Source organism: Jaculus jaculus, chromosome 13 (genome assembly GCF_020740685.1).
Source record: "Jaculus jaculus isolate mJacJac1 chromosome 13, mJacJac1.mat.Y.cur, whole genome shotgun sequence".
Taxonomy (NCBI): domain Eukaryota; kingdom Metazoa; phylum Chordata; class Mammalia; order Rodentia; family Dipodidae; genus Jaculus; species Jaculus jaculus.
In genome coordinates this window covers 38,245,221-38,376,345 of record NC_059114.1, presented here as the reverse complement: position 1 = coordinate 38,376,345, position 131,125 = coordinate 38,245,221, and the positions used below count along the sequence as shown (strand labels likewise).

The window sequence follows — 131,125 nt, the reverse complement described above, 5'->3', positions numbered from 1 at the left end:
TCTCTCTATCTCTTTCTCTCTCTATCTCTTTCTCTCTCTCTGCAAATAAATAAAGATTCAGACACACTGAAATTCAAATGTGACTCATCCACATCCTAGTGGTTTGATCTTGAGAAAGATACTTCATTGCTACCCTCAGCTAGAGAGCTCTTGGCTTGCCATGAGCATCCAGCACATTAATGTAGTTGGTACACAGTAGGCACGTAACTGATGACAGTTATTGTTATCATTATCACTTCAGGATCTAGAGCAAACCTTAGGCATCTCTGAGAAACAACAAAATAGGAGAGATGGGCCAACTTTTCAACTGTCACATGCACTACCCAAATTCCTTAACATATAATCACACTGACAACCACTTCAGTTTTCCCAGGGCTAAGGATTTTACCATCATGGAGAAATTACAGTGCTAAAATCAATCTCAAGAAAACCAAGAGAGATGGTAACCCTGATCAGCAGAATCAGAACCAGAAGCAGGGAGAAACTTCAGCGAATGGGAAGCAGAGGGCTGATTGCTCTTAGATCTACTCCTATCTAGTAACACTGTCAGATAGATGAGATACACACCTTCCCTATTTCTGCGCTCACTCTTTCTCTCCTCTTATCTCCTTTAAGGAGCTGCGCACCTTCCCATCAAATGTTAAATTGTTCCCATATGTCTAGTACGTAAGCCTGGGGATGGTCATATGACTTTCTTCCTTAATCAATCTTTGCAGCACTAAGAATTCACTCTGTCTTCTACTCATGCCTCCTTGATTATTTCAAATTCTCAGCTCAAGTCAAAAACTGAGAGGTTTTATTTTAAACAGTAAAAATTACTGACAGTCCCCAGAAATAAAGCTTCACTTGGTCAGGATTTGACATTTTTGGGGGGGATGAGCTTGACATTTTTAATTAAGAATGAAGAGACAAGCCAGGCATGGTGGTGCACACCTTTAATCCCAGCATTTAGGAGACAGATTGAGTTTGAGGCCACCCTGAGACTACATAGTGAATTCCAGGTCAGCCTGGGCTAGAAGGAGACCCTACATTGAAAAACCAAAACAAAAATAAAAAGAAAGGATGGAGAGACATTTTTTCACTCAAGCCAGTCCTCTCTTCTCATTAACCAAGCATAGCCAGAAGTAGCTGATCAGATGCTACCTTTTCAAGTGTACATGGGGACAAGATAGTAACAACTTTCTCTCCACACCCAGTTTCCTGTCCCTGGCTCTTTATAAGAAACTGACTTGATAGTTCAAGCAAAGAGTAAAGGCTGGGAGAAGGGGATCTATCCTACCTCCTACCTCAAGTTAGAAATACAATGTTCATCTTCAGATGGTATGAGTGAAAATGGCCCAGGTGAGTGCACGTTGAGTAAGGAAACATCTTCAGGACAATTAGGAAAGTGATGTCCAAACCAATTCATAATGAGAAGTATCTTCTTGTTATCCCAGCTCTGCTTTCCCTTAGGCAACAAGATAACTGAGTCTAAACAGCTTCAAACCCTGGAAGCAGGGCCTTGAAAGAAAGTTGCCTTGATATTCTGGAACCTGAGGTCATAAAAGTGTAACTGACAGACATTGTATCTTTTTAAAGACAGACGCCTGCCTAACGCAAGGCTTGTCCATTTCACTAATCTGTAAGGAGATACTGCTGGTGAAGGAGATAGCTTAAACACAAAACTTTGAAAACAAGAGCTTTGTGGCATGACTTTTAAGGGGGTAACTAACTGCTCTCTGAATTTGAGGACCACCCTATGGGAAGGAATTTGTGTTGGTATTAAAAACCTAGGTGTTGGGCTGGAGAGATGGCTTAGCGGTTAAGAGCTTGCCTGTGAAGCCTAAGGACCCCGGGTCGAGGCTCAGTTCCCCAGGTCCCACGTTAGCCAGATGCACAAGGGGGCGCACGCGTCTGGAGTTCGTTTGCAGAGGCTGGAAGCCCTGGCACGCCCATTCTCTCTCTCTCTCCCTCTATCTGTCTTTCTCTCTGTGTCTGTCGCTCTCAAATAAATAAATAAAAAAAATTAAAAAAAAAAAAAAAAAAAACCTAGGTGTTGCAGTCCGGTTTGTATTGCTGGCAGAAATCACCCAACCAAGAGCAGCTTCTGAGAAAAAGAGATTTACTTTGGCTTACAGGCTCGAGGGGAAGCTCCACGATGGCAGGAAAAAACGATGGCATGAGCAGAGGGTGGACATTACCCCCTGGCCAACATAAGGTGGACAATAGCAACAGGAAAGTGTGCCAAACACTGGCAAGGGGAAACTGGCTATAACACCCATAAGCCTGCCCCCAATGATACACTCCCTCCAGGAGGCATTAATGCCCAAATCTCCATCAGCTGGGAATGTAGCATTCAGAACACCTAAGTTTCTGTACCTGAATCAAACCACCACATTCTGCCCCTGGCCCCCATAAACTGATAACCATACATGATGTAAAATGCAATGCATTCATCCAACTTTAAAAGTCCCATAGTTTTTTCATCAATTCCAATGTTGTTCATACATCCCCATAGTCCAAGATCTTTTAACTGAGCCATAATGCCAAAAATTAACCTCAAAAAACCCATAATGGCACAGAATAAATATTCACACTGCAAAAGATGGCACTGGGCATAGCAAAGAAACATTCAACCAGTACAAGATTTAAAACAACCAGGGCAAACACCAAACTCTGTAGCTTCAAGTCCAATAAATAACTCTAGCCAGTGACAAATCTCCAAGTCCGATAATTCTAACCAGCAACAAGTCTCTGGCCTTCCAATTCCACCCCTCCAGCTAGGCTACTCACAGTCCTGGAAAACTTCATCTGGGGCCTGCAGCTCCTTAGCAGCCATCTCATGGTCCCGGCATCTCCGCTGGGTCTCCACTGCAAGCCACGGTTCATCCTCATGGCCCCATGGCGTCTCTATGCAGGCAACCAGCAAGCCTGCTTCACACTGCCCATGGCCATTTCCAAAACACAAGACCATGTTGCAAACTCAATGACCCTCTCTTTCCTACATTTTTTATATTCCATAATATCAGGTAGGATGCCAATTTGTTAATCCGGAGCAGGGGACAATAAAGCAGACTTTGAAGAACAGGACACTCCTTGAGCACTCAAACCCCTTCAAAAGAATCGACATTCTTCTTGTTGCCCCAGCGCAGGTCAGCTAGCCCAGTCTCAAAGGTTGTAATCTCTCAGTTGCAGCTGAATAGGCAAGAGTTCACCCAAAGATTTTTCTTTCTGTGCCATATCCCTCTGCTCATACCAGTTCATTTCTACACAAAGCAAGCCTTCACAACTTCTCAGGACATAGGCACAAGAGCAAGCTTCTCACACAAACTGCCAGCCCATTCCAAGCAAAGCTCTCTCTCACCCTCATAAGCCAAACCTCACAGTCCATAGTCTTTACTTCATTCAGGTCTTGCAGCTCAGACCAGAATAGTCCATAAAGCTGTACTTATAGCACTACAAGGCATCTCTTAGGCTAAGGTTTCAAATTCTTCCATATTCCTCTTGAAAATAAGCTCCAAAAGGCCAAAGCCACACAGTCAGGTGTCTAGCAGCAATCCCACTCCTCAGTACCACTTTACTGTTCCAGCCCGGTTCATATTGCTGGCAGAAATCACCCAACCAAGAGCAGCTTCTGGGAAAAAGAGATTTATTTTGGCTTACAGACTCGAGGGAAAGCTCCACGATGGCAGGGAAAATGATGGCATGAGCAGAGGGTGGACATCACCCCCTGGCCAACATAAGGTGGACAACAGCAACAGGAGAGTCTGCCAAACACTGGCATGAGGAAACTGGCTGTAACACCCATAAGCCCGCCCCCAACAATACACTCCCTCCAGGAGGCATTAATTCCCAAATCTCCATCAGCTGGGAACCTAGCATTCAGAACACCTAAGTTTATGGGAGACACCTGAATCAAACAACCACACTAGGCAATTGGACTGGAGAGATGAATTCGTGGTTAAGGCACTTGCCTGCAAAGCCAAAGGACCCTGGTTCGATTCCCCAGGACCCACGTAAGCCAGATGCTCAAGGGGCGCATGCATCTGGAGTTCGTTTGCAGTGAGTCTCTGGTGTGCCCATTCTCCCTCTCCCTCTCCCTCTCCCTCTCTCTCTCTCTCTCTCTCTCTCTCTCTCTCTCTCTCTCTCTCTCTTTCTCTCTCTCATAGCTAAATAAATACAAATAAATAAAAATCTAGTCAAAAGCCTATGGCTGAGAATGTCATAGCCCCTAGAGGCAAGTTACTACTGTTGTCTGTGCACATCAAATTACCTTCCAGGGTTGGAGAGATGGCTTAGCAGTTAAGGTGCTTGCCTGCAAAGCCAAAGGACCCAGGTTCAAATCCCCAGGACCCTTGTAAACCAGATGTACAAAGGGGAACATGTATCTGGAGTTCATTTGCTTCATCTAGAGTCCCTGGTGAACCCATTCTCTCTCTCCCTCTCTCCCTTTCTCCCTCCCTCTCTCTCTCTCTCTGTCTCTCAAAATAAATAAATAGGGCTGGAGAGATGGCTTAGCACTTAAGGCACTTGCCTGCAAAGCCAAAGGACCTTGGTTCAATTCCCCAAGACCCATGTAAACCAAATGCACAAAGTGGCACATGCATCTGGAGTTCATTTGCAGTGGCTACAGACCCTGGTGTGCCCATTATCTCTCTCTTCTCTTTCTACCTCTCTCTGCTTGTTTCTCTCTCTCAAATAAATAAAATAGAAAAATAAATAAATAAATATTTCCACGAGATTGTAAACCCCTGCAGGTCATAAAAATGCATCTGAACTCATTGTATCTTCCACCACATCTAACACAGTGTCTTACGCTGACTATTCAATAAACTAAACATTCATGAAAATAAAATAAATAGCCGGGCGTAGTGGTGCACACCTTTAATCCCAGCACTCGGGAGGCAGAGGTAGGAAGATTGCTGTGAGTTTGGGCCACCTGAGACTCCATAGTGAATTCCAGGTCAGCCTGGGCTAGAGTGAAACCCTACCTCGAAAAACCAATAACAATAATAATGATACTAATAATAAAATAAAATATTTTTAAAGATGATTCACATTTCAGTGTCCACATTTTCTTTTTTTCTTTTTTTAAGTTTTTTTTTTAATTTATTTCATTTACTTGATAGAGAGAGAGGTAGAGAGAGAGGGAGAGAATGGGTTGCCAGGGCTTTTAGCTGTTGCAAACAAACTCCAGATGCATGTACCATCTTGTGCATCTGGCTTACGTGGGTCCTGGGGAACTGAACCTGAGTCCTTCAGCTTTGCAGGCAAGTGCTTTAACTGCTACGCCATCCTCCAGCCCTGAATAAATATTTTTAAGTTGCCTTAACTTCAGACACATACACTCCCTTGTGTCCTTGTGCCCATGTGCAAGCTTGCGTGCTTGCATGACTGTGCGTCTGGCTTGTGTGGGACCTGGAGAGTCAAAAATGAGTCCTTGGGCTTCACAGGCAAATGCCTTAACCACTAAGTCATCTCTCCATCCCAAGATTCTGCTTTTAATAACTTTCTGCTATCATTATCTTACACAAAACATTTTTCTTTTAAAACCTGGCCATTTTGACATATTTTTAAGAATTGCTTAAAATAGATGTTTTTCGGGGCTGGAGGGATGGATGGCTTAGCTGTTAAGGCACTTGCCTGTAAAGCCAAAGGACTCAGGTTCGATTCCCCAGGACCCACGTAAGCCAGATGCACAAGTGGGCACATATATTTGGAGTTTGTTTGCAATGGCTGGAGGCCCTAGTGTGCCCATTCTCTCTCTCCTCTCCTCTCCTCTTCTCTCTCTCTCTCTCTCCTCCTCCCTTTCTCTGTCAAATAAATAAAATAAAATAAATAGATGTTTTTTCTCTTAGATTTGGTTATTTTTCTTAACTTTCTATCAGAAATACTAGAAAAATTTATAAGAATCATGAAACCATTTTTTCTTTTCATTTATCAAGAAAAATATAGCATAGCCTCAAAGTATATTATCAATTAAGTTTACTAGCTGAAGATATTTAGCCCCTGGCGACCTTAGTTCTCCCTTTTCATCTAGGGTTTTCTTACTACTCCTAAGCTTTGTTTCACACACTTCCTTAGTCTTTTGTTCCCATTGTAGCTCCTTACCTTTGCCACTTTACATCTTCTTACTCTGTAGCCAAAAATTCAATAGCCATATTTTATAGCTTTTAAATTTTCCAGTATTCTAGCTAGGTACAATGCTATATACAAGGAAATTCTTAGCAAATGCAATTGAATATGTTTATAAGTTAAAAGTGTGTTGATTTTCTGGACATGGTGGTGCATTTCTGTAATCTTAGCACTTGAGAGGCTGAGCCAAGAGGAGCTAGGGTTCAAGTACAACCTATACTACCTAATTACACTGTGACAAGCCTGGAATATCTACTGAGTCTTAAAACAAAACAAAGTGAACCAAGCCAAAAAAGAAACAAACAAAGAAGAATATTATAGACGGATCTTGGTTTCTCTCCAATATCTGCTACCATCACTTAAAAAAAGGGAGGGGGCTCTCGAAGCAAGAGTGAGAGAAGCATGGATCATAGTGCTTTCATAGTGCTTTCAGACTTTTTTATTTTATCCATTGGCAAGCAGAGAGATACAAACACATGGAGAGAGAGACAAAGGATGAATATGGGCATGCCAGGGCCTCTAGCCACTGCAAACAAAGTCCATATGTATGGGCCACTTTGTGCATCTGGCTTTATGTGGATACTGGGAAATCAAACCAGGGCCATTAAGCTTTACAGGCAAGTACTTTAACTGCTGAGCCATCTCTCCAGCCAACTTTCAGACTTTGATGGGTATATTTCTAAGCCAAGAAGCAATCGGAGCTTTCCTCTAGAGTCTAAGACCTTCCTAGCCACAGGCTCCTGGCTTGGTTCTCAGTACCAGGTATGGTTTCCCCACCCCCGTGAGTGGACCCCATATGCAATCCGAGAGCATAGCCTGTGTACCATTATTGCACAAGTGTGTACATCTTGCCTGGCTGGCTGATTTTGTAACTTGCAAGAACCCCTGCTTATTCATACTGTTAGTGACCACTGGCCCACAGCCACTCACATAGCATTTTCCAGCACTATGAGAGTTAGCCTTCCTTTAACTAAGGTGTTCCTATCACACCCTACAAGGCTCAGGAAACATTGCAGAAGAGGTGACAGAAAGATTGTAAAAGTGAAAGGACAGGAAGGAGTGCCTTAGAACACTGTCTTCCAGACACAAAGTGGCTGCTGTTGTGTTCATGACCTGATAGGGGTTGTCATTACCTGCACAAGACCTGAACAATACTGAGACCATCAACATGTCATTATGGATAATGAAGAGGGAAATCACATCAAAATAGGAGAGGGAATAATTGTAAAGAAAGAGGTCAGCAATTCAGCAGGATGTGGTGGCGCACGCCTTTAATCCCAGCACTCGGGAGGCAGAGGTAGGAGGATCGCTGTGAGTTTGAGGCCACCCTAAGACTACAGGTCAGCCTAAGCTAGAGTGAGACCCTACCTCAAAAAAACAAAAAAAGAAAGAAAGAAAGAAAGAAAGAGAGAAAGAAAGAGAGAGAGAAAGAGCTCAGTGAAAACAAAATAGGGAGCTGGAGAGATGACTCAGTAATTAAGGCACTTGCCTACAAAGCCTAACAACTTGGTACCTATGTAAAGCCTGATACACAAAGTGGTCTATGCATCTGGAGTTTATTTGCAGTGCTTAGGGGCTCTGGCACACCCATTCTCTCTCTCTCTCTCTCTCTCTCTCTCTCTCTCTCTCTCTCTCTCTCTTTCTCTCTCTGTTCCTTTCTCTCTTCCTTTCTCTTTGTCTCTGTCTACTTGCAAATAAATAAATACCTTTTTTAAAAAAGAAAGTAATAGAAGTGGATTATGTTCAAAATACACTATGTACATTTATGAAATTTGTCAATACATTTGTCAAAAGTTCAAAAAGCAAGAGTCTTCTTTGGGAAAAATTCCTCTAGCTTTAGTAAATATTTGTCTATCTAAATGTCATTAAGCACTATGTCCCTGCCCTTGCCACACTCGGAAGCCACATTTTCTACCCTACTACATAGCTGGGAAGCAGCATGGTTACCCCTGTAGAACTACCGGTCCAGTTTAGAAAGACGAAGCTAGTCCTATAACTTATCCAAAAGCAGGGACAGAAAAGGCTTCCAGTCCTGGTATCATACTTGAATCCACCCACGAATAAGGTCTTAAGTTTGAGCCATGCCACAAGCCCCTAAAGCAATTTAGAATTTAAAAAAAAAAAAAAAAAAAAAAAAAAAAAAAAAAAAAAAAAAAAAACCTCCCTGTACTTCCACAGGCAGCATGGCGATGCTAGGAAAGCAACACTTCTTTCCTACTCAGCTGATGGAACCCAGTGAACGAAGAAGGGTCGGCTGAGACAGCCTTCCTACTAAGGCCAGGCCTAAGGGTGCACACCTTAAATCCCAGAACTTGGGAGGCTGGGAGAAATGATTTGAGTTCAAGACCAGCCTGGACTACAGAGTGAGTTCCAGGTCAGCCTGGGCTAGAGTGAGACTCTGTTTCATTAAAAAAAAATAATAAAAAAATAAATGCTGCTGAAAGCCTTAATACTGCTTTAATTCCTCATCAGCTTAGCACTGTCAAAGGATGCCTCTATATAGGGCATGCCTCATTCAAAAATAAATCTTTTGGGGGGGTAGATAACCTAAATATTATTTGATTTTTTTTATTTTTGGCTGGGTGTGGTGGTGCACACCTTTAATCCCAGCAGTCAGGAAGCAGAGGTAGGAGGATCACCATGAGTCCAAGTCCACCCTGAGAATACATAGTGGAATCCAGGTCAGCATGGGCCAGAGTGAGACCCTACCTTGAAAAAAAATTACTTTTGTTCTTTGAAAAAAATGTAGACTTATTTAAAGTGCAACTTTTTGTGAGATTTTTTTTGCACTAAATTTTTCACGTAAGGTACAGTATCACTTTCTACTTTCTTAAAATTTATTTTTATTACATATGGACTTACTTAGTATGTAAACAACACATGTTGGTACCATCATTTCCCTCCTCCCTGACCCTTTTCCGAAGAGGCCCTCCACATTGCGGATGCAAATCAACACCATGGGGATTGTGTGTCATGAATTCTGGGGGCAGCGTCAGTTATGGGGGAGAGGCAATGTCTCTGTGCAAAATGTCCCAACTTGTGGCTCTAACAATCTTTCTACCTCCTCTTCCGTAAAATTTCTTGAGCCACATTGGGTGCATTTTAAGTCTACTTCAGTGATGGGCACTTAGGAGCCTGTGGATCTCTGGTTTGGTAGGTGTTGAGTGTCCTCAGCGTCTACCTCCTTCACCCTTATACTGATATCAGATTCACTAAGAAAGCAGCGCTCTTGCTCATTTCCCCAGTGCCTCTGGTTTGAGCTGGGATCCAGGTAGAGTGGGTTGTTTATCTCCTCAGGTCCCGCTCCCATTCCAGACCAAAGAGCTGGGAGGAGCAGGGAAGCAGGGGTCTGGGCCTACTCACTCCACGCTATCCACAAGGATAATTTTTGCTTGTTTGTTTGTTTTTTCAAGGTAGGGTCTCAACTCCAGCCCAGGCTGACCTGGAATTCACTATGGAATCTCAAGGTGGCCTCGAACTCACGGTGATCCTCCTCCTCCCAAGAGCTGGGATTAAAAGCGTGCACCACCACACTGGGCAAGGATAAATCTTAAGCACAGGGAGAAAGTTAGGCAAAACTGTACTGAGGGACAGAATTTTAAATCATAATTCAATGTTACATTACAAGGACAATAGGAGGAAATTACCACCTATTTGATATGTTGTTTTTATCAGACCCATAAAGAAAACTTAAGTTTCTGAACTTCAAAGCATTTACTTACGGGGTTGTTAGCAAGAGCTTGCAACGTCTTCCAAGTCAAGTACTCTCAGACAAACTTCCATAATTGCCTTCACTCACAGAGCTCCAGGCAGCTGTCACTGTCAACTATAAGGATGTGTTCCTTCCTAGAGGACAGCCATGCTTCTTCTGCCTCCCAGTCTATTCCAAGGGCTTATTACCATGTCTGATGCTCAATAATTTGTCGACTAAATGTGCTAAGAATAAAAATTCAGGTTATAGGGATGGAGAAATAGTTTAGCAGTTAAGGGCTTGCTTGCCTGTGAAATCTAAGGACCCATGTTCAACTCTCCAGGTCCCACATGAGCCAGATGCACAAGGTGATACAAGCACACAAGGTCGCACATGTGCACAAGGTGGTGCATGTGTTTGGAGTTCGAGTGCAGTGGCTGGGGGCTCTGGCACACCAATTCTGTTTCTCCCTCTCTCTCTCTCTCTCTCTCTCTCTCATAAAAAATAAATTCAGGACTAGAGAGATGGCTTAGCAGTTAAGATACTTGCCTGCAAAACCAAAGGACCTCGGTTCGATTCCCCAGGACCCACATAAGCCAGATGCACAAGGGGGCATATGTATCTGGAGTTCATTTGCAGTGGCTGGAGTCCTGGCACTCTCTCTCTCTCTCTCTCTCTCTCTCTCTCTCTCTCTCTCTCTCTCAAATAAATAAATAAATATAAAATACTTTTTAAAATTACAAAAAAAAAATTCAGGTCATAAGAACAAATCAGGGCTAGAGAGATTGCTTAGTGATTAAGGCACTTGCCTGCAAAGTCAAAGGAACCAGGTTCAATTCCCCAGGACCTACATAAGCCAGATGCACAAAGTGGCACATGCATCTGGAGTTTGTTTGCAATGGCTGGAGGCCCCAGCACATCCATTCTCTCTCCCTCTCTGCCTCTCTGTCTCTCTCTCTCTCTATCAAGTAAATAAATAAATAAACAAATAAATAATAAGAATAACAATCTGGGCATGGTAGCACACACCTTTAATCCCAATACTTGGGAGGCAGGCATAGGAGGATTGCAGTGAGTTCAAAGTCATGCTAAAAGTACATAGTGAATTCCAGGTCAGCCTGGGCTAAAGAAAGACCCTACCTCATAAAACCAAAAAATATATATATATTAAGGGCAATTAGTGCTTTACAAAAGAGCTTTACAGTAATCTTCCAATGACAAATGAACAACTATTGTACATATAAGTCCATATTTTAGATATTTTATTATTTATTTATTTGAAAGAGAAAAGGAGGCAGACAGAGAGAGAGACGGGGGAGTGTGTGTGTGTGTGTGTGTGTGTGTGTGAGAGAGAGAGAGAGAGAGAGAGAGAGAGAGAGAGAGAGAGAGAACACGGGCATGCCAGGCCCTTATGACACTGCAAATAAACTCCAGATGCATGCGCCACTTTGTACAACTGGCTTATGTGGGTACTGGGGAATCAAACCAGACCATCAGGTTTTGCATAGAAGCACATTTAGCTGCTGAGTGCCTCCCCAGCCCTACATTTTAAATTTTCACTTGGATCTGGCTTTCCTAATCAAGCATGTATTGTATGAAATGACTAATCCGTATGTCACACACCTTTAAATAAGTAGAAAAGAGTAAAAATTATCTTTATACAAAAATACCAATTATTTATGAACAAAAAAAATGATGGACTGAACATGGTGTTAAAATGTAATTTAAGGGCTGGAGAGATGGCTTATCAGTTAAGAACTTGCCTGTGAAGCCTAAGGATCCCAGTTTGAGGCTCAATTCCCCAGGACCCTCGTTAGCCAGATGCACAAGGAGGCCATGCGTCTAGAGTTCGTTTGCAGTGGCTGGAGATCCAGGCTTTGACTATGGCTCTCTCTATATATCTGTCTCTTTCTCTCCCTCTCCCTCTCACCCCCCCCTCTCTGTCACTCTCAAATAATTAAATAATAAACAAAAAATATTTTTTAAAAAAATGTAATTTAAGTGAAATAAATAAATAAAGACTATGTGGACTTTTAAAGTTAGACTAAATTAAATAGCCCTGAGTCTATGGGATTCAGAAGTAAAATGTGGTCATGTTAAATGGAGAATGTAAAATAGACTATTAGAATTCTTTTTGGTTTTTTCAAGGTAGGGGTCTCACTCTAGCCCAGGCTGATCTGGAATTCACTATGTAGTCTCAGAGTGGTCTTGAACTCACAGCAGTCCTCCTACCTCTGCCTCCCAAGTGCTGGGATTTAAGGTGTGCACCACCACGCAAGGCTCTATTATAATTCTTAATCATCACCTGGTGGTGCTGTTTGGAGAGGTTGTGTAACATTTAGGAGGTGTAGCCTTGCTTGAAGAAGTATGTCACTGGCACCACTTCCTGTCCTGGTTCTTATTTCCTCCCTCTCATGTGCAGATGTGAGGCTGATCTGTTCCTGACATGCTTTCCCTACTACCATGGACACTTTGCCCTAAACCCTAAGCCAAAATACTATCCTTTCATAAGCTGATTCTGGTCGGTATTTTTGTCCCAACAATGAGAAAGTTACTAATACAACCTGGCCCAAAAAAGTGAGAATGAGGCTAAAGAGATGGCTCAGCAGTTAAAGGCACTTGCTTGCAAAGTCTGAAGAATTGGGTTCAAATTCCCAGTACCCACATAAAGCCAGATGCACAAAGTAGCACAAGCATTTGAGGTTTGCAGTGCCAACAGGCTCTCGCATGCCATACTTGCTCTCTCTGTCTACCAACTTCTCTCTCTCTCTGTATGTATCTCCCAAATAAATAAATAAATAATTTTAATTGAAAATTTCCATAATTGTAGACAATAAACCATAACTCCATCTCCTCCCCCACTTACCCTTTCACAAATCCACTATCCATCATACCCCTCCCCCTCTCAATCAGTCTCTCTTTTATTTTGATGTCATCATCTTTTCCTTCTATTATGAGGGTCTTGCACAGGTAGTGTCAAGCACTGTGAGGTCGTGGATATCAAGTCCAATTTGTATCTATAAGATTGTATTACATGCAGTAAACACTATGGACTGTGAGGTTTGGCTTATGAGGGTGAGAAAAAGCTTTGCTTGGACTGGGCTAGCAGTTTGTGTGAGAAGCTTGCTCTTGTGCCCATGTCCTGAGTTGTGCAGGGTTGCTTTGCGTAGAAATGAACTGGTGTGAGCAGAGGGATATGGCACAGAAAGAAAAATCCTTGGGTGAACTGTTGCCCATTCAGCTGCAACTGAGAGATTACAACTTTTGAGACTGGGCTAGCTGACCTGCGCTGGGGCAACAAGAAGAATGTAGACTGTTTTGAAGGGGCCTGAGTGCTCAAGGAGTCCTGTTCTTCAAAGTCTGCTTTAATCCCCCCTGGATTAACAAATTGGCACCCTACCTGGTATCGTGGAGTATAAGAAATGCTGGAAAGAGGGTCATTGAGTTTGCAACAAGGTCTTGTGTTTTGGAAATGGCCATGGGCAGTGTGAAGCAGGTTTGCTGGTTGCCTGCATAGAGACCCCATGGGGCCATGAGGATGAACCGTGGCTTGCAGTGGAGACCCAGTGGAGATGCCAGGACTATGAGATGGCTACAGAGGAGCTGCCGGCGCCGATGAAGTTTTCCAGGACTGTGAGTAGCCTAGCTGGAGGGGCGGAATTGGAATACCAGAGACTTGTTGCTGGGTAGAGTTATCAGACTTGAAGATTTGTCACTGGCTAGAGTTGCTGGACTTGAAGCTACAGAGTTTGATATTTGCCCTGGTTGTTTAAATCTTGTATTGGTTGAATGTCTCTTTGCTATGCCCAATGCCATCTATTGCAGTGTGAATATTTATTCTGTGCCATTATGGGTTTTTTGAGGTTATTTTTTTGGTATTATGGCTCAGTTAATAAAAATCTTGGATTACGGGGAAAAAAAAAAAAGATTGTATTACAAGCAGTCCTACCCTTCCTTTGGCTCTTACATTCTTTCTGTCACCTCTTCCACAGTGGACCTGAGCCTTGGAAGGTGTGTTAGAAATGTCTCAGTGCTGAACTTCTCTGTCACTTCTCAGCAATACACTGACTTTTGACTCACCCCAGTGGTCACCACCATCTGAAAAGGGAAGCTTCTATAACAAAAAGTGAAAGTAGCAACATATGGGTATGAATGTTAAGTATTTTCATGGCAGTTTGGTGACCATAATACATGCATTTAACCAGACAACAGCAAGTATCACACTCCGAGGGGTCATGACCTCCCAGCCGTAGGCTTCGACTAGGTTTTTAGTACCAGGCATGCACTCTCACCTATGCAGCAGGCCTGCAGTCTACTTAGAGAGCAGTTGGTTTACCCTAAAACAGATATGCCACTATTGCACCCACTGACTCATTTGACCTGGCTGGCCAAACTTGAGACTTGCGGTATCCACTGTTGTTTATCACTACTGATGACTTCTCTCTCCCCCATAGGACTGCATGCAGCATAGCTTTTTCCAGCTTTCAGTCAGCTGGTCTACAGGGAGGAGGTTTGCAGCTCTGCTCCAGCCCTACGGCTCATGACTACCCCTGTTTCAAGTTTTCAGTATCAGGGATGTATTCCCTCCCATGGAGAAGGCCTCCAATCCAATGACAGAGCAATTGGTTTCCACCATGACAGTTGTGCCACTGTTGCAGTCCGGTTCGCATTGCTGGTAGAAATCACCCAACCAAGAGCAGCTTCTGAGAAAAAGAGATTTATTTTGGCTTACAGGCTCGAGGGGAAGCTCCACAATGGCAGGAGAAAACGATGGCATGAGCAGAGGGTGGACATCACCCCCTGGCCAACATAAGGTGGACCACAGCAACAGGAAGGTGTGCCAAACACTGGCAAGGGGAAACTGGCTTTAATACCCATAAGCCGGCCCCCAACAATACCCTCCCTCCAGGAGGTGTTAATTCCCAAATCTCCATCAGCTGGGAACCTAGCATTCAGAACACCTAAGTTTATGGGGGACACCTGAATCAAACCACCACAGCCACTATTGCACCCATTGGCTCATTTGGCCTGGCTTGACAAATATAATAAGGCTTGCAGTGTCCACTGTTGAGTGTCTTCACTGGTGGTATCTCTTTCTCCCATTGAACTGCATGCAGAATGGCTTCTTTCAGCTTTCTGTCAGCTGGTCTACATGGAGGAGGTTATCAGCTCAGTTCCAGCAGGATTTTTCAGTGGTCTTGTAGCCCAAGTATGTGGAGTCTTCAGCAATAGGGTCTTACCATCTATTCCTGGTGGGAAACCAAGGGCCTCGGCAATGGCCTATAATGTTTTGAGACCATTAGGAACCTCCCTGGCCAACGACTCACTGGACGGTATCCCATCCCTGGCACTGAAAATTTTCTAGCAACAATCTATGGATCCTGAATGTTCCATTGTCTAAAAAAGTAGGATTCCATATGATTTATGTATATCCTCTTGGATTTTGATTAGCACTCCCTCTACCTTTCCTTTACTCAATCTCTTCCCCTGACCTCACTTTAGGCCTTTTCACCCCCATTAATCTATTCTTCTACTTACATATATACAATACCATCCTCAGTGACCTTGCAGCCAAAACATGTGGAGTCTTCAGCAATAGGGTCTTACCATCTATTGCTGGTTGAAAACCAAGAGCCTTGGCAATGGCCTGTAATGTTTGGGGGCCATCAGGGACCTCCCTGGCCAACAACTCACTGGCACTCACATCCCTGGCACTGAAATTTTTCTAGTAACAATCTATGGCTTCTGGGTGTGCCACTGTCCAAAACAGTAGGTTTCCATACAGCTTACTCATACTATCTTAAATTTTTGTTTTGTTTTGTTTTTTGAGGTAGGGTCTCACTCTAGTCCAGGTTGACCTGTAATTCACTATGGAGTCTCACGGTGGCCTTGAACTCACAGCGATCCTCCTACCTCTGCCTCCCAAGTACTGGGATTAAAGGCATGAGCTACCACACCTGGTTCCACTATCTTAAATTTTTATTACCCTTCCCCTACCCCTCCTTTACTCAGTCTCTTCACCTGACCTCACTTAGGCCATTCCACTACCAGAAATCTGTTCATCTACTTATATATATACTATACCATCTCCTGAAGTCTGCCCTTCTTCTCCTTCCCTTATTGCCCCTTTCTAGCTTACTGGTCTCTGCTACCACATTTTGCTCCCACTCACATGTAAGTAAAAACATTTGTAGCTAGGATCCACATATAAGAGAGAGCATGAAGCACTTGGCTTTCTGGACCTGGGTTGCCTCACTTAGAGTAATCCTTTCCAGATCCATCCATTTCCCTGCAAATTTCATAATTTCATTTTTCTTTTTCACTGAATTCATTGTATAAATGTACCACATCTTCATTATCCATTCCTCTGTTGAGGCACATCTAGGCTGGTTCCATTTCCTAGCTATTGTGACTACAGCAGCAATAAACATGGATGATCAAATATCTCTAAGGCAGTGAGAAGAGTCCCTAGGATATATACCTAGGAGTGCTATAGCTGGGTCATATTGTAAACCTATTTTTAGTTGTCCAGGAACCTCCACACTGATTGCTACAATGGCTGTACCAGTTTACATTCCCAACAGTGTAGAAAGGTTCCTCCTTTTCCACTTCCTCTCCAGCATTGTCATTTGTTTTCTTGATGGTAGCCATTCAGACATAAGTGAGATGGAATCTCAAAGTAATTTTAATTTGCATTTCCCTGATGACGAAAGTTATATAACTTATTTTGAGATGTTTATATGCCATCTGTATTTCTTTTTTTTTTTTTTTTGAGAACTCTCTATTTAGTTCCAAAGCTTTTTTTTTTTTTTTTTTTTTTTTTTTTTTTTTTTTTTTTTCTGCTGCTTTCCCCGTTAGAGAGAGAGTTGAGTGAGCGCTAACTAATGTCGCCGCCCATACTGTGTAAGCCTCCTTTTTCATTTTTTTTTTTTTTTTTTTTTTTTAATTTTTATTAACATTTTCCATGATTATAAAATATATCCCATGGTAATTCCCTCCCTCCCCACCCCCACACTTTCCCGTTTGAAATTCCATTCTCAATCATATTACCTCCCCATTACAATCATTGTAATTACATATATACAATATCAACCTATTAAGTATCCTCCTCCCTTCCTTTCTCCACCCTTTATGTCTCCTTTTCAACTTACTGGCCTCTGCTACTAAGTATTTTCATTCTCACACAGAAGCCCAGTCATCTGTAGCTAGGATCCCCATATGAGGGAGAACATGTGGCGCTTGGCTTTCTGGGCCTGGGTTACCTGACTTAGTATAATACTTTCCAGGTCCATCCATTTTTCTGCAAATTTCATAACTTCATTTTTCTTTACCGCTGAGTAGAACTCCATTGTATAAATGTACCACATCTTCATTATCCACTCATCTGTTGAGGGACATCTAGGCTGGTTCCATTTCCCAGCTATTATAAATTGAGCAGCAATAAACATGGTTGAGCATGTACTTCTAAGGAAATGAGATGAGTCCTTTGGATATATGCCTAGGAGTGCTATAGCTGGGTCATATGGTAGATCAATCTCTAGCTGCTTTAGGAACCTCCACACTGTTTTCCACAATGGCTGGACCAGATTGCATTCCCACCAGCAGTGCAGAAGGGTTCCTTTTTTTCCACATCCCCGCCAACATTTATGATCATTTGTTTTCATGATGGTGGCCAATCTGACAGGAGTGAGATGGAATCTCAATGTAGTTTTAATCTGCATTTCCCTGATGACTAGTGACGTAGAACATTTTTTTAGGTGCTTATATGCCATTCGTATTTCTTCCTTTGAGAACTCTCTATTTAGCTCCTTAGCCCATTTTTTGATTGGCCTGTTTGATTCCTTATTAGTTAACTTTTTGAGTTCTTTGTATATCCTAGATATTAATCCTTTATCAGATATATAGCTGGCGAAGATTTTTTCCCATTCTGTAGGTTGCCTCTTTGCTTTTTTCACTGTGTCCTTTGCGGTGCAAAATCTTTGTAATTTCATTAGGTCCCAGTGGTTAATCTGTGGTTTTATTGCCTGAGCAATTGGGGTTGTATTTAGAAAGTCTTTGCCAAGACCAATATGTTGGAGGGTTTCCCCTACTTTTTCCTCTAGCAGTTTCAAAGTTTCCGGTCTGATGTTAAGGTCTTTAATCCATTTGGACTTAATTCTTGTGCATGGCGAGAGAGAAGAATCTATTTTCATCCTTCTGCAGATATTTATCCAGTTTTCAAAACACCATTTGTTGAAGAGGCTGTCTCTTCTCCAATGAGTATTTTTGGCATTTTTATCGAATATCAGGTGGCTATAGCTACCTGAACCCAGCTCCAAAGCTTTTTTTAATTGGGTTGTTTGATTTCTTATTTAGTTTCTTGAGTTCTTTGTATATCCTGGATATTAATCCTCTGTCAGATATATAGCTGGCAAAGATTTTTTCTGCCTTTTTGCTCTATTCACAAAGTGCCTTACTATACAAAAGCTTTTTAACTCCATGAGGTCCCAGTGGTTGAGTAGTGGTTATATTTCCTGAGCAAATGGGATTATATTCAAAAAGTCACTGCCTATGCCAATATGTTGAAGGGTTTCCCCTACTTTTTCCTCTAGTAGATTCAGATCTGATATTAGGGTCTTTGATCCATTTGGACTTGATTTTTGTGCATGGAGAATGACAAGGATCTATTTTCATCTTTCTACATATAGATATCCAGTTTTCCCAGCACCATTTGTTTAAAAAGCTGTCTTTTCTCCAATGAATTTTTTTGGCATGAGTACTTAAATAGTTCTAACCATGAGAAAGCAGACAAGTCCAGGTTGGGGCATCCTATTAACAATTGCCTTAGTCTTCAAAAATGGCAGTGTTATAAAGGAAAAAAAAGAAAAAGAAAAGAAAGAAAAAAAGAGAAACTGTTCTAGTTTAAAGATCAACAGACCACAAAAATATTTACTCCTAAGGGATTTAAGAAAACATACTGATAACTTGTTAAGAAGATTTTATTATCCTAATTTATTAGGGTATTTTGGGGAGAGGAGGCAATGCTGGAAACTGAACAAAGGGCTTTGCCCATGCTAGACAAGTACTCTATGACTGAGCCACACCCCTGCCCGACATTACTGGCTAATATGATTGTATCATGTTAAATTTCTTGGGCATAATACTTATATTGTGATCCTGTTCTAGTTCTTAGGAGATGCACGTTAATGAACTAAAAACTGAAGTGTTATGGTATCTGAAACTTACTGTCAAGTGGTTCAGAATTTTCTAAATGTAGTATCAAGCTAGGACCCTGCAATAGTAAAAATGACAAAATATGATTAGTCTATAAGTTAGTCAACAGTAATGTGCCAGTTAGTTATTTAACAAAGATGTTAACAGGGAAAACCGGATGGAAGTTGTACAGCTACAAGTTTTCTTGAATCTGATGGGGAGATGTCTCAGTGGCTAAAGGCTCTTGCTTGCAAAGCCTACCAGCCAATGTTCAAATCCTCCAGCCACCCAAGTAAAGCTGTATGTAAGTGGTACAAATGTCTGATGCTCTGTTTGTAATGGCAAGGAATCCTAGTGTTTCTCCACACACAATAAATAAATAATTTGTTAAGCTTATTTATTTGCAAGCAGAGAGAAGAGAGAATGGGTGCACCAGAAACTCCTGCCAGTACAAATAAACTCCAGATGTATGCACCACTTTGTGCATCTGGCTTCTCATGGGTATTGGGGAACTAAACTCAAGACATCAGGCTTTGCAGACAAGCACTTTAGCCACTGAGCCATCTCTCCAGCCCTTTTAAGCTTTTTAAAGTATTTTATTTATTTATATAGTTATTCATTCGAGAGTGAAAGAAGGAGGGGAAGAGAGAGAAAAAGAGAGGGAATTTGGGTGTGCCAGGGCCTCTAGCCATAGCAAACAAACTCCAGACACATGTGCCACTTTATGCATCTGGCTTTATGTGGGTACTGGGGAATCAAACTCAGATTGTTCGGTTTTGCAGGCAAGCAAGCACCTTAACTGCTGAGCCATCTCTCAAGTTCTTAAGCTTATTCTTAAAGTGTGTATATAAAGAAATGTGCAAAAAAAAAACAAACCTACCAACACCAATTCATCAACCCAGGTGACAGATATGTGACTGCTAATGCCAATTCTTTACAGTTTTCCATGGGCTTGAAACGTGTCAAAATAAGGTGGTAAAACAAAACTACAAAAGGTTAAAGTAAAAAGATAGAAGAAAGCTGGGCATGGTGGCACATGCCTTTAATCCCAGCACTTGGGAGGTAGACGTAGGAGAATTGCCATGACTTCAAGGCCACCCTGAGACTCCATAGTGAATTCCAGATCAGCCTGGGCTAGAGTGAGACCTTACCTTGAAAAACCAAAAATAAATAAGTAAATAAAAGGAAAAATAGAAGAGCTGGACATGGTGGCACACACCTTTAGTAGTAGCACTTGAGAGGTAGAGATAGGAGGATCTCTGTGAGTTCGAAGCCACCCTGAGACTACATAGTAAATTCCAGGTCAGCCTCAGCTACAGTGAGACCTTACCTTGAAAAACAAAACAATGCCCCCAAAACATTACAGGACATTGCCAAGGCCCTTGGTTTCCCACCAGGAATAGATGGTAAGACTATTACTGAAGATTTCACATACATGGGCTGCAAGGTCATTGAGAAATCCTGCTGGAGCTGAGCTGAAAACCTCCTCCATGTAGAACAGGTGAGCAAAAGCTGGAAAAAGCCAGCTGCATGCAGTTCAATGGGAGAGAGAGAAATCACCAGTGAAGATACCCAACAGTGATGTGGTCATTTGAATAGATGGCCCCCGATATATTCAATGTTTTATTAGTTTGTAGTTTGCATCTGCAGCCACCTGGCTGGAGGCTGTGTAACTGGGCAGATCTTAAGGTGTGGTGGTGGGTTTGAGATATCAATCTAAAGATATGCAAAGTGTGCTGTGCTGTGTTGTGTGGTTATTTTGACTTTCAGGTTTATGCTTCTGACTGTGTGTGTTTGGTCCTGTGAAGGCAGGCCAGCTTCTTCTGCCATTATGGAACTTCCCCTGGATCTGTAAGCTTCAATAAATCCCTTCCTCCATAACTGCCTGATGTAGAAGTTTATCTCAGCGAACCTGAAGCTGTCTGCTACAAGTGGACACTGCAAGCCTTATATTTGGCCAGCCAGGCCAAATGAGCCAATGGGTGCAATAGTGGCATGTCTGTTATGGGGGAAACCAGTCGCCCTCTAATTGGCCTGGAGGCCCGCTCTGTGGGAAGGAATACATCCCTGATACTGAAAACAGGGGTATTCATGAGCCTTAGGTGTGTAAGTTCTGCTGCTGTCTGGCTAAATGTATATATTATGCTCACCAAACTGCCCAGTAAGCACTTCTCTTAATGTTCAAACCCATATATTAATACTACTCTCACTTTTGGTTAGAAAAGTTTATCTTTTCAGATGGCAGTGATCTTGGGATGACTCAGAAGGCACCATGGTACTGAGAAGTCACAGAGGAGAGCTCAGCACTGAAATATCTCAATCACACCTTCCATAGCTCAGGGTCCATTGCAGAAGAGGTGGCAGAAAGAATGTAAGGACCAAAGGAAGGGTAGGACTCCTTACAATGTGCTCCTCCAGACACAAAATGGCCTGGATATCCATGACCTCACAGTGCCTGACACTACCTACACAAGACCATCATAATAGGAGGAACATGACATCAAAATAAAAGAGAGACTGACTGAGAGGGCAGGGGATATGATGAATAGTGGAGTTTCAAAAGGGAAGGTGGGGGGAGAGAGGAATTACCATGGGATATTGTTTACAATTATGGAAGTTGTCAATAAAAATAAATAAATAAAATTTTTAAATAAAGAAAAACAAGGTCCTTCGCATCTGGGTGAATGGCAGGCAACTGCTCGTGGGCGCTGTGCACCCTGCAGGCTGTGGAGAAGCAGCTCACCATGGACTCCATGGAGTGGTGCCCGCTGGAGGGCTGCTGGCCTCTGCTGTCCTGTGGTACCTACCAGCTACATGCATCCAAGGACCAGGTGCCACATCCCAGTGGCTAGCCATGCTCTTTTAGGCTTGGTAAATGCCAGTGGATCTATGGAGCTGCTCCGCCTGGTGCAATCTGAGGGCCAGAAACCAGCCCCTTAAAAATCATTAGCAGTGACTCTAAGGGACAGTTGCACCTCCTGATGGTGAGCGAGAAGACAGCTGAATTGCAGCCAATAGCTAGGCCATCACTTTGAGGCCTGGATTACGCTTTCAATTAATTACTGGCAGACAGAACTAGTATTCAGGGGGAGATGATGGGCTTCTCAAAGCCTGGGACACCAGGATGCTTGGCACAGCTATCTTCATCAGCAAGAGGTAATGAGCCCTGGGGACAGCTTGGGCATGGCCCCTTGATGCCCCAGGTCTTCCCATGTCCTGCCTGGCTTGTGCTCGGAAGCCGTCCTCGGCCTACAGACACTCCATGGGTGTGTGCAGCATCCAGAGCAGCCCCCATGGGGAGCACACGCTGGCTAGTGGAAGCCATGATGAGCATGTTCTGCTGTGGGACACTCAGAACATGAAGCAACCATTTGCAGACACACTGCTATAGGGCGGTGTGTGGAGGCTCAAGTGGCACCCCGTCTACCACCACCTACTCCTGGCAGCCTGCATGCATGCAGGCTTCAAGATCAGTAACTGTCAGAAGGCCACTGAGAAGCAGGAAGTGAGTCTTAGCATCCCAAATGTTGCCTAACTCACTAGTATATGGTGCTGACTGGTCCTGGCACAGTCCCACAAAGCCCAGCTCCTCCTGGTCCTTTGCTCCAAATGGTGTGGAAGCTCCCACTGCAGACCAGTATCATCTGAAAGTTGCAGGGGAGTCAGCAGCACCCTCTCTTGAACGAATACCGGACACAATTAGGAGGGCCCTGCTGAAGAGCACAGCAGAGTGGAACTGAAGGCTTCTTTCCTACCGCTAACAGAGGACATGAGAAGCCAGTTGCCCCCCACAGCCAAGACCTGTGACCCCAGCCTCTATCCAGAAGGATAGACTCTGACTATATCCTCCTGTCCACCTGCTCTTTTTACGACCATGTTCTCCATCACCGGAAGTGGGGGGGGGGGCGAACTAAGTTTGAGGCTGCAACGTCTTCCCAGCCACACGAGGTATGACTTGGGGAATGTTGGCCCTTTCTGCTAGCCATTGAGAATGGATCTTGTAAGGAAAATTGAAGAGAAAGACAAGACTCAAACTGCCAAAGAGGGAAACCCTTTATTGCAGACATGATAAAGGGTGAGGGCCAGAGACCTCTGTACCGGCTAGAGGCTCTCTGCGTCTCACTTGACTGAAGTGAAGCTTATGAACAAATCAAAGGAGCAGGTGTGGGTGGGAGTCTAAGGGGCTACCAAAGGTGTTTTCTGAGAAGTGATTTGGGGTGTATGATTTCTGAGGTGTAACACCCCATAAGTTTCAGTGCGGTTAGGGGTTGTGGGTCAGGATATGAATTGATTCTCTGTGATTTATGGGTGGCTTAAGTCAATGTTTGTTCATGAGTCTGAAAAAAAAAAAAGAACAAAGATGTAAGAGATATTCCATACAACAACTAACTAAAAGAAAACTGACTTTATTAATGTTTGACAAAATAGACTTTAGATCCAAAACAAAAATTCTAAAAGAAAAACTCTAGAAAAAATTCAATTTGCAGGACTGGAGGGATGGCTTACTGGTTAAGGCGTTTACCTGAAAAGCCAAAGGACCCAGATTCGATTCCCCAGGACCCACATTAGCCAGATGCACAAGGGGATGCTTGTGTCTGGAGTTCATCTGCAGTGGCTGGAGGCCCTGGCATGCCCATTGTCTCCCCCACTCTCTAACCCTCCCTCTTTCTCTGTCAAATACATAAAAATAAAATATTTTTTTAAAAATTCAATTTGCTGGGATGATGATAATCTAAATTTGTGAGTACCCAACAACATAGTCTCAAAGTAAAATGTTGGAACTATGTGGAGGCGAGGCAATTCCATGGCCATGTGATACTCTGCTTATGTTTAGGCACTGGTAAACATTTCTGGATTTAGGAATAACTAAAGCAATCAGAATGAAAAGTAGCAAAGGAACCAATACAAAGGATACAAACCTACAGCAGTCTGAGAAGACAGTCTGTTGCTTGCCTTGTAAGCAAGAGGACCTGAGTTCCAACCCCTGAACCCATGTACTTCCAGCATTAAGGAGGTGGAGACAGGCAGATCCTTAGAGTTTGCTGCTTAACTAGTCTCACCTATTTGATGATTTCCAGGCTAGAGAAAAACCCTGACTCAAACAAGGCAGGTGGAATCAGAGGAATGGCACCTACATACACACACAAGCCTGTGCACACATGCACCCACACACACAAGTACACACTAGAAGGAAAATAAGCCTGTAGCAATCTTGAGCCAATACACCCTCACATATTGCCATTTGGCAAAGATTTACTACCTGTCAGGTATTCTGCTTTGTATCCATGGTTTTCCTGGATGAGATTCAGTCATGAGAAGCCTACAGAGACCCTGTTCATTTCACAGAAACTGAAGCTCTGAGGAACTGCGGCCACCACCCAAAGTAGCTGATAAAAGAACTGGAAATCTAACCCAGATAGTCTGACTTCAGAGCAGGTAACCTTGTCCCACACTACACTGCTGCCCTGAGCAGATGAATAATTTGTAATGTTTGGTTTCTAAGTAACATTTCCATTAGATAGGATAGTTTGATAAAATCTGTTCATCTGACCTCAAAGTTAGAATCCAAGTTCCTCAGTCATCAAATTTGTTTTTCCCCATGGTGAGCCCATCAAAGAAATGTTTTCCTCCTATGCTTGTCAATGCCTTACATATCTTTCCTCATATGAAGGCAAATGCACAAGCTTAAGACTTTCAAGAAAGAATAAAAGATTAGGTTTATGCTGGGTGTGGTGGTGCACACCTTTAATTCCAGAACTCAGGAGGCAGAGGCAGGAGGATTGCTCTGAGTTTGAGGCCAGCCTGGGACTACAGAGTGAGACCGTATCTCAACACCCCCCCCCCAAAAAAGATGGGGCTGGAGAGAAGGCTTAGAGGTTAAGGTGCATGCCTATGAAGCCTAAGGAGGTTCCACATAAACCAGATACACATGGTGGCAGATGTGTCTGGAGTTCATCGGCAGTGGCTAGAGGCCCTGGCTTGCCCATTCTCTCTCTCTCCCTCTCCTCTCTCTGCCCCTAATAAATAAATAAAAATTTAGAAAAGATTAAATTTGGGCTGGAGCAATGGCTTAGCAGTTAAGCACTTGCCTGTGAAGCCTAAGGATCCCGGTTCAAGGCTTGTTTCCCCAGTTAGCCAGATACACAAGGGGGTGCATGCATCTGGAGTTTGTTGTAGCAGCTGGAGGCCTTGATACACCCATTCTCTCTCTCTCTCTCTCTCTCTCTCTCTCTCTCTCCCTTCCTCTCTCTTTCTCATCACTCTCAAATAAACTTAAAAAAAAATTTTAAAGATTAAGTTTATCATATAATATGCATGATCTTTAAATACAATTAAACTAAAATTTGGTAAATGCCTATTTCTAGGAGGAAAAAAAAATCCTCTTTTAAAAATGCTTATAATCTCAGCACTCACAAGGCAGAGGTGAAAGGATTGCTGTGAGTTCAAGGCCACCCTGAGAGTACATAGTGAATTCCAGGTCAGCCTGGACTAGAGTGAGACCCTACCTCAAAACAAAAACAAAACAAAAATACTTAGATTTAGTTCCGATAAAATAAATTACTATGTACTACTGATATCCTCTCTGAAAAAATACATATACATTATTAATTAGATGTACTAAAGCTCTACAATTTAATTTAGGACCTATTAATCCTTCAAACAAAATCCTTGGTGGCACTTGTCTACAAAGCCAAAGGACCTAAGTTTGACTCCCCAGGACCCACGTAAGCCAGATACACAAGGGGGCGCATGCATCTGGAGTTTGTTTGCAGTGTCTGCATGCCCTGGTGTGCCCATTCTCTCTCTATCTCTACCTGCCTATTTTTGTATTTCTCTCTCTCTCTCAAATAAATAAATAAAAATAAAATCCTTGGTGATCATAGTTAAGTCAAAGTATACTTTTTAAAAATCCTCACAAGTCCCCTTGGGAGAAAAAAACTAATTTACCTTATTGACATAATGTATTTGGGTGTTTTGTTTTGTTTTTCAAGCTAGGGTCTCACTCTAGCTTAGGCTGACCTAGAATTCACTATGTAGTCTCAGGGTGGCCTCAACCTCATGCCGATTCTCCTACCTCTGCCTCCCAAGTGCTGGGATTAAAGGCATGAGACCACACCCAGCTTTGTTTTGAAAAAAAAAAAAAAATAATAATATTTTTATTTTCAAGAAGGGACTGGGGAGGAATGGGTGCACCAGGACCTCTTGCAAACAAACTCAAGGTGCATGTACCACCTTGGGCCATCAGGCTCTGCAAGGATACACCTTTAACTGCTGAGCCATCTCACCAGCCCCAGGAGCCCTATTGTTAAAATAGTAAGTGGAACTAGCTAATTTAGTATCTTTTTATTTAAAAAAAAAATTTTTTGTTCATTTTTTATTTATTTATTTGAGAGCGACAGACACAGAGAGAAAGACAGATAGAGGGAGAGAGAGAGAATGGGCGCGCCAGGGCCTCCAGCCTCTGCAAACGAACTCCAGACACGTGCGCCCCCTTGTGCATCTGGCTAACGTGGGACCTGGTGAACCGAGCCTCTAACCGGGGTCCTTAGGCTTCACAGGCAAGCGCTTAACCGCTAAGCCATCTCTCCAGCCCTATCTTTTTATTTTTAAATAATAAGCATAGTTAACTCCTGAAGTGAATGTAGTGTAAAAAGCTGTGATCTAGTTCTTGGCCTCCATGAACTGTATGTATACCCTGCACTCCGTAAGGGAAGCACAGTGACAGAAGACACAGGGGGACTCGCCACGTAAGTCTACACTCAGGAGGCTGAGCTCAAGAGTAGACTGGGCTAGAGAAAAACCGTTTACAAATAACAAAGAAAAATGGGGGGGAAAGGAAGTGTATGGATGAACACTTCTCTGCTGAAGGTCAGTAGGACAGTTAATGCTATCATCTTTAAAAGACATAGAGCCCCCTATAGACAAACCTCTGTGAATGAGTTTCTAAATTAATTGAGGTAGGAACATACACCTAAAATTTGGGCAGCTCCATTCCATGGGTTGGAGTCCTGGACTGAATATAAAGGAGGAAGAGGTCTGGAGGAATGGCTTAGTGGACAGGGCATTTGCTTGCAAAGCCAAGGAACTCAGGTTCAATTCCCCAGGACCCATCTAAGCCAGATGCACAAGGTGGCACATGCTTCTGGAGTTCGTTTGCAGTGGCTGAATGCCCTGACATGCCCATTCTCTCCCTTTCTCTTTCTCAGTCTCTCTCTTAATAAGTGTTGTTTTTTTTTTAAAAAAAAAAAAAAAAAAAAAAGGAAAAGGGAAGCTGAGCACCAGCATTCATTTCTCTCTGCTTCCTGACTGCAGATACAATATGACCAGCCACCTCACACCCACTTCCCTGCTATGGACTATAACATCTGTGAGGCAAAATAAACTCTTCCTCCATAAGTCCCTCCTTCCCTTCCTTCCTTGAGTTGCTTTTGTGAAGTACTTTGTCATAGCAATGAGAAAAGTAACTAATGAAAGTAGAAACTCCTGTAAAGTAGCAATAATTGGTTCAAAAAAATAACAAATACAATGCAAACCATTTCTCTTAGAGGTCCAAAGATTTTCAAAAAAGTTTATTCAATCCAGGAAATAAAAGATGAGTTGGTACAATTAGGATTAGATAAAGAATTTGACAATTAGAAATGATATATATTTAGGTCTACCTGACTCAGAGTAGTAATATCCATAGAAACCATAATAAATCTTCAGCTTATGTGAGCTTAATGAACCAGATAAACAATTGTATCGCCAATATCTGCCAACAGGCCATTCTCAGTGAGGTGGATTTTCTTGCTCATGAGGTCCACATGGAAAACAGCATGCTCAGAAATGAGGGTCTTCTCAGTGTGCTCTCTTCCTAGGACTGGAACTCGTCTAGGCCCCAACAGTGGATCATCAAACCTCATGAGCTTCACTTTGTTAAGGTCTACAGCAGGAGAGACATGAGTGTTTAGTAGTCACTGACACAGACCCAAAGTGAGGCTTACAGTTCACATTTTAAACAAACCAGTTGTCATAACCAAAGTATTTTCATCAGATTATTAAAGGGAACACAGCCTCAGAAGTAAAGCTAATAGCAAATAAATCTTCATCCATTTTCAGCTTTTTACGCAGCTCAAACAGTGAGAGCAATTCTGTACAACACATCTCCTGAAACAATAAATTGAGGGAGAGGAAGCACTGAGTGTCTTTTAAGTATCAACCTAAATTATCTCCTCACCTCCTTTGCTTTTTTTGGGGGGGGGGGGAGGGTCTTTTGAGGTAGGGTTTCACACTACCCCAGGCTGACCTGGAACTCACTATGTAGTCTCAGGATGGCCTTGAACTCACGGTGATCCTCCTCCCTTTGCCTCCCAAGTGCTGGGATTAAAGGTGCGCACCACCACACCCAGCTACCTCACTTACTTTGTATATGTTCCCAGTACCCAGACTTCAGAGTATTAAAAAGTTGAAAACATTTCTTTTTTGTGCTCCTGGAGTAAACTAACTCTTAAGAGTAGCTTTTCTGGGAGCTATTTTTGAAGAAATAATTATTACTGAAAAAAATAGTGCTACCTGTTTCTTGTTTTGCTAAAAAGATGGAAAGTGTTTATGTTAGGAGCAAATTGATGAGACAAGAACAGCTAGGGCAGGCAGAAACCTTAAGGCCTGCTCCAATCCTAGCCTGCCTGAGATTTTCTTGATCTCCTATTGTGCAAGCTGATAAGTATGATGGCTTCTGGCAAAAACATAAACATTTGCCCTATAAACAAATTCATGATCCAACAATCTTGCCAACAACTGAGTCCCAAGGAAATTTATCTAAGCAATTCTGAGACTTCTCAACATCAAACAGCTTTATTTCCTATGGTGGAAAAACACTGTAAGTGACTACAAATGCTGCTTCTGAACTTAAATCTCATTCTAAGCATAGCATAGCTAGTTATGCTTAACCTGATCCAGAAGATATGTTCTAAATTGCTTTCAACTCTTTCTAAAACAGACTGCTGGGTGGTCTGTTTGCTATCCTCCCTCATGGTATCACAAGAGTACGAAGTTTAAATGAGAGGGATAAGAGATAAAAGGGGACATTAATGCAGCTGGCAGCAAAACCAGGAGTACAAGTTATCCAGTCATTCGACTTTCTGGGAAACAAAGACTGAAGGACTTCAAGTTTAAAGAAATCTTAGGGCTTATAGAAAAATACCTGCATCTACCATGAAAGCAAACCCAGTCTAAGAGTCTCTGTAGAGATTGTGCGATTGTTCCCAGACACAGCACAAGCCCTGAAAATTAACATAGGAAAGGAGCAGGTACAATCTCCATGATGGTCTTGATCTCATTTGGAAAATACAATTCATTTTAACAGCCCTTGCAATTTAACTTGAACATAAGGAGTAACAAATAGTTTGCTATAGAAACAGAGACAAGTCCTGCCAACAGATGTTATATATAAAATGTTCTGCTACAGCTCTCTCTCTAACAGTCATCCCTCACCATTTCAAGTAATTCTAATTCAAACTATTTCAAAGAAACCTTAATACTCATTCATGTTTCTAGGTGACAAAACACATTTGCTTGGATGTTTCACCATGTAGTTTATTACTGCCAATAAATTGTTAGAGCTTTCTTGGTGGCTTTACTATCTTTTCTTATCCTAGATCTCTCTAGTCACTGAAAATGTTGAAATTTAAATCTGCAACTGCACAAGATTTAAGGCACTTAGAGAAAAGATGAGGGTGATTGAAAATCCCGAGGGATTGATAATATGAAATGGAGCCTTTCACCTCCAAATATGGTTCATATGTGGCATGGGTTGTGAGTGATTTAAAGTCATTATCATCAAATAGTTGCTCAGTGGCCTTTGTGGAGTGAAATAATGATTTTAGTCAAGTTCCTCCTGGACCTAGATTGTAATCACCCTCAATACAATTGGCACTAATTGGACGGCTTGCTGGCTATTACAGCAGACAGACTAGGAACTGTGTTACTGAATTTAATTCCTTTTCTATCTAGTATATGCAACACACTCAGGCTCTTGAAGATATCAAAGCATCCTGAGGGGTTTTGGAAAAAATATCAAGGTTAGATCTCTTCTATAGATTTTTATAGGAATATCAATTTCAAAACTCCCTAATGTTTCTATCCACTTTCTAAAGTTTTTTATTTTTTTTTTGTTTTTGTTTTTGTTTTTTTGAGTAGGGTCTCACTCTAGCCCAGGCTGACCTGGAGTTCACTATGTAGTATCAGGGTGGCCTCGAACTCATGCAATCCTCCTACTTCTGCATCCAAAGAGCTGGGATTAAAGGCGTGTGCTACCACGCCCAGCCACTTTCTAAAATTTATAGCAGATTTTTAACACCAAACTTGAAACACTGTATGATAATATTACTCATAACTAGTAGATAGAGAATGGTGTCAGAGGCTCCATGAGCAAGCACAGTCAGTGCTATGGCTGAGTACACTTAAAGAGAACATTTTATAATAAAAATTTTAATATATACATACTTTCTCTTCTGTACGACAGCCTCATAATACTGCTATCCAATATGTCCACACCATTATACACACACACACATTTTGAGGGGTTGGTTTTTTGAGGTAGGGTCTCTGTTTAACCCAGGCTGACTAACCCAAGCTGACCTGGAATTCGTAGTCTCAGGGTGGCCTTGAACTCACAGCAATCCTCCTACCTCTCTCTGCCTCCCAAGTGCTGGGATTAAAGGAATGTGCTACCATGCCCGACTCAATACCTATATTTCTAAAAGACATGATGTCTTCAAGGCTAAGAGTTCTTTCTATTACAAAGCCTCCTCATGACTGAATGGAAGCATTCCAAATATAACAAAATAGTTTATTGATAAATTGACAGTTCCATACCCCCAAGTTCTGCTTCTTTAAGCCTGTAAGATCCAAATATAGGGTAACCATCCTACAGCATCTGGCTTATTACAGGAACATAATAAATCCCAAGAACATGAATGAATTTGAATGATGTTTTGCTTAGTGAAATAAGCTTACCTCAAAAGGAAAATTACTGCATTGTGCAATGGCACATATCTATAGTCTCTGCCGCTCCAGAAGCTGAATTAGGGGGATTGCTTAAGCTTAGAGGATCAAAGCCAGTTTAGACAACATAGGAGGTGTTTTGTTTTGTTTTGTTGTTTTGGTTTTTCAAGGTGGGGTCTTGCTCTAGCCCAGGCTGACCTGGAATCTGGAATTCACTATGTAGTCTCAGGTAGCCTTGAACTAATGACAATCCTACCTCTGCCTCACAAGTGCTAGGATTAAAGGCCTGTGCCACAACACCCTGCTTTAACATAAGAGATTTTATGTCTCGTTTAAAAAAAATATTTTATTTATCTGAGAGAGACACATGCAGCACCTTTATACCTGGATTATATGGGTACTGGGGAATCAAACCTGGATCCTTAGGCTTAGCAGGCCTCAAGCACCTTAACTGCTAAGCCATCTCTCCAGCCCTGAGATCTTCTCTCTTAAAATAAGAAGCCCTACCAGTATGGTGGCGCGTGACTTTAATCCCAGCACTCAGAAGGCCGAGGCAGGACGATCACCATGAGTTCCAAGCCACCTGGGCTAAAGTGAAACCCTACCTTGAAAAAACAAAAAAAAAAAAGAAAAGAAAAGAAAAGAACCACTTGTAAATTAATTTATTGAATCTAAAAAAAAGTGCAGGGCTGGAGAGATGGCTCAGCAGTTAAGGCACTTGCTTGCAAGGCCTGATGACTGGGTCTGATTTCCCAGGACACACATAAAGCCAGATGCACAAAGTGGCACAAGCATCTGGAGTTCATTTGCATTGGCTAGAAGCCCTGGTGCACCCATTCTGTGTGTGTGTGTGTGTGTGTGTGTGTGTGTGCCTGTCTGTCTGTCTGTCTATCTGTCTCTGTTCTATCTGCTTGCAAATAACTAAAGAAAATACATTTTTAAAAAAATAAATAAAATACAAATATTATGATTACACTTCTATGAGGCACTAGAATAATTAATACACATAATACACAGGGGCAATAAGTTGAACAATGCTCAAAAAGAAGGAAAGAGACAGACTAAAATATCATAATTTTAATTTAATGGGTATAGGGTTTCAGTTTGGGAGTATGAAAAAGTTCTCAAGTTGGATGGTGGTGATAAATACACTCAATGTCACTGAATTGTATACTCAAAAATATCAAAATACCAGCTATGTAGTCTATGTAGCTATGTAGTGTGGTGCACACCTTTAATCCCTACACTTGGGAGGCAAAGGTAGAAGGATCACCATAAGTTTAAGGCCACCCTGAGACTAAAAAGTGAATTCCAGGCCAGCCTGGGCTAGTGAAAACCTACCTGGGGGGGGGGGGGGAGGACATACCAGGTGTGGTGGCACATGCCTTTAATCCTAGCACTTAGGAGTCAGAGGTAGAAGGATCATGGTGAGTCTGAGGCCACCATGAGGCTACATATTGAATTTCAGGTTAGCCTTGGCTAGAACAAGACCCTACCTCAAAAGCCAAAAAATAAAGAAAAAACAAAATGGCCAAGCAGGACAGCCCACACTTACAATCCCAGTGCACAAGAGGCTGAGGCAGAAGGGCTGCAAAATCAAGGCCAGCCTGCATTATTCTGTGAAACCCTTTCTCAAAACAACAAAAATACAACCCATGTCACAGGTATTTTATCAAAATTAAAAATCAGGTTTATAAACACTCAAATCCCTAGGCCTAGTACTGTTGCTGGTGCTGTATAACATGAATTCAGTACTTTCCTCCTCCTAATAAACACTTTCCCATCATTTTCCAAACAGCATCCTAAAACCATTTTCTCCATAACTATATAACTGGATATCACCTTCCTCTATGTCACAGATTTTATCCTTTCTGTCCTTTTATTTTTGGAGGGGGGGAATTTTTGAGGTAAGGTCTCACACTAGACCAGGATTACCTAGAATTCACCGTAATCTCAGCGTAGCCTCAAGCTCACAACAATCCTCATACCTCCACCTCCCAACTGCCGTATCTTTATTTTTCTCCCTGCATTCACTTTCTCCTTAGATTTTAGATAAGTATTTCAGTAGCTTTGTCCCCTACCCTTTTGCTAGATGCAACTTTTAGCTGATAATAGCACTCTGTGGGATCCTCAAAGCCAGTACACCTGGTTGTCTCTATATACACTACACATGGTAGACGCTCCACAGATGTACACCAAAGAGAAACGAGAAACTGTATTAGAGCACTTAATACTGGAAGAATGTATCCCTAATTTTGAATTGCCTCTTAAGAGAGAGAAATTGCTTGTTTAAATTTTAGAGACATACAAAGCCTTGAAGCAATATCTAATCTCATTTCACTGAAAGAAATCAGCTTAGCACTTCAGTAGCATATAAAACCTCATCCAAACTATCTAACCCCAAAAGAATGTGGTTTTCTGATTCTGGGCCCAGTATTCTTTCCATGGCATCACACAGCTGTCCATAAACAAGTCAGTTACTATCTCTTTTTCTCCTGTGCTTAGAACTCATCAAATCCACAAGTGTGAATTTTAGGGAAATCATTTACCTTTGATTCCTCGGTCTATTCTCATTAAACGCCTGATTATCAATTCACAGTTATCTCCTTGCCTGATATCAATTTTGGTTGAGAAGTGACCATTGGATGGCTGGGGGTTTACTAGAGAAAGTGGTACACCAGGCTAGGAAATAAGAAAAAAAATGATTATAAGAGAAGTCAAATTTGAAGATTGCAAAGAGAGAGGAGAATAAAGACATATCTAATTCTGGCATTCTAAGTCACAGCCAAGACATGCTCAAATATAAAGAAAAGCTGTATAAGTTCATGTTTATAAACAGATGGCTTGGTAAAACTGATTACAACTACATATATCAATATTGATGACAAATGATAATAATAATTACATTTCTCTTCCCATAACTACCAGTATTTGTTGAATTATGACTACATGTCAGACAGTATAAAAGCACTTTACAGACATTAGTTCTATATCCTGGAAGTTACTTATTTTCAACAACCACCATGAATGAGAAGCTGAGAACCAGAATGATTGAGAAAACAGCCCAGGGTCATACAGAAAGCATACTTAGTTCTATGCCAGTTACTATCTCCTACACTACAGAAAAATGTAATTTAAAGGACTAGCTTTATTATCTTAAGTGAAAAAAGTCATGTGAGTCTTGTAAAACAATGCATATAAGACTTAAAAATGGTCTGAAATAATAATTTATATAGAACACTATTTCATATATCTATTTCCATATTACTGCACTTTAAATTTTTTTAATTTATTTATTTGAGATAGAGAGAAAGAGGCAGATAGAAATAGAATGGATGCACCAGGGTCTCCAACTGCTGCAACAAACTCCAGATGCATGTGCAAACTTGTGCACATGGTATTCATAGGTCCTAGGGATTCGAACTGGGGCCCTTTGGCTTTGCAGGCAAGTATGTTAATTACTAAGCTATCTCTCCAGCCCTATTACTGCACTTTTGAAAGCGATCACACTTAATGTAAGGTCAGGAGGTCTCTATGATTGTATTTACCTTATTCTTTCAAAATAATCCTTTTCCATTTGTTCAGTTTTCAATTAACGAGATAAAGTAACAACATTGGTATGTTAGTCCACTGGACTTTGCCAAATCTGAATGGACTTAAAGCTAAACTGAATCTCTATGACATTTTTTTTATCTTCACCAATAGCAGCAAAAAAATAGGGAAAAAAAGCAGTTCCAGTGTAACTTAAGCATCTACCTGGCTTATACAAAAAACTAAAAGCTTTAAATAACAATCAAACTACACAAAACTCAGAATCTGACACTTGGAGAACTGAACCTGGGCCCTTTGAATTTGCAGGCAACCAACTTAACCACTAAACCATCTCTCCAGCCAGAATCTGACATTTGGAATTTAAGCATTTTGTTTAAAAACAAAAATCTTGACAAGTTTTTTTAAAATAAAAATCGTGCCGGGCGTGGTAGTGTACACCTTTAATCCCAGCACTCGGGAGGCAGAGGCAGGAGGATCACCAAGAGTTCAATGCCACCCTGAGTTAATTCCAGGCCAGCCTGGACCAGAGTGAGACCCTACCTCAAAAAACCAAAATAAATAAATAAATAAATAAATAAATAAAAATCTTGAAAACATTAATTTTAAACATATCTCAGGGGTTTCCTTATTGTGAACTCTACAAATATTTGAAAGAACTTTATCCTCTACTTTAAAAAAAGTTGAAATCATATCTTTTAAATATTTTATTTATTTGTTTGTTTATGAAAGAGAGAGAGAATGGGTGCATGAAGGCCTCTAGCCACTGCAAATGAACTCCAGACGCACCCACCACCTTGGGCATCTGGCTTTACGTGGGTACTGGGGAATCAAACCTGGGCCCTTTGGCTTTGCTTTGCAGGCAAACGCCCTAACCATAAGCCATCTTTCCAGCCACATATTTTTATTTTTAAAAACTACAAATAGCCGGGCGTGGTGGCACATGCCTTTGATCCTAGTACTTGGGAAGCAGAGGTAGGAGGATTGCTGCAAGTTTCAAGCCACCTGAGACCACATAGTGAAGTCTAGGTCAGCCTGGGCTAAGAGTGAAACTTTACCTCAAAAAACAAAAACAAGCCAGGCATGGCGGCGCACACCTTTGATCCCAGCACTTGGGGGGCATAGGTAGGAGAACTGCCATGAATTCGAGGCCAGCCTGAGACTACGTAGTTAATTCCAGGTCAGCCTGGGCCAGAGTGAGACCTTACCTCGAAAAACCAAAAGAAAGAAAAGAAAAGCTATACAGTGAAGAGTACAGTTGAGGGCTGGAGAAATGGCTTAGCAGTTAAGGAGCTTGTCTGCAAAGCCAAAAGGACCTTGGTTTGATTCCCCAGGACCCCCATAAGCCAGACGCACAAGGTGGTGCATGCATCTGGAATTCGTTTGCAGTGGCTGGAAGCCCTGGCGTGCCCATTCTCTCTCTCTCTTTCAAATAAATAAATTAAAAAATAAAATAAAGAGGAAAAGAAAAGCTACAAATAAAAATTAGTAATTAATGCTACTCATAGTATAAAGTAAGGAAAAGTAAGAACTGCACCAACCCAAGTTAGGACTCCTCAAGTGCAGCTTCATTTCTAACTGTGGCCTTCATTCACTTAATTTCTCTAGGTCTTACAGACACAGATGAAACACCTCTACTGTATCTTCTAGGTCCAACATGCAATGATTCAGTAAGATTTCTTCAACTTACTTCTGTTCTAAAAACATTAAGTGGTTTCCCAGGACAACAATCTTCTCTGACTTTATCTTCTGCTTCAGAGGCAAACTTGACTTCTATGTGTTCCAGCTAAAGGGAAAGGGTGGGGGAGAATGGAAGTCATCAGTAGACTTAATATGATCGAATTTAGTCACCATACCATTTTATCAAAAGCAAAACTGTTTCCTAGTTTCTCCACTTAACATAAATAATCTGTACAATTTCGTTATTTCCTTATGAACAGTAAAGAAAATCTTTAATCGGTTATTAGCATTCATCTTAGATGTCTCATAGTAGTATTTATCAATCCATTTATCACATTTTATAATAAAATCTGGCATCACTCTGCAATACAAAAAAAAGCAGGAATCAGCAGAAAAACTTTCTACTCAAACAAAAGTTCAGAAATTCATCATTTAAGAACAAAATGCTTCCAGTTAAATAAATGAAAGACAAGTTCAGGAATATAGCATACTATATATTTTTGAATATAAGGTGGCCCTAAACACAAGGTGTGTTTTCACTGTCCAAGTAAAAAATTTCAAGAAGCGTTGGGTTTCTTTTTTTTTTTTTTTTAATGTAAGAGAGTGGGAGACAGAGAGAATTGACATGACAAGGCCTCCAGCCACTGCAATCGAACTCTAGATGGATGTGCCCCTTTGTGAGCATATGTGATCTTGTGCTTGCATTACCTTGGGTATCTAGAACCTGGAGAGTTGAACATGGGTCCTTAGGCTTCACAAGTAAGCACCTTAAGTGCTAAGCCATCTCTCCAGCCTGGGGTTGGCTTTTTGTGGTGTGTATGTGTACATGTGCATGACACTTTCGATTGTCAGTTCTCCCTTTCCACCTTGTTTGAGGCAGGATGTCTCACTTACTACTCAGTTGGCTGGCTGGTCCCCAGGCTTCTGGCCAGTTCTCCTGTCCCCACACCTCTCTTCTTGTCATAGATATCTTTGGAGTACAGACACCCATTACAGCATCCAGCATGTACATGAGTAATGGGGATATGAGCTCAGGTACTCACACTTTATCCACTGAGCTTTCTCCACAGCCCGAAGAATTCTGTTGTTGCTTTGCATGTGGTGTATGGTGGTGTGTGGTATATGCACATATGTGCAGAGGTCAAGGAGAACACTAGGTATCCCTCCTCACCAGCTTGTTTCCTTGAGACATGGTCTCTTAATGATTCAAGCTCTTGACATTTTCACAATTCTCGGATTCTCCAGTCTCTACTTCCCACAGGACAAAAACTACAGGCATGTGTGGCCACACCCAGCTATTTACATGGGTGATAGGAGGTTGAATTCAGGCTGTCTCAGACTTCCTCAGGCCTTCATACTTTCACAGGAAGCACTCTTAACCTCTAAGCCACCAAGAACAGAGCAGTTTTTGACCTATATGAATATATATGAGCATATAAAGATACAAGTAAAAAGCCTACTAATATTTAGGGTGTGTGTGTGTGTGTGTATGTATGTATGCTTCAAGTGTCTCAAGGTAGGATGTCACTCTAGCCCAAGATGACCTGGAATCCACTATGTAGTCTCAGGCTTTCCTTAAACTCACAACAATTCTCCTACCTCTGCTTCCCTGGGATTAAACGTGTGCACCACCATGTCTGCCAATATTTAGTTTCTTTGTTAACAGACTTAGCATGCATGAGGCTCTGGGTTCAATCCTTAGTAGCAACAAAAAATACAGCAATAATATGGTAATAATAGTAGCTCATGCCTTTAATCCCAGCACTGGTGGGAAGGGGGCAGAGGTAGGAGAACTGCTATGAATTTGAGGCCACCCTGAGATTACATAGTGAATTCCAGGTCAACCTGGGCTAGAGTGAGACCCTACTTCAAAAGTAAATAAAATACTTACTTAGACATAACTTTCTTCCATCTCTTTATTTTATGAAAGTTTTATGCAAACCCTAAACTTGTACTTTTTTATTTTAGTGTCTTTTTTATTATTTAGAACCACTTTTTAAGCTTTCTAACACAGTATTCTAGAGTAAATTATTTTCCCTAAGTTATCTAAGAAAAAGCATTTTTGAATTTGTGTAAGAAGCTATGATTAATAATGCATTATGAATAGAGTATAACTAACACCTTTTGTGAATCTGAGGGTTGATGGGGGCCAATGCAGGATGATCCATAACATGAGAGACTCCGGGAGCTTTTAAATTTAAGGTTTCTAGCCAGGTGTGGTGGAGCATGCCTTTAATCCCAGCACTGGGGAGGCAGAGGTAGGAGGATAGCTGTGAGTTCGAGGCTACCCTAAGACTACATAGTGAATTCCAGGTCAGCCTGGGCTAGAGCAAGATCCTACCTCAAAAAAAAAGCCCACCAACAACAAAAAAAAAACAAACAAAATTAAGGTTTCTCCTGTTAAAGAGTATCTAGTCATACACAGTTTATCTTTTTTTTTTTTTTTTTTAGAGAGAGACAGAGGCAGAGAGAGAGAGAGAGAGAGAGAATGGGCACACCAGGGCCTCCAGCCACTGCAAACTCCAGACACATGTGCCAACTTGTGCATCTGGCTAACGTGGGTCCTGGAGAATTGAAACAGGATCCTTTGACTTTGCAGGCAAACGCCTAAGCCATCTCTCCAGCCCCAATTTATCTTTTTTATACATAGGAAAACTTGATAAATGAAGGTGACTGCTTATTATTTTATCTTTCTTTAATTTTTATACCCATTCATTTTCTTTCCTCAATTTTTTTTTTTTTTTTTTTTTTTAGGTAGGTTCTCACTGTAGCCCAGGCTGACCTGGAATTCACTATGTAGCTTCAGGGTGGCCTCAAATGTACATGATCCTCCTATCTCTACCACCCCCCCCACCCCCAGTGCTGGGATTAAAGGCATGCGCCACCACACCTGGCCTTCCTCAAATATTTTTGACAGATATATTTAGGAAAAGTACTAAACACAGAAGATGAAGTTTGTGAAAATGTTTATGAAAGAATAGGATTGTGGTTTTCTATGATTAATTAAAACCCTCTTACCTCAAGAGAATTAGTTAAGAAGACTATATTCTCCGTAAGTACTGCCTGTTCATCAAACTCCAGCTGCAAATCCAGGACATGAGACCCTTTCTTCTCTATATTTTCCTAATAGCCAAAGTAATTTCAAAAATACAATCACATTAAGGGTATGTTGAAAATAATGTAGTTCTTCCAAAGTAATCATTCTCACAACTGATAAAAATCTTTACATTTCAACAGTTAAAAGAAAAGCCTTAGACTCATGGGTTCCCCTTATCAATGTCTGCCTGTTAATAAAATTACTAGCTCACAATAGCTACCATTTATAGTAAGATAAGATTTAAGAGGGTATTGAAAAGGTTGGAAAACATGAATTTTATATTTAGAAAATATGGTTCTATGATTATTTACTTAGACTGGCTTAATGTGAAAGCCTAATGAATTCACTGTGACAAGGAATCAAAGAAATGGAAAAAACAACACCCCTTTAGATAATATTTTAATTTAAATTCTCCAAGATAACTACTATAAATTCCCAATGATATTCCTACAAAGTTTAAAGAAAAAAAAAAAAGTCATATTATATACAGGTACTCAGATAACCTTGTAGTATACAAAAAACAATCTTATTCTTAATTTTCTTCATTATTAAATATTTGCTTCTAAAAATTTAATCTTAGAGACACTAGCTCATAAGTAGAAATATAGCTAAAAGAACATGTGGGAAAGTGACCCGACATTATTCCTACTTTTCAGTGCTTTAGTTTACCATCTACTGTGGACTAATACTCTCATATGGAGAGTGAGGCAGTTACTGGAGAAGTGGAATCCTGACACAAGGATAAGTCAGCTTGTTTCCCTCTCTCTAGACTAAAGGTGTCCTCACCTGGCCCTCTGCCATACCTGATGCGGAACAAGGGCACCAGCTATATGCCAGTGCTGTGCTCCTACCTGCCCTGCCTTTAGAACTAAGCTAAATAAACTTCCACTATTTATATAAATGACCCAATCTTAGGCTGAGAATGTGGTTCAATGACAGAACTCTTGCCTAATAGGAAGCCCTAGGTTGAATCTCCAGCACCACAAAAAAAAAAAAAAAAAAAGACAAGAGGGGCTGGAAAGATGGCTTAGCGGTTAGAGCACTTGCCTGAAAAACCAAAAGACCCAGGTTCAATTCCTCAGGACCCAAATAAACCAAATGTATGCATCTGGAGTTTGTTTGCAGTGGCTACATGCCCTGGCACACCCATTCTCACACACACTCTCTCTCTCTCTTTGTGCCTCTTTCTCTCTCTCCAATAAATAAAGATAAAAAAATATTTTAAAAAAATAGATAAAAGAGGCCGGGCATGGTGGTACGTGCCGTTAATACCAGCACTCGGAAGACAGAGGTAGTGAATTCCAGGTCAACCTGGGCTAGAGTGGGACCCTACCTCAAAAAAAAAAAAAGAAAAAAGAATTATCCAGTCTATAGCATTGTGATAGCAGCAGAAAATGGACTAAGTTACCATCTAAGTTCTGGTTTTTTCTCCATGAAAAGAGCTAGAAAACCATTTTCTTATTTCCAAAGTTACTAATCACTTTCTAAGTTTGCAAAGTCATTTTTTGCCCTGCAAATCAACAATGTAATTTAGTAATACACTACTTCTTAAGTCTGATACAGAGACCCTCAAGAAACCAACTCTTCCCCACTATGAGCAAAGTATATCCTGCTTAGTTAGACCTACATAAATGTGGCAACTTGGTTCCAGTTAAAGGATTAGAAAAACTCCCTAATGTAAAGATATATATAATATTTCTGCCTCAAATTGAAGAGAAAGGAAAGTAGAACATAAAAAGAATTTACTAAAACAATTCTTAGCTAATTTTTCTTCCATAATACCTACTTTCATATATTCAGCAGCAGGTAACTTGAAATCTGATAGCTCATTTCTCAGAATCACTGAAAAGATCTGTTTTAGCAGATATCTGGGTGAATATTGTGCCCACAGCGTTTCATTTCCCTCAGACTGCCCTACCTAACCATTTCTCATGTGGTCACAGCTATACAAGCTCCAGTTTACTTACCTTAATCGTAGCAACAAATGGCATGACTTTCTTCATATATTTCTTCAATTCTGGCAAATTACCTAGTTCAGTAGCAATGACTTTGTTATCAGGCAATTTTCCACTATTGGCCTAAAAATAAGGAAAACAGAGGAATGTAGAGAAAGAAGCATTTTTAAAATGACACAAGATTACCAGTATGACTATTCAAACTCCATCAAACATAGAATAGCAGCTTCTAAACAGTCTATTAAAGGGGCAAGGAGTATTTGGACCCAGCATCATAAGGAAATAAAAGCTCAGCGACCAGTACAGAAAGGAGTCTTCCATTCCCTCTAAACTCAAGAGATACACGCCTATTAATTTAGAGGGGGAAAAAATGGAGCATTACACTGAATATTTAGCCTCCCTTAATGTCTCCTGCAAGAGATACTCTTTAGTGTTTAACACTGATAGTCACATACTGACAATCATATAAAGATCCTGTCTTCATAACTTAAAGTTCTAGTCTTCCCATCAGTCATACTGCAATGGAAAACTATATGGTTATCATATATAAGATCTGTATAATGACTGCTTTTGAACAGTCTTCTTTCTGTTACTTAAAAATGTGAAGGAAAAAAATCCCTAGTTACTATGTTAAAAAAAATAGCATCAGCCAGGCATAGTGGTGCATACCTTTAATCCCAGCACTCAGGAAGCAGAGGTAGAAAAATTGCCATGAGTTCAAGGCCAGCCTAGGACTAGAGTAAGTTTCAGGTCAACCTGGGCTAGAGTGAGACCCTGACTCAAGAAAATAAAACAAGGGCTGGAGAGATGGCTTAGCGGTTAAGCGCTTGCCTGTGAAGCCTAAGGACCCCAGTTCGAGGCTCGATTCCCCAAGACCCACATTAGCCAGATGCACCCATTCTCTCTCTCTCTCCCTCCCTCCTTCTCTCTGTCACTTTCAAAGAAATAAGAAATAAATAAATAAATAAAAGAAAATAAACAAAAATAAACTGTATCATTTCTACATATTCCAAAATAACTACCTAAAAAATATATTTTGAAAAAAATAAACACCTATGCCACATATCACTAACAGACATTTAATCATAGATGGGCTGACTGAATGTAAATTTATTTCTGCAAACATCAATGACCCTGCAATAAAGTGAGAAGCAAAATGAGTAACCTTTTCAGATTTTGAGATGACTTATTTTTTTTTCTAGCTATATAAGCATGGCAAGAAGGCCAAGGCTTGAGAATGAATCTAAATGAAGGTGATATATAGTATGTTTTCAAATACTCTACTTACACTCAATTCTAAGCTTTACTACACTTCATGAAAAAAATGCTTCCTCCACTTGTCAATGAGAAAGGAAAAGATGGAAAACATCAATCTTTCTTGCATCACGAAAGACATACCAAGTTTGACCTTAAGACTTCCTGATCAGCCAGGTGTGATAGCACAACACCCTTAATCCCAGAACTTGGGAGGCAGAGGTAGGAGGATCCTATGAGTTTGCTTGGGCTACAGAGAGCCCCTACCTCAAAAAAAAAGACTTCTAGTTCTTTTGTATGAAAAGCAAAAAATTCAAAAATAACATTGGGCATGGTGGTGCATGCCTTTAATCCAGCACTCAGGAGGCAGAGGTAGGAGTGCCATGAGTTCAAGGTCACCCTGAGACTACATAGTGTATCAGCCTGGGCTAGAGCAAGACCCTACCTTGAAAAAAAAAATCAAAAAGAAGCCAATAGGGCTGGAGAGATGGCTTAGCCATTTAACACTTGCCTGTGAAGCCGAAAGAGCCAGGTTAGAGGCTCAATTCCCCAGTACCCACATAAGCTAGATGCAGAAGGTGGCGCATGCATCTGGAGTACATTAGCAGTGGCTGAAGGCCCTGATGCACCCATTCTCTCTTTCTCTCTGCCTCTTTCTCTCTGTCTGTCACTCTCAAATAAATAAATAAAAATAAACAAAATTTAAAAAAAAAAAGAAGAAGGGCTGGAGAGATGATTTAGCAGTTAAGCGCTTGCCTATGAACCCTAAGGACCCCAGTTTGAGGCTCAATTCCCTAGGATCCATGTTAGCCAGATGCACAAAAGGGTGCATGTGTCTAGAGTTCCTTTGCAGTGGCTGGAGGCCCTGGCGTGCCCATTCTCTCTCTCTGTACCTTCCTCTTTTTCTCTCTCTGTAACTCTCAAATAAATTTTAAAAAAATGAACAAAAAAAAAAAAAAAAAAGAAGCCAATGGCTGGAAAGATAGCTCAGCAGTTAAGCTTACAAAGCTGACTGGCTTGGGTTCAATTTCCCAATACCCATGTGAAGCCAGATACACAAAGTGGTACATGCATGTGGAGTTCATTTTTAGTGGCAAGAGGCCCTGGCAAGCCCATCTGCATTCTCTCTTTCTCTCTGCCTGCAAATAAATAAATTTTAAAGGAAAAGGCCAATAATGACTTTTTTCAAGTGATTGCTTCTTTTTTTTGAAGTAATATCTAGTAAAAAAATAATAATAATAATAAAGTAGGATTTCCAAAACAAAAGAAGTGAAATACATATCAGTACCAGAGAAATTACACACTGTCTTTGATTTTCTATTGCCTCCTGAAGCCTGTTGGTAGGAAGGTAGAGGAGCTGAAGCAATCCCATTTCTCTGCCTATCAAGGCAGGACTCACCTTTCACTTACCATAATTCAAACTCTGTCGATAAAGGACAGATAAAGGACACCTTCTGTGTTTCTGACACATACTCAAGGGTGGAGGAGTTTTCCATAAAAATAGATTTACAAAGAATACAAAGCATCCCACTAGACTTTATACATGGAGATGCAGTTTTTTTGAATATTCCTTTTTTTTTGGGGGGGGGGGTTTGTTTTGTTTTTCAAGGTAGGGTTTCACCCTAGCCCAGGCAGACCTGGAATTCACTATGTAATCTCAGGGTGGCCTTGAACTCATAGCAATTCTCCTACTCCCTCTGACTGCTGGGATTAAAGGTGTGTACCATCACACCCGGCATGAATAATTCTTAATTCACTAGGAAAAGTATTGCAGCAAATTCCAATAAAGAGCTGAAAATTAAAGCTTTGGATTTGTCTTTTGTATTTTAAGTATAGTTCCTATCTTGTCTTTCCTTTTCTTTTCCCCCAATGTGATTTTTTGAGGTAGGGTCTCACTCTAGCCCAGGCTGACCTGGATTTCACTCTGTAGTCTTAGGGTGGCCTCAAACTCACGGCACCTCTGCCTCCTGAGTCCTGGGATTAAAGGCATGCACCACCATTCCCGGCTGTCTTTCCCTTTCTTAAATCCATTAATAACTATTTGAATAACCTGAGGGGAAAAATTATAAAGCATACTCTATACCTATCCCTTAAATGTAAATGAAAAGTAGATTTTTCCTTTAGTAAAATTTGAACTAAGTTTAAATACTGAGTTACTTACAATTATCTCATTTCATACGTATTTACCTAACAGAGCCAAAAAAATCTTTGAGCACAACCATTCCTTAGCTAATTATCTCACTAAACACCATTTTCTTTTGTAGTACTGAAGACAAAGTTTCAGTTTATTTCATATCAAGGTAAACCTTCATGAGCCCCACTGCCCAAATCCCAACAGAATCTAAAGGTAAACTCTGTCTTTTGAGTAAGCATTTTAAGCTATGGAGAATGGGAAGGAGAGAGAGAAGAAGGGAAGAAATGAGGAAACCTTTTCATTACAGGCAACTAGATTTGATTTTTGGGGGGGGAGGGGAGGGGTTTCGAGGTAGGGTCTCGCTCTAGCTCAAGCTGACCTGAAATTTACTATGTAATCTCAGGGTGGCCTCGAACTCACGGAGATCCTCCTACCTCTGCCGCCCAAGTGCATATGTCACCTCACCCAGCTTTAGATTTGATATATTTTTGTAAGAATTTTTCAAAGATGATGAAAATAGCAGCTTTTCCCTGGGCACCCATTTATGAGGTCCAAAGGTAACTAAGGGTGCTCTTGCCTGGAGAGAACTAAGCTATGGTGCCTCGAATATGGCTGACATCAACACACCACAACCAGCCTAACACAGTACTGAGGAGAAAGTTTGCTGAAAGCATCACCTCAAAGTGCTTACGCAGAACCGACAGGGTAGTGTGCTGCCACGGGGGATAATTCTTTGCCACGTAGATGGTGCAATGCGAAGGCCTCTGAGGCGGCTGCTTGTCAGTCTTCTGCCCAGATGAAAAAGAGAAATAATGATTTTTGTGTAAATCAAAAGTAAGAAAGCCTCCCCACAAAGTATTTACTACTAGTAACTTTCACATTTAAAAATATATACTTCAGAACTGTACTAGTAGTACAAATATAGCACCACACAGTAAATCTTAATTTCATTACTGTTAAATGTTATTTGATCAAAAACATCATTTTTAAAGGATGACTTCACCTTCCCTTTAGCTGGCATCATATAGTTCTTGAGCCGTAATCTAAGGTCATGTGCTACTTCCATCAGATACTGTGAGGAACGTATCAAGGACTCGTCCACAGGACCTGCCATAGGCCATGAAGCATTCATAATTGATCCAGGCTTAAAAAACAACACAAAGAGAGAGTGAGACGAAGCAACCTAACACTTTATAATTCTTGCTTACAGTCTCATACCAAGGCTGCCATCTGTAATTGTGTGTTCTAACTGCAAACATAGCACACTTCTGCAGTCCCTGATCTAATGTTCCCTAGAATTCAAGCTGTGAAGTCTGACTCTACATTCTTAATTAGCATCCATTTGTACAAGCATATTAATACCCACACACATATGCTCACTTTCAAAGAAAATTATGTAATGCTAATTTGCCCAAGTTTAATCATTATTATATAAATTATGCATGCTGTCAGTTTTATCCTATTAATATATCTAGTATTGAAAGTATAAATATTCAGGGGTCTGCAGAGATGACTTAGCGGTTAAGGCACTTGCATGCAAAGCCAAAGGGCCAAAGTTCAATTCCCTAGGACCCACATAAGCCAGATGAACAAGGTGGCACATGCACTAGAATTCATTTGCAGTGGCTGTATGCCCTGGCGTGCCCATTCTCTCTCTCTCTCTCCCTCTCCCTGCCTTTTTCTCTCACTCAAACAAATAAATGAAAATAAAATATTTTAAAGAAAGTATGACTATTCAGTATATAGATAATGAGCATATTTTTGCATCATTCATGCACTGAAAGTAAAGATGAAAAGGAGTATTACACAAGCCAGTCTATTTATCCACAAGCTTGGGGGAAGTGACTGAATTATCTTCCCAGTAAGAACACTAATACATAGGCTGAAAGATGGCTCAATGGCTAAAGGTACTCATTTACAGGCTGCTGATCCAAATCTGATCTTCCTCAGCACTCATGCAAAAACAGATGCTGAAAAAGCTGGGCATGGTAATGCATGTCTTTAATCCCAGCACTTGGGAGGCAGAGGTAGGAGGACTGCCATGAGTTTGAGGCCACCGTGAGACTACATTGTGAATTCCAGATCAGCCTGAGCTAGAGTGAGACTCTACCTCAAAAAAATAAATAGATAAATAAAATAAAAAACAGATGTGGAGTTGCACATGTCCATAATCCCAACCCACCTTCCACTGTGAGAGGCAGAGCCAGAATCCAGCTACAAAATCTTGCCACAAAACAAGGTTGAAGGAGAGGAGAAATGCCCCAGGATTGTCCTCTGATCTCCATGCATGAACCCACACACACACATCATACAAAATTCACAAACATACACACTTAACCATAAACATATACACACAAATAATAAAAATTAAAAACTAATGTTACTGTAACAACGTTAAATGTACAGCTCTATATATGCCAAGAGTTTTATATAAAAGAATACTTATGCAAATATGCACTTGTCTTTGCTTAGAAGCAGCTTATAACAATTATATCTAAGTACTTTCTCCTTTTTAACAGCTAGAATAACAATATTAATTACATATGTATTCAAATGTAAATCTGAATAATATAGTCAAATATATTACATTTCTTAACAGATTGGAATGAGGTAGCAGATAACACATGTGATCGTGTTTTCAATCTACCTGTTTCAACCTATTATGATAAATACAATCTAGTATTATTCCTGATATACTCATACTCCACTTCTTTTTCTAACAAGAATGTTACAGTAAGATTTGCTTTATAAAACCAAAAAAAAAATGGTCACAACACTCTAAACCTTTGTGGGTACCTTTCCCAGGAGCGTCCAGATGTGCTCACACAAATGTGGACAGAAGGGAGCCAAAAGAAGCGTCTGAACTTCAATGAACCGGAACACAAGCTCTCTGTGCATACCCTCTATGGCCAATTCCCGGTATTTATCTTTTGCAGCCTGTAAAAAATTTCAAGTTATTTACAATTTTCCTCACCCTCTTTAAAATAAAAATATTCAGTACCTTGATATTAGTATATGATAAGTTTTTAAGCCGGGCATGGTGGCACACGCCTTTAATCCCAGCACTCGGGAGGCAGAGGTAGGAGGATCACCATGAATTTGAGGCCACCCTGAGACTACATAGTGAATTCCAGGTCAGCCTGGGCTAGAGTGAGACCCTACCTTGAAAAACCAAAAAAAAAAAAAAAAAGTTTTTAGTCCTTAAAATTTCAGCAAATTATTATAAAGGTTTTATTTATTTATTGTTTATTTTTATTTGAGACAAAGAAACAGGCACAGAGAGAGAGAGAGAGAGAGAGAATGGGTGCGTCAGGGCCTTCAGCCACTGCAGACGAACTCCAGATGCATGCGCCAGCCACCTTGTGTATCTGGCTTACATGGGTCCTGGGGAATTGAGCCTCGAACCGGGGTCCTTAGACTTCACTGGCAAGCATTTAACCGCTAAGCCGTCTCTCCAGCACAGTTTTATTTATTTTTAAAACTCTACAAGTAATTATAAATTAATCTTTTATCCAAAGGATATTGTAGTTTTATAATAATGATATTCAGGAAAGGGAGCTGGGGAATGCTGTTTAATAGTAGAATGCTTGCCTAGTTTATACAATGCCCTGGGTTCAATTCCCAGTACTACAAGAAAAACAAACAAAATTGATTTTGATGTTTCATTTTTGTTTCTTCATTTTTTTTCTTAGACAAGGTTTTATTATTGTGTCTCAGGCTGGCCTTTCCTCATTATTTTCAAATCATTATGTGGACCAGGCTGGCCTTGAACTCACAGCAATCCTCTTGCTTTGTGAGTGCTGGCATTACAGACAGGAGTCACCATTGCCACAACTTTGTAACTGAGACTTGAAAGCTAAATAATTTTAACTGTTTTCTAACGGTAAGTGCTTTACACAGTGTATGAGAAAGATAATAAATGCAAAGAAAGGCTATAAATACAACACAACTCTATGCTCAGCACTTATCTTAATTTAACCATATCTGAAAACCAAGTTACATAAATCCCAATGTGATATTTACAAAACTGAGAAAAGCTGCATTTAGCACTTAAAATGCCAAACTTGGAAAAATACTGACATCTGGTGGAAAACCTCAGAAAACATTTGTTGTCAAGCTCATCACAATGACGACTTTACCTACTGATTTATTTATTTAAAAATACTTTTGGGGACTGGAGGGATGGCTTAGAAGTTAATGCATTTTCCTGCAAAGCCAAAGGACCCAGGTTCGATTCCCCAGGACCCATGCTAGCCAGACGCACAAGGGGGCGCATGCACCTGGAGTTCGTTTGCAGTGGCTGGAGGCCCTGGCTCACCCATTCTCTTTCTCTCCCTCTTTGTCAAATAAATAAATTCAAAATATTTTTTTAAATACTTTTGGGGGCTAAGGAAATAAGTGGCTTAGAGGTTAAGGTGTTTGCCTATGAAGCAAAAGGACACAGATTCAATTCCCCAGGACCCACATAAGCCAAATGCACAAGGGGGCACATGCGTATGGAGTTCATATGCAGTGGCTGGAGGCCCTGGCACACCCATTCTCTTTCTCTCTGGCTCTTCCTCTGCCTCTCTCTCTCAAATAAATGAATAAATAAAACATTTAAAAAAAATACTTTTGGAAGCCGGGCATGGTGGTGCATGCCTTTAATCCGAGCATTCAGGAGGCAGAGGTAGGAGAATCACCGTGAGTTCAAGGCCACCCTGAGACCACACAGTGAATTCCAGGTCAGCCTGGGCTAGAGTGAAATCCTACCTCAAAAAAACAAACAAACAAACAAAAAGATACTTTTGGAAGCTGAGCATGGTGGTGCACACCTTTAATCCCAGTACATAGGAGGCAGAGATAGGAGAATCACTATGAGTTCAAGGTCAGCCTGAGACTTCATAGTCAATTCCAGGTCAGTCTGGGCTAGAATGAGACCCTACCATAAAAAAACAAAAAAATTTAAAAACATAAAAAAACTTTTGGGCTGGAGAGATGGCTCTGTGGTTAAAAGCACTTGCTTGCAAAGTCTGGTGGCCTGGGTTCAATTCCTCATTACCCATGTAAAAGCTAGATACACAAAATGGTACATGCATCTAGAGTCTGTTTGTACTGGCAAAGGTCCTGGTGGGCCCATTCCCTTTCTCTACTTGCAAATAAATAAATAAATGATATTTAAAATAAACACTTTATAGGTGCTTCAATAGCACAGTACACAGTGCATCAGTCTCATAAAAAATGCTTTTGTGCCGGGTGTGGTCCCACACACACCTTTAATCCCAGCACTGAGGAGGTAGAAGTAGGAGGATTGCCATGAGTGCAAGGCCAGCCTGAGCCTACAGAGTGAATTCCAGGTCAGCCTGGGCTAGAGCAAGACCCTACCTCAGGGGGAAAAAAAAAAATGCTTTTGTGCAGCAGAACATGGTGGCACATACCTATAAACCAGGTACTTGGAAAGTGGACATAGGAGGATCAGGAGTTCAAGGTCATCCTCAGCTACATAGTTAGTTCTAGGCCAGCCTGAGCTACATGAGACCCTGGATCAAAAAACTGAACAACAAAAAAACACTTTTGTGCAAAGTATAGATGATTTTTAGATTTAATCTTCTGAGTGTTTATTGACCAAAGAGAAACAGAATTCTCAAACTAAATGGACAAAATGTGTATAATTTCAAAAGAGCTATGTAAAATCACAATTTACTTTAGAATGCAAAAACATCTAGGAAAGATTTTTCTGTCAGCACTTCAGCAAGAAGAAATGGGAAAAACATTTCACATTAAAATTGACATGTTTTAGATACCTGGAGAACAACATACCTGAAACTCAAAAAACCCTGTCTTCAAAGCTTCTTTAAACATCATCTTTTCATAGTTTTGATCTGTTTTTATGATTCCGGCATTCATTTCACTATTGAAGAGGGAAAGAAAAAATTACTAAGTTTAAAGGAAATTGTATATTTTGTATATTTCATGTTACATACTTACATATAACATTTAAATAATTACTATCATTTACATATTTAGACTGCATCTATTCATAAGCAGCAAAATAAACAACAGCTGAAGTACTTGAAACTGCCTAATACAACCCCATCCCTGGGGCTGGAGAGATAATTTAATGATTAAGGCATGTGATGGCAAAGCCAAAGGACCCATTTCCATTCCCCACACAAGCCAGATGCACAAGGTAGAACCTGCATCTAGAGTTCTTTTGCAGTGGCTAGAAGGCCTGGCGTGCCCAGTCTCCCTGTCTGCCTACCCCCCTCATTTTTTTTAATCCATCTTTGTCTTAGTGCCACCACTGTGATGACTATTTGTCTACCCCTCTCAGGCACTATCATCTTCCACTGTCTAGGGATCCTATCTATGACAGCAGTTAACAATGCTTGTTTAAAACTTCTTGATGGATAGGCTGGGGAGATGGCTTAGCAGTTAAGGCACTTGCCTAAGAAACCTAAGAACCCAGGTTCAATTCTCCAGGTCCCACAGATGAACATCGTGGCACATGCATCTGGAGTTCATTTGCAGTGGCTAGAGGCCCTGGCGTGCCCAATCTCTCTCCCCACTGTGTCTAATAAATAAATAAATAAATAAAATGATTAAAACAACAAATTCCTTGATGGAACTATAAAGAGTGGCCTGTAATCCTAGTTAGTACTCAGGAAGTTGAAGTACTGCAGTGAGTTTGTGTCCAGCCTGGGCTACAGTGGGAAACTTGTCTGTCTGAAAAATTCATTGATGGAAATAGTGTTAAATTAAAAATACAATATGAAAAATAGCTTAGCTAAGGCTTCAGCCAGGATTCAGTTAGTGCATGTTAAGTAATTGATATTAGGTATTACAAAAAAAAAAAAAAAAAAAGTCTTTTACCACCTGAGGGGTTTTTTGTTTGTTTCTTCAAGGTAGGGTCTTGCCCAGGCTGTCTTAGAATTCACTATGTAGTCTCAGACTGGCCTCAAACTCACAGCGATCCTATTTCTGCATCCCGAGTGCTTAGATTAAAAGCATGTGCCACTATGCGCAGCTTTACCACCTAAGTTTAATTTAGCCTAATATGGCTCCAATCTTTTTCACGTCTTACCTCTGTCCTATACATACTACATGTATTTCTATTTTTTTGTTTGTTTATTTTTGTTTTTTCAAGGTAGGGTCTTGCTGACCTGGAATTCACTACATAATTTCAGGACGGCTTCGAAACTATGATGCTCCTACTTCTGCATCCCGAGTGCTGCTGTATATATTTCAAATACTATACCCTTTCCATTGATTGTACATGCTTTCTTATCTCCCTGCAAAACTACTATTTATTTGTCAAGAAATACAGAATTCACACATCTTCTCTGAATTCTCCTTATTCCTCTTACTGCATTTATAGTTGGTGGAATTTGTCTCTTCTGCTAGCCAACAAGGAAGAATCACGTTACTCATCTTTATAATACCAGTGCTTAGGACAACTCCTGAAAGTAAATTGATATCTTGAATTTTATTTTTTAATATTTTATTTATTTATTTGGGAGATAGAGCCAGAGAGAGAGAGAGAATGGGCATGTCAGGGCCTCTAGCCACTGCAAGTGAACTCCAGATGTATGTACCACCTTGTATATCTGGCTTAAATGGGGACTCAAACCTGGGTCCTTAGGCTTCACAGGCAAGCACCTTAACCCCTAAGCCATCTTTGCAGCCCAAATTTATTTTTAATTTCTTTTTGAACCAAGCCTAACAGACTAGAATTTTTTTTTTTTTAATGTGAAAGAACAAGACTGAAAGAGAAAGAGAGAAAGAATTGGTATGCCAGGGCCTCCAGCCACAGTGATCGAACTCCAGATGTGTGTACCATGTACTGTGCATGTGTAACCTTGCACACTTGTGTCACCTTGGGTCTAGCTTACGTGGGACCTGGTGAGTGGAATATGGTTCCTTAGGCTTCACAGGCAAGCACCTTAACCACTAAGCCCAAATGTCTTAAATTTTTTAAAAGATGAGGTATGGGCTGGTGAGATTGCTCAGTGGTTAAAGGCTCTTCCTTCCTGCCAGCCCAGGTTCAACTCACCAGTACCCACATAAAGCCAAATACAAAAAGTGACATATGAACGTGTAGTTCATTTGCAATGGCAAGAGACTCTGGTGCTCCCTTCTCTTGCCCCTTCCCTACACACATGGGCAAATAAGTAATTTTTTTTTTTTTAAGGAAGATACTTTCCTTTTCTCTTAATTTAGGTTTCCTTAAACCATTTTGTCCCTCTGTAATATGAGACAACAGGGAAAATGATTATAATAGACTTTGAAAATAGAAACAAGTTCATATGTCAAATCTTTGATTACTAACTTCAAGGCATTTAATGAATACTGAATTTTTCTAAACCTCAGTTTCCTTATCAAGTTGAGGGCTGGAGAGACAGCTTAGCAGTTAAGGTACTTGCCTGAGAAGCCTAAGAACCCAGGTTCGGTTCCCAGTACCCACATAAGACAGATGCCCAAGGTGGTGCATGTGTCTGGAGTTCATTTGCAATAGCTAGAGGCCCTGGTTCTCTTTCTCTCTGTCTCTGTCTCTGTCTCTGTCTTTCTCTCTCTCTCTAAAATAAATAAATAAAATTTGAAGGGGACTGGAGGGATGGCTTAGTGGTTAAGGCATTTGCTCTAGACAGAGAATGGGCCCCTCTTTCTCTGTCAAATTAAAAAAATAAAAGACCCTTATCAAGTTGAATAACATCATTAGCATACAAGGTTGTACTAAGGCTAAAGTCATACAGTGGATACAAAGCACCTAACACAGTGCCTGGACAAGTAAGCCCTCAATAAGTAGAAGTGATCATCATCAATTATTTTAGAAAACAAGAAAAAATAAACTTGAACATGCACCAGGACCAAGCAACTTCCAAAGCACAAAGTGGTTGGTTTCATAGGTTACCTGGCAAAAACTCTATCATTGAAAGTGTTGGCAGGACCACTTCTTAGGCTATTCCAGTTGGCAAGCATTTCTTTCACCCATTCCACCCATGTGTACAGACGAAGGATACCTGCATCTGCCATGGCTTCCACAAAATTGGCATCTTCAACAGTGTCACCAGCATCAGCCAGAGCTAGGCGCATTCCTGAAAAAAAAGAAATCACTTAAAAATATGTTTACCAAAAAAAAAAAAGTTTACCAGGCCAAGTGTGGTGGTATACATCTTTAATCACAGCATTTGGGAGGCAGAGGTAGGAGGATCACTATGAGTTCAAGCCCAGCCTCGAACTAGAGCAAGTTCCAGGTCAGCCTATATGTACATATAATGTTTACCGAAGGCCAGGTGTGGTAGCACACACTATAATCCCAGTGCCTAGGATATGGCAGGAGAAGGATCATTTCAAGGTACATAGTGAGTGTGAGGCTAGCTTGGGCTACATGAGGTCCTGTCACAAAAAACAAATAAGCACGCAAATGAGTAACAACTACATATTCAGCAGGTACACTACAATGTCCATCTATCAATTAAAAAATAAATGTTTTAAAGGACTGTCCTGAATCATTAGCAAAAATAAAAACCGCCAAAAGTAGATTCCCTATTCAGTTAAAATATTTAAGCCATTGCATTCATTTGTATCTACTTAGCATCAGTGTTTCTTCTCATGCACATAGAAATAATATGATAGTGATCTTTAATGAGGCAGAGGAAGAAAATGATAAACTGGGGGAAAGACACACATTTCTCCAGTTTCCATACCAGCATCTCAGCTTCATTAGGAAGTAGAAATGTGGGCTGGAGATATGGAATGGTTAAGGCATTTGCTTGCAAAGCCTAAAAACCCAGGTTCAACTCTCTAGAACCATAAGCCACATACACAAGGAGGCACATGCATCTGGAGTTCATCTGCAGTGGCTGCAGGCCCTGGCATGACCATTTTCTCTTTCTCTCTCTTTCTCAAATAAATAAAAAGGCTACTTATAAAGAAGTAGCAATGCATTATGATATTTTAATATATGAGAATATACACTGGTGCACTCTGTGTACAAATGCTTATTTAATTTCTGTCCTAAAATTAGTTTCTTTGAGTTTTCTAATAAAACTATTTTTAGGTTGAGGACATGGTCCAGTTGATAAAGTGGCTGGTGTCTCAGGCATGAAGACTTGAGTTTGATTCCCTAGTACCTATATAAAAGCCAGGCATGGCAGTACACGCCTGTAAGCACAGGCAGAAGGCAGGAGGATCCCTGGGACTTGCTGGCCAGTTAGTCTAGCTGAATCAGTGAGCTGCAGGTTCAGGAAGAGATCCCAGGATACTATCTCAAAAAATGAAGTGGGCCAGGAGTGGTGGCACACGCCTTTAATCCCAGCACTTGAGGTAGGAGGATCTCCATGAGTACGAGGCCACCCTGAAACTACTTAGTCAATTCCAGATCAGCCTGGGCTAGAGAGAGGCCCTACATCAAAAAACAAATAAATAAATAAAATAATAAAGTGGGGCTGGAGAGATGGCTTAGCAGTTAAAGGCATTTGCCTGCAAAGCCAAAGGATCCCACTCCAGGACCCATGTAAGCCAGATGCACAAGGGGGCGCATGTACCTGGAGTTTGTTTACAGTGGCTGGAGGCCCTGGCATCCCCATTCCCTCCTTCCCTCCCTCCTTCCCTCCCTCCCTCCCTCCCTCCCTCTCTCTCTCTCTCTCTCTCTCTCTCTCCCTCTTTCTCTCAAATAAATAGTAAAAAAATATTTTTAAAACTAATAATAAAGTGGAGGGCAATGGAGAAAGAGTATTTCTACTTATTGAGGGCTTAATTGTGCAGGCACTGTGTTAGGGACTTTGTATCCACTGTGTGACTTTGGCCTCAGCACAACCTTGTATGTTAATGATGTTATTCAACTTGATAAGGAAAATGAAATTTATCTCTGACCTCCACATGCATGCACAGCTGCACACCTATACCCCACCTACATACACACACACACACACACACACACACACACACACACACACACACAAATATACTTTTTTGGCTGTCATTGCCTTCAATTTAAAAATACTAGAAACCATAAGTGGTGTAGGCACTTGAAAAGTTGCTTGTGCTTCAATATAAGTAACCACCCACTCATGCTCATGCAAACCCACTGGGACACAGACACACACGAGTAGCAGACAGACTGGTTGGGAAGAAAAAGTGATCAAATAGAAAGGGAACAAAAGAAGGCACTAGGAAGTGAATATAATCAAAATACATTATATACTTGTATAAAAATTATCATTAAGGGTTGGAGAAATGGCTTAGCAGTCAAGATGCTTGCCTGAAAAGCCTTCAAAGAACCCAGTTTCAGTTCCCCAGTACCCATGTAGAGGCAGATGCACAGGATGGTTCATGCATCTGCAGTTCATTTGCAATGCATAGAAGTCCTGGAGCACCTATTCTCTATCTACCTCTTTCTTTCTCTCTCTTAAATAAATATTTCATTGGGCTGGAGGGATGGCTCAGCTGTTAAGGCGTTTGCCTGCAAAGCCAAAGGACGCCAGTTCAAAGCTCAATTCCTCAGGACCCACGTTAGCCAGATGCACAAGGGGGCACATGTGTCTGGAGTTCGTTTGCAGTGGTTGGAGGCCCTGGAGTGCCCATTCATTCTCTCCTTCTCTCTCTCTCCCTTCAAATAAATAAATAAAAATAAAATATTTTTAAAATGTTTTTTGAAAAAATTTTTTTTTAATTATCATTAAATAAGGACTGGAGAGATGGCTCAGCAGTTACTTGAAAAGCCTCATGGACCAGATTTGATTCCCTAGCACCCACATAGGGCCAGATGCACAAAGTGGCATGTGCATATGGAGTTCGTTTACAATGGTAAGAGGCCCTGGTATGCCTGTATTCATTCTCATTCTCTCTCTCTCTCTCTCTCCCTCTCTCTAATGTAAGTAAACTATTTTTAATTATCAAATAAAAGGTTATATTAAAATGAACAAAAGGGCTGGAGAGATGGCGTAGCGGTTAAGCGCTTGCCTGTGAAGCCTAAGGACCCCGGTTCGAGGCTCGGTTCCCCAGGTCCCACGTTAGCCAGATGCACAAGGGGGCGCACGCGTCTGGAGTTCGTTTGCAGAGGCTGGAAGCCCTGGCTCGCCCATTCTCTCTCTCTTCCTCTCTCTGTCTTTCTCTCTGTGTCTGTTGCTCTCAAATAAATAAATAAATAAAAATTAAAAAAAAAAAAATGAACAAAAATCAAGCCAGGCAAGGTGGTGCACACCTTTAATCCCAGCATTCAAGAAGCAGAGATAGGAGGATCACCATGAGTTTGAGGCCACCCTGAGACTCCATAGTGAATTCCAGGTCAGCCTGGGCTAGAGTAAAACCCTACCTCAAAAAGGAAAAAAAAAAAAAAAGAAGAACAAAAATCAAATTAAAAATAAACTGGAAAAAAAAAGAACAACTAAAACTCCCTCAATAAGCCTAATTAAAGACATCAAAATTAAAGACTACAAGACATCTCTGAAATGAAGGTTAAAGAGAAAAATATATGAGGAAATATTTGCTCATACAGAACAATGTATGCAGTATACTACCCATTGTGAATTAGTGGAAGATAAGAACATATAACATTAAGTTATGTATTCATTAAAATATCTTAGGGTGGCAGTGACCTTGGGATGACTCAGAAGGTATCATAGTGCTGGAAAGAAGTGACTGGAGTACTGAGTAACAACTCGATCACATCTTCCAAGGCTCAGGGTCTAATGTGGAAGAGATGGCGGAAAGAATGGAAGAGCCAAAGGAAGGGTAGGACTCCTTACAACATGCTTCCTCCAGACATAAAATGGCCTGGATATCCATGACCTCATAGTGCCTGACACTACCTACACAAGACCATCATAAGAGGAGGAAAAGATCATGACACCAAAATAAAAGACAGAATGATTGAGATGGGAGGGGCATATGATGGAGAATGGAATTTCAAAGGGGAAAGGGGGGGTTATTACCATAGGATATTTTTTATAATCATGGAAAACATTAATAAAATTGAGAAAAAATAAATACATAAAAATATCTTAGGGCCGGGCGTGGTAGCACACACCTTTAATCCCAACACTTGGGAGGCAGAGGTAGGAGGATCAGCAGGAGTTCAAGGCCACTCTGAAACTACATAGTAAATTCCAGGTCAGCCTGGCCTAGAGTGAGACCATACCTTGAAAAAAAAAAGGAGATATATATATGACACTTAGGGCTGGAGGGATCAGCTTAGTGATTAAGGTGTATGCCTACAAAGCGAAAGCACCCAGGTTCAATTCCCCAGGATCCAGGTTAGTCAGATGCATGAGAGGGCAAACACATCTGGAGTTTGTGTGCAGTGGCTGAAGGCCCTGGTACACCCATTCTCATTCTCTCTCTCTCTCCCCCTCTTTCTCTGTCAAATAAATAAATAAATTTTATATATATATATAATATATATATATATATGTATATATACACATATATATATATACACACATATATATATACACACATACATACATACATACATACATACACACATACATACATATTATAAGCCGGGCGTGGTGGCGCATGCCTTTAATCCCAGTACTCAGGAGGCAGAGGTAAGAGGATCACCATGAGTTAAAGGCCACCCTGAAACTACATAATGAATTCCAAGTCAGCCTACCTTGAAAAAAACTAGAAAAAATATATATGTATACACACACACACACACACACACACACACACACACAGACAGACACACACGCACACACACACATAAATATATATGTATCTTAGAACACATGCAGCTGAAGCACTTTTAGGCTCTTATTTGAAGTAATTTTACAGTTATAAAAAATTAAAATAAAAACAGTAAATAGTAAGTTTATTCCATTCATCGTCTACTCCAATGTTATATATATATAGTATCAAGACCAAAAAGTTCTACTTGGAAATAAAAGGGAGTTGAAGGGGATGGATGTGGTAATGCATAAAAAGGTAATGGGAGGGAATTATGATCAAATTAAATTATGTTCATGTAAATTGTCAGTAAAAAGTTTTTAAGACAGGCATGGGGGTGCATGCCTTTAATCCAAGCACCCAGGAGGCAGAGGTAGGAGGACTGCTGTGAGCTCAAGGCCACCCTGAGACTACCTAGTGAATTCTTCTCAAGTGAGCCTGGGGTAGAGTAAGACTCCACCTCAAAAAAACAAAGGATAAAAGAAAAGAGAAAGGTTTTAACTGGGCATGGTGGTGCACTGGGGAGGAAGAGGTAGGTGAACTGCTGTGAGTTAGAGGCCACCCTGAAACTACATAATGAATTCCAGGTCAGCCTGGGGTAGAGTGAGACTCCACCTCAAAAAACCAAAGGAAAAAAGAAAAGAGAAAGGTTTTAACTGGGCATGGTGGTGCACTCGGGAGGAAGAGGTAGGTGAATTGCTGTGAGTTAGAGGCCACCCTGAAACTACATAGTGAATTCCAGGATGGCCTGGGGTAGAGAGTGAGATGCTACCTTGAAAAACAACAACAACAAAAAAAATACAAGCAACAGTGTCCTCAGTGATATGACTTACTACTGGCTCTTCCAACCTTATCACTTTGTTAAGACATTTTGCACTAACTTTCTCCACAAACAGTTACTCTTTTCCCCCTTTGTTTGTGATTAATAAGTATCTTTTTATTTATTTATCTGAAAAAGAGAGAGAATGGGCACACCAAGGCTTCTAGCCACTGCAAATGAACTCCAGACTCATGCACCACTTTGTGCAACTGGCTTTATGTGAGTACTTGAGAATAGAACCTGAGTCCTTTGGTTTTTCTGGCAAGCGCCTTGCTGAGTCATCTCTCCAACCCATGAATATCTTCATAGAAACACTAAGAATACAAATATATCTTCTTTTTTTCTCTGATTTCTAGCAGCTTTTGGTGGATCTGTAAAAAATAGTACCACAGTATCTTTCTATGCTTTTTTTTCTTCCTATGTATTTATATTTCACAATAGTCCTCTACTAATTATACTTCAAAATAAAAGTTATTCTTTACTCTCCTAATGATTTGTTTATATAATAATTATTATCTATCAGTATTAATACACAGATAAACTGTAATACTATCATTATTTTCATGTCTAAATATTCTATCTACAAATTCAGGAAGTAGTTCTACAAAACAAGTCTGAATTTTAGTAATTACACTTACAAGGAAGCTCTAAACACATTGATTTTTTTTTCTTGAACAAATGTTAACAAATCTAATATGTTGCTAATTCACAATGACAACACATATATTGTAAATTTGATCAAAAGATAAAGAGCTACAGAGATGGCTCAGTGACAAAGCACTTTCTGCACAAGTGTGAATACCTGAGTTTGTATCCCCAGAACCCATGTGAAAGCCAGATGCCACGGCTGGCATCTGTAATCCCAGTGCATTACGTCGAGAAGGGACATGGAGGCAGGAGAATCTCAGGGAAACTCAGGGGTGTGCTAGCCTGATGAGTGCAGCAGTAAACAGCAGGAGACACCCTGCCTCAAACAGACGGAAAGCAAGGGACGACACTTCAAGTTGTCCTCTGACCTCCACACATGGAACCTTGCACATACACACTTGCATTCACAAACATGAACACACACACCAAAAAGAAGCAAAAGAAAAAAAAATTAACATCAGCAAACTAAGGAGAATAGAACCCTGTTTATCAACAGCAATAATAAAATGTTTACCATCAGCTGAAAATTTGTCAACAGCCTGGGACAAAGTGAGGAAGTTTCCTGTAGATTTTGACATCTGAAAAGAAAGTCAGTAATAAAGCATTAATAAAATACATAAAGCTGGGGCTGAAGGGATGGCTTAGTGGTTAAAGCATTTGCCCGCAAAGTCAAAGGACCCTGGTTCAATTGCCCACGTCCCACATTAGCCAGATGCACAGGGGGTGCACATGTCTGGAGTTCATTTGCAGAGACTGGAGGCCCTGGTGCACCCATTCTCTCGTTCTCTCTCCCTCTTTCTCTGTCAAATAAATAAATAAAAATAAAAATATTTTTTAAAAAAAGAAATACATAAAGCTGGGCATGGTGGTACACACCTTTGATCCCAGCAGTCAGGAGGCAGAGGTAGGAAGATTGCCATGAGTTCTAGGCCACCATGAGACTACATAACGAATTCCAGGTCAGCCTGAGCTAGAGTGAGACCTTACCTCAAAAAAAACAAAAAAAACAAAAAAAAAGAAAAAGAAAAAGAAAGGAAGGAATATATATAAACAAAATCAAATCACCCAACTAAAGTTAATTAGATTGGTTATCATGAGTTTAAAACAATTTGAAACATAGGGAAGTTTTAGAACTGCAAAAACTGAAACTGAGTCAATAAAGTGACTTCTCTGGGTTCCCGAGCTAATTAGCACCATAGTTAGGACAGAATCTTCAGTCCAACACTCAGTCCCCCATGATTTGTGTTAGCCTCTGTTGCCCTGCCCTGGTAATTGGGCTAGACAAGTGGAATGAACCACCGTAACTAGAACGCTTCAGGCGAGTTACATAAGGAATACACGACTTAGAATCATTCAGAAATAGAATGGAAGCCGGGCGTGGTGGCACACACCTTTAATCCCAGCACTCGGGAGGCAGAGGTAGGAGGATCGCCAAGAGTTCAAGGCCACTCTGAGACTACATAGTGAATTCCAGGTCAGCCTGAGCTATGGTGAAACCCTACCTGGGGGGGGGGGGGGGGGGACGACTATAATATTAGATCATCTTAAATAAACCTGGGTGTGTGCATATGCAGGCATATTCAGCATTTGGGGGGCATAGGTGGGAGGATCACCATCAGTTCAAGGCCATATTCATGTATATACACGTACATGTATATGTGCACATATGAAAGTCAGAGGTCAATCTCATGTGTTGTACCTCAGCACCATCCACTGTTTTTGAGACAGGGTCTCTCACTGACCTAGAAATCACCAAGGAAGCAAGACTGGACTCTGGCTGGTCTGCAAGCCACAGGGATTGGCTTGTCTCTGCTTTCCCAGTGATGAGATTACAGGGGTACATTACCATGTGTAGGATTTTTTTTTTCAAGGTAGGGTTTCACTGTAGTCTAGGCTGACCTGGAATTTACTATGTAGTCTCAAGCTGGCCTCAAACTCACAGAGATCCTCCTACCTCTGCCTCCCGGGTGCTGGGATTAAAGGTGTGCGCCACCACGCCCAGCTAGGATTTTTTTAAAATATTTTTTATGTATTAAGTTGAGAAGGAGAGAAACAGAAAGGGAGGCAGATAGAAAAAGAATGGGTGCACCAGGGCCTCCAGCCACTGCAAACAAACTCCAGATGCATGTGCCACCTTGTGCACCTGGCTTACATGAGTCCTGGGGCATTGAACCTAGGTTCTTTGGCTTTGCAAACAAGTGCCTTAACCATTAAACCATCTCTCCAGCCTTATGTTTTGTTTTTAAAGGTGGGTTCTGAGAAACACCAGAGGTCCTCATGCTTGCAAGGTAAGCACTTTACTGACTGAGCTATCTTCCCAGATTTTTTACCTGCCTTTTCCTTTTATGGAACTGCCTAAAAGTGGTGTTTTATACTGTATTTTATTTTATTTTTTTAAAAAAATTTATTTCATTTTTATTTATTTATTTGAGTGTGACAGAGAGAGAAAGAGAGAGAGAGAATGGGTGTGCCAGGGCTTCTAGCCACTGCTAACGAGCTCCAGACACATGCGCCCCCTTGTGCATCTGGCTAACGTGGGTCCTGGGGAATCAAGCCTCGAACCGGGGTCCTTAGGCTCCATAGGCAAGCGCTTAACCACTAAGTCATCTCTCCATCCCTTATACTGTATTTTATATTGTCTGTCATTCATTCAAATATTTACTTCTATTATAACAGATAGTAACAATAATCTTGCTGTTATCATTCTACTGACTACGCTTACATACAGTGGTTGTAAGAAATGCAATTATTGGTAATGAGAAATGAATGCTGTTGTTTGGTCTGGCTTGTTTTTGTTGAGTGGAGTGATGCTCTTTTCTAACATGCACAAAGGTATTAGAGGGACAAGTGAAGGCTCTGACAAGAAGTTTGCATAAGCTTCTATTAAGGATATTGTTGCGGGGTTGGTATTCAATTGAAGCAACGAGAGACCCTCATATGTAGACTTGCACATCCATATTTATTACTGCTCTATTCACAATAGCTAGGAAATGGAACCAGCCTAGATGTCCCTCAACTGACAAATAGATAATTAAGATGTGGTACATTTATACAATGGAGTTCTATTCAGCAGCAAAGAAAAATGCAATTATGAAATTTTCAGGGAAATGGGTGGATCTGGAAAGGATTATAGTTAGTGAGGTAATTCAGGCCCAAAAAGCCAAATGTTATATGTTCTCAGTCATGTAAATCCCAGCTACAAATGTTTGGACTTGAGTGAAAATCAGTAGCAATCGCAGCATTTGGGAGGCAGAGGTGGGAGGATCACCATCAGTTTGAGGCCAGCCTGGGACTACAGAATGAGTTCCACGTCAGCCTGGACTACCGTGAGACCCTACCTCAAAAAAAAAAGGGGGGGATTTCTGGGTAAGATGACAGTGACATTGGGATGACTTAGAACATACCATAGTGCTGAGAAGTGATAGAGTGCTCAGCACTAAAACATCTCTCACACCTTCCAAGGCTAAGGGTCCACTGCAGAAGAAGTGGTGGAAAAAATGTAAGAGCCAAAGGAAGGGTAGGACTCCTTACAACGTACTCCAGACACAAAATGCCTTGGATATCCATGACCTCACAGTGCCTGATACTACCTACATAAGACCATCATATAGGAGGAAAAGATGATGGCATCAAAATAAAAGAGAGACTGGGCTGGAGAGATGGCTTGGCGGTTAAGGAGTTTGCCTGAAAAGCCAAAGGACCTCAGTTCAATTCCCCAGGACCCACGTAAGCCAGATGCACAAGTTGTTGCATGCATCTGGAGTTCGTTTGTAGTGGCTGGTGCACCCATTCTCCTCTCTCTCTCTCAATCTATGTGTCTGCCTCTTTCCCTTTCTCACTCTCTCAAATAAATATATTAAAATAAAAATAAATAAATAAAAGAGACTGATTGAGAGGGGGAGGGGATATGATGGAGCATGGAGTTTCAATGAGAAAAGTGAGGGCAGGGAAATTATTGTCTACAGTTATGGAAGTTGTCAGTAAAATAAAATGTTTAAGAATAAATAAATAGGCCAGACGTGGTAGCGCACACCTTTAATCCCAGCACTCAGGAGGCAAGGCCACCCTGAAACTACAAAGTCAATTCCAGGTCAGCCTGGGCCACAGTGAGACCCTACCTCAAACACAAACAAACAAATTAATTACATAAAATAAATACAACTTTCTAAATCTGAAAATCCTTACACTGAGTTTCAACTTGCAAGAGCCAGGAGCCTTACCTTTTCAGAGTTGAGGAGGAGGTGTCCATTTGCTCTCACAGACACAGGCCATTTGTCACTGCACAGTTGAATGTGAGAAAGAAAAAAAAAAAAAAGAGATTATAGTTTAGTCTAAAATTTCTTGACTCGGGGGAGAGGTAGGAGGATTGCCATGAGTTCAAGGCCACCCTGAGACTACAGAGTGAATTCGAGGTCAGCCTGGGCTAGAGTGAGACCCTACCTCGAAAAAATAAACAAAAAAAAAAAAGTTCTGGGATTAAAGGAGTGCAGCCTGGCTTTTCTTTTGAGACAAAGTCTGTAATGTATCCCTAGCTGGTCTCAAACTTGCTACAAGACTGATAATAATCTAGGGCAATCTTAGACTTCTGATTCTTCTTCCTTCTCCTTCCAAGTGCTGAAATTATAAACATGCACTACTGCCGTTGGCTTAGCCTTAAATGTTTGAGGTAAATGTTAACAGATTAATAAAAGTTTGCAAAGACAAATGTACAAGGACTTTTGCAGCAGTCTTGGTTTGTTTTCGTATTGCAGTGCTAGAGATCACACAAGGACTTTATACATGCTAGAAACAAACATGCTCTCTGAGCACTAGCTGTTTGTAGTAGGAAACAGTGGGAACAAAGAACTGACTATATAAATTATGATATAAGCAACCAATGAATCAGCTACTTATTTATTTATTTGTAAGCAGAAGGAGATAAGAGAAGCTGGGTATGGTGGCACACGCCTTTAATCCCAGCACTCAGAGGCAGAAGTGGGAGGATCACCAAGAGTTCAAGGCCATCCTGAGACTACAAAGTGAATTCCAGGTCAGCCTGGGCTACAGGGAAATCCTACCTCAGGGGCAGGGAGGGGCGGGGGAAGAAGAGAGACAAAGAGACAGAGAGAGAAAAGAGAATGGGCACACTAGGGTCTCCTGCAGCTGTAAACAAACTCCAGATACATGTGCTACTTTGTGCATTTGGGTTTATGTGGGTATTGGGGAATCAAACCCTGGTCATTAGGCTTTGCAGGCAAGTGCCTTAAGTGCTGAGCTATCTCTCCAGCTCCCTGAATCAACTATTTAAAGGGACAGAGAGAAGGGAAAGGATTGTACCAACATGTATTGTTTACATACTAAATATGTCCATATCTAATAAAAATAAATTTTAAAAATAAAGGCTATATTCATGACAACAGAAAGATCTTTAAAATTTAGTATTGTGTGAAAAAATAGACTAGTGCTGGGCATGGTAGCGCACACCTTTAATGCCAGCACTCAGGAGGCAGAGGTAGGAAGATCACCATGAGTTCAAGGCCACCTTGAGACCACATAGTGAATTCCACGTCAGCCTGGAGAAAAAAAAAAAAGAAGAAAAAAAAAAGCCAAGCCTGACATGGTGGCACACGCCTTTAATCCCAGCACTCAGGAGGCAGAGGTAGGAGGATCACTGAGAATTCGAGGCCATCCTGAGAATACAGAGTGAATTCCAGGTCAGCCTGGGCTAGAGTGAGAGTCTATGGGGTGGGGGGGGGAATGACTATATGTATATGTGTGTGTATATAATTCATTATGTTTACATAAATTTAAATAAATATATCAGATATCAGCATATGTATAAATACTTTTTCCTGAAAAAAAATCACACAAAAAAAAAACAAAACAGTAAAAGCTGTGTAAGTACAAGTGTGAAAACTCACTTTTAACTTTTTGTCTTTATACACTGAAATGTTCTAGCTGTGTGCATGCATTCATTCATTCTAGCTACACTCAGTGTGCATGCTGGTCCTTGCCCCTTGATACCTCGGTTTAGGTCCATGAAATGAAATTTCAATGACTGAAGGTTTGTTTTGCTTTTTTTCTCAGCTATCTGAGGAACCAGACAGAAAAGCAGAAGAATATCTGGAAAGGTGTAGGACTGCCCAGTATGAAGAGGCACTCCTGGAAGGGTAGAGAGGGACCTCCCTAGTGCATACAGTGTGCATACCTAGATTCCAATCAGAACACTGCTAACCTGTCCTGCAGAAATGTGGAGGTCCTTTCTAATACTGTAGGAACTTTTTAAAAATCACTGTCCCCCAGGGCTGGAGAGATGGCTTAGCGGTTAAGCGCTTGCCTGTGAAGCCTAAGGACCCTGGTTCGAGGCTCGGTTCCCCAGGTCCCACATTAGCCAGATGCACAAGGGGGCACACGCATCTGGAGTTCATTTGCAGAGGCTGGAAGCCCTGGCGCGCCCATTCTCTCTCTCTCCCTCTATCTGTCTTTCTTTCTGTGTCTGTTGCTCTCAAATAAATAAATAAATAAAAATTAAAAAATTTAAAAAAAATCACTGTCCCTGAATTAAATAGGCCATAACATAATATAATAAGCTATAATCAGTGCACTTAGAACAGGACACACTGGTAGATTGAGGTAGGTATAAAAACTTCTAGAAATAACAGGTAACAAACTTTCTGCATCAGTGTACATTTAATATAAAATAATTCACAATTTGACAGATCTACTATTAATTTCTTAAATACTTGAAGCTATATGACACGCTTGCTGACAGACCACATCTATTTAACATTCACCTTTGTTCCGGCCACATAGCCACATGGTTATAAAGGTAATATGAAAGATGATTTGGGATAAGATCCTTGCCAGACACTCGAAGATCCACAGGATACCAGAACTCAAACTCCTGTTTCAACTGATCTACCTTCTCCTTTGGGATCTGAGTCTTAGGAAATGAAGCATCCTTGAAGAAAATATAATCCCAAACTTCCTTAGTCATCTGTTGTGGTCTGTATTAAAATAAAGCAAACAAACAAACCAGCTATAATTTCTGTGGAAGAATCAAAATGTTAATATAATCATGAGTTAAGGTTCCTCCTTTAATGTGGTTATGGTACCAAACAAGGAAGATTGGCTCCTGTAAGAATGAAAGGCAGATGACAATAGAGGGTGGCCTACTTACTAATTTTCCTCCATTGCACAGTAAAAATGCAAACGTATAACAAAATTATGCTACATGGGGGGAAGAAACAGGAGGGGACAGGGTGCACAAAGATCCAGGACAGGAATCAAAAAACCAAACCAAGCCAGCCATGGTGGCACATACCTTTAATCCCAGCTCTTGGGAGGCAGAGGTAGGTGGATTGCTAAGAGTTTGAGGCCACCTTGATACTACATAGTGAATTCCAGGTCAGCCTGGGCTGCAGTGAGAACCTACCTCAGAGAAAAAATAATAATAATTCTAACCGAATTTTTAAGAAAATTATATATAAAAGAATGAACTTTTAAAACACGTATATCAAAATATCCTAACACTTGTTAAAAAAAATGTTTCTGTTCCCTTTACCAACCTGATGCCCAGTGGAGACTCTGCCTGTCCATGCAAATTACCCCCTTGCAATAGATGTGCAACTGTGTAAAATGCCATGTAAATAGTGGAGTCAGACAGTGATTCAATCAGCCACCGTTCATCCCAAGGCAAACGAGTGCCTGCAACACAGAAAGAAGAAAAGTACTGTTTAAGGAACCTAAGAGATCCTCTATTTGGATAATTAATAAAGATAGACTAGTATACAAAAAAGCAGAATGGATAAAACTGCAGAGTCCCTTTATTAAGGGACACACCAACCAGGCATGGTGGCGCATGCCTTGAATCTAAGCACTCAGAAGGAAATTGGCTGTGAATTCAAGGTCGGCCTGAGACTGCCTAGTGAATTACAGGTCAGTCTGGGCTACAGCAAGACCCTAACTCAGAAAGAAAAAACAAAAGGTTCCACCACAAAAACTATTTGGATTAGAGAACATATTTCTACCATAACATTGATGGTAGGGAACCCTAGTTTCCCTTACTCTCTAACCACAACCTATCACTTTCAATTCAGAAAACACTACAAGAGGTGGAACAAAAAGGTTTATTTTCTGTATAATAGGCAAAGTCATGCAAACAGAAAGGTATGGAGTCGACTTACCTAAACCATAAGTTCTTGAGCAAGCATGCTCTTGTAGCCAATCTAAGGATGCTTCAAAATTCCTCCTGGTCTCCTCACCAAATCTGTAAAGAGGAAAACATGAAGTATCTCTCTCCCTTTACCTTCATTACTCCAGATTCATCTCCTTACCCACCTCTCCCTGTTTGCTCCCATCTTACGTTTCAAGGTTCTTCAAGCACTCAAATGTCTGTTTTTTCCAGGTCTCTTCTCCATAATCCAAGTACCTGGGAATAGATAAATTAATTTTTTTTTTAGGGCAAGCCCAACAGATTGACCCTCCTCTCCTCCCCTTTGTTATGAAAGGGAATGAGAGAGAGAGAGAGAGAGAGAGAGAGAGAGAGAGAGAGAGAGAGAATTGACATGCCAGAGCTTCAACCACTATAACCGAACTCCAGATGCCGCTGCAAACTTGTGCACAGGCACCACCATGCGTGCGTACATCACCTTGTGCATCTCACTTATGTGGGACCTGGAGAGTCAAACATGGGTCCCGAGACTTCATAGGCAAATACCTTAACTGCTAAGCCATCTCTCCAGCCCAACAAACAGATTACTTAAGCTAGAAATGACCAAGGTAACTGATAGAATGTTCTCATGATAAGAGACTAACCACTGGTCACACAGAGCCACAACACATTCATCTGAAGACCTGGACATCACTTGCTTCTCTGGTTCCATGTAGGTAAGTGCATCTCCCTAAATGAGGGTGAAGAGAACACATTAGATGTTATATCAACTCAGCCTCGAATATGATAAAAATAATTATATAAAAAATTCCAATCAGGCGTGTTGGCGCACACCTTTAATCCCAGCACTAGGGAGGCCAAGGTAGGAGGACTGCCATGAGTTCGAAGCCTCCCTGGGACTACATAGTGAATTCCAGGTTAGCATGGGCTAGAGTGAGATACTACCTCGCAAACCAAAAAAAGAAAAAGAAATTGCAAAACTCATTTTTCCTTGCTGTCTTTCTTCACAAGGTTAAAGTTATCTGTCTTTCTATACATTTGCTTCTGAGAAGGCATCTTCAACTGGGTCACTTTCCCTAGCTACTGATTACTCCTCCTCAGTAAAAAATGAAAACGCCTTTCTAATCTTTAGGTTTGATAGATTTCCCATAACAACTTCAAAAAATATATTATTTATTTAAGAGAGAAAATGGTAATGCCCGGGCCTCCAGCCACTGCAAACGAACTCCAGAAAGAAAATAAAGTCAGGGCTAGAAATATGGCTTAGCAGTTCAGGCATTTGCCTGCAAAGCAAAAGGACCTCAGTTTAATTCCCCAGTACCCACATGAACCAGATACACAAGATGGCACATGTATCTGGAGTTCGTTTGCACTGGCTAGGGGCCCTGGCGCACCCATTCTCTCTCTCTCCCTCTTCCTCTGTCTCTCTCTCCCTCAAATAAATAAATAAATATTAATTTTTTAAAATACAAAAGGAAGAAAATAAAGTCAAATGTATAAAATTACTGCTTAAAAAAATACACAAGGAAAAAAAATACACAAGGACTGGAAAGATGGCTTAGTGGTTAAGGTGCTTGCCTGTAAAGCCTAAGGACCCAGATTTGGTTCCCCAGTACCCACTTAAGCCAGATGCACAAAGTGGCACATGCATCTGGAGTTCATTTGCAATGATTAGAGACCCTGCATGCCTATTAACTCTATCTGCCTTTTCCTCTCTTTCCTAATCTCTCTGTCAAATAAATAAATAAATACACAAAGATTAAACCTAAAATATCTTATTACTAAAGGTTATTAGTGCCATGAAAAGTTCACTTAATATAGGGCTAGAGAGATGGCTTAGCAGTTAAAGTGCTTGCCTGCAAAGCCTAAGGCCCCAGGTTCAATTCTCCAGGTCCCATGTAAGCCAGATGCACATGGTGGGCACCTGCACCTGGAGTTTGTTTGCAGTGGCTAGCAGCCCTGGTGCACTCTTTCTTTCTTTCTTTCTTTCTTTCTTTCTTTCTTTCTTTCTTTCTTTCTTTCTTTCTTTCTGTCTTTCTCTCTCCCACCATCTCTAATAAATAAATAAATAAAAATGACCACAAATGCTCTTTTTTTTTTTTTTTTTTTTGAGGTAGAGACTTGTGTAGCCCAGGATGGCCTCAAATGAGATATGTAACTGAGGATGACATGACCAGGTTCTACTACAGAACTCAGTGCTTATAACACTCAAGTATATTAATTAGCAGCCTTCAGAGGGAAGGCTATCACATACCGCGTCAATCATCTTCCTCTGAATAGTCTTCTTTACATCCTGGATCTTCTGTCCTTTAAATCCATCCACCAACATTACCTAGAAGGATGAGAAGGGAGCAAAAAAACACATATAACATGATTAAAACTTGCTTCGGATTTCCCTCTCTAATTTTCCCTAAATAAATTTACTTACACTCATCAAATCAAAATATTTTAGAGTAAAATTTAACACATTTATAACCATAACTTTTTATTCTGATATATCTTGTACAACTAGTACATTAAGTGTAACTGGACATAATACATGTCTTTCTGTAAGACTAGCTTCCGTCAGCCTGGTTAGGAAGCTACACTCACTTCTACTCTATACGAACACCATCCTGACAGGTTTCAGAAGGAATGAAGCATAATGTCTCACACGTTTTTCAATTCCACCTTCTACTTAGTGACCAAATTTAATTTTACAGCAAAGTACTAACTGATCCTCTATAGCAATAGATCTTGGCCACAATTATCTTGTAGCTATCCTAGATGAAAAGCTTAAAATTTTGGTATCTACCTATCTGATCCTTGAGCTGTTAATAAGTAGTATCTACTTTAGGTGGAAAAGACATTGTTTTTTGATCTTCCAATCTCTAGCATATCAAAATGATTCACTACCTATCATTAAGAAGTTCCACTTGATTACCATGGTATAGTGGTTACAATCACAAATTCTCAGTATGACAGCACGTGCCTATAATCTCAGCATTGAAGAGGAAAGACAGAGAAACCCTGGCAATCACTGGCTAAGCCAAACTATCAAACTCGAGTTCTAGTGAGAGACGCTGCCTCAAAAAACTAAAGTGAGGAGTGACTGAGGAAGGCCTCCAACCTCAACCTCTGGCCTCCATGTGCACACACATGTGTATGTACACCTGAAAACACATGCATACATACCTATGAATATGCATATGTACATGCATACACCACACAAAAAGTATATATAACTAACTTTAAATATCTTCTCTAGAAATTCATTCCTAGGGCTGGAGAGATAGCTTAGCAATTAAGATACTTGCCTACAAAGCCAAAGGACCCAGGTTCAATTCCCCAGGTCTCGCATAAGCCAGATGCACATGGTGGCACATGCATCTGAGTTTGTTTGTGTACCCATTCTTTCTTTCTCTCTCTCTCTCTCTCTCTCTCTCTCTTAAATAAATAAATAAAAATATTTTTTAAAAAGAAACTTATTCCTTATAAATTTTCAAGGGGGGAAACAAAAAAATTATGGTGGCACACACCTTTAATCCCAGCTCTCGGGAGGCAGAAATATTGAGAATGTAGAGAGTTCAAGGCCACTCTGAGACCACATAGTGAATTCTAGGTTAGCCTGAGCTACAGTGAGACCCTGCTGCAAAAAAAAAAAAAAAAAAAAAGACAAAAACTAGAAATTTATGGGCTGGGGAGATGGCTCTGTGGATTAAGCATTTGCTAAGCATGAGGATCTGGAATTTGATACCCAGAATCCACATAAAGCTAGATGTAGCAGCACATATCTGAAACCCAACACATATACAAGTGGGAAGTTTTTTGTTTTGTTTTTTTTTTTTTTTTTTTTTGAGGTAGGGTCTCACTCTAGCCCAGGCTGACCTGGAACTCACTATGGAGTCTCTGGGTGGCCTCGAACTCACGGCGATCCTCCTACCTCTGCCTCCCGAGGGCTGGGATTAAAGGTGTGCGCCACCATGCCCAGCTAAGAGGGAAGTATTCATAAGGAATCCCTGGAAACTCAAGGGCCATCTAGGTTGGTATACAGAGTAAACATGAGACCCCGCGTTAAACAAGGTGGAAGTCAAGGACTGATACCCAAGGTTGTCCACTGTCCTCCACACATGCAGTGTGACACACATAACCCACAGGAACACACATACACATTATATAAACATACAATTCATACAAGCAAAACCCTAAACTGGGCATGGTGGCACCTGCCTTTAATCCCAGTATTTAGGAATCAGAGGTAGATGGATCATCATGAGTTCAAGGCCACCTGGAGACTAGTGAACATAGTGAACTCCAGGTCAGTCTGAGCTAGAGCAAGACCCTACCTAAAAAAAAAATAAAATAAAATAAAATAAGAAAAAAACAAGAAATTAAGAATAAAATATAACATGCTAGCCTCTTATGAATCACTGCCTTATAAAAAATATCTTGGAGGCTGGAGAGATGGCTTGGCAGTTAAGGCACTCTTGAAAAACCTAAGGACCCCTGTTTGATTTTCCAGTAGAATCCATGTAAGCCAGATGTACAAGGTAGCACATGCATTTGGAGTTCATTTGCAGTGGCTAGAAGCCCTGATGAGCCCATTCTCTCCCCCTTTCTGCCTCTCTCTCATAAATAAATGAAATACTAAAAAGAAAAATAAAGTAAACCAGGTGTGGTGGCACACACCTTTAGTCCCAGCACTTGGGAAGCAGAAGTAGGAAGATCGTCATGAGTTGGAGGGCACCCTGAGACTACATAATGAATTCCAGATCAGCCTGACTGGAGGGAGACCCTAACTCAAAAATAAACGAACAAACAAACAAACAAAAAAACCCACTATGTTGGTGCTAGAGAGATGGCTTAGTGGTTAAGACATTTGCCTGCAAACTCTTAACAACCTGAGTTTGATTTCCCAGTACCCACATAAAGCCAGATGCACAAAGTGGTACATGCATCTGGAGTTCATTCGCAATAGCTAGAGACCCTGGCATGCCCATTCTCTCTCTGTCTCTCTCTTCTATATCTCTCTGCTTGCAAATAAGTAAAAATATTTTTTAATATACTATATTGGGCTAACAAAACAAAACAAAAAAATAGTATCTTGAATGTTTTCTGGCTTGTGTGTGTAGCATATGCACATGTATGTGTCCATGTGGTGCCCCACGCACTCACCTGTAGTGGCATGTGCTTGTCTGTGGTAGCTGGAGCAGAACATCAGGTATCTAGCTCCATCACTCTTTTGCCCATTCTTACCTCTTACTGATCCTGGAGCTTGCATTTTATTTCACAAGTTCCAGTGATTTTTCTAGCCTCTGATCCCCAACAGGACTAGGGTAACTGATGCCTAGGCCATGCACAGGTCAGTAGGTGGCTCTTGAGGAAGGAACTCATGTGGGCTCTTAGGCCTCCTAACACCCACATGATTACACAGGAAGTGCTCTTAACCACAGAACAATCTCTCCAGCCCTTTTTTTTTTGGTCAAAATCATTTAGAAGAGGGCTGCAGAGATGGCTTAGAAGTTAAGGCACTTGCCTGCAAAGCCAAAGGACCCAGGTGCAATTCCCCAAGACCCATGTAAGCCAGATGCACAAGGGGCACACACATCTGAAGTTTGCTTGCAATGGCTAGAGGCCCCGGCATGCCCATTCTCTCTCTCTCCCTGCCTATTTCTCTCTCCAAAATAAAGAAAAATTAACTATTAAAAACAAATCATTTAGAAGAAAATGAGATCATACCACCAACCAAATAAAAACAATAAAAACAACTTATTTAGGCTGGGGAGAAGGTTGAGTAGTTAAGGCACTTACCTACAAAGCCAAAGGACACAGGTTTGATTCCCAGGACCTATGTGAGCCAGATGCACGCATCTGAAGTTCATTGCAATGGTTGAAGGCCCAGCATGCCCAATCTCTCCCTCCCTCTCTCTCTCTCTCTCTCTCTCTCTCTCTCTCTGTCTCTGTCTCTCTCTCATTCAGCCTCTTTCTCTCCAATAAATAAACAAAAAAAATTTAAGTAACTTACACCTTCATAAAACCCTTTTAGATATAACCTCTCCTTTGCTTCTGCAAGTTTTTCTCGGTCATTCTGGCTCTGAATTTTCAACTCGTCACAAATGGTTACAGCAGAAAGATTTCCAAAACCTGGGATTTCAAGGATTGGCACCTACAGAGAATAGCAATATGAGAAATAAATTCACACCAAGTGTACAGACGCAGCACAACTGTCTAAGGCATAGTTTTTTGTTTTTTGGTTTTTTTTACCTTCAGTGTTTGGTAAAGTCACTTCAGATTATATATACTGCTATGGCGGAGTCACACATTAATAATCATGAATGACTAACTTCCAGGTGTGAATGTGTTCATATCCATGCCATAGGATGTTCAGTAATCACTCCCTGTCCCCCACCATTTGCCAGGCCAGCTCTCAACAACCCCCAACCCCCACTCACCAACGATACACACACAGTTCATTAAATAAGGCAGCAACTAACAAAACATGAACTATTTTGTGGATGTTTTTATTTTGCATTTATATCCCCTCCAAACAACTCCCATACTAAGGACCAAATGTGGAACTTTGTGCATAACAAGCACTCTACCACTGACATACATACACACATAAATAAAATCCCTGCAACTCAACCAGGTGTGGTGGCACATGCCTTTCATCCCAGCACTTGGGAAGCTAAGGTACAAGAATTACTGTGAATTCAAGGCCAGGCTGAGACTACATAGTGAATTCCAGGTGAGCCTAAGATAGAGTGAGACCCTACCTCAAAAAAACAAAAACAGGGCTGGAGAGATGGCTTACTGACTGAAGTGTTTGCCTGCAAAGCCAAAGGACCTTGGTTCAATTCCCCAGGACCTACGTAAACCAGATGCACAAGGTGGTGCATGTGTCTGGAATTCATTTGCAGTGGCTGGAGGGCCTGGTATGCCCATTCTGTCTGTTGCTTGCTTGCTCTCTCTCTCTCTTTCTCTCACTCTCTCATAAATAAATAATAAAATATTTCTCAAACCTCCAAGACTGTCTTTTAGAATATTTTCTAAAAGTATGGCCATGTCAGGGCATCCTGCCACTGCACACAAACTCTATATGTATGTGCCAACTTTGTACATCTGGCTTTATGTGGGTACTGAACCTGGGCCACAGGCTTTGCAAACAAGCGCTTTAACTGCTGAAACATATCTCCAGCCCTCTTTGAGATTCTTCATGTAAGTTATTTGCTAGTAATTTTTATTTTTTGTTCTGCTAATTCTAATATGAAAACAAACAGAACTTCAGGGGATTTTGTTAGATAAAATGCTTATAAATATTCATAAATAATATGGCAAAATTTTGTCTTTACAAGGCAGAAAATTAATCATACTGAAAAATCAAGCTAGTGGAAAACTGATGATGCCAAAAGATGTTTGTTCAGCACTGCCAGTGCCAGGTGGGAAAATAATGTTTATTATGAGTTTTCCTTTTGCTGTCCTTCAACAGCAAATTATCAAACTATAGCAAATGTGTTACATCCATAAGCAAATTCCCTCTTATTTTCAAACTCTACCAGTTACTTAATTTTGTTACAAGGAAAACATGTTAGCTCCTTTTCTCTGATAAAGAAATGTGAGCCAGGTGGAAGAGATGACTTAGTGGTTAAGGCACTTCCCTGAGAAGTCTAAGGACCAATGTTCAACTCTCCAGGTCCCAAATAAACCAGACACACAAGGTGACTCAAGCACACAAAGTTGCACATGCACACAAGATGGTACATGCATCTTGAATTCAATTGCAGTGGCTGGAGGTCCTGATGCGCCAATGCTCTCTCTCTGTCTCTCTTAAAAAACTATTAAAAAATTAGGGCTGGAGAGATGGCTTAGCAGTTAAGGCACTTGCCTGCAAAGCCTAAGAACTCATTTTCAAGTTTCCAGGTCCCACATTAGCCAGATGCAGCAACGCAAGAGTGCAATGTCACACATGCACACAAGGGGGCATATGCAGGTAGCATTCAATTGCAGTGGCTGAAGGCCCTAGCACAACAATTCACTCTCTCTCATAAAAAGGGGGGGTGGCAGTTTGTTGGGCTTGCCTCAAAAATGAAATAAAATAAGAAATGTGAGCTTTGCAAAATCACCCCCCCCCCCCACTTACCGGTTCAAACGGCAGGACCATGTCATCTCGAATTCCATACTTTGCTCGTAAGGCCTATAGAAAAATTAATATTAATAATGCTCAATTCTTAAGTGGTATATTCACTGAGAAAACGAACTCTTAACTTTCATTCATTTTCTGAGACAGGATTTCACTACAAATCACACAATGACTTGAGATGCCCCTGCCTCAGCCTCCCTCAGACTTAACTATTATTTCTTCTTTTCTGTATATAGAACAATGTTGAACTTATAAAATACCCCAAGAAGAAACCTGTTAAAGTGACTATGAGGAGCTTACATGACAAAACAACACAGTCAGCCAGGTGTGGTGGTGCATGCTTTTAATCCCAGCATTCGGGAGGCAGAGGTAGGAGGACTGCCTTGAGTTCAAGGCTACCCTGAGACTACATAGTGAATTTCAGGCCAGCCTGGGCTAAAGTGAGACCCTACAGTGAAGCACCCCCCCAAAAAATAAAACATAGTCAGATGCAAACACAAACAGAGACATGCACACATCACTCCAAGATTTTTATTCTTTTTTTTTCCCCAAGGTGGGGTTTCACTCTAGTCCAGGCTAACCTGGAATTTACGATGTAGTCTCAGGATGGCCTCAAACACACAGCAGTTCTCCCACCTCTGCCTCCCGAGTGCTGGGATTCAGGTGTGTGCCACCATGCCCAGCTCAAGATTCATATTCTTTGTTGTAATGAAAATGTAAGTTTTTTTATAAAAAGGAAGCATGGTGGCACTCGCCTTTAATCTTAGCATTTGGGAGGCAGAGGTAAAAGTCTGAGGCCAGCCTGAGAATAGTGTGTTCCATGCTTGGCTAGAGCAAGACCCTACCTGGAGGGGAATTGGGGCGGGAGGGACACCTTGAGCTAGAGAGAAATGACTCAGCAGTTGAAGGTGCTTGCTTACAAAGCCTACTGGCCTGGGTTCAACCCCCCCAGTGACCATGTGAAGCCAGATGTTCAAATTAGAGTAAGCATCTGTAGTTTGCTTGGAATGGCAAGAGGCTCTGATGCATACATTCTCTCTTTTCTCTGTCTCTCTTGATTTATCTCCCACCCCATTATGAATAAATTAAATAGTTTAAAATTTAAAAAAAAAACTTTGGGCTGGAGAGATAGCTTAGCAGTTGAGCGCTTGCCTACGAAGCCTAAGGACCCCGGTTCAAGGCTCGATTCCCCAGGACCCACGTTAGCCAGATGCACAAGGGGCGCACGCGTCTGGAGTTCGTTTGCAGTGGCTGGAAGCCCTGGAGCGCCCATTCTCTCTCCCTATCTGCCTTTCCTTCTCTGTCTCTCTCTGTCACTCTCAAATAAATAAATGAAAATAAACAAAAATTTAAAAATATTTAAAAAAAAAAAAAAACTTTATCAAAACTCTGTGAAACAGCCAGCACTTGGGAGGCAGAAGTGGGAAGATCGCTGTGAGTTTGAAGCCAGGCTGGTACTACAGAGTATGTTCTAAGTCAGCCTGGGCTACAGTGAGACCCTACCTCAAAATAAAAACAAAAAACAAAAACAGAAAAACAGAAAAACAGAGAGAGAAATAAAATGCTATGAAAGCTAGGTGTGGTGGCGCACGCCTTGAATCCCAGCACTTGGGAGGCAGAGGTAGGAAAATCGCCATGAGTTCAAGACTACCCTGAGACTCCATAGTGAATTCCAGGTCAGCCTGAACTAGACTGAGACCCTACCTCAAAAAAAAAAAAAAGGTATGAAATGTTATCTTTAGAATTCCAATCACAGGAAATATGCAGACACTGAAACTCAGTTTAGAGATAGTTGTTTAAAGACAACAAACATGCCCTTTCAGCTGAGTCTCAAGTGAGTTCAGCAGTGCCTCATCAGTAGTCAATGAATGCAAATAAATGAAAAAGGACTGAAGCGATGGCTTAGTGGTTAAGGTGCTTGCCTACAAAGCTAAAGGACCCATGTTTGATTCCCCAGTACCCATATAAGCCAGGTGTACAGGTGGCACATGCATATGGAGTTCGTTTGCAGTGGCTAGAGGCCCTGGAGCACCCATTCTCTTTTCTCATCTGCCTCTTTCTCTCAAATAAATAAATAAATAAAAATTTTTAAGAGGAAATGAAGCCAGGTGTGGTGGCACATGTCTTTAATCCCAGCACTCAGGAGGCTGAGGTAGCAAGATGGCCACAAGTTCGAGGCCACCCTGAGACTACATAGTGAATTCCAGGTTAGCCTGGGCTAGAGCAAGACCCTACCTCAAAAAAACAAAAATTTAATTAATTAATTAAAAAAATAAAAAAGCAGAAAGAAAGAAAATAAATAAAATGAAATGAAACAGGTACTTGCTTGCTTTTTCTTCAAGTCTCTGAGAGCAGCATTGTCATCAGGGGAATCAGATGGAACACTTGTGACCACACCTGTCCCTAATAAAACAAAATGTGTAATTAACTAACATAATAAAGATGTGACTAAGAAAGTGTTTTAGTAATAAACCCCTTACCTTTCTCCTCCTTAATGGTGAGCATTGGGAGAACATAAATCACTTTGTAGCATGTTAATGGTGCAGAAAGTGAGGCACCAAGAATTTCCTGCACAAGATACAAATCAGTATAAATAAGAAAGAAATGTATTTCTGACCATTAACATTTAAAAGAGCATTTTAAGCTGAAGAAAACAGTACAAAAAAAAATAGAGGAGGGCTCGGGAGATGGCTTCACGGTTAAAGGTGCTGGCTTACAAAGCCTGCCAGCCCAGGTAGGATTCTCAGTACCCATGCAAGCCAAACACAAAAACCGGCATATATGTTTGGGGTTTATCTGCAGTGGCAAGAGGCTCTGGTATGCCCATTCTCTCTCTCTTTCTCTCGTTCAAATAAATAAATATTTTAAATATATACATACAGGAATAAGTTCATAAGATTTATTATTACACAAGATAGTTGCTACAGTTAATATGTCCAGTTAAAAATCATTAATTTTAACTATTCTCACAACAAAAAAATGGTAAGTGTATGAGGGACAGCATTTTTGTTTTGTTTTTAATATTTTTTATTTTATTTATTTACTTGAAAGCAAGAGAGAAATGTATATATATATATATATATATATATATATATATATATACACATATATATATACATATACATATATATATATACATATACATATACATATATATATGGAGAGAGAAAGAGAAAGAAAGAAAGAAAGAAAAGAAAAGAAAGAGAAAATGGGCACACCAGAGCCTCCAGCAACTACAAACAAATTCCAGATCCATGCACCACCATGTGCATCTGGCTTACTTGGGTACTGGGGAATCAAACCTGGGTTCTTTGGCTTCACAGGCAAGCACCTTAAAAAAATAAGCCATCTCGGGCTGGAGAGATGGCTTAGCGGTTAAGCGCTTGCCTGTGAAACCTAAGGACCCCAGTTCGAGGCTCGGTTCCCCAGGTCCCACGTTAGTCAGATGCACAAGGGGGCGCATGTGTCTGCAGTTCGTTTGCAGAGGCTGGAGGCCCTGGCGCGCCCATTCTCTCTCTCTCCCTCTATGTCTTTCTCTCTGTGTCTGTCACTCTCAAATAAATAAATAAAAAATGAACAAAAAATTAAAAAAAAAAATAAGCCATCTCTCCAGCCACCACTTCCCCAGCATTTGTTAATTAGCTTGACTTGACCATTCTACAATGTATACATATTAGAAAACATCATGTTGTACACCACAAATATAGACAGTTTTTAGCAATTAAAAACATATATAGGGGGCTGGAGAGATGGCTTAGTGGTTAAGGTGCTTTCCTGCAAAGCCAAAGGATCCCGGTTCAATTCTCCAAGGCCTACGTAAGCCAGATGCACAAAGGGACACATACATCTGGAGTTCATTTGCAGTGGCTAGAGGCCCTGGCTCACTCGCTCTCTCTTTCTCTGTCTCAAATAAATAAATAAAAAATAAAAAATAAAAAAAAAACATATATAGGGCTGGAGGGATGACTTAGCAATTCAGGCATTTGTCTGCAAAGCCAAAGGATCCAGGAAGAGGCTAGCCCTGGCACCAAGTTTGGGGGTTGAATTTAATCAACCATAATGATTAAATCCTATGAAAGACCTCCCTCCCAGGAGGGGTCTTGATTGTAGAAAAAACAGTTCTAGGGAACTAGGCAAGAGATAAGAAATCAGACCATCTTTGATTTCTAGCAAGTGCACACTTTCTTACTTCCATGAGTCTAGTCACCCTAACTCTCTCTCTCATGAGAAGACACTAACTGCTATTAGAGGACAGGAAATGATGATGTCAGACCTTAAACTACTTCTAGCTGAATGGGGGTGTAAGAAAAATGACAGAGAGTCTCTCCCAGAAGGGGAACTATTCTAAAGGACCCCAAAAGTGTAGTGATGGAGTACAGTAAGATAGTCTTGGAAGAAAATGTTGAGGAGAAAGAATAAAAGAAAGGAGTTAATGAAAAGAGAGTACACAGCAAACTGGTTGCCTTTAGGGTTATTTTTCTTGCAGACTTCTAGACCTTAGGGAACATGCAAGGGGACCCAGGTAGATGGAGTTGGAATGTCCAGGGCCATCTGAGTATGAGCTAGCTGAGATGTTCTTCTAGAACTGTAAGTCGAATGGCGCAATGGTGTTTGATATGGCCTAAATCTGTTTCTGTATGGCTGTGTTTAAAAACATCTTTGATTAGTTCCTGCAGTCAATCCTTAATTTCTAGCTTTTGATAAGCTCCCATCTTATTTAATTTGAGTCATTCCACTTGAAAAGAAAACCTGGGCTGGAGTGATGGCTTAGTGTTTAAGGCACTTGCCTGCGAAGCCTAAGGACCCAGGTTTGATTCCCAAGTAACCACGTAAACCAGGTGCACAAGGTAGCACATGCATCTGGAGTTCGTTTGCAGTGGCTAGAGGCCAAGTGTCACCATTCTCTCTCGCCCTCTCAAATAAATAAAAATAAAATAATTTAACAAGTGGGGGGCTGAGAGATGGCTTAGCAGCTAAGGCACTTGCAAACAAAGCCTATGGACCCAAGTTCAATTCTCCAGTACACACATGTAACCACTCATGGCGTATGAGTCTGGAGTTCATTTGCAGTGGCTAATGGCCCTGGTGTACCCATTCTCTCTATCTGCCTCTTTTTCTTTCTCTCTCTCAAATAAATAAATAAACAAACATTTTTTTTTTCTAATTCTTAAAGTTTTATTTGCACATGCACATGTGTGTATTTATAGAAACACCAGGGTCTTTTGCTGCTGCAAAGATCAGAAATTTGCACCACTGTTACACCTGGCTTAGGAATTAAAACTGGGTAATCAGGCTATGAAAGCCATTCCCAAATCTCAAAACATTTCTTTAAATGCTACTTCTCAAGGTCCATAGTTAAAATACTTCTCTAATAGTTTCATGAAAATAAAGTGTGCAACCTTGCTTACCTCTCCCATTAACTCCTTCACAACAGGCACCACTCCACTGTCCTTGGTAAAGCCCTGGTACGACATATTCCTGGCTGCTCTCTGGGTACAGATGAATATGTCACCATTCACAGTCTCAAATCCAATGTACTTCATATCAGGACGAACCCAACAGTTTGTTTGTCCAAACATGGTCTCGGGTCTGAGGGTAGCAGCTACTAAGAAGATATTTTTACCTTTCAGGCCACTAAGAAGAAAAGGAATATTATATTTAAATACAGACTTTTTATTATTTTTCTTTTTATTAAGGAAAGAGAGACAGAGAATTGGCATACCAGGGCCTCCAGCCACTGCAATCAAACTCCAGACACATGCGTCACCTAGTGTGCATGTGAGACTTTGCACTTGCATCACTTTATGCATTTTACATGGGATCTGGAGAGTTGAACATGGGTCCTTAGGCTTTGCAGGCAAGGACCTTAATTGTTAAGCCATCTGTCCAGCCCGTAGATTTCTTTAGAAATTGTTCATATGAAGGAAGCCACGCACAGTGTCACCTATAATCCCAGCACTCAAGAGACTAAGGGCAGAGAACTAGTTTGGGCTACATAGTGAATACCAGGCCAGCATAGCAAGACTCTATGACAAAAAACAAAACAAAAAAGTAAAGAAAAAGAAATAAAAGGAAAAGAAATAATGAAACAAAAACCCTTTAGCAAACCTACCTTAATTTTGAGGGGTAAGGCTCAAGCACCTTCAATTTGATTAAGGTATATTCCTGAGGTCCAACACCCTAAAAAAATAAACAATAAGCAAATAAAACAAAAATCTAAGGGAAAAATTGAATTAAATATATTAATCTGTGGGTAGATCTTATTACAATTTCTGACGTAGATTCTTGTATTACTATAACAAGTCTTCCAATAAAAAAGACTGCCAGCATTATGATAACCATATCTACATGGATGTCTAGTGTAGAAGATATGACTTAAAAGAGGCATTGGCCAAAACTGTGTTAAAAAATGGAAATCAGGTGCTTACTTCAGCATCACATATACTAAAATTGGAACTATACAGAGAAGATTAATATGGCCCCTGCACAAAGATGACAAGTAAAGTCGTGAAGTATTCCATATTAAAAAAAAAAAAAAAATCAACTCTAATCCTTCACCTGGACAAGTCCCAGAGATCAGTGATCACAGACATTCAATAGACCAGGCATCAGATGATATGAGATCATATATATATATATATATAATATCTTATTGATTTTGGTTTTTTGAGGTAGGTCTCACTCTACCCCAGACTGACTTGGAATTCACTATGTAGTCTCAGGCTGGCCTTGAACTCACAGCAATCCTACTACCTCTGCCTCCAAGTGCTGGGATAAAAGGTGTGTGCCATCACACCCAGCTATATGTATATATATTGTTTATTTATAAGGAGAACAAGAATGGGTACAAGAGGGCCTCTTGCCACTATAAATGAACTCCAGACACATATGCCACCTTGTGCATCTGGCTTTACACGGGTACTGGGAAAATGAACCAAGAACATCAGGCTTTGCAAATAAATGCCTTGAATGCTGAGCCATCTCTCCAGCCACAGAAGATATGCACTCTAAACTTAGCTTGGCCCTTACTAATGGCTTGACCCATGAGAGCTGCATTCTCTCAAAACCTTTCCTTCCTAATCTGTAAAATGTCAATGCTATATCTCATAGGGCCATTCTGAGTAACAAAAGATAAAGGCTAGAGGACACTGAGAAACTATGAAATATAACTGAAATTCAGAATACTGCTATCACTAAGTAGACAGCTTATATATGTATCTCAACCAAGATCTTTGGGAGAAGAGGTATTTCAGATTTCTAAACTTAGATTTGAGAATATTTGCACATACATATTACTTGTGAAGTAGCCCTAATGAAAAGAGCTAACTTCCACAACATGGAGAAATATAAAGTTTTTTGAGCACTATGAATAACATGGAAGTTAAAAATGCTAGACTGAGCTGGGCATGGTGACATACGCCTTTAATCCCAGCACTGAGGAGACAGAGGTAGGAGGACTGCCATGAGTTCAAGGCCACCCTGAGACGACACAATGAATTCCAGGTCAGTCTGAGCTACAGTGAGACCCTACCTCGAAAAAAAAAAAAAAGTAAAAAAAATGGGCTATCATAAGAACTCATCTCACTACCTTAGAGATACTTGCTCAACCATGTTTATTGCTGCTCAATTCACAATAGCTGGGAAACGGAACCAGCCTAGACATCCCTCAACTGATGAGTGGATAATGAAGATACGGCACATTTACACAATGAAATTCTACTCAGTGGTAAAGAAAAATGACATTATGAAATTGCAGGAAAATGGATGGAGGAATTTTACTCGGTGGCAAAGAAAAATGACGTTACGAAATTTGCAGGAAAATGGATGGATCTGGAAAGAATTATACTAAGTGAGGTAACCCAGGCCCAGAAAGCCAAATGTCGCATGCTCTCTCTCATATATGGATCCTAGCTACAGATGATTGGACTTCTATGTAAGTAGGAAGAAAATTCAGTAGCAGAGGCCAATAAGCTAGACAGAAGATATAAAGGGAATAGAAAGGAAGGGGGGTACTTAATAGGTTGGTATTGTATATATATATATAAGTAAAAGACTAGATTAGTGGGGGTGAAAAGGCCTAAGTGAGGTCAGGAGAAGAGATTGAGTAAAGGAAAGGTAGAGGGAGAGGGAGGGCTAATCAAAATCTAAGAGGATATAAATAAATGATATGGAAACCTACATTTTGGACAATGGAACACTCAGGAGCCGTAGACTATTACTAGAAAATGTTGAGTGCCAGGGATGGGATACCTTCCAGTGAGTTGTTGGCCAGGGAGATCCTTGATGCCCCCAAAACATTACAGGCCATTGCTGAGGCCCTTGGTTTCCCACCAGGAATAGATGGTAAGACCCTACTGCTGAAGACTCCACATACTTGGGCTGCAAGGCCACTGAGAAATCCTGCTGGAACTGAGCTGATCACCTCCTCCATGTAGACCAAGTGACAGAAGGCTGGAAGAAGCCATTCTGCATACAGTTCAATGGAAGAAAGAGAAATCACAAGTGAAGATACTCAACAGTAGACAATGCAAGCCTTATACTTGGTTAGCCAGGCCAAATGAGCCAACAGGTACAATAGTGGCACATCTATCATGGTGGAAACCAACTGCCCTCTAATTTGACTGGAGCCCTGCTCCATGGGAGGGAATATATCCCTGATACTGACAACCTATAACAGTGGTAGTCATGAGCCCTAGGGGTGTAATGTCTAATGCTATCTGGCTAAATATATATACAGTACTCATCAAGCTGCCCAGTAAGCACTTCTCTTAATGTTCATACCCATATATTAATGCTACTCTCACTTTTGTTAGAGAACCTTCTCTTCAGATGACAGTGACTTTGGGATGACTCAGAGGCATCATGGTGGTGGGAAGAATTGACAGAGGAGTGCTCAGTACTGCAATATCTCTATCACACCTTACAAGGCTCAGGGTCCATTGCAGAAGAGGTGGCAGAAAGAATGTAAGAGCTAAAGGAAGGGTAGGACTCCTTGAAATGTGCTCTCCCAGACATACAATGGCCTGGATATCTATGTCCCCATAGTACCTGACACTACCTACACAAGACCATCATAATGGGATGTAAAAGATCATGACATCAAAATAAAAGAAAGACTGATTGAGAAGGGGAGGGGATATGATGGAGAATGGAGTTTCAAAGGGGAAAGTGGGGGAAGGGCGTTACCATGGGATATTGTTTATAATCATGGAAGTAGTTAATAAAAATAAATTAATTTTTGGGGAGGCTGGAGAGATGGCTTAGCAGTTAATCGCTTGCCTGTGAAGCCTAAGGACCCCGGTTCAGGGCTCAATTCCCCAGGACCCAAGTAAGCCAGATGCAAAAGGGGGTGCACACATCTAGAGTTCATTTGCAGTGGCTGGAGGCCCTAGCATGCCCATTCTCTCCTCCTCCCCCCCCCCTTCTCTGTCTGTCGCTCTCAAATAAATAAATAATAAACACAAAAAAAAAATAAAATAAAATAAAAATAAATTAATTTAAAAAAAAGAAAAACATGAAAAGACAAAAGAAATAAATAAAAGAGAGACTACTGGAGAGAGGGAGGAGATATGATGGAGCGCAGAGTTATGAAGGGGAAAGTAGGGGAGGAGAGGGGAGGGAAATATCATCGTTTGTTGTCTGTAAGTATAGAAGGTGTCAATAAAAAATATACATTTAAAAAGACAAAAAGGGCCAGGAGTGGTGGCGCATGCCATTAATCCCAGCACTCAGGAGGCAGAGATAGGAGTATCACTCTGAGTTCATGGCCACCCTGAAACTACATAGTGAATTCCAGGTCAGCCTAGTCCAAAAGAAGACCCTCCCTTGAAAAACCAAACAAACAAACAAAAAAAGTTGGCCACATATCTCATTCCCATTCCCCACACTCTTTGAGCTATTCATTTTCCAAATGGTGCTTCTCAAAATTTAAGATGCACATGATCACTAACAGCTTCTAAAGATGCAGATTCCTGGGCCCCACACACAGAGCTTGTGACTCAACAACTTTTGGATGATGCTCAACCATGTGATTTTCCATAAGAAGGCGATACAGCTGGTCCACAGACCATATTGTAAGCAGAGCAAGGTCCTAGACACAACATAGGCACCTGCAATAATAGTCTGCTTTAGTCACACCCTGTATTATGACTGTACATCTCAGCATTTCAATTAAGTTATTTTCAGCTTTCTGACCTAAAATGCTATGACAATAGTAAGGATTACATAATAGCTACTCTATGTCATAGACAATCACCTCTCCAGTTTGTCTGTCATGATCCATGCAAGGCTGCCCATCTTTTGGAGAATAAATTGTATACCTAAAACAATAGAAAATAAATAATAAATATTATTATACTATTCAAGTGATATTCTAACCTACTTGCCAATTACTAATATCTTGCAAGTATGCCTCATAACTAACACTTTGAACTGAATAAATATCTATATCTATTATGTATACTTTTATGAATAGTAAGCTTAGATACCAAAAAGAAGTTTCACCATCATGAAAGGTAACCCTGATAAATGCATATGGACTAGTCTTGGCCTTATGAAATGAGACAAAAGATGATAAACCTAACTTCACTTATAAAATGCAACTAGTTTCATCTGACCACATAACCAAGGAAGAACCTTAATATACAGAACAGATGGGTAAACTAAAACACTAAGAATTATCTTTCTGCTTGGCTGGAAATAATCATTCCATTCTCTCTGATTCTGGTTGTCAAAAACACAGAGCAGGGCATGGTGGTACATGCTCTAATTCCAGCACTTGGGAGTCAGAGGTAAGAGGATCACCATGAGTTAGAGGCCACCCTAAGACTACATAGTAAATTCCAGGGCAAACTGAACTAGAGTGAGACCCTACCTCAAAAAACTCCTTACGATGCACTCCTCCAGACACAAAGTGGCCTGGATATCCATGACCTCGTAGTGCTTGACACTACCTACACAAGACCATCATAATAGAGGAAAAAATAATGAGATCAAAATAAAAGAGAGGCTGATTGAGAGGGGGAAGAGGTATGATGGAGAAAGGAGTTGCAAAGGGGGGAATTACTATTATTTATTGTCTATAATTATGGAAGTTGTCAATAAAAACAAAAAAAAATCTTTTTTTTTAAAGATTTTATTTTTATTTATTAATTAGAGACAGAGAGAGGAAGAGAGAGAGTGTGTGAGAATGGACACGTCAGGCCTCTAGGCACTGCAAATGAATTCCAGGTGCACGCACCATCATGTGCACCTGGCTTACATGGGACCTGGAAAATCAAACCGGGGCCCTTAGGCTTCACAGGCATGTGCCTTAACCACTAAGCCATCTCTCCAGCCCACAAAAAAATTCTTAAAAAAAAAAAAAAAAGCCTGTTATGGTGGCATATGTCTTTAATCCTAGCACCTGGGAGGCAGAGGTAGGAGGAACACCAAAAGTTTGAGGCTACTGTGAGACTACATCATGAATTCCAGGTCAGCCTGAGCTAGAGTGAACCCTACCTAGAAACAAAAACAAAAACAAACAAAAAAAGAGGGCTGGAGAGATGTCTTAGAGGTTACGGTGCTTGCCTGCAAAGCCAAAGGACCTCAATTCGATTCCCCAGGACCCATGTAAGCCAGTTGAACAAGGTGGTGCATGCATATGAAGTTCGTTTGCAGTGGCTGGAAGCCCTGATGCGCCCATTCTATCCCTCCCTCCCCCCCCCTCTCTCAAATAAATAAATAAAAATTTAAAACAAATTTATTTAAAAAGAGGGATGGAGAGATAGCTTAGCAGTTAAGGCATTTGCCTGCAAAGCCAAAGGATCTTGGTTCAATTCCCCAGGTCCTACGTAAGCCAGATGCACAAGAGGTTGCATGCATCTGGAGTTCACTTGCAGTGGCTAGAGGCCCTGGCATGTCCATATTCTCTCTCTCTCTCTCTCCTTCTTTCTCTCTCAAATAAATAAGTAAAATATTTTTTAACTATATTTAAAAGAAAGAAAGAAAGACAGACAGACAGGCATGGTGGTGCACGTCTTTAATCCCAACATTTGGGAGGCTGAGGTAGGAGGATCACTGTGAGTTGGAGGCCACCCTGAGAATACATAGTGAATTCCAGGTCAGCCTGGGCTAGAATGGAAGTCTGCCTCCAAAAAAAAAAAAAAAAACGACACAAAACAGGACTAGAGAGATGGCTCAGTAGTTAAGTTGACCAAACTTCTAGAACCTAATCAGAAACTACTAACTGTGGTAACTATGGTCTAAAGTATTTTATTATTAGCCTACAAAGCCTAGCAACCCTCGTTCAGTTCCCCAGTACTTATGCAAAGCCATATACACAAAGTGGTGCATGCATCTGGAGTTCGTCTGCAATGGCTACAAGCCCTGGTGTGCCTATTCTCTATCTGTTCCTTCTCTCTCTCTCTCTCTCTCTCTCTCTCTCTCTCTCTCTCTCTCTCTCTCCCCTTGCCAAATAAATAAATAAAATAAACTTTTTAAAAAACAGACAAAAAAACATGGTGGAGCACGTCTTTAATCCCAGCACTCAGAAGGCAGAGGTAGGAGGACCACCCTGAGTTCGAGGCCATCCTGAGACTACATAGTGAATTCTAGGTCAGCCTAAGCTACAGTGAGAACCTACCTCAAAAAAAAAAAAAAGTAAAAAGTTTTGCCGGATGTGGTGTTGCATGCCTTTAATCTCAGCACTTGAGAGGCATAGGTAGGAGGCCACCCTGAGACTACATAGTGAATTCCAGGTCAGACCGAGCTGGAGGGCGGGGGGGGGGGGGGGAGAAAAAGGAAGGAGGAAGGAAGTAGAAGAAGGGGGAGCTCAAGAGACATTGGCAAGAAGCTGGGAATGAGAGAGTGCTTGTCTAGCAGGTACAGCCCTGGGGTTCAACTGCAGCACCACAAAAAAAGAAAGAAAGAAAGAAAGAAAGAGAGAGAGAGAGAGAGAGAGAGAGAAAGAAAGAACAACTGGCAAAAGAAAAAAGAAAACAAAGGACAAAAAGACATAAGAGAACAAAAAGAAAAGCATCATTTAAGAAGACAAGCACACGAACTACCAGACAAAGCATTGTAAGCCTGTACTACCAGCACTCTGGAGGCTAAAAGAGGATCAGGAGTTGGAGGACAGCATGGGCTACATGAGATCTTGTTCCAAAAACAACAGGAAGAAGAGAGAGGGAGAACAATAGATAAAGTAAGTTATGAGTATTGAATGTAACATAGGAATTACATCATTTTCATTTAATTATATCTTATTATATTGAAAGACAATAGACTCACCGCTTCCCAAATTTAATTTTGTTTCTTTCTCTTAATGTTAAAAACTGCCACCTGACAAAAGAATCATAGTAAGGATTAACATCAGTGGTGATGAAGGAACGCCGCCAATCTGCCTACAAAAGAAAAAGAAAGATAATTTTTTAGAAATACACAGACTATTTTAAAATAAGAATCCTTATAAATCAGTTATTCTTCTTTTATTCCCCATCTCAGAATTAAGTAGCTATAAAAATGTATTTTCAGAGCTGGAGAGATGGATTAGTGGTTAAGGAGCTTGTCTGCAAAGCCAACAGACCCAGGTTCAATTCCCCAGGACCCACAGACACTAGATGCACAAGGTGGCGCATGCATCTGGAGTTTGTTTGCAGCAGCTGAAGGCCTTGGCAGACCCATTCTTTCCCTCCCTCCCTCCGTCCCTTCCTCCCTCTCTCCTCCCCCCCCCCTCATAAATAATTTAAAAAAAATATGGCTGGGCATGGTGGCACATGCCTTCAATCCCAGCAATCAGGAGGCAGAGGTAGGAGAATCACCGTGAGTTCAAGGCCACCATAAGACTACATAGTAAATTCCAGGTCAGCCTTGGCTAGAGTGAGACACCACCTCAAAAAAACCAAAATAACATTTAGGTGTGGTGGAACATGCCTTTAATCATAGCACTTGGGAATAGAGGTAAGTGAATTGCCATGAGTTCAAGGTCACCATGAAACTATATACTGAATAATTCAGCCTGGGTTAGAGCAAGACCCTACCTCGAAAAAAAAAATTTTAATTAATGTGTTTTAAATACACATATTTACACATTTTAAAACATATAACAAATCTAAAAGAAATATTTAAATAATAAATTTACATATTTCTCAGGTTAAACCCTGGCTGCTTCTTATTCTTTGAATAAAGTCCCTTTCAACTAGATGCCAGTGTATAAATGCCAAAAAGACAAACATTAAAGTGCTTTACAGCTCACACTGACACCCACTTAGTTCTTAACCTCATAATAAAAAGCACATTTCTTAAATGGCATTCAAGTACAATGTATTCTTTTCAGATTTAAGTTCTGTTCCATAATTGTTTAGTATATGTGCTGCCGAAGTGAGCACTATTCCATAATTTTTTAAATGACACAAATATTAATGCTTTTCATTTTTCTTTAACTATGAGAACAATGACATACCTTCAAACCTATTCTCTTTAGGTCCTGAATGGCCAGAGGTGGGAAATAATCAAGCCAATGTTCTGCTTCAGAAAATTTCACTATCTCTTCATCAGAGAGTCCAAGGGACTTCATAATGTCCCACTGGTATTTAGAAGATCCTGCTTTGGCAGCAGCTTTACTCTGAAAAAAACAAGTGAAAATTAACTCCATCAAAAAATAACCAACTGCTTAACAGTCCAGAAGCACAGTAATTTTAATGGAAATTTCTAATAATTCAAATTCCAAAACAACACTGTTGATACATCAGAACACAATAGGAATTAGATGCACTGTTTTGTTTACTAAACTGTACAGCCAAGACACTCATCAGGACATGGACACCAATGAGAACAAAGAACTACCCCCATGAAGATCTCAGCGCCAGGCAGTCTCTACGTCCTCTTTGCGACTGCCACACACATCATTTTTAGCTATAAATAAACTGCTCCCAAGTTTCTATATTTGCAAGCATTAAAAGACAACCAAATGTCTTTGGAGACATTTGGGATTGGAGGAAAGAAGTGGGATTAAAATGTAAAACTATAAAGAGGCAAAGAGGCCAGGCCTATAAACCCAGCACGAGGAAGACAGAGGTAGGAGAATTGCCATGAGTTTAAGGCCAACTTGGGCTACAGTGAGACTCTTCCTCAAAAACGGGAAAATAAAAGGGGCTAGAGAGATGGCTTAGTGGTTAAGGCACTTGCCTGCAAAGCCTTACAACCCATGTTCAATATCCCAGATCCTACGTAAGCCAGATGCACAAGGTGGCACATGCACCCAAGGTGGCACATACATCTGGATTATACATTCAATTACAGTGGCTGGAGGCCCTGACACACCAATTCTCTCTCTCTCATTAAAAAAAAAAAAAAAAAAAAAAAGGTCTATTGGGATTGCTTCAAAAATTAAAAAGAAAAAAAAAACACAAAAAACTAACTAGCTGGGCATGGTGGTACACGCCTTTAATCCCAGCCCTTGGGAAGCAGAGGTAGGAGGATCACCATGAGTTTGGGGATACCCTGAGACTACATACTGGATTTCAGGTCAGCCTGAGCTACAGTGAGACCCTACCTTGAAAAACAAGGGGAAAAAAAAGGTGGGGGGAAAGGGCCAAAGAGATGGCTTAGCGGTTAAGGTACTTGCCTGCAAAGCCTAAGGACTCAGGTTCAATTCCCCAGTGTACAAGTAAACCAGATGCACAAGGTGGTTCATGCATCTGGAGTTTGTTTATAGGGGCTACAGGCCCTGAAGCGCCCATTCTCTCTCCCTCTCTCTCTCTTTTTCTCTCCCCGCCCCTTCCTGTCTCTCTCAAATAAATAAATAAATAAATTTTAAAAATTAAAAGAATAAGCTGGGCGTGGTGGCTCATGCCTTTAATCCCAGCACTCGGGAGGCAGAGGTAGGAGAATCTCCGAGAGTTCGAGGCCACCCTGAGACTACATAGTGAATTCCAGGTCAGCCTGAGCCAGAGTGAGACCCTACCTCGAAAAAAAAAAAAAAAAAAAAAATTAAAAGAATAAAGCCAGGTGTGATGGCACATGCCATTAATCCCAGCACTTGGGAGACAGAGGGAGGAAGATCACTGTGAATCCAAGGCCACCCTGAGACTACATAGTGAATTCCAGGTCAGCCTGGGCAAGAGTGAGACTCTACCTCTAAAAAACAAAACAAAGGGCTGGAGGAATGGCTTAGCAGTTCCGTTTGCTTGCAAAGCCAAAGGACCCAGGTTCAATTCCTCAGGACCCACGTTAGCCAGATGCACAAGGGGGCATACACATCTAGAGTTTGTTTGCAGTGGCTAGAGGCCCTGGCGCACCCATTCTCTCTTTCTCTCTCTCTCCCTTTCCCTCTCCCTCTTCCCCTTCCTCTGTCAAATAAGTAAATAAATAAAAGTAAAAACAAAAATATTTTTTAAAGAGAGAGAATAGGGCTGGAGAGTTGCTTTAGTAGTTAAGCGCTTGCCTGTGAAGCCTAAGGACCCCGGTTCGAGGCTCAGTTCCCCAGGTCCCACGTTAGCCAGATGCACAAGGGGGCGCACGCGTCTGGAGTTCGTTTGCAGTGGCTGGAAGCCCTGGCGCACCCATTCTCTCTCTCTCTCTGCCCCTTTCTCTCTCTCTCTCTTTCTGTCGCTCTCAAATAAATAAATAAAAATAAACAAAAAAAAATTAAAAAAAAAAAGAGAGAGAATAGAACAGAGCCACATTTGGTGGTGCATGCCTTTAATTCCAGCACTTAGGAGGCCAAGGTAGGAGGATGAGGTAAGTGGCCATGAGTTCAAGGCTACCCTGAGACTACACTGTGAATTCCAGGTCAGCCTAGGCTAGAGCGAGACCCTACCTGGAAGAAAAAAGAGAGACAAGAAGAGAAAGGGGAGGGGAGGGGAGAGAAAGAAAAGAAATAACCTAACTGGGATGGAGAGATGGCCAAGCGGTTAAATGTACTTGCATGCAAAGCCTGATAGCCCAGGTTTAATTCCCTAGAACCCACATAAAGCCTTATGTACAAAATGGGGCATGCCTCTGGACTTCATTTGCAATGGCAGGGGGCCCTAGGACACCCATGCTCTCTCTCTCACTGTCTCTTTCCCTCTATCGCTGTCTCTCTCAAATAAATAAGTGAAAATATATTTTTAATTTTTTTTTTCATTTTTATTTATTTATTTGAGAGTGACAGAGAGAGAGAAAGAGACAGACAGAGAGGGAATGGGCATGCCAGGGCTTCCAGCCACTGCAAACGAACTGCAGACACATGCGCCCCCTTGTGCATCTGGCTAACGTGGGTCCTGGGGAATCGAGCCTTGAACTGGGGTCCTTAGGCTTCACAGGCAAGCACTTAACCACTAAGCCATCTCTCCAGCCCGAAAATATCTTTTTTTAAAAGTCACCAAACCTTTTTTCCTTTAGCTTTGTCCTTAATTACTACGTCTTCTGTTTTAGCACCAGTTTCTTCTTCTTCCTCTTCTTCATCTGGAAAATCAGGAGGGCAACCATACAGCTCTATTTCTCTTTTCAACTTATCAGCACATGCCTATAACACAACAAATTTAAGTTCAAAATTAAGGAAATAATGAGATTTTTGCTGTTCCCAATACCAAATAAAGTGGACTCTTTCTGAGATTTTGTGCAACATCTATATACATGTACATTATAGAAAAGTCAACTGATCCAAATCATGAACTCAAAATCTACTAATTTGTATATTAGTATTTTAGTTCATTGATATTGATATGCTAGGTAGTTGAAATGCAAAGATACATAAAATGCAATGTGTCAGTTACTGAGTGACAGTATTTTCTCAATTTAAAGATTATTGTCTTCACAATAGGAGGTAAATCTCCACTGTTCATTATGATCACCACCTGCTACATAAACAGAACAAGTATTAAATTAGAAAACAGACACTAGGTAATGAACTGATTTATCCAGTTTTATAAAGCTAATAAGCTTTGGTATTAATAATTGAACCTGGATTTTCAACCCCAGCATTCCTGGCTATACCAAGAAGATTCCTGTCAAAAACAGAGATTACACCAAGACAATAGTACATTAATTATGAGAAACTTACTTTGAGAATTTCAAAAGGTCTTAAAATCAGAAGAATTTCAGCTAATAAGATATAACTAGAAAGTTACTATTTGAGCTGGACCTGGTCCCAAGTATTCAGGAGACTGAGGAAGTAGGATTACAAGTTCAAGGCCTGCCCTAGGCTACATAGCAAGTTCAAGGCCAGTTAGCAGAACACTATCTCAAAATAAATAAATAAATAATTGGGCCTAGCTGGGGCATGGTGGCACATGCCTTTAATCCAGCATTTGAGAGGCAGAGGTAGGATGATCACCATGAGTTCAAGGTCACCCTGAGACTACATTCCAGGTCAGCCAGGGCTAGAGCAAGACACTACCTTAAAAAAAAAAAAAAAGGATCTAAGGATGTAGCTTATTTAAGAATACTTGTTTAATTCATGGAAAATGTTAATAAAAATTGTGAAAAGAAAAATAAATAAATAAATAAATATGTCTTTTAAACTAAAAATAAAAGGAATACTTGTTTAAGCCGGACATGGTGGCACACGCCTTTAATCCCAGCACTTGGGAGGCAGAGGTAGGATGATCACCGTGAGTTCGAGGCCACCCTGAGACTACACAGTGAATTCTAGGTCAGCCTGGGTTAGAGCCAGATCCTACCTCAAAAAAATTGTTTTGTAATTTTTTAATTAAATTTTTAAAAGGGGGGGGGGGACAAGCTGCCATTACACACTTACTTTCTGGTGTGGCACAGTGGGATGTCTACATTAATGCAGTATTCTTGTCAAAGTACTTAACCCAGTGTGGGGGTGGGGAGGGAGGGAATTACCATGGGATATATTTTATAATCATGGAAAATGTTAATAAAAATTTAAATAAATAAATAAATAAATAAATAAAAAAGTACTTAACCCAAACATTAGCCAATATACTTGGTGGAGAGATGCTTAGCAATTAAGGTGCTTGCCTAAAAAGCAAAAGGACCCACTTTAATTTCCCAGGACCCATGTAAGGCAGATGTTCAAGGTGGTACATGTGTCTGGAGTTCATCTGCAGTGTCTAGAGACCCTGGCACACCCATTCTCTCTCTCTCTCTCCTTTCTGCCTCCTCTCAAATAAATAAAAATAAAATATTCTTTTAAAAAGAACTAAGATACTAAAGAGGAAAGTTAACTACCTTTAAAGTGTGATCCACAAAAGTAAAGAGCAACCATGATCAACATCTTGGGAAAACTAGAGATTACATGCAGGTGATTAGCAACACATCAGTGTTGAAGTGAAAGAGACAATGTGTCTGCAATGGTTTAAAGAATGCCCATATTTGAGAATACAGAGTGAATTCCAAGTCAGCCTGTCAGCCTGGGCTAGAGTGAGACCCTATCTCGAAAAACCAAAAAAAAAAGAATGCCCATATTCAAATGAGCCATTGGGTGCAATAGTGGCATGTCTGTTATGGGGAAAACCAACTGCCTTCTAAATGGACTGGAGGCTCGCTCCATGAGAGTGAATACATCCCTGATACTGAAAACCTACAACAAGGGTAGTCATGAGCCCTAGTGGTGTAACATCTGCTGCTGTCTGGTTAAATGTATATACTATGCTCATCAAACTGCCCAGTAAGCACTTCTCTTAATGTTCATACCCATATGTTAATGCTACTTTCACATTTGGTTACAGAACCTTCTCTTTTCAGATGGCAGTGACCTTGGGATGACTCAGAAGGTATCACAGTACTAAAAAGTGACAGAGGAGTACTCAGCACTGAAATATCTCTATCACATCTTCCATGGCTCAGAGTCCATTGCGGAAAAGGTGGTGGAAAGAATGTAAGAGCCAAAGGAAGAGTAGGACTCCTTACAACATGTTCCTCCAGACACAAAATGGCCTGGATATCCATGACCTCACAGTGTCGACACAAGACCATCAGAATAGGAGGAAAAGATCATGTCATCAAAATAAAAGAGAGATTGGTTGGGAGAGAGCAGGGACATGATGGAGAGCAGAGTTTCAAAGGAAAAGTGGGGGGAGGGAGGAAATTACCATGGGATATTGTTTATAATCATGGAAGTTGTTAATAAAAGAAATAAAAAGAAGAAAAATAAAATAAAAGGCCCAGAAAATAAAAAATTTGCCAGACATGGTGGTATATGCATTTGATCCCAGCACTTGAGAGGCAGAGGTAGGATTGTCATGAATTCAAGACCAGCCTGAAATTACAAAGTGAATTTCAGGTCAACCTGGGCTAGAGTGAGACCCTATCTCAAAAACAACAACAAAAAAAAAAAAAAAACTGTGGGCTGGGAATGTAGCTCAGTTGGTAGTTTTGCCTACCCTACATGAAGCCCTGGATTCATTCTCTAGCACCCCATAAACCAGGCTTGACACTACCTGTAATCCCAGCACTTAGAAGATGGAGGCAGGATGGCCAGAAACTGAAGATCATCCTCAACTACATTCTCCAGACTTATAATCCCAGCTCATAGAAGGCTCAGGCAGGAAGACTGAGAGTTTAAGACCAACCTGGGTAATATAAGACTCTATCTCAAAAAAATAAAAATCGGGCTGGAGAGATGACTTAGCAATTAAGGGGCTTGCCTACAAATGGAAGGACCTGGGATCGATTCCCCAGTATCCAAGTAAAGCCAGATGCACAAGATGACACATGTGACTGGAGTTAGTTTGCCGTGGTTAAAAGCCCTGGTGTGCCCATCCATTCTCTCTCTCAAATAAATAAATAAAATATTTCAAAGACATGAACATTAAAGAGCAAAAGCGGGCTGGAGAGATGGCTTAGCAGTTAATGTGCTTGTCTACAAAGCCAAAGGACTCAGGTTCGATTCCCCAAGACCCACATAAGCCAGATTCATAAGGGGGTGCATGCATCTGGAGTTCATTTGCAGTGGCTGGAGGCATGTACATTCTCTATCTCTCTTTCACTTCCTGTGCCTATTTCTGTATCTGTCTCTCAAATAAATAAATAAAAATAAAATATTTTTTTTAATTTTTTTTTAATTTATTTGAGAGCGACAGACACAGAGAGAAAGACAGATAGAGGGAGAGAGAGAGAATGGGCGCGCCAGGGTTTCCAGCCTCTGCAAACGAACTCCAGACGCGTGCACCCCCTTGTGCATCTGGCTAATGTGGGACCTGGGGAACCGAGCCTCGAACCGGGGCTCATAGCAAGCTCATAGGCAAGCGCTTAACCGCTGAGCCATCTCTCCAGCCCAATAAAATATATTTTTAAAAAGCAAAAGCAAGAAAAAATAAATCCTAGCCAGGCATGGTGGCACATGCCTTTAATCCCAGCACTCAAGAGGCAGAGATAGGAGGATCACCATGAGTTCAAGGCCACCCTGAGACTACATAGTGAATTCCACGTTAGCCTGGACTAGACTGAGACATTACCTTAAAAAACAAACAAAAGTGCTGGACGGATGGCTTAGCCATTAAGGTGCTTGCCTGCAAAGCCAAAGGACCCAAGTTCAATTCCCCAGGACCCACGTAAGCCAGATGCACAAAGTGAACCATGCATCTGGAGTTTGTTTACAGTGGCTGAATGCTCTGGCATGCCCATTCTCTCTCTGTCTCTATCTGTCTTTCTCTGCTTGCAAATAAATAAATAAAATACATTTTTTTAAAATCTGAATTCTATTACTTTTCAGGAATATCTCTAATTTTCATTTTATGGTCCATTCTTTACTGAGAATTACCTCTAAAATAAGTTTATAACAAATAAACACATACAAATCTACAAAACAATCAAAACATATCTGCTTATTACTTTATGTCAATCCATACATATTGCAAGTGCACAAACCACTGTATATTTTACTTGTTTGAAATTATTGCCCAATTTTACTGGGCATAGTGGCACACATCTTTAGTCCCAGCACTATAGAGGCTAAAGTTCTAAGGATCGCTATGATGAGCTCAAGGCCAGCCTGGGCTAGAGTGAGACTCTGCCTCAAAAAAAAGTTTTAACAGGCTGGAGAAGTGGCTTAGTGGTTATGGTGCTTCCTGGCAAAGCCAAAGGGCCCACGTTTGATTCTTCAGTAGCCACAAAAGCCAGATGAAGTGGTGCATGTGTCAAGCATTTGTTGGCAGTGGCTAGAGAACCTGACATGCACATTCTCTATCTGCACCAGTCCCCTTCTCAAATAAAGAAAGAAAATATTTTTTAAAAATTAAGCCAGGCATGGAGATGCATACCTTTAATCCCAGCACTCAGAAGTCAGAGGTAGAAGGATTGCTATAAATTTAAGGCCACTCTGAGACTACATAGTAAATCCCAGGTCAGCCTGTGCTAGAGGGAGACCTTACTTTGAACAACGAAATTTAAGTAGGGCTAAAGAGATAATTCAGTGATTAAAGGTGCTTGTTTGCAAATACTGACACCTGGATTCAATTCCTCAGTATTCACAATAAAGTCAAGATGCACAAAGTAGTTTGTGCTTCTGGAGTTTGTTGGCAGTGGCAGAAGGCCCTGGTGCCCATACTCACTATTTCTGCCTGTCTTTTTCTCTCTGTTTCTCTCTCAAAAGAAAAAAAAAAAAAAAATTCTTTAATTTATAAAAGAAGGCTAGAAGGCTGGAGAGATGGCTTAGCAGTTAAGGTACTTGCCAACAAAGCCAAAGGACCCAGGCTCAATTCCTCTGAGCCCATATAAGCCAGGTGCACAAGATGGCACATGCATCTGGAATTCATTTGCATCAGTTAGAGCTGGTGCGCCCATTCTCTTCCTCTCTCTCTCTCTCTCTCTCTCTTTTTCTCTCTCTCAAATAAATGAATAATTAAAAAAAAAAGGGGCTGGAGAAGCCTGGCGTGATGGCACACACCTTTAATCCCAGCACTCAGGAGGCAGAGGTAGGAGGATTGCCATGAGTTTGAGGCCACCCTGAGACTATAGTTAATTCCAGGTCAGCCTTGGCCAGAGTGAGACCCTACCTCCTCCCCCCAAAAAAAGAAAGAAAGAAGGCTTGAGAGATGGCTTAGTAGTTAAGGTGCTTCTCTGCAAACGCAAAGGACTCAGGTCCTGTTCCCCAAGACCCATGTAAAGGCAGATGCACAAGGTGGCACACACATCTGGAGTTTGTTTGCAGTGGCTAGAGGCCCTAGTGCACCCATTCTCTCTCTCAAATAAATTTTAAAAAATTAAAAAAATAAATCTTGCCAGGCATGGCAGTGCATGCCTTTAATCCCAGCACTCTGGAGGCAGAGGTAGGAGGATCGCCATGAGTTTGAGTCCACCCTGAGACTCCATAGTAAATTCCAGGTCAGCATGGGCCAAAGTTGAGACCCTACCTCGGAAAAAAAAAAAAAAAAAACCCACAAAGAAAAGAAATCTTTAACCAATTTCAACAGAGTGAAATATATAACATATTCAAAAGACATCAAAATACATAGATCACTTAGAATATTCAGGCTGGAGAGATGGTTCAGTAATTAAAGGTACTTGCTTGAAAAGCCTTACAGCCCAAGTTAGATTCCTCAGAATCCATATAAAGCCAGACGCACAAAATGGCAAATGTATCTGGAGTTCATTTGCAGTAGCAAGGGGGCCTGGCATGCACATTCTCTCACTCCTTGAAAATAAATAAATTGTTTAATACACAGAAATTACTTGGGCATTAATGTGTGCTGTCTTTGATTGCTAAGACAGGATTTTACTGTATAGGTAAGTTGGTCTCAAATTGCTGACCACCCTGCCTCAGCCTGCCAAGAGCTATGATTACAGGTGCGCCTGCCATACCTGGCTAATACACAAGGTCTTACCCTAGCCGGGCACTTCTGGAACTCACTGTGTAGCCCAAGCAGTCTCAAACTCAAACACCCTCTTACCTTAGCTTCCTGTGCACCATCACATCTGGCTCAAATGTTTTAAAATTAATTTTCACTGTAATAAATTCAATGGCTTTCACAAAATGCTTTAATATCATAGAGCAGTATCTGAAAATCATATTCCAAGATCTTAAACTGGATATTACTATTGGCTTGAAGCTAAAGAGTAGAATAAGCAAGCTTACCTTAATAGGCATCCCAGTACAGTGTAACCCAAAGGGAAACAGACAGGTTTTTCCTTTTAATCTCTGGTACCCTACTGCAAACTACAAAGAAAGTTAAATTTAAATTACAAACATACATGGCAAACAAATTCCAAATGCTAAGTTCACAAAGAGCTGGAGTTGTCCTCCTCACATCTTCCTTCAGAGCACAGTGAAAAGTTCACTGGCATATTCTACTGCACTTTGTTTTTCTTCAACAACCTAGGAATGCTGAACATGCATATATGTCCAAAACCCTGCACAAATACATAGATGGCATGTGATAATTCAATTTAAATTAAATTATGCAGGCCTGGGAAGATAACCATACCATTAAAGGCACTCGCTTTACCCCAAATTGTGTGTGTGCAAACAATTAACTTTTTTAAAAATTAAGTTATGACCCAGCATGGTGGCACATGCCTATAATCCCAGCACTTGGGAGGCTGAGGTAGGAGAAACACCATGAGTTTGAGGCCACCCTGAGATTACATAGTGAATTTCAGGTCAGCCTGGGCTACAGCAAGACCCTACCTCAAAAGCCAAAAAATTTAAAACAAAAATTAAATTATGCTTTAAAAAAAAAAGCCTAAGGACTCATGTTCAATTCTCCAGGTCCCACATAAGCCAGAGACACAGTGACACAATCATGCAAGGTCACACATGAGCACAATGAGGTGCACAAGTGTGGAGTACGATTACAGCGGTGGGCCCAAGTGTGTCAATTCTCTCTCATTAAAAAAAAAAAGCCCAGTCTGTTGGGCTTGCCTCCAAAAAAAATAAATAAGTAAACAATAAAAAATAAAATAGGGCTGTGGAGGTGGCTTAGCAGTTAAGGCCTGCATAGCCAAAGAATACAAGTTCGACTCCCCAGTATCCACGTAACACCTGACGCACAAGGTGGTGCATGCATCTAGAGGGCGCTTGCAGTGGCTAGAGGTCCTCACGTTCTCTCTCTCTCTCTCTCTCTCTCTCTCTCTCTCTCTCTATCTGCCTCTTTCTCTCAAATAAATAAGTAATATATAATATATTCTTAAAAATGAGAGTGAGGCGTGGTGGCATACACCTTTAATCCCAGCACTCAAGAGGCCAAAATAGGAGGATCACCATGAGTTCCAGGCCACCCTGAGACTTCATAGTGAATTCCAGGACAGTCTGGGCTAGAGAAAGAACCTACCTCAAACAAACAAAAACTTACATTAAAGAATTTGAGTGCCTTTAACTGAAAACGAATTTTTACACATGCCATTTTCATCAAGATTGTATTCATTACTGACCCTCCATCCCATTACAGTAAACAAAAGAAGCTTTACCTCACACTTGGATAAGGAAAACGTGTGTCCCAAATGAAGACGCCCATTCATGTACGGATATGGAAAGGTTACAAAGTATTTGTCCTTGCTGCCAAAAAAATCAAGTGTAAAAGAAAGTACAAAAACAAACATGTTAAGCTTCTTTTACAATGAGGGGGAAGAGGATAGAAGGAATGCCTGATATTAGTAAACTGTTTAAATTTTGCTTATTTAAAAGATAACTGGAGGGATGGCTTAGCAGTTAAGGCAACTGCCTGCAAAGCCAAAGGACCCAGGTTTGATTTCCCAGGACCCACGTTAGTGGCATGTTGTGGAGGAAACCAACCACTCTCTCATTGGACTAGAGACCCACTGGATGGGAGGGAATACATCCCTGATACTAAAAACCTACAACAGGGCAAGTCATGAGCCCTAGGGGTATAACATCTGCTGGTATCTGGCTAAATGTATATACTATGCTCACCAAACTGCCCAGCAAGCACTTCTCTTAATGTTCATACCCATATATTAATTTTACTCTCACTTTTGGCTAGAGAAGCTTCTCTTTTCAGATGGCAGTAATCTTGACTCACATGATTCAGGAGGCACCATAGTGCTGAGAAGTGACAGAGAGTGCTTAGCACTGAAATATCTGTATCATATCTTCCAAGGCTCAGGGTCCATTGCAGAAGAGGTGGCGGAAAGAATGTAAGAGCCAAAAGAAGGGTAGGACTCCTTACAGTGTGCTCCTCCAGACACAAAATGGCCTGGATATCCATGACCTCACAGTACCTGACACCACCTACACAAGACCATCATAATAGGAAGAAAAGATCATGACGTCAAAATAAGAGAGACAAGCCGGGCGTGGTGGCGCACGCCTTTAATCCCAGCACTTGGGAGGCAGAGGTAGGAGGATTGCCATGAGTTCAAGGTCACCCTGAGATGACAGAGTTAATTCCAGGTCAGCCTGGACCAGCGTGAGACCCTACCTCGAAAAACCAAAATAAATAAATAAATAAATAAGAGAGACACTGAGAGGGGGAGGGGATATGACAGAGAGTGGAGATTGAAAGGGGAAAGTGGGAGAGGGAGGGAATTACCATGGGTTATTGTGTACAATTATGGAAGTTGTCAATTAAAAAATTAATTAATTTTAAAAAAGAACGGAAAAGAAAATAAGCAGAAGGGAGAGGGAAGGAGGGAAGAAGGAAGGAAGGAAAAAGAAGAAAATCTAGGTATGGGAATAGAGGGATGGCTTAGCAGTTAAGGCATTTGCCTGCAAAGCCAAAGGACCCTGGTTCAATTCCCCAGGACCCATGTAAGCCAGATGCACAGGAGGGCACATCATCTGGAGATCATTTGCGGTGGATGGTGGCCCTGGCGTGCCCATTCTCTTTCTCTCTCTGTCAAGAGGAAGGAAAGAAGGAAGAAGGAAGGAAGGAAGGAAGGAAGGAAGGAAGGAAGGAAGGAAGGACGGACGCAGGCAGGCAGGCAGGCAGGCAAGCAAAGCTGGGACGGTGGCACACGTCTTTAGATGATCACTGTGAAGTGAGTTTGAGGCCACCCTGAGACTATACAGGGAATTCCAGGTCAGCCTGAGCTAGAGTGAGACCTAACCTCGGAAAACAACAACAACAACAAAAGCCTGTAAATAAAAAAAGAAGAAAGGAAGGAAGGGAAAGAGGGAAAAGATTAAATGAGAACATGGTATGTTTCCTAACACAGAACAAGTGTTTACAGTAAGCTATCACCACTTTTGTAGTTATCACTGAATTTCCTCAATTTGAACAAGTATATTTTTCTAAATTTCCCATATCTGAAATTAGGATAGAAACTGTAACTAAGGCATATGTTTATTGTGATACCATTTTAGAAGACAGCTAATTTGTTTTTGTTTTTTCCCTAGTAACCACTACCTATGGTTTGCCTCAAATCTGTATCTTCCCAGGCCAGAAGTGGTGGCGCAAGCCTTTAATCCCAGCACTAGGGAGGCAGAGGTAGGAGGAGAACCTTGAGTTCAAGGCCACCCTGACACTAGTGAATTCCGGGTCAGTCTGGGCTACAGTGAGACCCTACCTAGGAAAAACACAAATACAAAAACAAAAAACTCGGGCTGGAGAAGATGGCTTAGTGGTTAAGGCATTTGCCTGCAAAGCCAAAGGACCCAGTCTCTATTCCCCAGGACCCACATAATCCAGATGTACATGTGTCTAGAGTTCATTTGCGGTGGCTGGAGCCCCTGGCACACCCATTCTCTCTGTCTGTCTGACTCTCTTTCTCTCTCTCTCATAAAAAATCTTCTCAGATGTGGTGGTGAATGTCTTTAATACTAGCACTGGGGAGGCAGGGGTAGGAAGATGGCTGTGAGTTCAACACCAAACTGAGACTGCAAAGCAAATTCCAGGTCAGCCTGGGCTACAGCAAGACCCTACCTCGCAAAAGCCAAATAATAATAATGATGATGATAATAAAATAATCAATATCTTAGCACTGAAACAACATATTTATGATAAAAGATCTGAATAATCCTTCAAAATTTTTATTTTGTATCTTTAGAAATAATTATCAGTATCAGGCTAAGAGGAAAAATACCTTTGTTAATCATTAAAAAGACAAAATTTTAAACCATTCTCACTTGTCAAAATATGAAAAATATAGCTGGGGGTGGTGGTGCACTCCTTTAATCCCAGCACTCAGAGGACAGAGGTAGGAGGATTGCCATGAGTTGGAGGCCACCCTCAGACAACATAGTGAATTCCAGGTCAGCATGGACTAGAGTGAAACCCTACCTTGAAAAACCAAAATAAATAAATAAATAAAATAAGCCAACAACAAATACATACATACATATATATATATATATATATATGCATATATATATATATATATGTATATATGAAAAATACTACTTTAAAAATCTTTTTATGATTGTATGAGCTGGGCATGGTAGCACATGCCTTTAATTCCAGTACTTGGAAGAGAGAGGTAGGTGGATCGCCATGAGTTGAAGGACACCCTGAGACTACACAGTGAATTCCAATTCCAGGTCAGCCCGAGCTAGAGTGAAACCATACCTCGAATATATACTTATCTTTATATGACCAAACTAATGCCACAGAAAAAGACCCTAACCTGAATACACAAAGTCAAAGACAGCTCCTCCAGCCTTTTGCATATATTCTCTGACTTACCTGCTCCACTAAGCAGTTTAGTGGAAGGACTTAACAAGTGGACTCACCTGGCCTGCTTGTCTAAATGACATGCATTGACCTCAAACACTTTTTCAGTATCCCATTTCTGCTGGATCGCTTTCTCAATCTTCTTCAAAAAGTCCACTTTGGCAGTTCCTTTTCTCTCCTATGAATATAAGAGAATGGTTTGTGAAAAAGAAAAAATTCAGTAGCAGAGGCCAGTAAGTTAAAAAGGAGATAGAAAGGAAGAGAAAGGAAGGGAGGAGGGTACTTAATAGGTTGGTATTGTATACATGTAAGTAGAAGAATAGATTAATGGGGGTGAAAAGGCCCAAAGTGAGGTCAGGGGAAGAGATTGAGTAAAGGAAAGGTGGAGGGCGGGATAATCAAAATCTAAGAGGATGCAAATAAATCATATGGAATCCTCCGGTTTCAGACAATGGAACACTCAGGAGCCATAGATCATTGTTAGAAAATTTTCAGTGCCAGTGAGTTGTTGGCCAGGGAGGTCCCTGATGCCCACAAAACATTACAGGCCATTGCCAAGGCCCTTGGTTTCCCACCAGGAATAGATGGTAAGACCCTATTGCTGAAGACTCCACATACTTGGGCTGCAAGGCCACTGAAAAATCCTGATGGAACTGAACTGATAACCTCCTCCATGTAGACCAGCTGACAGAAAGCTGGAAGAAGCCATTCTACATGTAGTTCAATGGGAGAAAGAGATACCACCAGTGAACATACTCAACAGTGGACACTGCAAGCCTTATATTTGGCCAGCCAGGCCAAATGAGCCAATGGGTGCAACAGTGGCAGGTCTGTCATGGTGGAAACCAACCGCCCTCCAATTGGGCTGGAGGTCTGCTCTATGGGGGGAAACACATCCCTGATACTGAAAACTTAAAACAGGGGTGGCCATGAGCCCTAGGGGTATAACATCTACTAATGTCTGGAAAATGTATATACTATGCTTATCAAACTGCCCAGTAAGCACTTCTCTTAATATTTATACACTTATATTAACGCTACTCTCACTTTGGGTAGAGAATCTTCTCTTTTCAGATGGCAGTGACCTTGGGATGACTCAGAAGGTATCATGGTGCTGGAAAGAAGTGACTGGAGTACTGAGTAACATCTCGAACACACCTTCCAAGGCTCAGGGTCTAATGTGGAAAAGGTGGTGGAAAGAACGTAAGAGCCAAAGGAAGGGTAGGACTCCTTACAACATGCTCCCTCCAGACATAAAATGGCCTGCATATCCATGACCTCATAGTGCCTGACACTACCTACACAAGACCATCATAAGAGGAAGAAAAGATCATAACATCAAAATAAAAGAGAGACTGATTGAGATAGGGAGTGGATATGATGGAGAATGGAATTTCAAAGGGGAAAGTGGGTGGGGGAGGGTATTACCATGGGATATTTTTTATAATCATGGAAAATGTTAATAAAAATTAAGAAAAAAAAGGGGGGACCAGGTGTGGTGGTACACACCTTTAATCCCAGTACTCAGAAGGCAGAGGTAGGAGGATTGCCATGAGCTCAAAGCATATATCATTATTTTGGCTTCTGTTTTAAACTCTCTTATTTTTTTCTTCTTTAAGATAGAATGTAGTGGAGTATCACCTACTGATAAAAACATGTACTGTGGGCTGCAACGATGGCTGAGCCAACAACCCAAGTTTGATTCCCCAGTACACATGTAAAGCCACATGCACAAGGTGGTGCGTGCATCTGTCTCATATTCATTCATTCATTCATTCTCTATCTCTCCCTCTCTGCTTGAAAATAAATAAATAAAAATATTTTCTTGGGCTGGAGAGATAACAGCAGTTAAGGCGCTTACCTACAAAGCCTAAGGACCTAGGTTCAATTCCCCAGTACCCACATAAGCCTGGTGCACGAGGTAATGCATGTGTCTGAAGTTCATTTGCAATGGCTAGACCCTGGTGTGCCCATTCTCTTTATTTCTCTCTATAATAAATAAATAATTTTTTAAAATAAATAAATAAGACAATTTTTTTTTCTTTTGGCCTGGAGAAATGGCTTAGCAGTTAAGGCACTTGCTGGCAAAGCCAAAAGACCCAGGTTCAATTCTCCAGGACTCAATAAGCCAGATGCACAAAGTGGTACATGTAACTAGAGTTCATTTGGAGTGGCTAGAAGCCTTGGCCTGCCCTTATCCCCCACCCTCTTTCCCCCCACATCTGCTTCTTTCTTTCTGTCTCTATCAAATAGATATTTTTTTTAATTTTCCTTTTAATTAGATGGCTCAGTCAGTAAAGTACTTGCCATAGAAACATGAAGATTTATGTTTGGATACACAGTACCTACCTAAAAGCCAGGTACAGCAGTGCACACCTGCAATCTCATACCTGCTGAAACGGTCAGGAGAATCCCTGAGGCTCACTGGCTAGGTAGTCTAACTGAATCAATTAACTCCTGGTTCAGTAAGACCCTGTCTCAAAAAAATAAGATAGGGGAAGCCAGGCGTGGTGGCACATGCCTTTAATCCCAGCACTCGGGAGGCAGAGGTAGGAGGATCCCCATGAGTTCAAGGCCACCCTGAGACTACATAGGGAATTTCAGGTCAGCATGAGCTAAAAAAAAAAAAAAAAAAAGATAGGGCTGGAGGGATGGCTTAGAGGTTAAGGCACTTGCCTGCAAAGCCAAAGAACCCAAGTTCAATTCCCTAGGACCCACATAAGCCAGATGCACAAGGTGGTGCGTGCATCTGGAGTTCATTTGCAGCGGCTGGAGATCCTGATGTGCCTATTTTCTCTCTCTAAACTAACTAAATAAAAATTACCAGGTATGGTGACACATGTCTTTAATCCCAGCACTCAAGAGGCAGAGGTGGGAGGATCACTGTGCGTTCAAGGATACCCTGAGACTACATAGTGAATTCCAGGTCAGCCTAGGATAAAGTGAAACCCTACCTCGAAAAACTAAAATAAATAAATAAATATTTTTAATTTAAATAATAAGGTAGAAGGAGGGACAAAGGAGAACCTGAGTTCAGATCCCCAGAACCCATGTAAAGCCAGACACAGTAGTGCCCGTCTATAATCCCAGCACACCTACACTGAGATAGGAGGTAGAGACAGGAATCTCTGGAAGCTCACAGGCCAACTAGCCTGGTATATGGAGCACTGAATAAGAAACCCTACCTAAACAAGGCAAAGCTGTTCTCTGACCTCCACACGCAAGCCATACCACATGGGGGCCCACAGTTACACAAACACACAGAGAGATTAAAAAATAAATAATGTGGGCTGGAGAGATGGCTTGGCAGTTAAACACTTCCTATGAAGCCTAAGGTCCCCAGTTCAAGGCTAGCTTCCCCAGGACCCACGTTAGCCAGATGCACAAGGGGGCGCACATGTCTGGCGTTTGTTTGCAATGGCTGGAGGCCCTGGCGCACCCATTCTCTCTCTGTCTCTCTCCCTCTCTGCCTGTTTCTCCCTCTGTCACTCTCAATAAAATAAAAATAAACAAAAAAAAATTTTTAAACAATTAAATAAATAAATAATGTGGTGCTGGAGAGATGGCTTAGTGGTTAAAGTACTTGCCTGGGAAGCCTATGGAACCAGGTTCAACTCCCCAGAACCCAGATAAGCCAGATGCACAGGGTGGCACATGCGTCTGGAGTTCGTTTGTAGTGGCTAGAGGCCACTGAGTGGCCATTCTCTCTCTTTCTTTCTCTCTCTTCCCTCTCTCATAAATTAATAAAAAGAAAAAATTAATTTAAAAAGTAAATAATATGGGCTGGAGAGATGGCTTAGCAGTGAAGGCATTTGCCTGCAAAGCCAAAGGACCTCAGTTCAATTCCCCATAACCCACATAAACCAGATGCACAAGGTGGTGCATGTGTCTGGAATTTGACTACAGTGGCTAGAGGCCTCAGCATGCCCATTCTTTCCCTCTCTCCCTCCCTATCTATCTATCTCTCTCTCTCTCTCTCCCTGCCTCTTTCTCTCTCTTACTCTTTCAAATAAATAAAATAAAATGGGCTAGAGAGATGGGACTTAGCAAAGCCAAAGGATCCCAGTTCTATTCTCCAGAACCCACATAAGCCAGATGCACAAGGGGCACATGCATTTAGAGTTCATTTGCAGTGGCTGGAGCCTCTGGCGTGCCCATTCTCTCCTCCTCTCTTTCTCTCTCTCAAATAAATAATTAAATAAAATAACATTTTTTAAAAAGAGGCTAGTACTTTTAAAAAAACAAACAAATAAATAATGTGGCTAGGCATGGTGGCCCACACCTTTAATCCCAGCATTTGGGGGGCAGAGATAGGAGGATTGATGTGAGTTTGAGGCCAGCCTAAAACTAAAGAGTGAGTTCCAGGTCAGCCTAGGCTAGAATAAGACCTTACCTCAGAACAAATAAATAAATAATGTGGACAGCAATAGAGAAAGATGTCAACCTCTGGCCTTCGCATGCATACATGTGCACATGCATGTCCCCAACACACACATACCACACATGTATACAAATGCTTAAAGCATGTACCACCACACCCAGCCATCCCTCCAGCCCTATCTTTTTTTTTTTTTTACACTTTTCTTTAATGCCTAAGAAATTATATTTTATTTATTCCAACTTTCACAGCATGTTTCCAAGACCAGAAACTAAAAGGCCCCAGCCAACAGTCATGTATGTGTCACTGGAAATGCTGTAGCACTGGAATGGAGCCCACCAGCCACAGCAAGACTGGCAAGTTACAAACAGTGTGCCACATTAACTTTTGTGTTTTTGTTTTCTTTTCTTTTCTTTTTGTTTTTGAGGTAGGGTTTCACTCTAGTCCAGGTTGACCTGGAATTCACTATGTAATCTCAGGTTGGCCTCAAATTCACCGTGATCCTCCTACCTCTGCCTCCCGAGTGCTGGGATTAAAGGCATGAGCCACCACGCCCAGCTTAAAATAATTTTTTTAAGGGCTGAAGAGATGGCACAGTGGTTTAGGCACTTGCCTGCAAAGTTAAGGACCAGGGTTCAATTCCTCAGTACCCACATAAAGCCAGATACAAGTGGTGCATGCATCTGGAGTTCATATGTAGCGGCTGGAGGCCCTGGTGTGCTCATTCTCTCTACCTCTCTTCTCTCTCTCTACCTCTCTTCTCTCTTCTCTCTCTCTCTCTCTCTCTCTCTCTCTCTCTCTCCTTACAAATAAATAAATAAAAATGTTTTTAAAAATATTTTAGGGGTGGAGAGATGGCTTAGCAGTTAAGGTGCTTGCTTGTGAAACCTAGGACCAGGTTGGATTCCCCAGTACCCATGTAAGCCAGGTGCACAAGGTGACACATGTGTCTGAGTTCGTCTGCAGTAGCTAGAGGCTCTGGCATTCCCATTCTCTATCTGCCTCTTTCTCTCTCAAATAAATAAATAACAAAACAACTTGGTTGTGCATGGTAGTGCAAGCCTTTAATTCCAGGCCCTCAGGAAGCAGAGGTAGGAGGATCGCCATGAGTTCAAGGTTATCTTCAGAATACATAGTGAAATCCAGGTCAGCTTAGTCTAGAGTGAGACCCTACTTTGAAAAAAACAAAAAGAAGCATGAGGGCTGGAGAGATGGCTTAGCAGTTAAGGTGCTTGCTTTTGAAGCCTAAGGACCCATGTTGGACTCTCCAGATCCCAAATAAGCCAAACACACAAAGGTGAGGCAAGCATAAGGTAGCACATGCCCACTAGGTGGTGCAAGCATTTGGAGTTTGATTTCAGTGGCTGAGGCCCTGGCACACCAATTCTCTCTCTCTCTCTCTCTATCTCTTATTAGTCTCTCTAAAATAAATAAATAGGCATGATGGACAGTTGACAAAGTTGGAGACAGTGATGGCCCAGTGGTCACTTCCATTTTGTATGCAGCCTTGGTTTGTGTAGGCTATATTCCAACTGGCCTTTTAGTAACAGAAATCCAGTATATAATGTATCAAATACAACTGAGGTTCTAAATTAGTCTGTTAATTTATCTGAAGCTTGATTTTTAAAAAGTAATAAAAAGTTTGAGCCGGGTATGGTGGCGCATGCCTTTAATCCCAGCACTCAGGAGGCAGAGGTAGGAGGATTGCCATGAGTTTGAAGTCACCCTGAGACTACAGAGTGATTTCCAGGTCAGCCTGAGCTAGAGTGAGACCCTACCTCAAAAAAGCAAAAAAAAAAAAAAAAGTAATAAAAAGTTAAACATTCTTCCTCTTGAGGGAGGCATGAGATAAAATAGATCACCTCTCTGTTAAAATTATGTTGGCACCCCAAAATACTTTTTTTCACCAAATCTTCTGTGACCTCTACATCATATCCCCAAGCTCCTATAGGATACTCATGGAATGTCTATTGAATAAAACAGGTGAATAAAGTTTTGTTCACAGAAAAAAAAAATGATAAAGGATATCATGGCCTCCATATCAAATTAATTACTTAAATATGTAAAAGTATGAAACACCTTTTTAAAAAATATCTTATTTATTTATTTGAAAGGCAGGCAGAGAGAGACAGAGAGAGAGAATGGGTGCAATAGAGCCTTTATTTAATGCAAACAAACTCCAGACACAAGAACCACCTTGTACGTCTGGCTTTATGTGGGTACTGAGGAATCCAACCTGGGTCCTTAGGCTGTGCAGTCAAGTGCCTTAACCACTGATCCATCTCTAAAGCCCTGAAATACCTAAAATTAGAAAAATACAAGCTGGGTACAGTGGCACATGCCTGTATCACCAGCACTCAAGACGCTGAGGCAGGACAACCACCATGAATTCAGTGAGTTTCAGATCAGCCTGGGTACCCTGCTTCAAAAAAACTTAAAAAAAAAAAATTGCTGGACATGGTGGACGCATGCCTTTAATTGTAGCCCTATCCCTGTAGAGGCAAAGGAATCCCAGTCCTGGGAAGGCAGTAGTAGGATTACTGTGAGTTTGAGGCCAGCCTGAGACTACATAGTGAATCCCAGCTCAACTTGGGCTAGAGTGAGACCCTACCTCGAAAAATAAAAAGAAAAAAGTCCCCATGTGGGCTGGAGAGATGGCTTAGTGGTTAAGGAGCATGCTGACAAAGCCAAAGGACCCAGGTTTGATTCTCCAGTACCCACATAAAGCCAGATGCACAAGGTGGTGCTTGTGTCTGGAGTTTGTCTACAGTGGCTAGAGGCCCTAGCATACCTTCTCTTTCTCTCTCTCTCTCTACATCTTTCTCTTTCTCTCAAATAAATAAAATATTTGGTTTTTTTTTAAATGTAAAAGCCAGAAAGCTATGGCAGGCTTCTATACTTCTAGTGAGCCCATGACAAAAAGGAAAGAGGGCTGGAGAGATCGCCTGTCAAGGCACTTGCCTGAAAAGCCCAAGGACCAAGTTTGATTTCCCCAGTACCCACATAAAGCCAGATGCACAAAGTGGCACATGCATCTGGAGTTTGTTTGCAGTGGCTAGAGGACCTGGCACACCCATTCTCTCTCTCTTTCCTCCCAAATAAATAAATAAAATATGCTTTAAAAAAACAAAAGGAAGAAGGGGCTGGAGACATGGCTTAGCAGTTAAGGCATTTGCCTGCAAAGCCAAAGAACCCAGGTTCAACTCCCCAGGGCCCACATAAGCCAGATGCACAACGGGGGTGCATGTGTCTGGAGTCTGGAGTTCATTCACAGTAGCTAGAGGCCCTGACAGTGCCCATTCTCTGCCTCTTTCTCTCTCCTTATCTCTCTCTCAAATAAATAAAAATAAAATAAAATAAAATAAAAAGGAAGAAGGAGCCGGGTGTGGTGGCACACGCCTTTAGTTTCAGCAGTAGGGAGGCAGAGGTAGGTGGATTGCTGTGAGTTCAAGGTCACCCTAAGATTACATAGTGAATTCCAGGTCAACCTGGGCTAGAAAATGAGATTCTACCTCAAAGAAAACAAAAAAAAAAAAAAAAAGGAATTCTTGTGATGACAGTGAGGTCTGAAGGAAGGTGTTCCTATTCCTGCCTTTTACCAAATCAGGCTAAGTGTTTAACTTCACCCCTGGCCCTGCCTCTTCTAGCCTCATGTACAGTTCAAACTTCCTTCTTCCCTCTCTCCTTCCCTCCCTCATAGCAGCTTCTCACATTCATTATGTGAGCACAGTAATTATGACCTCTTAATTTTGGCTGCAGAAACTTGACTTAGACAAGCTACAAATTTAAGGAACTTCATAAAAGGCTTTCCAAATGCTCAGTATTTATTGGTAGCTTGGTTGCTAGACGTCTAAAACTAAAGCCCATGAGGATCACAATTCTAAATGTCTTCCATTTATTCTACATTCTTTTTGCCTACTTGTGTTTCCAGATAAGATTTTCCCCTTTTCTATATTTATGGTTTAGTTTTTCCCAAGTACCAAGTCTCACATTTGTATGCCATCTTAGAGTGATGTAATACAATGTCTTCACCACTTTGCATAGAAAGTTTCCTTAGATGCTTTTTCAAAAGAGGTGGAAATACAGGGCAAAGGTGATAGAAACACCTGGTTACCAACCTAAAAGGAGCAGGCTGGATAGAGTACTGTCCACGATACATGTATGTCAGTGTTATGAAAATGAATGTAATCTAAAGCTAAAAGAAAACACACTGGAGCTGGAGGATTGCTTAGTGGTTAAGGCATTTGCCTGCAAAGCCAAAGAACCTTGGTTTAATTCCCCAGGACCCACATTAGCCAGATGCACAAGAGGGTGCATGCATATGGAGTTCATTTGCAGTGGCTGGAGGCCCTGGCGTGCCCATTCTCTCCCTCTCTCTCTCTCTCTGTCAAATAAATAAATAAAATAAATTTAAAAAAAAAAGAGGGATGGCTTAGCGGTTTAGGTGTTTGCCTGCAAAGCCAAAGGACCCAGGTTCGATTCCCCAGGACCTACATTAGCCAGATGCACAAGGGAGCGCATGTGTCTGAAGTTCATTTGCAGTGGCTGGAAGCCCTGGCACACTCATTCTCTCTCTCTCCCTCTTTCTCTGTCAAATAAATAAAATATTAAAAAAAAAGAAAGAAAGAAAGAAAAGCCGGGCATAGTGGCACAAGCCTTTAATCCCAGCAGTCAAGAAGCAGAGGTAGGAGGATCACATTAGTTCAAGGCCACCCTAACACTACATAGTGAATTCCAGGTCAGCCTGCGCTAGAGTGAGACCCTACCTTGAAAAAAAAAAAAAAAAAAAAAAAAAACCAAGAAAAGAAAAGAAAACAAGTGGTGCTCTGGTTCTACATTTGAGAACAAAGAAGTGAAGAATCATGAGTCAACATACAGCTTTGAGAGCCTCTCTGCTTTCTGAGGCAACATTCTGTTGTTGCATTACTTTGGAATGCCATCTGTGTGACTCTCTGAATTAGCACTTGTTGGGTTTTTACATGTATCCTTTGAGATATACCTGTAAGTTGAGCCAATGTGAATTATGTTTCATTGTATGTATATTACATTCCTTTTTCTAATAGAGGAAGCTTATGTTTTCCTGATACATAGTATTTTATAGTGTTCTAAATTTGGAAGGACTTTTATAAAATAAAATTTATTTAAATTTTCATGTTTTGTAATATCTAGTCCTTTATTTAAATGATAGATTTGTTGGTATGTGAATATAATTTGAATGTAATTAACATACTGATTTAAAGAAAAAAATAAAAACAGGAAGGAGGACGGCTGGAGAGATGGCTTAGCAATTCAGGCACTTGCCTGAGAAGCCTAAGGACCCAGGTTCAATTCCCCAGTACCCACGTAAACCAAATGTACATGGTGATGCACATGTCTGGAGTTTGCAGTGGCTAGAGGCCCTTGTGTGACAATTCTGTCTGTCTCTTTCTCACTCTAATAAATAAATAAAATAAAATATCTTTTTTTTAAAGAAAGGAAGGAAGCTGGTCGTGGTGGTACACACCTTTAACTCCAGCACACAGGAGACAGAGGTAGGAAGACTGCCCTGAGTTCAAGTCTACCCTGAGACTACATAGTGAATTCCAAGTCAGCCTGGGTTATAAGACCCTACCTGGGGGAAAAAAAAAAAAAGGAAGGAGAAAACAGGAAACTTCCAGGAAACTCAGAGATGGAGCAGTGAACAATGAAAGTCTTTGCCTCAAATGTGGAAGGTGGGAAGGAACCAGAAAACTATGCTCTGACATCCACCCAAGTACAGGCACTCACATGAACATGAGTGCTTAAGGGCCATGCCTGCATGTCCATGTGCACACACACAGAAACACCAAATTTATTCTTTTGTTTTTTAAGTAAGAAATCTTGTTACATCTACCTTCAGAATAGATCTAGAATCCCATAATTTAAAAAAAATCTAGGGCTGGAGATATGATTTAGCGGTTAAGGCATTTGCCTGCAAAGCCAAAGATTTCAGTTCGATTCCCCAGGGGCCCATGCGTCTGGGGTTCCTTTGCAGTGGCTGGAGGACCGGGGGCTCTCTCTCTCTCTCTCTGTCAGCCTCTTTCTCTCTCTCAAATAAATAAAATAAATTAAAATCTAGAAAAAGTAAACATAAATGGGAAGGAATATGTAACTATGTTTTATGTGTATGTGGGGTTTTTTTTTTGTTTTTTTTTTTTTTTCAGTTTTTCGAGGTAGGGTCTACTCTGGCCCAGGCTGACCTGAAATTCACTATGTAGTCTCAGAGTGGCCTTGAACTCATGGTGATCCTCCTACCTGAGTGCTGGGAATAAAATGTGTGCCATCAAGCCCAGCCTTTATTTTTATTCATCGCCTTCCCCACTTCCCCCCCCCCCGCGCCCCCCACCCCCACTCCTTCGCAGTTAGCCTCCCATTCTGACTTCACATCTCATCACATCTCATGTATTTCCTTATTTTCGTCCTTCCCTCTAAAAAAAAAGTTCTTAATTTCTCTGAAACTCAGCCGGGTGTGGTGATGTCCTCCTTTAATCCCAGTACTTCAGGTTCTTGATCGTTGCTGTCATTAAAAAGAACAAAGTTTCATGCCGGGCGTGGTGGCACACACCTTTAATCCCAGCACTCGGGAGGCAGAGGTAGGAGGATCGCCGTGAGTTCGAGGCCACCCTGAGACTACATAGTGAATTCCAGGTCAGCCTGAGCCACAGTGAGACCCTGCCTTGAAAAACCAAAAAAAAAAAAAAAAAAAAAAAGAACAAAGTTTCAAACCGGCTGTGAGCGTACGCCTTTAATCCCAGCACTTGAGGCAGAGGTAGGAGGATCGCCAAAACCAAAAAAGAAACATAGTTTCATATTCCTCTCCATCTCTGCTTACTTTTTCTAGATTTTTTTAAATTTTCTTTCTTTTCTTTTTTTCTTACCACACTGCAAATGAACTCCAGAGATGGGCGTTCACCACTTTATGCATCTGGCTTTATGAGTACTGGGGAACCGTCAGGCTTTGGAAACATGTGCCTTTAACCGCTGGACAATCTTTCCAGCCCTCCATTTCGGTTTTTATTTAAAACTCCAGGGAAGTATATTAGGCATTCTAGTAGTTTGGAAAATGAGAGTTCTTGGCTTACTAGTTAGCAAATAACAAAAGGAAAGCATACTCCAGGAAACACCTGCCTTAAGTGTGAAGGCGAAAGGCGCCTCTTGGCAAGAGATTTTCCTTGCAAGGCGACAAGGTAGCATGTGGAGAGCCCTTAGTGACACACCAGCTGCACGGAAGGCCTGGCCCAGAGGACTCTTCCCGCCCAAACTCACCGCCATGGCGCCGCCCAAAGGACTCAAAATCCACGACAGTGGCCCCAGCGATCCTCTCAAATGAGTGGGTACAACCTTCCCTTTCCTGTCGGGAAAGTCAAGCCTCCCACGACACTGGAGCACACACTTCACAATTGCTGAGGCAATCACACGGCTCACTGCCCACTACAGCCGGTGCCTCTCCGGGCGGACGGGAATTGTAGTTCCGAGACCACAAGAGCAGAAGGCCAACAGGGGTCTATTGACTACAAGTCCCAGAAGACAAGGGAACACCGGAAGCCGACCCGCTCAGTCGTCCTACTCAGAGGCAACACCGGTAGTGACATCTAGTACCTGTTGAACTACAAAGTCCGTGATGCAGTTCGAGATGACCGATTTGCAACAAGCGCGTCCCAAAGAAGGTGGAGTTGAGACTTGAACCTTTTCACCCGGTGGTGATGGCAGGCTGCCAGCGATGCCAGAATGCTACACTAATTAATATTCAGCGACTGAGGGGCTTACCACTATGCACAGATAATTATTACTACCGGTGGCATTGAACAGCACAGCATCTAAACATTTAATAACACTGTCAACAATCTGCATTTTTAGGAGAGGGACCGGAAGCCCACCTGTTACGAGTGCTAAGCTGGGACTGCCCAACTGCTCTAGGCTGAAACAGCAAATGCAATAGTTTCCAGTTACGTGGGAGAGTTTAAGTTCAAATTAACTTTACATAAATTTTAATATTCATTTCTAAAGTGGCTACCGTATTGTTTGGTGTAAATGTAATAAACCATTTCCTCCAGGCATGGTGTCGCACACCTTTAACCCCAGCACTTGGGAGGCAGAGGTAAGAGGAACACCATGAGTTCGAGGCCACTCTGAGATTACACAGTGAAATCCAGGTCAACCTGAGCTACAGTGAGACTCTTAGCTTGAAAAAAAAAAAAAAATTCCATCATCGAAGAGTTCTCTTGAATAAATCTGATTATGGTCAGCTTGTACTTCATGTTCAGGTTTGTTACATGCACTTATTGGTCTAATAAACAATAAAGTTTTAAAAGAAGTCAAACAGGGGCTGAAGAAAGGGCTTAGCGGTTAAGGCGCTTGCCTGAGAAGCCAGGACCCGGGTTTGATTCTCCAGTCCCCACATAAGCCAGATGCACATGGTGGCAAATGCATCTGGAGTTTATTTGCAGTGGCTAGAGGCCCTGGTGTGCCCATTCTCACTCACTCTCTCTACCTCTAATTAATAAATAAACCAGAAAAAATAAAATAAAATAAGGGAAACAGCCTGGCACACGCTTTTAATCTCAGCACTCAGAAAGCAGAGGTAGGAAGATCACCATGAGTTCCAGGCCACCCTGAGACTACACAGCGAAATCCAGGTCAGCCTGAACTAGAGTGAGACCTTACCTCGAAAAACCAAAAAAAAAAAAGGAAGAGGAGGAGGAGGAGGAGGGAAACAGCCCAAAAGTTTTACTACCAAAAAGATTAAAGGAAAAATTAATATTTTTAGCAAGTGGTTTTGAAATATTAATTTAGTGATGGCATAATATAATATCTGATATAAGATACTGTTAGATGAAAGGAAAAAAGGAATCTCAGGCTACAGAGAACATACCACTGGCTTTCGTACTTCTGGGCTTTTGCACATGCAATACTGTCAACTTTCCAAACCTGTTTTTTGTTTGTTTGTTTTAGATTTTCGTTTTTTAAGGTAGGGTTTCACTCCAGCTCAGGCTGACCTGGAATTCACTATGTAGTCTTAGGGTGGCCTTGAACTCACAGTGATCTTCCTACCTCTGCCTCCCAAGTGCTGGCATTAAAGGTGTGCATCACCACACCCAGCTTTTCAAACCTTTTTAACTACGAGTAATTTAGATATTACTTCTTGACAGCCCAAGTCTGAGTTAAGTGCCTCCTTCTTGCTCTCTCTTGTCAAAGTTACCACAGTAAATTCAATTGCCAGACTTCAACTCCATCTCAGCACAGACCATGTGTAGCAGCATCTGACACAGAGGAAGTGCGTTGTAAGACTTTTTGAAGGAGAGACAAATCTCACATTCCACAGCTTTCTTTACTTCCTGTATCAATTCTATCCTAACCTGTACTCCTTGTCGTCTTTTATTCATCATCTTACTTTTGTTTATTGAAATTTTTCATGTAACAAATTGCCTACTTCCTATGAACCTAGCATAGAACTAGAATGGAGTTGGGACCAAAACACACAGGGTTGGCTGTCCTCGTGGAGTTTACCATCTAAAGAGTACGAGACATTAAAGCAGAAAATAAACAAGTAATCATGTGAGTACAAAGCATTCTCACCTTGGTGCTTCCAAATTTATCCTGTTTAATTTTCTATTTAAGTGACTGAATAACTGGAAAACTAATTTTTTTTTTTTTTCAGAGGTAGGGTCTCACTTTAGCTCAGGCTGACCAGGAGTTCACTATGTAGTCTCAGAGTGGCCTCAAACTCACTGCAATCTTCCTACCTCTCCCTTCCAAGTGTTGTAAATAACTAACTTTCTGAAAGTTACCCACAGGTTGGGTGTGTAGCTCAGTAGAAGAGTGCTTGCTTAGCATGTGTGAGGCCCTGAGTTTGAACCCAAACACCACAAAAAAATTGTTTAAAGCTATTTTAGATTCTACTCATTCAACCAAATTTGTTTAGCAACTTTTTTTTTTTGAGGTCTTTTTCTTTTTTCTTTCTTTCTTTTTTTTCTTTTTTTTTTTTTTTTTTTGGTTTGGTTTGGTTTTTTGAGAAAGGGCCTTACTCTTTAGCCCAGGATGACCTGAAGTTCATTATGTAGTATCAGGGTAGCCTCAAACTTACAGTGATCCTCCTATCTCTGCCTCCTGAATGCTGGGATGGATTAAAGGTGTGCACCACCACACCTGACTTTTTTTTTTTTCTTGGTATCTTCAGCATCTTTAATATACAAAATACTATCTTTTGTTTTGTTTTTGTTTTGTTTTTTTGAGATAGGGTTTCACTCTAGCTCAGGCTGACCTGGAATTTACTATGTAGTCCCAGGGTGGCCTCAAAGTCATGGCGATCCTCCTACCTCTACCTCCCAAGTGCTGGGATTAAAGGCGTGCACCACCACACCCGGCGAAAATACTATCTTAATGATGAAGACACACTTGAACAATGCAGGCACAATCATGTCTCTCATAGAGGGTATAGACTTTAGTAAAAGACAAATATTAAACCAATAGGAGCCATTGAGAGGCCAGCCTGAGATTACATAGTGAATTCCGGGTCAGCCTGGGCTAGAAGACCCTATCTGGGGAAAATAAAAATAAAAATAAACTAGTCCTATTAAATGGAAAAAGCTTACCTGGGCCCCTAAGAATTTCTTCCCTGGCCTAATAGAACCTGTTACTGCAACAATAATTGTGCAGCATTCTGATTGCTAAACCATGTTACATGCATACTACAAAATTCCATAATAAAACTCAATTCCTTCCTGTTTTTCCCCCAAACTCACCTCACTAGTCACTCCACTCAACTCAGTAAACTGTCTAAATTTAGATCCATAAGGCTATAATTAATTTTGGCTTATCTCCAAGTCCTTTTATACTTATTTCTCATGCCTGTTTACCTAATCTCTGTCTTTAGAAGAGCAGATGCTCTAAGGAAAGAACCTTAACCACTGAGCCATCTCTCTCCAACCCTCAAATTTTCTTTCTTTCTTTCTTTCTTTCTTTTGTTGTTGTTTTTTGAGTAGGGTTTCACTCCAGTTCAGGCTGACCTAGAATTCAGTATATGGTCTCAGGGTGGCCTTGAACTCACAGTGATCTTTCTACCTCTGCCTCCTGAATGAGTGTTGAGATTAAAGGTATACACGGGCTGGAGAGATGGCTTAGCAGTTAAGCACTTGCCTGTGAAGCCTAAGGACTCCGGTTCGAGGCTCGATTCCCCAGGACCCACGTTAGCCAGATGCACAAGGGGGCGCAGCGTCTGGAGTTCGTTTGCAGTGGCTGGAAGCCCTGACGCACCCATTCTCTCTCTATCTGTCTCTCTCTCCCTCTCTCTCTGTCACTCTCAAATAAGTAAATAAAAATGAACAAAAAATATTTTTAAAAAAAAGGTGTACGCCACCATGCCCGGCTATAAAGTTTGTTGTTTTTTTTTTCAAGGTGACCTGGATTTCATTATGTCGTTGCAGGGTGGCTTTGAACTCATGGTGATCCTCCTACCTCTGCCCCCCATTGCTGGAATTAAAGGTGTGTGTTAACGTGTCTGACTCCTAAATTTAAAAAAAAAAGATATATGGGGGGGGGCTGGAGAGATGGCTTGGTGGTTAAGCACTTGCCTGTGAAGCCTAAGGGCCCTGGTTCAAGGCTTAATTCCCCAGGACCCATGTTAACCAGATGCACAAGGGAGTGCATATGTTTGGAGTTTATTTGTAGTGGCTGGAGGCCCTGGTGCGCCCATTCCCTCTTTCTCTCTCTCTCCCTCTTTCTCTTTCAGTCTGTCTGTTGTTCTCAAATGAATAAATAAAAATAAACAAATTTTAAAAAGATATATGGGCCTAAAAAGATTGCTCAGTGGTTAAGGCACTTGCCTGCAAAGCCTAAGGACCCAGGTTCAATTCCCCAGTACCCATGTAAAGCCAGATGCACAAGGTGGCACATGCATCTAGAGTTCATTTGCAGTGGCTAGAGGCCCCGGAGTGCCTATTTTCTCCCTCTCTCTCTCTCTCTCTCTCTCTCTCTCTCTCTCTCCCTCCTTCTTCCTCTTCCCATCTCTCTCCCTATGCCTTTTTCTCTCTCTCAAATTAATAAATAAAATATTTTTAAAAAAAGAAATATGGGCTACAGAGATGGATAAGCAGTTAAGGTGTTTGTTTGTGAAGCCAAACGACTCAGGTTCAATTCCCTAGGACCCATATAAGCCAGATGCACAGGTAGCACATGAATCTGGAGTTTGTTTACAGCAGCTGAATGCCCTGACATGCCCATTTTCTGTCTCTCTCTCTCTCTCTCTCTCTCTGAAATAAATAAAACTTTTTTAAAAGAATGGCTGGGTGTGGTGGCGCATCCCAGCACTGGGGAGGCCACGGTAGGAGGATCACCATGGGTTCGAGGCCACCCTGAGACTATAGCATGAATTCTAGATCAGCCTGGGCTGGAGTGAGACCCTACCTCAAAAAAAATAAAAGAAAGGAAAATGAAGGGGGGAAGCAAGAGAGCAAGATAAAGAAGACTGGAAGCCAGCTTCTCAGTTAATGAAATCTAAATCTGATTGCTGCAAATGAGAACCACAGTCATATTAATAAAGGAAAATGCATTTTTGTTTTTTGTTTTTCAAAGTAGTGTCTTGCTGTAGCCCAGGCTGACCTGGAATTCACTATGTAGTTTCAGAGTGACCTTAAACTCATGGCAGTCCTCCTACCTCTGCCTCACAAATGCTGGGATTAAAGGCATGCTACCACGCCCAGTTAGAATGCATATTTATTAAACAAATGTAACCAATTTACACTTCTCAGGTGCAAACATTTTGAAAAACCTCTGTTGTCTACATTTCTTCTAAAATAGGCATGTTTATAATTCTCAGAAATTAAAAACCACTCACTCATTCTATATGACTCCACACTTGGCGTCTGTAAAATGTAACCTGGCATTGTCAACATTCCACAGAATATTGAAGGCTATATCACTGGCTTATATGGACAATATGACACCTGAGTCATCAAAACACTGCTTGTGAGTTAGGTGTGACACAGACCTGTCACCCCAGTATGTGAGGCAGAAGCATGAGATTTTAAGTTCTAGGCCAGCCTGAGCTAATATAATAGGATTGTCTCAGAGCAAGGAAAAAAACAAAAAACAGGGCTGGAGATATTGCTTAGTAGTGGTTAAAGTGTTTGCCTATAAAGCATAAGGACACAGGTGTTATTCTAGAGGTCCCAGGTAAGCCAGATGCACAAGGTGGTGCATGCATCTGGAGTTCATTTGCAGTGGCTAGAGGCCCTGGTGTACCATTCTCACTTTCCTTCTCTCTCTCCCTCCTTCTCTGTCTCAAATAAAAATAAAAATAAAAAATAAATTAAACAAAAAAAGGTCTGATGGCATAGACCTGTAATCCTAGATACTCAGAAGGTTGAGAAAGAGGATTACAAATTCAAGGCCTGTATATATAATTATCTATTGCTTCCATTAAAAAAATTATTACAAAACTTAATGGTTTAAAATGACATGTCATTTATTATCTCTCAGTTTTGACAGGTTAGAAATTTGGCATCCTTGACTCGTCTTTGTCTTTTTTACCTTTTTGTTGTTGTTGATGTTTTGTTTTGTTTTGTCTTTTGAGGTAGGGTCTCATTCTAGCCCAGCTTGGAATTCACTATACAGTATCAGAGTGGCCTCAAACTCATAGTAATCTACCTTTGCCTCCCCAGTGCTGAGATTAAAGGCATGTACCACCACGCCTAGCTTGTTTTTTAAAAATTAATTAATTTATCATATATATACATATTTATTTATTTATTGACAACTTCTATACTTACCAACAACAAATCATGGTATCTCCTTCCCCTCCCCCACTTTCCCCTTCATAATTGTGCTCTCTGTCATACCCCCTCCCTCTCTCCATATTTATCTTTTAATATATATATCTTTGTTTATTTTATTTATTTATGTGAGAGCTACAGGCAGAAAGAGAAAGAGGCAAAGAGAGAGAAAGAGAGAGAGAGAATGGGCACACCAGGGCTTCCAGCCACTGCAAAAGAATTCCAGATGCGTGCACCCTCTTATGCATCTGACTAATGTGGGTCATGGGGAATTGAGCCTTGAAATGGGGTCCTTAGGCTTCACAGGCTAGCACTTAACCGCTAAGCCATCTCTCCAGCCCAATATATACATTTATTTTTATGGACAACTTCTATACTTACAGACAATAAACCATGATATTTCCCTCCCCTCTCCAACTTTGCCATTCATAACTCTGCTCTCCGTCATATCCCCTTCCTCTTTCTCCATTAGTCTCTCTTTTAATTTGATATCATCTTTTTCTCCTATTATGAGGGCCCTGTGTAAGTACTGCTAGGCACTGCAAGGTCATGGATATCGAGGCCAATTTCTGTCCAGATAGTTGCATTATTAGGACTGGTACTCTTCCTTTGGTTCACTTTTATTTTACACTTTTCTATTTTTTTTTTTTTCAAGGTAGGGTCTCACTCTAGCTCAGGCTGACCTGGAATTCACTATGTAGTCTCAGGGTGGCCTTGAAATCACAATGATCCTCCTACCTCTGCCTCCCAAGGGCTGGGATTAAAGGCATGTGCCACCATGCCTGGCTTGGCCCCCCCCTTTTTTTTTTTTTTTGAGGTTTCACCCTAGGTTAGGGTTTCACTCTAGCCCAGGCTGACTTGGAATGCACTATGTAGTCTCAAGTTGGCCTCGAACTCATGGTGATCCTCCTACCTCTGCCTCCCGAGTGCTGGGACCCTTCTTCTTTTCAAATAGTTCCTCTTCTATTTTGATGTCAGCATTTTTCTCTCCCATTATATAGGACTTATGTAGCCACTGTAAGATCATAAATACCACAGCCACTTTATGTCTGGAACACAGAATTGCAAAGCACTTCTCCCCTTCTTTTGGTTCTTACTTCATTCTAACCCCTTTGTCACAAGAGTCCCTAGGTCTTTGGAGGGTATGCAAATGTCTCAGTGCTGAACACACCACCATTATTTATTCTCAGCACTATACTGAGTTTTGAGTCTCTCCAGTAGTTACCGTCACTTGAAAAGAGAAGCTTCTCTAGCCAGAAGTGAGAATAGCATTAATATATGGGCATAAACTTAAGTATTTAGAGGGCAGCTTGGTCAGCATAATATACCCATTTAGCCAGACAATAGTAGTATGTGTGCCCCTAGAGCTGCTTATGACCTCTACAGCCAACCCCCCCGCCCCTCTCCAAGGTAGAGTCTCACTCAAGCTCAGGCTGACCTGGAATTCACTATGTAATCTCAGGGTGGCCTCAAACTCATGTCAGTCCTCCTACATCTGCCTCGCAAGTGTTGGGATTAAAGGCACACACCATGATGCCCAGCCAGCCATAGGCTTTTGATTGGGTTTTTAATACCAGACATTCCATCCTGTGGACTGGGAGTGCCTCAAATCCAATAAAAGAGCAGTTGGTTTCCCCCATAACAGACATGCCACCATTGCATCAGTTGTTTAAGCCCAGTGATGACTCATCTCCCCCAACAAGGCTGCATAGCTTTTTCCAGTATCCTGACAGCCAGTTAAAAGAGAGGAGGCTTTCAGATCAGCTCCAGCTTGATTTCTAAGTGAACTGCAGCCCAAGAATGTCATGTTGTAAGCAATACAATTTTACCATTTAGTTCTGGTGGGCAGTGAAGAGCCTTGACAATAGCCTGTACTGTTTTGGGGTCATCAAGGCCTTCCCTGACCACCAACTCTCTAGGTGTCCCACTCCTGTCACTGAAATTTCTTGTAATGAACAATCTAGGGCTTCTGGGTTCACCTTTGCTTTTTTTGGGGGGTGGGGTTTTCAAGGTATGGTCTCACTCTAGCTCAGACTGACCTGGAATTCCGTGGGTTACTGTATACTTCAGGGACTGGCCATGGTCCCCCAAAGGCTCCCAGGCAACCAGGGTGGGTGAGCATGCAAAAGTAAAAGACTTTTGGGAGGAGTCTTGATGAACAACTCTCTCAGATTATTATCAGTGAAATGAGTTTATAAGCATCTGAGGATGGGGGGATCCTAAGAGGATTGGATGTACCAAGTTCATTTCTGGCGCCTAATTAGCATATGGGGACATTCATTCTAGCACATAGGCAATGTGGGGGGGGGTCAGGTGATCTAGGGTCTCAGGGCTGTGTGAAGATTGCTGGATGATAAGGAGGTTCCTAGGCAGTTGGCCAAAGGTTACAGGGCATGGGCAAAGCCTAAGTTCAGGTGTGATGGGCTTGGAGGAGTGGCCTACTGTAGCCCGGGGGTTCTTAGCCGTGCCTGGAAGCTCAGGCCCCTCTCTTGAAGGCTCCATCCTGTGCCTGGCAGTGCCTGACAACCCCCCTTTGTTTTTGTAATGGGGCAGTGTCATCCCAAATGAGTTCTTCATAATTTACCATAGGTCCAGATAGAGCTAGGTGGTGTACGAGGACCTGATTAGTAGCAACCTTAGCAATATTAATTATTTGTTATCTGAGAAATGTGATGAGATGGGGGCTACAAGCAATAGGGTTCCTATAGTAAGGAAGGTCCTAAGGAGAATCCAAGAAACTAAATGGTTAGAAAACCAGGTGGTGGGGTCTTCCGGCTTGTAGCAGTCAAGCAGCGGTTTTGAAGTATCACACCCACAAGAAAGTTCATTGTCTCTGTAGAGATTTGAGGCTATTGGTCCCTGGAGGCACCCAGAGACAGCTCACACAGAGGCCCACCAGCAGAGGGATAAAGATCTCTTTCAGTTGGCACTGGTGGTTGGTGCAGGCCGAGTTTGTAGATTTTTTTCTTGTCGAGATACACCTGTGAAGCAATCAAGACTGGGGAACAATAAGTGGGAGAGGAAATATTTATGTATGAGGTGGTTACTCCTTTTGCACCAAAGGAGAGCTAATTATAGAAATGTTGAGCAGGCATTCAGCTCTGGTCAGTTTAGAGCTAGATGGGCAGAGAAACATAACTTTACCTGTATCAAAGAGGACAAGGCCTGTCATTTTCAGAGGCAGAGACTCAGAGCACACATGGAAAAAGAGTTTTTTGGAACTGGGCAAGAGATAAGAAAATTTTTCTTGACCTTTTTACCTTCAGGGGTCCAGTCACCCAAATTCTATCCCCCTTCATTTCTCCCTCTCATGAGAAGACACTCTAGTTGCTTTTAGGGGACAAGTGATGAAGACCTCAGATCACTTACTATTTCCTGCTGAATGGGACACAAAGTGGGGACTTGTTGTAGTTAGGGAGTCTGTCCCAGAGAGGGGAGCTATTCTAATGGACTCTGTAGTGTAGGAAGATAGCCTTGGAAGAGAACATTGGGGAGAAAGAATAAAAGTAAGGAGTTAATGAGAAGTGAGCACACAGCAAACCGGTCCTTTTTGAGGTGGAGGGAATTCAGGTAGAATCATCTCAGGACCATCTGAGGATGAGCTGGCTGAGATTTTTTCCAGAACTGTTCATTAAATGGCACAGTAGTATTCGACACAGCTTGTAAAAAGATGAGATATTAGCAGACTTATCAGAAACATATACACAGCAGTTAAACTTGATTAAAGAGAGCCATTGGGTACCATTAAAGGCTGTTCTCTCTCCCTCCCTCCCCCTCCCTCTCTCTCTCTCTCTCTCTCTCTCTCTCTCTCTCTCTCTCTCTCAAGTGTCCCATCATCTCCAGTGGCCTCCTGACCTGGGAGCACAGGCCACAATATTGGCGTCTTTTGTTCCGATGATTCCAATTATCTTTGGCTTCTATGTAGGTAATTAAAACACTTAGAAAGGAAGTTACACCAAGGCTGGGTGTGGTGGCGCATGCCTTTAATCCCAGCACTTGGGAGGCAGAGGTAGGAGGATTGCTGTGAGTTTGAGGCCACCCTGAGACTACAGAGTGAATTCCAGGTCAACCTGGGATACAGTGAGACCCTACCTCGGAAAACCAAAAAAAGGAAAAAAAAGGAAGTTACACCAGCCTGGATGTATGTACATATAAAGCACATTTGATTACTGAAGTAGATTTAGGTAAAGAATGGCACAAGAGCTTCTAAAATCATTTTGTCCAACCTTTTAAATTTTTGTTGTACTGTTGCAGCACGAGCCATATATCTGAGGCATAGAAGGTAGGCACGTCTCACACTTTAAATATCTAACATTTATAAATATAGGCAGAACCTGTTACCAGTCTTGAAAATGATACCAATTAATTTACCAACTAATTAATTTACCCTAGAAATTGTCAGAAAAGGACAAGTAGCACCTGTGTTTGAAAACATCTTTGAATAGTTCATATACCTGTGTGGGTAACAATTACCCAGAGAACATTGGAAACAGAACCACAGAGCTTGAATATTATTTTTATCAGATTAGGACCATTGTTTGAGCATGAGGCTGTACCTTAAAGTAGGGAATATGTCTTAGGACTTAATTTTGTTACAAGCACTGGACTTGAGACAGTTATTTAATATACCAGAATCTGGTCTTTTTGAGCCAAAACAGCTAGCTAAATTTTAATATAACCCTTGTTAAATCTTTTTGAAAGAAAAGACATCATTTGACAACCAATGATTTTGGCTTAAACTTCATAGCTATTGAGTTTATGTACCACAGAAATTATTAACATAAAACAATTTTATGTTTTACCCATGACTTAAATTTGATAAAGATTAAGCAAGCTATCCCAACATATTTTAGCCTGAAAATTAGTTTTTCATTCCTTAAGAGTTTGTAAACAGTTTAAAAATCTTAGCTTTAGGCATGGTGTTTAGGTTTAGCCTGACAATTCTTTCCTACATACGCACATCTTTATCCACATACTTTAACATTCTGATCTAAGTACCACTAAAAAAGCAGTTTTAATGAGCATTCTATGTCCAACATTGAAAAATACCTCCCCAGTTCCTTCAGTCAACTCATCTCACCCCATTATTAACCATCTTTCTTATAAGGCTATTAAGAAAAGCTACACTAAATTGATTAATCCTATTACTGACAAGCAAGTAATCTAAAGACAATTTTATGTCATTAATACCAATAACACACTTGGAAATGATTTTATCAGGAGTAACTAAGACAAATTTTGTTGCTATCTTGAGGCAGGCTGGCCTAGACTAGTCAGGTCAGTTACCTCCTCCTTTTAAGTAACAGGACATTACAATCTTTTGTTTTTTCCTAAATACCTGACAAATTATGTAACCACTTCAGAGAGAATTATGTTGTTTTCAATAATCTTCTATGTAAGTTGAAGTTGACCTAGAACATAAATTCATTAGTTATATTTATGATATCATGTAACAAAGTATGACATTTTTAACATAAAACTTCAGTTCACCATAGGCTTTAGTTAAACGTGACCCTTTTTTCTCTTGCCGCTCTTTGGTGTGCTGCGGCTGCTTGGGTCTTGTACACACCTTTGATCAGCCCCGCCTGGCTTCAGCCCTGCCTCTTCCCCGGCTCTCTCCCAGGGTCAGGTCTGGTACACGTGGAGGTAATGGCCGAGAGGACTGCTGGAATCCAAGTCCAGCTACCTGAAGGGGAAAGAAGGGAAAGGGGGGCCCCTGGGACCATTGAGAAAAGAGGGGGCCTCTAGGACTGTTGGGAGGCTGCTGAAGGAGGGGTCCCACTGCGGGCCGCTGGGAAAAGAGGGGGCCCGCGGGGGGTCGCTGGGAGAGAAGGTGGAGACAAGGCACCTGCACAGGCGGAGGCGCCACTGTCAGGCATGTGTGAGCTGCCACCTGATTCTGACTCAAGCCACTTTGGAGCGCTTGCAAAGCTGGCTTGTAGTTTCGCCGCTTAAAGGGAGTGAGGAGAAATTTCCTTCCTGAACTTTTTGTTTCCTAGCCAGATAAGTTATGTGGGTTCATACTTCTGAGCCACATTCCCAGAAATCCAGGGGGCGACCTGGAGGACTTCTCAAAAGGAGCTGGCCTCCCTCTGGGGGTGTTTAATTCCCTTAATTTCAGAAGAGCCTGTACTCTACAAATCTGTGATTTCTTTTGCTGGGAGACAATATTAATAGAGGAGGAAAAAGAAAAAATAGCTTCTGTCTGATGGAGGAAAGAGAAATAGATAGAGGGTTTTTGCCAACACCCAACGGGCTGTCAGGGTCCAGGCAGAGGACGGCTGGCCTTCAGTCAGTACTGAAGAGCGGCCTCGGCCAAGAGACGTCAGTTGTCAGTTCATCGTGTCTGGTCCCACGCGATGGCATGAACCAAAAACAAAGGAGGAAAAAGAGAAACCTGCCAGCCCTCAAAAACATGGAGGCAAGGGCTGGGGAAATGGCTTAATGGTTAAGGCATTTGCCTGCAAAGCCTAAGGACTCCAGTTTGATTCCCCAGAACCCATGTAAGCCAGATGCATCAGGAGGTGAATACGTCTGGAGTTTGTTTGCAATGGCTGGAGGCCCTGGAGCACCCATTCTCTCTTTCTCTCAGCTTCTTCCTCTCTCTTTCAAATAAATAAAAGAAATAAAAAATAAAAAAACAAAAACAAAAACAAAGATGTGGAGGCAAGGCTGCATAGGCCCACGTCCACTAATCCCTCTGGGAGAGCACTCACCTATAGTGTCCCTGTTCGAGAGCCAGCTATGCGTTCCTGTTCCTGTATCGTCCAGGGCCTGGCCATGGTCCCCCGAAGGAACACAGTTGATGGGGGTGGGTGAGCACGTGAAAGTAAAAGACTTTCGGGAGGAGTGTCAGTGAACGGCTCTCTCAGTTTATTGTCAGTGAAACAGGTTTATAAGCATCTGGGGGGGGAGTACCCTAACAGGATTGGACATACCAAGTTCATTTCTGATGCCTAATTAGCATATGGGGACATTAATTCTAGCAAGTCTGCCAGGTCCTCCAGCAGGTAGGGCTGTGGGAGAGCCGGTCCCGCGGGTCTCTTCCTGGGGCTGAGCGGATGGTGAGTGTCGACGACCCAGACCCCTCCTAGTCACCGGAGAGAAACACACAGAGTCCGGAGACTTGTCGAAGCAGGAGCTCACTTTATTGTAGCAGGCAGGTGTTTATATAGCGTTGAGAACGAAGGGGGGATTTCAGGAGGGGATGAGGTATAAGGGCCAATAGCATATCGCAACTTTTGAAATGATTGGGTCTAAGTGTGCACATGGGAACTCTTAACTTTTTGGCGGAAGTAGCAGGCCAGAGGCAATTTGTCGCCCTGCTGAGTCCTAGCTGGCCAGGGACAGGTCACCACACCTTAGCTAGGCTCAGGAAGTTCCACTAGGCCTCACGTCCCGGCCTTCTCAAGGCCCAACACAAGTAGGCAATAATGGTAGCCGGGGTGTGTGTGTGTGTGTGTGTGTGCTGTGCCTGGAAGCTTAGGCCCCTCTCCTGAAGGCTCCAGCCTATGTCTGGCAGTGCCAGACAAAATTCACTATGTAGTCTCAGGGTGGCCTCGAACTCATGGTGATCCTCCTACCTCTGCCTCCTGAGTGCTGGGATTAAAGGCATGCACCACCATGCCCGGCTCATCTTTGCTTTTTATACCCAAAATGATGTCAGCAAAACCTACTGACTTTATGGACTGGAGAGATGGCTTAGCAGTTAAGGCACTTGCCTCCAAGCCTAAGGACCCAGGTTTGATGCCTCTGTACCTACATAAGGCAGATGCAGAAGATAGTGAAATGTGTCTGGAGTTCATTTGTTGTGGCTAGAGGACCCAGCATGCCCATTCTCTTTCTCTATCTGACTCATTCTCTCTGAAATAAATAAATAAAATATTAAAAAAAAATACTTAGGCCGGGCGTGGTGGTGCACACTTTTAATCCCAACACTCAGGAGGCAGAGGTAGGAGGATTGCTGTGAGTTCGAAGCCACCCTGAGAATACATAGTGAATTCCAGGTCAGCCTGAGCTAGTGTGAAACCCTGCCTTGAAAAACCACAAAAAGAAAAAAAAAAAAATGTAGAGTCTAACCTTTCACCACCAGTTCACCCCAACCACCATTCTCTTGTTCAGATTATTGCACTAGCCTCCTGACTGGTTTTCCTACCTCCACTTACTTACCTTCTGGTCTTTAGACCATAAAGCAGTCACAGTAATCACATTACACAGAAAGTATAGGGTGGGAGAGATGGTTTAGTGGTTAAGGTGCTTGCCTGTGAAGTCTAAGGAACCAGGTTCGACTCCCAGAACCAACTTAAGCCAGATGCACATGGTGGTTCATGTATCTGGATTTTGTTTGTAGTAGCTAGAAGCCCTGGTGCACTCATTTTCTCTCTCCCTCTCTCTCCCTCATAAATGAGTAAGTAAATA

The 131,125-nt window shown here is 41.3% G+C and overlaps 2 protein-coding genes, 2 non-coding genes and 1 pseudogene across 5 annotated transcripts in view; 2 read left to right on the top strand and 3 right to left on the bottom strand.

Annotated features, from left to right (window-relative positions):
• Plac8l1 (PLAC8 like 1) overlaps positions 1-1,408 on the bottom strand; it is a 47,353-nt gene extending 45,945 nt beyond the window's left edge. The window contains exon 1 of the mRNA XM_004664718.2: positions 1,287-1,408. Within this exon, the coding sequence (XP_004664775.1) occupies positions 1,287-1,408 (122 nt within the window). The remainder of the gene's footprint in view (positions 1-1,286) is intronic.
• A 20,273-nt stretch (positions 1,409-21,681) lies between these two features.
• LOC101609403 lies at positions 21,682-22,829 on the top strand (annotated as a pseudogene).
• A 4,710-nt stretch (positions 22,830-27,539) lies between these two features.
• Positions 27,540-116,376, bottom strand: Lars1 (leucyl-tRNA synthetase 1). 2 transcript variants are annotated; one of them, XM_004664719.2, is made up of 32 exons: positions 116,205-116,376; positions 104,602-104,720; positions 101,382-101,469; positions 100,051-100,131; positions 93,394-93,531; positions 90,484-90,645; positions 89,313-89,425; positions 86,299-86,362; positions 82,156-82,223; positions 81,452-81,677; positions 78,524-78,611; positions 78,370-78,446; positions 76,044-76,097; positions 73,929-74,069; positions 70,179-70,256; positions 68,569-68,654; positions 68,117-68,182; positions 67,938-68,020; positions 67,320-67,458; positions 66,546-66,758; positions 63,993-64,050; positions 60,287-60,350; positions 53,542-53,725; positions 50,451-50,541; positions 47,448-47,588; positions 45,655-45,795; positions 45,329-45,439; positions 41,276-41,386; positions 39,230-39,334; positions 36,222-36,317; positions 33,532-33,664; positions 27,540-27,920 (listed from the first exon to the last, which is right to left on the bottom strand). In XM_004664719.2, the coding sequence occupies exons 1-32, from the start codon at positions 116,208-116,210 to the stop codon at positions 27,715-27,717; spliced, it is 3,531 nt and encodes a 1,176-aa protein (XP_004664776.2). In that variant the 5' UTR covers positions 116,211-116,376; the 3' UTR covers positions 27,540-27,714. The 2 variants fall into 2 exon arrangements, with proteins under 2 accessions (XP_004664776.2, XP_044988643.1); XM_045132708.1 differs by having other exon boundaries at positions 45,329-45,436.
• On the top strand, positions 82,464-82,570 carry LOC123454292. The gene has a single exon (XR_006633277.1). It is a non-coding gene; the product is annotated as a U6 spliceosomal RNA (small nuclear RNA).
• Positions 109,171-109,296, bottom strand: LOC123454377. Its single transcript, XR_006633343.1, has one exon. It is a non-coding gene; the product is annotated as a small nucleolar RNA SNORA54 (small nucleolar RNA).
• Positions 116,377-131,125: the final 14,749 nt, after the last annotated feature.

Coding starts and splice junctions, on each gene's coding strand:
- Lars1 (XM_004664719.2), bottom strand. Junction 66,759..67,319: donor GAGTCTCCACTGGGCATCAG/GTTGGTAAAGGG, acceptor ATTTTAATACAG/ACCACAACAGATGACTAAGG. Junction 36,318..39,229: donor TCTTAACTAATTCTCTTGAG/GTAAGAGGGTTT, acceptor CTTTCCCTTTAG/CTGGAACACATAGAAGTCAA.